This window comes from Arabidopsis lyrata, assembly GCF_000004255.2.
Source record: "Arabidopsis lyrata subsp. lyrata unplaced genomic scaffold ARALYscaffold_6, whole genome shotgun sequence".
Classification (NCBI taxonomy): Eukaryota; Viridiplantae; Streptophyta; class Magnoliopsida; order Brassicales; family Brassicaceae; genus Arabidopsis; species Arabidopsis lyrata.
Window position 1 is genome coordinate 19,889,916 of NW_003302550.1, and position 121,896 is coordinate 20,011,811.

General features: G+C 34.2%; 13 protein-coding genes, 2 long non-coding RNA genes and 1 pseudogene across 16 annotated transcripts in view; 6 read left to right on the forward strand and 10 right to left on the reverse strand.

Moving 5' to 3' along the window:
* LOC9310667 overlaps positions 1-1,968 on the reverse strand; it is a 3,429-nt gene extending 1,461 nt beyond the window's left edge. Inside the window, exons 1-5 of the mRNA XM_002874554.2 lie at positions 1,087-1,968; positions 958-996; positions 300-423; positions 149-210; positions 1-65 (exon numbers count right to left, since the gene is read on the reverse strand). The exon at positions 1-65 is cut by the window's left edge and continues 3 nt beyond it. Coding sequence (XP_002874600.1) covers positions 1-65; positions 149-210; positions 300-423; positions 958-996; positions 1,087-1,341 — 545 coding nt within the window. The 5' untranslated portion in view covers positions 1,342-1,968. The remainder of the gene's footprint in view (positions 66-148; positions 211-299; positions 424-957; positions 997-1,086) is intronic.
* A 4,413-nt stretch (positions 1,969-6,381) lies between these two features.
* LOC9310668 (probable serine/threonine-protein kinase At1g09600) lies at positions 6,382-10,097 on the reverse strand. The gene is made up of 7 exons (XM_002874555.2): positions 8,662-10,097; positions 8,293-8,577; positions 7,876-8,193; positions 7,548-7,775; positions 7,361-7,461; positions 6,897-7,272; positions 6,382-6,795 (listed from the first exon to the last, which is right to left on the reverse strand). Exons 1-7 carry the CDS (start codon positions 9,142-9,144, stop codon positions 6,625-6,627), a joined length of 1,962 nt encoding a protein of 653 aa, XP_002874601.2. The 5' UTR covers positions 9,145-10,097; the 3' UTR covers positions 6,382-6,624.
* Positions 10,098-12,011: 1,914 nt separating this feature from the next.
* LOC9310669 (11-beta-hydroxysteroid dehydrogenase-like 5) lies at positions 12,012-14,162 on the forward strand. Its single transcript, XM_002872437.2, has 6 exons — positions 12,012-12,284; positions 12,750-12,942; positions 13,060-13,145; positions 13,228-13,359; positions 13,439-13,603; positions 13,677-14,162. Exons 1-6 carry the CDS (start codon positions 12,096-12,098, stop codon positions 14,058-14,060), a joined length of 1,149 nt encoding a protein of 382 aa, XP_002872483.1. The 5' UTR covers positions 12,012-12,095; the 3' UTR covers positions 14,061-14,162.
* Positions 14,163-14,181: 19 nt separating this feature from the next.
* Positions 14,182-17,646, reverse strand: LOC9308553 (protein ABHD11). The gene is given in 14 exon segments (XM_021022905.1): positions 14,182-14,408; positions 14,517-14,658; positions 14,660-14,686; positions 14,793-14,905; positions 15,034-15,099; positions 15,511-15,612; positions 15,689-15,741; positions 15,833-15,890; positions 15,982-16,080; positions 16,176-16,219; positions 16,515-16,605; positions 16,779-16,805; positions 16,979-17,113; positions 17,217-17,646. Coding segments are annotated over 14 exon segments (1,155 nt in total). The 5' UTR covers positions 17,346-17,646; the 3' UTR covers positions 14,182-14,339.
* A 13,749-nt stretch (positions 17,647-31,395) lies between these two features.
* LOC9308554 lies at positions 31,396-34,289 on the reverse strand. Its single transcript, XM_021021505.1, has 8 exons — positions 33,849-34,289; positions 33,462-33,722; positions 32,973-33,296; positions 32,524-32,913; positions 32,289-32,423; positions 32,036-32,217; positions 31,853-31,937; positions 31,396-31,776 (listed from the first exon to the last, which is right to left on the reverse strand). The coding sequence occupies exons 1-8, from the start codon at positions 34,287-34,289 to the stop codon at positions 31,396-31,398; spliced, it is 2,199 nt and encodes a 732-aa protein (XP_020877164.1).
* Positions 34,290-34,923: 634 nt separating this feature from the next.
* On the forward strand, positions 34,924-36,467 carry LOC9310671 (cytochrome c-2). The gene is made up of 3 exons (XM_021023477.1): positions 34,924-35,156; positions 35,325-35,458; positions 36,139-36,467. Exons 1-3 carry the CDS (start codon positions 35,045-35,047, stop codon positions 36,229-36,231), a joined length of 339 nt encoding a protein of 112 aa, XP_020879136.1. The 5' UTR covers positions 34,924-35,044; the 3' UTR covers positions 36,232-36,467.
* Positions 36,468-58,718: 22,251 nt separating this feature from the next.
* Positions 58,719-61,764, reverse strand: LOC9308557 (protein phosphatase methylesterase 1). The gene is made up of 13 exons (XM_002874558.2): positions 61,521-61,764; positions 61,346-61,430; positions 61,194-61,264; positions 60,940-61,054; positions 60,772-60,851; positions 60,359-60,443; positions 60,202-60,282; positions 59,804-59,898; positions 59,665-59,715; positions 59,289-59,369; positions 59,123-59,195; positions 58,975-59,052; positions 58,719-58,885 (listed from the first exon to the last, which is right to left on the reverse strand). Exons 1-13 carry the CDS (start codon positions 61,625-61,627, stop codon positions 58,841-58,843), a joined length of 1,047 nt encoding a protein of 348 aa, XP_002874604.1. The 5' UTR covers positions 61,628-61,764; the 3' UTR covers positions 58,719-58,840.
* A 202-nt stretch (positions 61,765-61,966) lies between these two features.
* On the forward strand, positions 61,967-63,269 carry LOC110227824. The gene is made up of 2 exons (XR_002331505.1): positions 61,967-62,229; positions 63,043-63,269. It is a non-coding gene; the product is annotated as an uncharacterized LOC110227824 (long non-coding RNA).
* A 5,234-nt stretch (positions 63,270-68,503) lies between these two features.
* LOC9310672 (non-lysosomal glucosylceramidase) lies at positions 68,504-74,588 on the forward strand. Of its 2 annotated transcripts, XM_002872442.2 has the most exons (20): positions 68,504-68,598; positions 69,072-69,126; positions 70,246-70,350; positions 70,449-70,505; positions 70,577-70,647; positions 70,742-70,841; positions 70,915-70,985; positions 71,063-71,166; positions 71,265-71,365; positions 71,451-71,504; positions 71,589-71,644; positions 71,735-71,773; positions 71,931-72,078; positions 72,168-72,343; positions 72,413-72,480; positions 72,574-72,646; positions 72,712-72,773; positions 72,849-73,698; positions 73,780-74,070; positions 74,143-74,588. In XM_002872442.2, exons 2-20 carry the CDS (start codon positions 69,082-69,084, stop codon positions 74,435-74,437), a joined length of 2,766 nt encoding a protein of 921 aa, XP_002872488.1. In that variant the 5' UTR covers positions 68,504-68,598; positions 69,072-69,081; the 3' UTR covers positions 74,438-74,588. The 2 variants fall into 2 exon arrangements, with proteins under 2 accessions (XP_002872488.1, XP_020876619.1); XM_021020960.1 differs by lacking the exons at positions 68,504-68,598; positions 69,072-69,126 and adding an exon at positions 70,023-70,072.
* On the reverse strand, positions 74,540-79,420 carry LOC9308558 (far upstream element-binding protein 1). The gene is made up of 7 exons (XM_021020961.1): positions 78,892-79,420; positions 78,321-78,724; positions 78,045-78,230; positions 77,863-77,964; positions 77,727-77,798; positions 77,496-77,609; positions 74,540-76,000 (listed from the first exon to the last, which is right to left on the reverse strand). Exons 1-7 carry the CDS (start codon positions 79,061-79,063, stop codon positions 74,783-74,785), a joined length of 2,268 nt encoding a protein of 755 aa, XP_020876620.1. The 5' UTR covers positions 79,064-79,420; the 3' UTR covers positions 74,540-74,782.
* Positions 79,421-81,254: 1,834 nt separating this feature from the next.
* On the reverse strand, positions 81,255-82,908 carry LOC9310673. Its single transcript, XM_021022951.1, has 2 exons — positions 82,018-82,908; positions 81,255-81,671 (listed from the first exon to the last, which is right to left on the reverse strand). The coding sequence occupies exons 1-2, from the start codon at positions 82,783-82,785 to the stop codon at positions 81,546-81,548; spliced, it is 894 nt and encodes a 297-aa protein (XP_020878610.1). The 5' UTR covers positions 82,786-82,908; the 3' UTR covers positions 81,255-81,545.
* A 12,751-nt stretch (positions 82,909-95,659) lies between these two features.
* LOC110227715 lies at positions 95,660-98,262 on the reverse strand. The gene is made up of 2 exons (XR_002331399.1): positions 98,109-98,262; positions 95,660-95,949 (listed from the first exon to the last, which is right to left on the reverse strand). It is a non-coding gene; the product is annotated as an uncharacterized LOC110227715 (long non-coding RNA).
* Positions 98,263-100,517: 2,255 nt separating this feature from the next.
* On the forward strand, positions 100,518-102,471 carry LOC9310675 (elongator complex protein 6). The gene is made up of 5 exons (XM_002872443.2): positions 100,518-101,004; positions 101,087-101,159; positions 101,659-101,867; positions 101,958-102,104; positions 102,196-102,471. Exons 1-5 carry the CDS (start codon positions 100,771-100,773, stop codon positions 102,319-102,321), a joined length of 789 nt encoding a protein of 262 aa, XP_002872489.1. The 5' UTR covers positions 100,518-100,770; the 3' UTR covers positions 102,322-102,471.
* A 700-nt stretch (positions 102,472-103,171) lies between these two features.
* Positions 103,172-103,778, forward strand: LOC9308559 (F-box protein At3g57590). The gene has a single exon (XM_002872444.2). The coding sequence runs from the start codon at positions 103,241-103,243 to the stop codon at positions 103,757-103,759; it is 519 nt and encodes a 172-aa protein (XP_002872490.1). The 5' UTR covers positions 103,172-103,240; the 3' UTR covers positions 103,760-103,778.
* Positions 103,779-103,891: 113 nt separating this feature from the next.
* Positions 103,892-106,766, reverse strand: LOC9308560 (FACT complex subunit SPT16). Its single transcript, XM_021023046.1, has 2 exons — positions 104,492-106,766; positions 103,892-104,144 (listed from the first exon to the last, which is right to left on the reverse strand). Exon 1 carries the CDS (start codon positions 106,544-106,546, stop codon positions 104,993-104,995), a length of 1,554 nt encoding a protein of 517 aa, XP_020878705.1. The 5' UTR covers positions 106,547-106,766; the 3' UTR covers positions 103,892-104,144; positions 104,492-104,992.
* Positions 106,767-107,838: 1,072 nt separating this feature from the next.
* On the reverse strand, positions 107,839-108,905 carry LOC9310676 (annotated as a pseudogene).
* Positions 108,906-121,896: the final 12,991 nt, after the last annotated feature.

Below are 121,896 nucleotides of genomic sequence, written 5' to 3' on the forward strand. Positions count from 1 at the left end.
TCTTTTCGGCCAGATCGTCTAACCAGTTCTCTGTGTCTTACAGATCCTTTAGGACAAGGATAAACCTGAACACCAACCAAATATCAAGATAAACTTTGGTTTATTGCTTAATGAGCCATCTCTCGGGAACAGATGTTTCGGTTCTTACTTCTACAGAAAGGTCTAGCTCAGTCATGGCTTCCCGCACCCTTCGACAAAAGGGACATGCCTCTGTTATCCAAAAAACCAAGAAACTCTCACAACGTAAAATTGGCTTTCTACTAATGCTCTTTGTTTACATGACACCAACAAGAACATACCAAATTCAAAAAGCTGCAATCGCAAAGGCGGATTAGAAGAGACATCTTGGTTATCTATACTCCCAGTTGATACTCGAGATCCCCATGGAAGTCTTGCAACAGATGCTAATGAAGAAGTTGCAACCTGTATACATACAAACCATAAGGAAAGAACACAAAATACAGAGCTTTTAGTCACGTAATCAAATGCTGGAAATCTCGGAAAAAAAAACAGTACTTTATCTAGTAACAAATTAGTAAAATAGTATTCTAGTAAATTATTAACCGCTCAAAAAAACTCCATCCTCCATCACAACTTTTCTTCTAGTCCTGTGTTTTAAAAGGCGAAAGGCTACCGAAGGCATAAAGACCCCCTGATATCGCCTTTCGCCTCGGTCGCCTTTCAGATGTGAGGCGACTCAAACTTAAAACAACGTCTTAAACAGCGCCTAATATTAATGTGGTCTATAAATCCAAAGAGACTTAATAGAACCAGTAAACTGTAACCTAAACACTTTCCACAACGATCAAACTTTATTCGGCTCATGTCGGATCTAATTCAGTGTTGTTCTCGAGTTACCTAATAGACATATGGCTGCAGAAACCTTGTTTTGTTCATGAACAGAGGTTTTGACTGAAAAGAAAAACAACTCCATATAAGAAAACATGACTAACTAACCTCCAGAGCATGATTCCGTCGTTGAGAAGGATCACCTCCCTGCAAACAACAACTAACAAGTATCAAACGTATCACTCTCGTTGAGTAATAACAAAAACACAACAGCATAAAGTTTCAAGAAACACTTACAGAGAAAACTTTAAGCAATGGACAGAGAAAGGACAAGAAGCTTGATGTATTATTGCTGCTCGATTTCTGTGATGATTCATTCGATTTTGCTTCTGAGTTACTAGATTTCACAGAAAGTCTTCTCCTTTCGCGAACCCAACTACCGTTTCCTGAAATTCTATTTGAGAATCGATGAGGTCGATGAGAATGAAAGGTGGATGACGGAAACGACGCAATCGGATGGCAGAGACTGCTATTAACCACCGAAATTTGCATTGTTTCTATCAAAAACTGTATTCCACAGAAACTCTAATTCGATACTGAAGGAAGGAGAACGATCGATTAACGAGAAATCGTCTGGAATTATTTTTAAATTAAAAATTTTAAGATTCCACAAAACCAATGTTTTATCCGTTCACCCAAAACGAAATCGGATCTAACCCTAAACCCAATCTCTAATTGAAATAATCTAACCCTAATTATTCGAGTTCTCTCAATTCAAAACCGTTTTCTATTTCTTTCATTATTGTTGTGTTCGTGAAACTAGGTAGAACTATTAGATCGTGGGAAATTGTTGTTGTGTTCGATCGACAAAATGGCTATGACAAAGTGTGGACGACAAATAAGAGGAAGAAGAGAGCTCCAAATGAAGAGGTAGCAAATGCTGAATATGGAGAAAGGGATTCGGATCCGAACCCTATTGTTGAGGAAGTGGTAGACGAAGAACGAGAGAGAGATATATCCGGTTTGATCCGAAGAGAGCGAAGAAGAAGGAGATAGAAGCCAAACAATGAGTAGTAGCTGAACTTTGAGCGACTACACTGACGAGAGTGAGAGATCCAACTAGAAACCCGAGGAGAGACCTGAGGAGATGGTAAATAGTTCGGTTCGATTGAATTAGGTAGAACTAGGGATAACTAAATCGTGAACATCGGATTGGTCAATATGAATTTTTGGGTTTTAAGAAATATTGGTATAAATGGATAAAACTAGTGTTCCTTGAGAAATTTCTTAAGAAAATATAACTTGGTAATATTTGGCAAAACTGTTTGTTGTAGGATACCGAAGAGGAAGTGATAGCACTACAACCTTTGAGAATATACTTCTCGCCGACGGAGTATAACAAGAAAATTAAGTTATCGATGAGGTGTTACATCCATGAAATTTTGACAACTTTAGATGAGTTGAATCATCTGATCCCCGATGTTAAGAGGACTTGATTTGAGAACCATCCGCAGTTCAAACACATTTAACAAATGCCAAAAGACAAAAACCACAAGGTTATGGGCATGTGGATGCTCCTTCTTCGAATGACATGCATCGGAAAGAAAATGGAAGCTTGGTTTGTCGTAAATGGTTTTCTCACCCGCTATGGTATAAAGGAACATGCCTTGATATCGAGATTAGACTTCCGCAACTATCTACTTGATTATAAGAAAGCAGGTAGTATGAAATTCGTGAAGAAGCATTTTAAGATGAAGGTAATTAGACATGAAGACATGAAACAAAAGCTATTGGAAATGGTACCAATAGAACATTCTAGAGATATGTTGAAGATGGCGGTCTTTTACTTCTTATCCAACATTGTTGTAGTGCCGACAAAGATTGGAGTAGATGCAACTACCGTGGATGAATTCTTTTAAAGTGCAATAAATGCTAGGATATTGATTTGATCACGTGATAGGATCGATCTCGCACACAATGTATCATTTTGATGGAGCCGTCATAGAAGGTGTAATATGGTCGGTTTCAGGTTTCAGTATTCCTCTGGAAGTAAGTAAAAAGTAAATGAGGTATTGGTCATTGTTACTACCTAATAATTGAAGCTAACTCTAACTATATGTGTGTTTTGTAGCTTTTAGCATTTGAGACAATTCCACAATTGAGAAATAAATTTCTAGAAGATCATCCAGGCCCAAACGTAAATTGTCCTAGGATGTGCAAGAAAAAATTCAAGAAAAGTGAAATGAGAGGGTTTCCTCTTTCAAAAATAAATGATTAATTTAGTACAGCTGAGGTTAGTTATCCTAGTTATCTAAATCAAATCGGATTGAATCCCTAAATTTATAGATAGAAAACCAAATTTTAAGCTCTATGGATGGCTTAGGTTGGTTTAATAATGGACCTGAAATTTGTAGCTCGATGCAGCTCAACGGAGGCAAAGAAACGGCAACAATAAAGAGATCCACGGCAGAGGGTAACTGACCTCAGTTGTATCAAGTTCCGCAGTTGAGCTCTCTATTGTTGCCATTTCTTCGCCTCCTTCGAGCTGCATCAATATACAAATTTCAGGTTCATTCTTAAACCAACCTAAACAATCTAGAGATATTTAAATTTGGTTTTGGATTTACAAATTTGGGGATTTATTTCGATTTAATTTAAAGAAATAGGATAACTAACTTCAGTTGTACCAATTTCATCTCTTTTTTTCGAAAGAGGAAACCCTCTCATTTCGCTTTTCTTGGACTTTTTCTAGCACATCCTAGGACAATTTACGTCTGCACCTAAATTATCTTCAAGGAATTTATTTCTGAATTGTGGAATTGCCTCAAATGCTAAGATCTACAAAACACACATATAGTGAGAGTTAACTTCAATTATTAGAACTAGTAACAATGACCAATACCTCATTTACTTTTTACTTACTTCCAGAGGAATACTAAACCTGGAACCGGCCATATTACATCTTTTGTGACGGCTCCGTCAAAATGATACATCGTGTGCACGATCGATCCTACCATGTGATCAAATGAATATCTACCTCAAAGAAACTTCTTACAAAACTTTAGAACATTCAATGCACTTTGAAAGAATTCATCCACGGTAGTTGCATCTACTCCAGTCTTCGTCGGCGCTACAACAATGCTGGATAAGAAGTAGAAGACTGCCATCTTCAACCTATCTCTAGAATGTTCCATTGGTACCATTTCCAATAGCTTTTGTATCACGTCTTCATGTCTAATTATCTTCATCTTAAAATGCTTCTTCACGAAGTTCATACTTCCCGCTTTTTTATAATCGAGTGGATAATTGCGGCAGTCTAATCCCGATATCAAGGCATATTCTTTTATACCATAGTGGATAGGAATACCATTACGACAAACCAAGCTTCTTTTTTCTTTTTGATGCATGCCGTTCGAAGACGGAGCATCCACATGCCCATAACCTTGTGGTTTTTGTCCCTTGGCATGTGCTAAATGTGTTTGAACCGCGAATGGTTCTCAAATCAAGTCCTCTTAACATCGGTGATTAGATGATTCAACTCATCCAGCATTATCAAATTTCATGGATGTAACACCTCATCGATAACTTAATTTTCTTGTTATACTCCGCCGACAGGAAGTACATTCTCAAAGGTTGTAGTGCTATCACTTCTTCTTTGGTATCTTGCTACAATCAGTTTTGCCAAGTACAGTAAAACCTCTATAAATTAATAATGTTGGGACCAGAAAATTTTATTAATTTAAAGAGATATTAATTTATCGATAAATTAATAATTATTAATTTATAGAGAGATTTTCCTAATTTGGTAATTTCTTTAAAAAATCTATCTAAAAATAAAATTTTTCTTTACAAACAATATCTTTTTAAAACCAATTGCAAGTAGAGAAGCAATTATTAAGTTTAAAAAACAACACAAACTTTTTTCGAATAATAGAATCATATTTCATTAAATTTTTTACATATAATATCTTAAATATATATCATACTAATTCATATATGACATATATAAATTTATATCATATATATATAAAGTTAAATATATATATATATATATATATTTATATTTAAGTTTATATAATTATTAATTTATAATATAGATAGGACCATATGTTTACATGGTATTTTCAAAAAAATTATTATCTTATTAATTTATCGATTTATGTCATATTTTACACTGGTCCCAACTCGGGACTTGAAGAATTTATTAATTTAGAGAGGTTATTAATTTATAGAGTATTAATTTATAGAGGTTTTACTGTATTACCAAGTTATGCTTTCTTCAGAATTTTCTCAAATCACACTAGTTTTACCCATTTATACCAATGTATTACTTAAAACCCAAAAATTCATATTGACCAACTCAAAGTTCACGATTTAGTTATCCCTAGTTCTACCTAATTCAACCGAACCCAACTACTTACCATCTCCTCGGGTCCCTCCTCGGGTTTCTCATTGGATCTCTCATCGGATCTTTGTCGGTGGAATCTCTCAAAGTTGAGCTACTACTCACGGTTTGGCTTATTTCTCCTTCTTCTTCACTCTATTCAGATCAAACCGGAGATAATTCTCTCTCTCTCCCTCTTATTCTACCACTTCCTCAACAATAGGGTTGGGATCCGAATCCCTTTCTCCATCTTCAGCATTTGTCGCCTCTTCATTTGGAGCTATCTTCTTTCTCTTCTTTGTCGTTCACTTTGTTTTAGTCATTCTGTCGATTGAACACAATAACAATTTCTCAGAATCGAGTTGTTCTCCCTAGTTTCACGAACACAATGATATAAAGAGATTATTTCAATTAGGGAGTTGGGTTTCGGGTTAGATTCGATTTTGTTTTAGGTGGGCGGATAAAAGCCAAGTAATCCGGATAAATTGTTGATTTTTGTTGAAGTAACATCGTAATTAATCTCCACATTTAAAAAATAATAATAATAATTCAAAAAGAAATTCGTTTTTTTTTTTGGGAAGAGTTTTGAAATTTACCTCTGAGAATTAGGGGCTTTCAGACGATTCCTTGTTTCAGTCACTTTGGATTTGAGTTTTTACTCAAGTTTTCAATCGATCTGTTGGCTCTTCCCGTTAATTACGCGGTGACCTAGAAACCCATATCTTCCGTCGAGAACAAGAAATCGATTTTCTTGGAAACAGTGGGAAAGTTGGGGGCACTGGAGATTGTGTCCCAGATTGTTTTAGTTTTAGGTCGCCTTCTTTGAGAAGAGTGATGACGAAACAGCCTTAGGATGCTCTTATAAATGGAGCCTTTAGTGTGCGTTTTTCTTGTCATTTATGTGAGCCATGAGAAACTGATTCTTATACGTTAATTTTTAAAGCTATAGTGGAACAGTTTTGATATATGAATTCAATTAAGTCACAAGACTTCAGATTCCATTAATGTTGTGTTCGTTACTGTTAGGCCAAATGATCCTTATTTCGTTGGCTTGTATATAACAATGAGGCCCTTGTGTGAAATCTCTTTGGATTTTTAAGTTAATGACTGGAAAAGCTTCTATCTACATATAAACTTGGACAACTAAATACGATTGCTAAATATGCACATTTGTTTACTTCCCTAAACCACAAAGACAATGTTTGTGAGACAGAGAAAACATTTCCATGTACAAGGACCACACTACATAGTAACAGATCTTACTACCACAATCATAGCTATGGCATTGGCTTGCTTAAATTTCTTAGTATTGTCTATTGCAGCGCAGAATCGAAAAGCAGAGCCGAGGATACCATGTTCGATCTTTGTTCTTCGTTCTTCGTTCTTCCAATTCATGTAATCTTCTTTTTCTTGTTTCGATGTTAGCAAGGTTTCATCCATGTCTTATTCTTCTACTTAGCACATGTTTTGTTATTTTTCCTTGTTGCTGATTTTTCAAGCCGCGATTTCCTTACAGCTTCTTGGATTTGTCTCTCATGGTCTTTAAGAATGTCCTCAATGTTTCCACCGGGAGGCATCAATGGACCCGAACAATGCATTCTGTTCTTCTTGCGTACGTATGTCTGAAACCACATAAGAAAACATCTTAGGATCCATAATCTAAAAGAAAAAAAAACTAGAGCTAATATGTTGAAGCAACCAAGTTCCAAGTGTTTTTTATTACCGTTGTGGTTTCTACGGCTACATCTTCTTTATGTGATGGAGACAAGTATCTCCCAGTCATAGGCACGTTGCTTGATCGAGTAGCCTTTAGCTCAACTACATTGTTCCTAGAGCTCTCATTTTTACTCCATGTTGCAGCTATGCTTGGATGAATCATTGAATTGGTATGAGAAAAGCCTTTCTCTCTGTCGCCTCTTCCCGTCTCTCCTCTCAAACCGGTTCTACTGTCTTCCTGAGGATTGAACCTTTTTGTGGTGATTGTGTCTTTTGAATGCCCTGAAGCAACGAACTCCGGTGTTATAGCAGTACTTTTGAAGTCTCTCGAACCCCGTCTCACAGATTCAGGTCCACGACCCTTCACGGTTTCAGCCTTTTTTCTGAATTCATTTAGAACTTATGTTTAGGAATTCACATGAACCATTTTGGTGCAAGAATACTTATATAAGGATTCTTTCTCTCACATACCTTCTTGCTTCTTCATCACGGACCTTTGCGTCAAGTTCCTTGCTTGGAGGATACTTTGGCAAACTTGATACATCACATGGGAGTGGTTCCATTGTAAAGAACTAGAGAAACAAAAAAAAGAAGAAAGAATTGAGTTTGAATTGAGGAGGCAAATAAAGAACTGTTAGATGAAGAAATACAAAGTTACCTTGCTACTTAGCGTCGAAGAAGCTGTGCCACGCTTCTCTGGTTCTAAGCATAGAAGCTTGTCAACAAGAGCTAGAGCAGAAGATGGTAAGTTCTTGAAAGTCTCTAAAAGGACACGCTTGTAAGGTTGTTGTGGCTTGAAACTTGTGGCAAGTGGTAGCTTTGTCTTTTTCCAGTAATCATCACTTGGTGAACCACACAACTTGAAGATCTTATGCATTTGCTCCACCTAAGAGACATTGTCAAAGATACATTTATTGAATCAATAAATTATGCTTAATGGCTGGATTCATAGAACTGATTGTCTTATGAAGCTGCAGGTAATTCACCTCTGTTCTTCCCGGCATGATTGGTTTCCCTAAAAACAGTTCTGTGAGAATGCAACCAACACTCCACAGATCTATCCCGGGACCATACTCTGTAGCTCCTAGAAGAAGCTCAGGGGCCCTGTACCACAAGGTTACTACACGGCTCGTCAAGGGTTGATCTTGTTCTGGATGATAGAAATTCGCCAGACCAAAATCTCCAATCTTGAGGACTCCATCATTGTTTACCAAGAGATTTGAACCTTTAATGTCGCGGTGGAGGATTCCACGGCTGTGGCAGTGTTCAAGCCCGCTAAGCAGTTGTTTCATGTAACATTTGATCTGCAAGAAGCAACATAAAACAAGATTTGTCTCCGTATTAGTCCATGATTAATTCCTTGTTACCTTTTTTGCTAGCTATAATCAAATCCTTGAACGTACTTGTGATTCAGTAAATTTTACACCAGGTCTAAGAGCGAGGCCCGAAAGGTCGTGCTCCATGTACTCAAACACAAGGTACAAGCTACCAGAGAGTTTTGAAGTCACAAGACACTCAAGCTTCATAACGTTTGGATGGTCAAGTTTCCGCAAGATGTGTATTTCTCTGGCCATGAATCTCACGCTTTCTGGATCCATATTAACGAACCTGACCTTCTTCATGGCTACCATTTTACCAGTCTCAAGGTCCCGGGCTCTGTACACGCTGCTGTAAGTCCCTTGTCCAATCTGTGAAAGGAGACAACACAATAGAAACTTTATAGCAATCAAGAAACATTAAAAATGGAAACAGAGAGAGTTAAAGGCACTAACTTTGTCCAGCTTCTCAAACGACTCTGCACGTCGTGGAACCCAACCTTTGATGGCTTCACCTGCAACAGAAGTTAACCAAGAAGGCCATCCAGCTGCAATGAGCTCAGCCTCGGGGCTATGTGGAACACTTGTTGAAATATTACTAGGTGGAAACATATTGAAACCTCCTCCTCCTGTCCCAATATCTGCAGTTGGCCATCTCCGGTGACACCTTGTAGGTCTCTCAACAATAACTGTTTTACCATCACTATCATCTACAGGAACAATCAATCCGCTGGCTCTAGCGGATGGTTTATGCGCTAATCCATCAGCTTTGCGTCCACCAGAGCTTCCGTCAACGGATTTATGTGAAAACTCATCTTTCTTGGAAGTTACAGGTGCAATCAATTGAACTGAGGATGTTTTGTTCCAATTCTCTTTTGGTTTCTCATGTTGGTCATTAACTTCTTCTTCTGCTGTTCCTTTTGAGCAAATGCAGCCCATAATACTCAGACCGATTCACGATCTTTGTCTCATCAAGAACTAATCTTATCCTGAATGATTCCTAAGCATAAAACTCAGGAATCTCAGGTTTATTAGCTAAAACACAGAGGATTATGATCAAATTATATTGCAACTTTTTTTTTCTCCTCCTCTAAGAAAATTTATGCAATTCTCCTCAAATGTTATGTGCCAGGAATATTTTGATCTTCCCAAATGAATAGGTAGATCTTTTAACACCAAAATCGAATAAGATCGAAATCACAGAAAAGAAGACTTGTGATTCAAGAAACGAAAGAGGTGATGAGAAGAACAAGCAGGGGAAGGAGAGAGCCAATGTGGTCAATGAGGAAAAAAAATACTTTGGAGGCAAAGCAAAGCAAAAGCAAAATTCAGAAAACTAAACACCAAATACAATAAGAGAGATAAAAAATCACAGAAGAGAAGACTTGTGATTCAAGAAACAAGAGAGATTGATGATGATGAAGATCCTCAGTTTTTTTCGTTTTGTGTTTTTTTTTTCCGTTATCTCACTGCAAGATGGGCAAAAACGTTGCAGCAACTATTCGTTCGTCGATAACGGAAAATACGGAGAGAGAAAGATAACGAACAGAATGTAGTTAATTCTGATATGGAAATTTTTTTAGGAATTAGGAGAGATGGGATTTAGTTTTTGTGTCGCCGGAAATTATGGGTAAACCCTAGATTCTCTGGAAGAAGACAACTCACAATATCTCTTTTTCTATTTTTGGATCTGTGTATTTTTTTGTTAGGAAACAGAGTAACGAATTTGCATGAGGTTAAGATTTGATCCAACGGTCGAAAATGAAGTTGTTTGTGTTGTTGCTACGACAATGACACACGTAGGATGTTTCTGTCGGACATCGTGGGTCCCACTTTCTCTATTTTCATCTATCCGCAAGAACATTAATCCCAAAGACTCTTCTACGTTCAAGTCTCCCACAAAGTATCTAAGCATATAAGTATATAACAAGCTAAGCTCTTCATTGTATACGATATTGTCGACTAGATTATTAGAAAATAAATGTATGTTGCATAAGGATAAGAGACTGCATAACGACATCGATATTTTTCCTATGGAATGAAATCTTCACATTAAAACAAAAAAAAAAACGACATGGATATCAACTAGTTATAACTTATATGATTCTTTTTTTCTTTCTTTTAATATTAAGGTTTTAATGTTAAGATAATAATGTAATTGAATTTCTACAAGTTATTTTACTACAAAAAGAATAAAAAACCACGAGATGGAAATTTTCAAAAGAACATCTTGTGAAGTGAGAGACTCTTGCAAAATAGAAAAAGAAAACACATCCAAAATGTAGTATCTCTATCTCTCTAGAAGCTCATGATCTCTTTGTCTCACTAACACGGATCATGAATAATTAATAGCAACTTCTTAAACCTTTGGTTTTACAAATTCATTTCAAAACTGATATATTTTTTTTTGTCAACAACTTTATTAGATTAGCTTATATAAGCTAATTTTGTGGGATATTGTTTACATAGGTAGTTAGATGCGGTTGGATACGAACCTTTCGTGCCAAATTATCCGCTTTTGTATTTGCACGGCGAGAAATCAAAGATAAAGTGAAAAAATCAAACTCCTCCTTATCGCTCCATTTCAAAACTCATATATTCACTGATTTTATTCATTTAAGAGTGTAGACAACTACAACTCGATAAATAATTATTGGGAATTACGTGGTCAAGTGCTAATTAAATAATGCGTTGAATATTATCTATTTTTAAGATTTCTATGTTATAATAAATTGTATTATATACTATTAAATTTTTTATTATACCTCTTATTAATACACTAAAAAAATTATCTCTCTTATTAATACATTAAAGAAATAAAGCTAAAATTGGATTTTTATTCAAAATTTTGCATTGAAAATACAAAACGATACTCCTTATGAAACAAAAATAAAACTTTAAAACGACACTCTTTGTGAAACGGATGGAGTACTAAATTTGTTTAAATATAATGAGGTCCTAAATTTTTTTGTTTTTTTTTTGTTAAAGGAGGTCCTAAATATTTTAGCTCATGCCTTATTTTGTGTCACATTAAGCACGGCCTTGGGCAAGTCGCTCGTTTGCAACATCCAACTAAAATTTCAAGAGGATTATAACCTATGATCTATCTGATCAATTAAGTTCCTTGTTAAATGAAAGATTAACAGTGGAGATCGAGAAAGAGATTACTAGTAGAATGGAAGAAAGACAAGAAGCTCGTATATATATCAAATATTTTAGTGAACCGAAAGCAAACCACTAATCACTTTGGTTTCGGATGTTCGTTTCTTGGTCTTACTTATAACCACCCACTAAAAGTGAGGTTCAAATGGAGCTTCGCACGTATACATACCAAAAAATCAATATCCGAGCAAGACCACGGAATATATTATTAAAACGTTACCACGGAATATAGTATTAAAACGTTACAACTAGATACATGAGAAATCAGGAAAATGTATTAAATAGTTTTAGTGGGTTTGACTTATAAGACCAAGAAACCAATATCCGAATCTTTATGTCAAATGTTATGGAGCTGTGTACGTAGCATGAACTTATTGAACCAGATGCAAAACAGTCTCACTTAAATGAATATTTACATTTTAGCAAAAAGAAAAACAGGCAAACCGGATTAAACCGGAACATGAGCTTCAAAGTTTTATCTTCTTATCTAAAATCGAAAAACAAAACTCAAAGAGGTCAAATTAACAAGCACGTGGCTCTGTACCTCACTCTGCATGCAGCCATGTTGTTCACCATCCATCACTATACGTCAAAATCCGCCCCAACAATATTAATTTTTTCATATTCTCAAAAAACAAAAAATCCATTTTAATTTAGTTGCATCCTATCTTTTTTCATCGTTTCTATAGCCTGATCCTAAACATCTTGTTATTTTCGAAAGAAGAGAAATGGTGGACCTATTGAACTCGGTGATGAACCTGGTGGCGCCTCCTGCCACGATGGTGGTGATGGCCTTCGCATGGCCATTACTGTCTTTCATTAGCTTCTCCGAACGGGTTTACAACTCCTATTTCGCTACCGAAAACATGGAAGATAAAGTTGTCGTAATCACCGGAGCTTCCTCAGCCATTGGAGAGGTACTAAATTTAAGAATGATAAAAAAATAATTTGCTCTCTTGCACAAATTAAATTGGTATTGCAATTTCAAAATATATGGTTTTAATTTTCTCTTTAAAAAATTAATAACTCACTTGGTTAGCAAATATGTTTTGGAGAGAGTTTGAATAACATATGTTGTCAAGTTGGTCCTAGATTGAAAGAGATTATTTTCTTTAATGCATGACCTTAATTCCTTGTTAACAAAAAAATCGATTATTTCAATGTAAAACTTTAATATAAACCGATTTTTTTTTAAAAATATTTTTTAAAAAGCTTCTTATAAATTATCAAACCTAAATATTATTGACTTGAAACAAGATCTGATTTATTTAAGTTAATGTAATTTCCATTGCAATGAATGAAGGAAAAAAAAAATATTGTGAGTTTCTTTTTTTTGCATGGATGCTAATGATCTAGTTAATGAGATGAAAATTGAAATGCAGCAAATAGCATATGAATATGCAAAGAGAGGAGCAAATTTGGTGTTGGTGGCGAGGAGAGAGCAGAGACTGAGAGTTGTGAGCAATAAGGCCAAAGAGATTGGAGCCAACCACGTCATCATCATCGCTGCTGATGTCATCAAAGAAGATGATTGCTGCCGTTTCATCACCCAAGCCGTCAACTACTACGGCCGCGGTACACTACTCTCGCCATTTCCTCGTGAAATGCTAGGGATAGGTTAACTTGTAGGTCAAGCAATAGTTTTGGTTTTAACGAAAAGGTTGTTTGTGCTTGATGATGAATTCGACACAGTGGATCACCTAGTGAATACAGCGAGTCTTGGACACACTTTTTACTTTGAGGAAGTGAGTGACACGACTGTGTTTCCGCATTTGCTGGTATGTGTATCTTCGGGTTTGTATTGTTGTGCATTGATCATTTTAATAGATAAGATACTAAAAATTTGAGATTCTTGAGCAGGACATAAACTTCTGGGGGAATGTTTATCCGACATACGTAGCATTGCCATATCTTCATCAGACGAATGGCCGGATAGTCGTGAATGCATCGGTTGAGAACTGGTTGCCTCTACCACGGATGAGTCTTTATTCTGTTAGTACTTTTACTATAAACGTTTGCCCGTTTTTTTCATGTCGTAAGATATTACATAATGTTAATTATGATTGCGTAGGCTGCAAAAGCAGCATTAGTCAACTTCTATGAGACGCTAAGATTCGAGCTAAATGGAGACGTGGGAATAACTATCGCAACTCATGGATGGATCGGGAGTGAGATGAGTAGAGGAAAGTTCATGCTAGAAGAAGGTGCTGAGATGCAATGGAAGGAAGAAAGAGAAGTAAAACTTATTTAACCATACCTGTGATTGAATGAACTTATAAGTCCAAAAGACTAACTTGCATGATCTGCAGGTACCTGCAAACGGTGGGCCGCTAGAGGAATTTGCAAAGATGATTGTGGCGGGAGCTTGTAGGGGAGACGCGTATGTGAAGTTCCCAAACTGGTACGATGTGTTTCTCCTCTATAGAGTCTTCACGCCGAATGTGCTTAGATGGACATTCAAGTTGTTACTGTCTACTGAGGGTACACGTAGAAGCTCCCTTGTTGGTGTCGGGTCGGGTATGCCTGTTGATGAATCCTCTTCACAAATGAAACTTATGCTTGAAGGAGGCCCACCTCGGTTTCCCGCAAGCCCACCTAGGTATACTGCAAGCCCACCTCATTATACCGCAAGCCCACCACGGTATCCTGCGAGCCCACCTCGGTTTGCACAGTTTAATATCCAAGAGTTGTAATAAAAGCCGGATGGAGTGTCGAGTGTAGAGTGAACTTGAGCTTTAGAACTTTCTCCGACTAAGTGAACGACAAAAAGAAAAGCAATGTAAAGGACATCGAGTAAAGAATAATGCCGGATGATACAGCCATATGATGTTACTTCTTAATTACTTATGTCACACAAAACATTACACGGACACAATGTTGATGTATATGATATTGTATCTGTCAAATGTGATTTAGACGTAACTTCACAAGTATTAAACAAAAAAAGGCAGAGCCTCGATCGTTCAGCACCTCTAGGCTCTGAGAACCTGGAAAGAAGATGACAAGATCCTGAAGAGACCATCCGGGTTATCTGTGTGAACCTGAACGGACACAACAGGAATACTGGTTTACGGGTTCAGTAATAGAATAACAAAGAGGAAACAAAGACGAAGCAATGTAGAAGCAGAGGCATAGTTAGTTTAATTTACCCAATGACCGGCATCTTCCAGGACATGCATTTCTACGCCACCGCCTTCTTCAGAGGCTAGCTCTTCAGCAGCATGGATTCGCTGAAGGTCTTTAAGGGCCCAACGGTGCAAGCTTCTTTCCGCTTTCAGAAAATTCACATGTACCTCTTGGAAGATTCTCAACAAAGTTCCTTTTATTTTGTAGAAGTAATATTGCGAAGAAGTTTAAGTATAATTAGGTATATCTCATACAAGTTTGTTCCACTAAACACAAAAAGGTTAGAAGAAATAGATTACCATAGATTTGTGTCTTCGTAGGACTGGTAAAGTTCAGCGATCCCGTCTAGGTCAAATGTCCACGAGAAGCTAGAAGCCGATGGTCCAGTAGGTTTGAGATTGGTAATGACCCACTGCACAAGAATTATGCTCACATACATAAAGATTGTTGCAACTCGACAAGTATCAGCAGAATCAACCAACAGTTTTAAAGTTAGTTAAAATCTGATAGAAACTGCTGAGAAAATGGATATTATAATACCTGTGCGACATCATTGGAAAACCCTTCATTTATAAGAGCTTTAAGAACCTCGCGCTTTGACAGGACCTTTTAAACCAAACAGAAAAGATGTTCATAAGCTTAAATTGTCTAGATTCTTTTGTTCTTCTGACTTCTACGATCCTGTAGGTGGTTCAAACTGCCTATTGCAAATAATCAAATACGGGTATCAACAGTTTTGCAAATGCTTGTAGTGTCCAGCAAAATTCTTGTATTATTTGAACAAGCTTGTTCAATTAGCTTTTTAATATTTTTAAAATCTATCAACCAGAACCAGAATTCTAAATAATCATGAACAATCGTCTGCAGTTCTTCAACTCTCCTGAGATAGTCAAGTATCAACTTATGAATGAAACCTATAAACGGCACTATTTTGTGATCTTGTATGAAAAACAATTCAGATGTCTAAAGTTTCGATGATAGAAGCCAAAAGATTGATAGATAATTCTTGTAGCTTACCACTTTTGGCAATTTACGTAGAAATGATATAAGCTCTCGTGGATGATCTTCTCCATCTCCTCCTGCACGAACTTTTCCAGGAGTAGCATCCAATACCCAAGCCTAAAATGGATACAATTTAGGACGATTAACATAAATTCTGCCAACATTGCGATGTAGACATCGGAAAAACACTTACGCGAACTGGTCGTGGAAGAGGCTTAGCTGCTTGCTCCACCATGCTTAATACAACTACACAGATCATAGAAAAGACTTATCAGCAATGTTATCACATCTGAGCAAATAATCTCGATGACTCAATTTCATAAAGGCTTTAAGTCACCTTTCCCCCCAAAGCTATGACCAACAAGGACCCGAGGTGTTAACCTCAACTGACCAACCTAAGAATGACAGAATAGAGAAAGACGAATGTCAGAGAAGTTCTCTTTCATGAATAATCAAATAAAAAGTGGCCCCGAGAAAGAAACTTACAAGTTTTAGAACATCAGAAGCAGTTGTAGCAACAGAGTGTGGAGCTCTCTTCTTGAGAAATGCTGAATCCCCATGGCAACGAAGATCTACCAAGAGAAACTGTGAAGATTGAATCAAGAGAAGCAGATTAGTTATTCGCAAGCCAATAAGTGTGTGTGTGTACAGTTCAGTGCATTTGGTGGTGAAACAGATACCTGCCAAGTTGGGAACTCATGAGCCAATCTTCGGGCAAAAGTGCCTAGAGTAGCAGGAAAAAGGTTTGGTTAGCTAGAAATGTTTGCACACCATACATTTAAACCGTAAAGTTTGAACAAACGAGAAACAAAACTCAAAAGGCTGAGAAGGCATTAACAATCCCTTTAGGACAATTCAGCGAATAAACAAGATTGATTATCTTTTTGCTTTCCACTAACAAGCACACATGAAGAGATTCAGGAATGATTTTACTGGTTTCATAATTCCTTATATAAGATTGAAGAAATTAAGGACAGCCAAACTTGAAACAATTTCACAAGGAATCCCGCAAGACTAACCCCAGTTTTTCCCGCTTCCTAGAATTCCGTGTAAGAGAACAGCGGTAGGTGTATCTGGAACAGATTTGTCATCCTTCCATCTCCATTTCACCTGCGTGTGTATGATAATTTCAGTCCACAATCAATCTGAAACACAGAGGATCTCTCAAACTTATGTTCGCTTCTCTTGGCTCAGAGTCCGGCTTCATCAAGTTCAATACTTTTTTCTTGCAAAACAACCTTTAAACACTAAGATCATATGAGATTGGCTCTCAGATAACTTACAAGTGCTCCTTGAACAAGATCATACGCCTGCAAACAATGAACACAAGCTAATCAATCATCAGAGTCCAGATATTGACATGAATCAAAACAACACTAAACAACTAAACCTCGAAAAATTCGATTTTAACAAATCCAAAATGATTTAAAGTATCAATCTTTTTTGTAGTAGAACAAGATAAACTAATCAAAGTCATATATACCAGAATCCGAGGAGGTTCAGCAACATCATTACTCGTTGATCGTCTCTCATCAACTAATGCCATACGTATAGATGTTCCTCTGACTTTCGGAGTTCCATGTAACAATTCCAAACGATGAATAGAGAATCTGTCACTCTTTAAGTAGACAAAAAACAATCCAAGTTTGGAGTTAAAGTTTGAGACTTTAAAACCTTCATGCCAGAGAGATTGATACAGAGAGAAGGAGAAACTAACAAACCTGAGAATTAGGCCCGATTCTGATGAGATTAGGAGAATGGGTTTTTGCTGATGAAGCAAATGTCTTTGATTGAAACCTAATTCCACATCCGCCGCTAGAGCTCGCCGTGGAGCAAGATACCGCCGACATTACGAATTGATTCGAATTTCAAGCAGAAACAGATCGAGGACGCAGAGAGAAGACGGAGGAGGATGAGAAGTTAAAGAGGCGGAGAAATCGAAGGTAATGTGCTTCTATCTTCTCCTCCTCTGTTTTTTTTTCCTTCTTGGTATCTCCGTCGCTTTTTTTCCTCCGCCGTATGTTTTTGTTTCTGGTGAATCTGAGGTTGGAGACAGAGATAAAATGACAGATTTACCCCTTTTGTCGGCTTTGCACAGACGTTGATCGACCACTTTGGCGTGGTCGGTCCAGGCTCTCACCTAACTAAACACCTCACATGTCTCTTTTCTTGTATCTTAACTCAAATAACGTTGTAAAACATTATATTTCACCTAACATCTTTATATGATTTTTAAATGACCAATCAAAATAAATATATAAGATTTGATATCTAACTTACCTTATTAATTTGTTATTAATCATTATATTTCACCTCTCATCTTTATATGATTTTATTATTATGAAACAAATAAATCATCATATCATCCATATAATAATAAAAAATAGATTTTTTTCCGCATATGCCATAATTTGAATTTTTAAAAACGAATATAAATTATTCAATTTATGAAAAAAAAATTTAACGAGTCAAAAATTTAGACTTGAATAATATATTTCTTTTAAACAAAAATAAATTCAACAAAAATTCTGCCTAAATAACGGGTCAGAATTTGAGTAATTATATTCAATTTCATATATTTTTTAAAAATATATAAGTTTATATACTACGATAAAATTTTAAATATTTTAATTTGGAATATTTAAAAATAGTTTTACTTGATATTTAAAAACAAATATCATCAATAGTTAATAAATAAAAAAATTAAAAATTATACATACACTAATTTGGTTTTCATAAAACATATATATTTAAAAAATATTTATAATAGACGGTGGGTTAAATATAATGTATTATATGATGAAATGAGTTATGATCCTTATAACTATTTGAATATTTATATTTAAGTTCATACAATTATTTTTAAAAAATTCTTAATTTTATATTCTACAATAAAAAATAAAAAATATTTTAATTTGGAAAATTTTAAAAATATTTTAATATAATATTTTAAAGAATATCATAAATATTTAATAAATCAAAAGATAAAAGTTATAAATACTCTAATTTCATTTTTCAAAGCATAAATATTTAAAATATTTATAGCAAGTACCATGTTAAATGTAATGTATTATATGATAAAAAGAGTTATGATCTTTATAACCGAAACCATGTTAAGATTATATGATGAGATGAGTTAAATAAGGTTTGACACCTCTAAATATTTAAAATTTTCTATAAGTATATATGAAAATAATAATGATGGATTGTGCACACAATTTTTTTATTGGGATTCTAAAATAAAAATATAGGTATGCAGGGGTTGAATTTAATCTTATTATATACCAAAATATGTTTATTATATACGCAATTTTTTTTCACTTACTACTAGCATATATCAAATACATACGTTTTATTTTTTACCAAAAAAAGTAAAAAACCGTAAAAATTGAATTGTAACTAAACCGAATTACATACGGTTTCTATATGGTTTCACTTTCTACAAAACGAATAAAACGATACTAAACCGAAACACGGTACCCCACCCCTAATATTTTCTCATCAAAAAAAATAAAATAAAAAATCCTTATATGTCATTGTATTATGTAAAGAATTATTAAAATTGTACTATAAAACAAACAATAATCCAACTTTATATAAATATTTAAAAATTAAAATTTCATCCGTGTTGTTCCAGCACGGGTTATGATCTAGTTAGACAGAGTAAATTAATAGATAGATAGACAGTAAAATCAATAGAAATTTGATTTGGTTCAAATTATTAAAAAAAATTTCTAATCGAAAAAAAGAACCAAATCTTGAGAGAAGTTAGAACATCTCTAAACAGTATTTTTAGTTTTACATATGAAATTTCTTGCACTCCAACGATAACTTCAAAACTTAAAATTTGAGTGCTACAAAATAATACTCTCTCTGTTGTAAATTAGTTGTCGTTTTAAAAGTTAAATTTTGTTTTAAACTTGTTGTCGTTTTCTGTTTTCAATGTAAATGTTTGACAAAATTTTCAATTTTGTCCCTATTCTTTAAGATTATTTATGAACGATATCAAATCAAATGATTTCTTAATTAGGGGTAAAACAAAAAATAGAATGTTTTCTTAATACGCGTGAAAAAATCTTAAACTACAACTAATTTAAAACGGAGGGAGTATATATTTTTTGCATTTCAGTGCCAATAATTATATATCACACAAATAATTTTACTAATCTTGTTGTTTATCATTTTTGCACATATAATTTTAGACTCATAAGTATTTCACATAGATCCTTATTAATTTAATTTTACACTAAAATTAGATAAACACCAATAAAATAGTATTAAAAATACTAATATAAAAGAAATATTAGATGTTCAAATTTTTTACACAATAATAATATTACATTAAGCAAATTTAATACAAAATAAAGTAATACTAGAAAATAATACTATAACAATATAAATAGTCAAGTAAATTTAATCTGCAACCTCCCAAAGTCACCAAAATATTATTCACATAAATTTGATGTAATTGAAGGCAATGCTGTTGTTTTTTTTTGTTTGTTGTAATTCTAACTAGTTCAATCCAAATAAACTCATTACTATTAATGAGAATGTTCAAATTTGTCAACATACCTTTTATTTTTCTCTGTCATTGAAATTTTATTTTATTTTGCTAGATTTTGCAGAAATAATTGAGATATCCCATAGTCTTTTCCCCTAGTTGCTGCACTTTTTTATTAATAAATCAAGAATATCTTCTTCTAATGAAAACAAAATGTTAACATGTAAATTATTACATCCGGACGATGTGTGATGATTTTGATCCGCCTTCATCACTACTTAAATCGATTGAAAATGAAAACATTTATAGAGATTATAATATCTGAAAGCACATATGATGCACGAGTTTATTGAGTGTCTTGATATTCTATTTGTAATTGTGATTTAATTTGTGTGTGTTAAAGGATTTGGAACCTTTAAATCTCCTTGCAAAAATGCTTAATCTTCTACAACGGGTACACATTGTTGGATATCTTTGAAGTATGTTAATCCTATAATTTGTATTTTTTTTTTATTTGTTATGTAAGAAACTCTCTGTTTAATGATCTCATTGATATTAACTCCACTAAAATATGCAGGTGGGGATAGCATCTCCATTACAAGTGACATCATTTTAAGGATCAACTTATTAACTCGAACTCGAAGCAATGCTTCTAGTTGATGCGGTGATTAATTCAAGAAAAAGTGGCGGTCATGTTTTGATCGGGAATGAAGTAATTGGTGTAGCTTTCTAGAGGCTTGTCGGTGGAGACAATAACATGTCAAGTTCTATAACTTTTTGAGTAATCTTTTCTTGTAATTTCGTAAATGATCAATTAGAGAAGATGACTACTGCGACCAAGAAATTTTCTAGATATGAAAATCATTTTCTTTGGCAATTAAATTGTAAATGTGAAATTTCAGAAAATATGCAACAATATTTTATGCTGATTTTGTGCATAAGTAAGTAGTTAAGGAAATTTAAGATATCACCTCAATAATGGATCATAATTAATTAATTAGTTTGTTTTACAGATACGTGATTCCAGCTCGAATTGTTGAGCTATTCTTAGCAAGTGTTGATAAAGGAGACGAGGCATGGTTTTGTTCACTGGCGATTTCTCTGCAATCTATAGAGAATCGACGATGCAGAAGTATTTTAACCTTTAGAAGATTATGAATGGTGTTCTTGTGACAGAGTTCAATGTGCGTTCACAAAGTAACGAGTCTTTGGAGAAGAATAATGTGATTCTCGAAAATAATGGTATCTCGTAGAAGATGATGGCAAATATATAATTTTATCTAATGTTTTGAATGATTTGAGCTTGAATTTTAGAAAGTTTATGAGTTTATTTGTTTTGCAGTAGTTTTCTATGAAAACAAGTTTTGGATACATTGTAATGGTTTCATAGCTTTAAAGAAACCCAATGAAGGAATCTCTCTCAAAGTTTTGAGAAAGGGAGAGGTCAACAACATCGACCTGGAAGTGATGTTAGTGACTTTATTATCCATAAATCATGTATAGTTTTTTTGGTGGTTGGTTTCAAAATTCTCATTGTCTTTGGTTTTGCTTTTGTTAAATTGATACTTGGTATACAACCGATTATCTTTCTCCAAGCTATTATATTTTCACATGATTCGTTTTCACAGAATCTATGACGGGTGTGAAGATCTCAGGTAGTTTTTCTCTTTTTATCAAGTTTTTTTCTCTTTCTTAATTTTGTGTTTCCTTACGCATGAGACTTATGGTAGTTCTGTTTATGTAGGTGTTGGAAGATAATATTAACAAGGGATATACTTTATTCAGAGATTTGGAGGTATATGCGATACTATTTTTCATCTTTTGAAAAGAATTTGGACAAAAAAATAAAAGTATCATGTATTTTTTGTTGGAAATATGTACATTGTGTAAACGGAGAGACCGTGGACACTCTCGAGAAATTGTATGAGCTTATAGTAGCCACTACCAAATATGTGAGGATATAGTTGGAAGGTAATCTAGTTGCTATGGTCGATCTAGACACTCAAAAAGACCAGCTCTTGGAATGTCACAAGGTGATGTTTGATATATCTGAAGACATTGATAAAGCCTTTCCTTGCCTTAGGAGAATAATTATCGGACTAATTCTCTCGCGACTCATCTCAGACTCTCACTTTTTTTTTTTTTTTGTCTCATGACTCATCTCCTAGACTCCTTCTTTTACTTTATTGTTTTTCTTTGTTTTATGACTCATCTCCTTGAGTCCTTCTCTTATTTTATAGTAGAAGTAGATGTATCATACATCATTTGTATTAGTTTGGTTGCCCAAAGGCAATTTATAGAGCATACCAAACAAATTTAATGTAATCGAAGGTTGTTTTTGGAGAGCACATATGATGCACAAGTTTATTGAGTGTTTTGGTATTCTTTTGTAAATTGTGACTTAATTTGTGTGTTTATGATTATTATTTATATGTAATTTTATATTGTATTGTCGTGTTCTACTAATTAACATTGCTTGTAATATTTATTTAATGTATGTTTTATAGCTATATATAAGGTTTTATGATCTTAACTAGTTATGAAAAATATGAAAACTATAATGCAAAATACAAATTGTTATGAAGTTGAATTTAAAGTTTTGGGGCCGATTGGTAGCGACTGTTAGTTTTGTCCGTAGGAATTTTGACTGTAAAAACTTTAGCTGTAGAAAATTTGGCTATGGAGACTTTTACTGTAAATACTTTGGTTTTTAAAATATGATTGGTAACAAAAAACTATAAAAGATGTGACTGTTATTTTTATTATATATTTTTTAAAAAATATAAATTATGCTAAAAATGAATTATTATGATAATATAGTGATAAAATAAATTTTATTAATAATAAAGTTTATAAAAATTAAAAAATTCATAAATGATAAATAAATAAATATTTTCAATAAATAAAAAATATATTTAATGCATATAAAGATTTGATTCGGTTTTTGGATTGAAAGACCAGCACTCCGATGCAAATGATGATGGCTTATGATGGTTGTTGATAAAAAAATGAAAAATAGATTTCAAAATAACAGATATAAAAAGATAGCTTTCGAGAATTGTTTATCTGTTATTCATGTATTGCACAAGATACAACATATATATAGGGATACAATAGTAGAGTTTAGGTTAGAGATTAGATATTCTAGAATCTACTAATGGGTCACATAATAAACATCCATATAACAATAGGATTATTCATAACACTCCCCTTGGGAAAACGGCCATTTTTAACCCCAACTATTTGGGGGCGGGTTTTTCCAACCCAAACTAAGACCCCCCCGTCAATTTCTACCCAAACTCAAAACTAATTTAAATTTAAAACCTAAACTAATGAAAATTAGCCGATTTCAACATGACAGAAGACGGTGTTAGTTTGGGATTTAACGGCTGCTGAGTCAGCGATATCGTGGCATTGACGTGGCGGGAAAACGACCATTTTCAACCCCAACTATTTAGGGACGGGTTTTTCCAACCCAAACTAAGACCCCCCGTCAATTTCTACCCAACAATGTTTATCGTTTAGGGTTACGACAAGTGATGGAGTTACGAAAGAGTTTATTGACGTTACCCACCTGATTTCAGACAAGTTTCCAAATAGAATGTCTGTACAATGATTCCACTGCAAGAAGAAAGACAAAATCTTTAGACGGACACAATTGTTAGACCAAACTATTCAGGAACAAATTTTGCTTTTTCTTGCTATTGCTACATTACATTCAGAGTCCGTGGTACAAGGCTGTTGACAATCATAAAGCGGTACGAACATTTTTCTGTTTCGAGAGAAAATGAAGACCCATAATTTTACTTTTTCTCCAAAATTAAAACGACGACGTTTTATTTTTTTCCCGCCCCCAAATAGTTTGGGTTGGAAAAACCCGCCCCCAAATAGTTGGGGTTGAAAATGGCCGTTTTCCCGCCACGTCAATACCACGATATCGCTGACTCAGCAGCCGTTAAATCCCGAACTAACACCGTCTTCTGTCATGTTGAAATCGGCTAATTTTCATTAGTTTAGGTTTTGAATTTAAATTAGTTTTGAGTTTGGGTAGAAATTGACGGGGGGTCTTAGTTTGGGTTGGAAAAACCCGCCCCCAAATAGTTGGGGTTGAAAATGGCCGTTTTCCCCACTCCCCTTTGGATGACCATTACAAACTATGGTCTCAAATGCACATGTGAGATATTGCCTCATTAAGAACCTTACCAGGAAAATCCAACGGGAAAAATCATGGTTAAGAGAAAAATAGTGCAGCGCGCTTTTACTCCCCCTCATGAATAGATTATTTGAATCTTCGAGATGACGCGATCGGATATGATGAAGTAACTTTTTGAAAGTAGTTGTTGGAAACGTCTTAGTAAACAGGTTCGCCAAATCTTCACTTGAACGAATTTGTAGAACATGTACATCACCATTCTTCTACGGTTCATTGGTCTCGTAGGTGGATCATTTTGATCATTATCTTTGTTTCTCATGATTTCATCAATATATGTCAAAGACTTTGAATAACAATAGTCTTTCATCATTGGAATCACAACATTTCTTTTTAGGTGTCTATCATTCGCATGTTCTTTGTTGTCTCGTTAAAAACTTTTCATAGAAAAATCCAAGGGGATAAAAACCATGATAAGGAAAAAAGAGTACAACCACACACATAATCATATTTCTCCTCATGAAATCATCATCTTCAAGATATGCATTCCAGTCATATATATCATTCTTTCGAGAATTATAATAATTAGAATTTAGTAGATAAACTCTTATCTCAGGTCAGTGAACTTCTGATCCATACATTCTTTTTCATATAAAAGATTACTTCTCTAGTCTATGTAGACTTCAGACTCAAAATTTCTTATATATACAATCTTTTAAACATTCATCTTGTACAAAGGAGTTATTCATACTCTCCTCGTAAGACTTACTATTTTAACTTTTCTTCTTCGTATAGTACTTCAAAACTATTTTTCTATGTAAAATCCGGTAAAGATCTTTGAGATAACATCTCTTTCGCTAGATGTCCAAATTATAATCCCAAAAAATTTCATGAAGACTCAGATTCTTCTTGGTAAGCTTTTTTCAACCGCATTGTTAAATCCGTAATCTCCACCCGTGGTCTCGTATCATCTTTTTGTGCTACATCTAATTCAGATTTCAGTTCTTCTATTGTTTTCCGTCCGTAAGGAGTTAACTCTTTCGGCCATTGTGAAATAGCCCGCCTAAAATTAGTCAAATTTTTAACAAATTGTCCTTCTCGTAAACTGGTATCTAAATTCCAACCATTTGATAATGTCTCTAATAACCCTTTTTTCCAATCCATCTCTTATCAAACCTAAAACTTTGTTCCCGCGTGGTATCTTATCCGCAATCGTAACTATCACCGGTGAATAATCAGAAGCTATCATTGGTGGATGAAAGAATTGCTGAATAAATCATGTCAATCTTCATTAGCTAGGGCCCTATCCAAACGGCATTATATTGGTTTTTTATCCCGCCAACTCATCCAAGATAACCAATCTCTGAGATGTGGAAATTTCATAAGGCCACACTTTTGAATCATTAAACTATAAAAGGGATAAAAGAAGATGCATGTCTTAATTTACCACATTTTTCATGATTTCCTTTTAACTCATTAAAAATCGTCTATTAAAAACCAAAGAGTATCCCGAGACAAACCAATCCGTGTTAACTGCTTCCAACTTGATCTCTATTTTTTGGAACCGGATCTCCATAAACAAAAGTAAGATTAATTTTTTTACCCTTGTAAATGGCTTCAATATCTATTAAATGATTACTTTCAAAAATAATAGAGACATTGAAATTATAATTATAATAAAGAGTAAAACCGCCACTACAACTGATAGGATCTACCGTTTTAAAATTTTATAACCAAGATGACCTACAAATTTTTACATAAATAAAGAAGATTGTTTTGTTTCCGAAAGAAACAAAAAATCCGCCCAATGTTGCTTCCACCAATTCCAAAGATACCTGATAGTTGCCTTATTTTCGAGACCTTGACAATTTCAGTTTAAAACTTTCATTTATCAACCTTTGGTTTAGGTGGGTTGCGTCCACCCGTTAAGCCCTTCACCGTGCCTTGGTGCGTCGAGTTATGATCTTCATTCCCTTGATTATTTCTTAGAGAAGCCCAATCACAAATGACTCTAGATATTCTTACCGTTATAGTATCCACATCCAACCATGAAAAACCAGAAATCAAACCGTAGTAAAACCGTTTGTTACAACCACTAAAACTCAACTCCATACACTCAAAATCCAAACACAACCGACCAACATCATACCTTTTAGAAATATTTTGACCACCCACAATAGCCCATGGAAGAGTAATCAAAGCCCTCCCTCTCCTATCACCGGAAAACCATCTGTTAAAAACTCCTCCACCTGACCTTCTCTCCTCAGTCGTTTTCAACCGAAAGTCTCTCTGATCCGCAACCCAAAACCAAACTGCAATTGAAACAATCTCAAATTCCGACAACAACATATCCCAATCCAAAACCAGTATCCCACCAAAGCTCAACTCCAAAAACTCAAACCCCAAATAAAATCAGAAAAAAAAAAACATAATCGAAGCAAATGCCGACCATCATAGAGAAACCTCATGTCTGAACAATACATTCCTTTTATTAATATTTCAATAACAGAGATAATATAGTTTACGTATAGGATCAGAGAATTGAATCCAACATAAAAGACTGAAATAAAGACCGAGAGAAGATTATTAACCATGTTGCTCATGATGTTTCCGTGGGATCCCTGACTAACCATGAAGCTTTGAGGCATCACTTTCAACGAAAAAATAAAAGCCCACAATAGTATGAACCCAAAAAAAAATACAACCAGAAGAACCCGAGAATTTTGAAAGACAAGACTAAAAATAAACTGTTGATGCTTTCAATTACTGAGAATGAGATGAGGTGAGTAATACCACCAGGCCGTGACACTGATTTATATATACCCATCTTCAAATTTGTATCTCCTTCAAAGTAAAGTATCGATCCGCAAAAATCAAACACTATTATGACAATCAAACTCCACCGTGAAAACTCAGCTCTTCTAGCGTTGATCGAATTGTAAAGAAATCTTGATAAGGCATCTAGAATCCCTCTCCGCTATCTGACTCTTTGTACCTCCTATGAATTGCCCTCATCGATTGACCAAGATTCATCCAATGAAATTACAACCGGAATTAATTTCTCCAGCCGTGAACCTTTCCCCTTTTCAACAAAGATCGATACCAAAATAATCCTTTCTAGATCCGAAAGATTGAGATCATTAAAGACCATGTGACTCACCAGAGAACTCTGAGGGAGATCAATCCTCAATATAAGATGTTAAAACATCTCAGATCCGAGAAGAATCGAAAGGAATCACCACCGTACTTTTCCCTTTAGGGTTTGAGAGAGTTTCGACAAGAGAGAACCCATCCTCTTTAACTATGAAGGTAAGAATCCCTCTTCTTTCCTTGTGATAAAAAATTCAAATCACCATTGAAGGCATAGAACTTGAACTCGGATATGCTCGAGCTGCCTTTAGAATAGGACTTGATCCCCTCACCGAATCCACAAACAACCGTAGTAACCCAAAACTGAACCCGAAATCAATCCAATCTTGTCTACTCATTGCTGGATTTTAAAACCCTACAGTCTCCTTCAAAATCGCCATCGTCGTCGACCAAAATGATTTTGAATACGAATAAGCAGAAAGCTTAATTTATCAGGCGTCCAAAATTAAATGTGCATGTTATCCGGTTTAGTCCGATTCTTTATTTTAAAGAATTGAAAAATATTATAAATATTTAAACAATAAATGAAATATTAAGTTATTTGAACTTTATAAAAAGTTAAAATTTATAAAACGTTTTAAATATTTATAATATTAAAACTCTTATGAAGTTTCAAATATTATAAATATTTAAACTTTATAAGAATTTATGAGAAGTCTAAACATTATAAATACTTAAATTTTATACTACGGGTGAAATCGTAGAATTGACGGATTTGGGTCAATATTAATACGGGACGGTATACTACGGGTGAAATCCTAGAGTTAACAATCAAAATACAATTATACAATTTTAAACACTAAACAAAACAAACAATATTAACAAAACAAATACAACTGAAAATTTTAATTTTTTAGTTATAAAAAACCGATCCGCGGTATACTACAGAATAAAATTTGCTCAAAATCCCTTTTCCCCATGCCATAGCTGCTGCTATCGTTGATCAGGTTCCGATGCATTCTCTCGTTGATGTACACTATACATCATGTTATTGGGTGATGGCTTACAAGGATTCCATCAATCCCTTTCTGGCGATCTCTAGTCTTTACGGACTCCCAGAAGATATTGCTTCAATGAACTTGCTGCCATCCCACACGAAGCGCACACCAGGGAGACCAAAGAAAAAAACGCTTCTTCTCACGCAAAGAGGTTCAGGTATAAGAAACACCTCTCTCGCAACATTCAGCTATACAAAAATGTATCCGATGCAGCTAGATATATCACGGTATATACTTGTATATCCATCTATATTGTGCAGAAGAAAGGGTTGCGAGGACAGAATGTTTTCTCAAGATGCAAGGGTAAGGGGCACAACAGGGCCACTTGCCGCATGCCCATATAGTAAGTCCCACATACCCCTCAACATATTCAAAAAAATTCAAATTCAATACCTTTTATCCGGATATGTATGTTGTTCCCCGGTACTTTAGTCACCAAAATTATTTTTTCTTCATTATGCAGGGGGCATGTAAGTAAAAAACCAAGTCTACCTTGCACATTTTGACATAGGTCGGCACTGCGGGGACTAAAGTACGAATGAAGAACGCGTCTTTTGGGATTGTGATTGAACGACTTTGGAGACTAAAGAAGGATGTAACCAACTCTTGTTTTTTGGGGGTTAGCAACCCCATTCGTACTTGTAATATATTATGACCTACCCCTCTTAGCAAGAGAACCTATGTAAAATAACTTTTATAATGACTTGGTTTAGCGGCTATTTAGCTATTAATGTCCCTCTATATATTTACATATCAAAGCCTTTTGTTTTGTAACGGGATAACAAAATACATATCCGGCTACTTATTTAGTTATCCATTCGATTTGACCACAAAACAAATATTGGAATGACATAAGTTACAACCGACATTAAAGCTACCTAACACGTTTCCCATCATTTCCTACATATCCCATTGCATTAGATATTTAGGTCCTTAGATATATGTTTAAATATCAAAGCTTTGTTTTCTTATACCATGATACATACACAAGTATCAGGATACTTATGTCAATATCCCTCCGATTTTATCACAAACTAGTACTAGAATCTGACATAAGTTACAACCGACATTAAAACTACCTAACACGTTTCCCATTATTTCCTACCTACCCCCTTTGCATTACTATCTACCTACCCCATTGCATTGTTGGGGAGATATTACTACCCCATTGCAATATATACATGAGTACATTTCGATGAAGTAAACATCCAAATATACCTAAACGAAACAAAGATGATGAGGCAATATCTAGACCACCCATCCTTGATGAAGAAAGATGGAATTCTCCGCAACGAGTTCGAGGTTGCGCTGGCCAAAGGACGACCAGAAGCACACTATTTAGAGGGCCTCCAGATTGCGTGTGGGGAAAATAATATTATGGCAGTCCGGGAACACATCTTTAAAGCTCTAAATCACATTGAGGAATCAACATTCCTTGTGGCAGTCTTGTCCATTTGTTCAGGAGAGCAAGAGGTTGGCAATTTATTCGCATCAATACTATACAAGAGAGATTAGGGATCCGTCCTAGCCATGGGTGACTCAATATTTGTGAAAATCGAACAAATGGAAAGCCTCCACCTTAACTCATACTCCAATTCATGGTACACAGAAATACCAGGTTGTTCTGAAATTCACACCATCGAAGCAAGGTGCGAGGAATGCTACTTGTATTGGTTTTTTAAACTTTTCTGTGCTCTATGTTAACATGTACCACGGTATATTAATCTGTGCCATGATATAAACAAATGTGTGCGAGGAATGCTACTTGTATTGGTTTCCTAAACTTTTTTGTGCGCTATGTCCACTTGTATCCCGATATAGAACGTTGTGCCATGATATAAACAAATGTGTGTTCTTGTTATTTCAAATATCAAGAGACATTAAAGGGAATAACTTAGACGACGTCGTTTGCGACTTACTCTAAACCCCTAAAATCTCCAATTCGATTCTCAAATCCCTAATCCTAAGAAATCCCCAAATCAAAACGTAAACCCTAAAAATCAATTCTCTTCCTTTCAACTCTAAATCACCATTGTAATTCTGGGAGTTTGAGTGTTCAAGATGGAGGACGTGTAAACCGTGGGTTTTCTACGAAGTGTCACTACGGGCGAGAACTCGTCATCTATACATCGAGCACGAAGAAGAACTCATGAAGACCTTTCTTCCATTGTCCAACCAATCAAGATGTAAGTTTATTTTTTTTTAAATGTTTGTGTTTAGTCGTAAAATGATTTTCGATGTAATTGCAGGACCATTTGTTTAAATGGGTCAAAGATTGTGTGTACGAGGAGGTTGTAGATGTTATAACAAAGATTTTCATCATTGATAGCGAGGTAAACAATGCCAAATATGAGGTTGCATTAGAGATTGCAGAGTTAAAGAGTTTGATGAACGAATTGAAGGAAGATGGAATTTTGAGCAAAAGGGAATTTCAGAGATGGAAATTAATGACCAAATTGTGCTTGGTGTGCCTTTGTATAACAGTCATTGCAATTGTATCTGAATGTTCTGTAAGACCAAAAACCAGAAACTTGTTCTTGGTTACTAGTGTAGTTTGGTGTTTTGTCTTCTTTTTTTTTTTTTTTTTTTTTTTTTTTTTTTTTTTTTTTTTGTGTTTTGTCTAACTTTGTAATGAAAGGTAATGAAATGAGAATTTTAAACCAAAGTTCAAAGAGTAAATGCATTGTTCTGTTTTCCGGTTGATATAAACATTTTCCAAATCTAGATACATACGATCATAACTAGGCACAAATATAAATCTCGCGTTAAAAGCCCGCGTACTATGCTAAATTATTAAATAAAGCCCAATTATTCAGTAACAAATCCTAAGACAGACAATTAGAATCTCCAATAAGAATAAGGAAAAATCCTAAACCAACAATTCACTTCTCAGCATATACATCATACATCTTAATAAGCAATTTCTTGGCTTTAACAGCCAACTCCTCAGGCCTAACCCCTCTAGATGCCTCAAGCCCACCTACTGCATGCCTCTCTATGAAGAAAACATACATCAGGCCACTCTCCGAAGGGTGTAAACAAGTCGGAAGAAGTGTGTCTCTGCTTAGGATGAACGGGTCAGAGGGGACTGAATTCATCAACTAAGGCGACACTTGGCGAACAACAAAAAGGAGCATCTCCAACAAAGTTTCCATTTCTTTCCGGAGCCTAGTGTCCCGACACATCTTCTGGTTGCAATCAAACACATAGAGATATATCCCCCTGATATCAAGGCACATCCCTATCCAGTGTTGTTTGTCAAAGTTGAATGGGAAGTAGAGAGTATCAAAGTTCAGAGGGAAGCACAACATCAAATCTTGGTCGAATACATACTTCTTCTTAACAGAATTCTCAAATTTGATTCGATGACTAAGGACAAGGAAATCAAATTTTGACCCCTGAAAAACCACCCTAGGTTCACTTAAGCTAACCTCTAAGGTAGCCCACTTATCACGGAAATACTTGATAAATGAATCCATCATCTACAAACAAGAGAGCACAAGGTTTACACATGATATGAAACAACATTTATTAGAAAAAGAAGATTTAGATACTAACCCATGGTCCTATTACAACTTGTAGCCCAAGAATCTCCTCCATGTCCTTGGCTACGAGGAATAAGCTCCCCCCAAAATTAATTTTCCTGTCAAGTTCCACATCAAATATGTCAAGATATAAAATAAATTAACCAGATATGTACACGAATGCCTAGACATAACGAGTTATAGATGGACACGTTACCTGCCAACCGCTAAATTCTTCTCAACTTCCAACCACTTCTTATCAATAACATCACGTTCCCCTGACAAATTTTCCTCTGAACCAGCAGAAGTCTTAGTCGGGAAGAGAGAAAGAGTTCCAGCCTCACTAGATTCCTTCCCTTGACATTCAGCATCATCATTCACACTTTTGGAAGCAACATCCTAGACATCATTCACATCCTGCTCCTTAGGACCATCCCCACTTTTGGCAGCAGCATCCTGGTCATTAAGACCATCCCCACTTTCTCCACCACTGTCCTGCTCCTTAAGACCATCCCCACTTTTTGCAGCAGCTTCCTGGTCATTAAGGTCATCCCCACTGAAAACAACAACACCTGCTCTAGATCATGAGCTAAATTCTCAGAGACCTGCTAACAAACAAAACCTCTATTAACTACTATATCATGGTATGAACAATAATGCTCTGATACATATACACATGTGTTGACATTATAGTGAATAACTAACCTTTGCTTCACCAGACAGGTTCAGAGAATCAAGCACGGATTTAATAGTATCATCCGGATGTACATCGTCAAGTTCGTCACCATCTCTTTGTTCAGTCTTTACATCATCCATAGTAACGGAAGCCTCTCTTTGTTGACTATCCGTTCTAAAATCCTCCATAGTCTCTTTTCTACCAGCCGTTTTAGACTCATCCCCTACTGGGTCAGTAGCCGTTTCAGTCTCGTCATCATCTCTAATCTGCCTCAACCTTCCATCAACACGCATCCGTTTCCGCTTGGGTTGAACTGCCTTTTTGGCACGGGTAGGGGGTTTGACCTTACCTTTGGTAACAGGAGCAACAGCTTTAGGAGCAACAACCTTAGCACCAACAAGTCCAGCCCCACTTTCTCCCTTTAAACGAGACACCAGGCGACTAGGCGATCCTCCATGCTACTAACAGCTAAAGAAACTTGCGAACTAATTTGCTTTGCTAACCACTCCATTTGGGATTCAGAAAATGGTACAGGCTGGCTACCATCACTACTGCTGGCACAAACAGGAGACTTCTTCCTCTTCTTGGACTTTACAACTTTTTTCCCTTCAGCTTTTTCTTTAGGTTCTACAGGAAGCGCAGACACGACCACACCACCTCCAAATTCATCGCCAGACCATTGGTGGCCTTCTTGAACTAACCTAACCAAATTATCAACTCTCACATCTTCCACCTCGTCAGACCAAGAAAAATCGTCCCCAACAACAACATCATTAAGAGGAATAATAGATTCAACTGAAACCTGCAAACAACCAAAAACCTCTATTAACTACTATAGCAGGCTACAAACAATAATGCCGCGATAAAAATACACATGTGTTGACATTGAACTGAATAACTAATCTCTGCTTCACTGTCTATCACCCAAATTGGCTCCAATTAACTTCGCCAATGCCACAACACCAACCACTACACCTTCTTCTTCGGAATCATCGTCAACGAAGACAGGAGTATCAACCGGCATGCTCTTCTCAATGTCAAGGACATCTTCTAAAAGAACCAGTTGCAACGCATGCACAAAACCTTGAACAGCAAAGCTTGTTTGGGCAAGCCCAGAAGCTTCCCGAGACTTGATACATGACATAGTCATATCAAACGAAATCCTGCCCCATGGATGATTAAGAAATTTGTCAACGTCCCTCAACACTTCTGCGGTTTCTTCTTGGATCTTCATATTCAAAGATCGAGGACACAAAACACCATCAATCAGAACCAATAAAGCATATTTCAATCAGATGTCGGGGTCACGGACAACGCCGCTTTTAAGCCGTTTAATTAAAATCTCCAGTGTCACCTCTTCATTCTTCGCGAACAAAGTGAACCAATAAGGAGCTTCAATTGTCTTCTTCTTTATCGTGTTCTTATTCACCTTCTTTTTTCCATCGGCCTTTCCAATTGAAATTGGATCGCACCGTAAACCCGTCACTGATGCAAACTCCCTCAGACCAAACCTAATCGGCTTAACCGCGTATACGAACCAAATCTCATGCTTTTTCTGGATCGCTAACTGCCTTGTAAGCAAAAACAAACAAAATTTGTTGGAAAAAGAAAACTTTTTCCCAATATCGAACAATTTCCCCAGCCGCAAGCCTCTGATCTTCGTAATTTCGTCATCCTTCAGATGCTCCGCTAAATCGTTTAGGTATTGGAGTTGGAAGTACTTATGAACCATATCGCCGTCTGGCTCTTCACCGGACTTAAAGTATCTCTCCGGTCTCTCCGGCAGGTTTTCCATCTCACCTCACTATTCAGATCTCTCTCTCTCTCTCTCGCCTTCGTTACGGTTTCGACACAGGGAGAAGAACAGAGAATTCAAAATCCAACAGAGAAAAACGGAACTGACTTCAATAAATGCAAAAGAGAAACTGTCCTTTTTAACAAATATCAAACGACACATAAGCCAAGGGTTTTGTTTCGCAATAATGTCTCGGTGTAAATACTAGACTCTACAAGTAATAGGGGTATAATGATCTTTTCAAGACAAACCAAACACACACATTATTTACGAACATGCCACTGATCCTTTAACTTAAATACTTCTTAGTCTTAGCGTATGTAGTGTAATTACTCTTTCTTCTTCCTCCTTCTTCCTTGTACTCCAATTTGTTTCACCATTTGCAAAATACGATTTGTGTTTTTATAGATCCAAAATACAAATGATCAAATTTTCTCCTATATCCAATTATCCCGCAGTTAGGCCAGAATATTTACTCTCTGAGCCCATCAATAAGCCCACATCCAAAACCCAAGTTCTTAACAAAACAATAAAATAATTAAAAGGAATAAAATAGTCAACCGACTCATAATCAAACCACTACAAAAACGCCACGTGTACTCAGAAAAAATGTATGGCCTGTGTCTCTTTCACGCCACCTCTATTTCTCTTCTGCCTCCTCGAACCTTCTTTTTAACAATTTCCACTTTTTCTCAAAAAAAAAGTCTTTTCAAAAGAAACCGTCAAAAAGCCACCGTTGAGATTTTCTTCCTCCAATGGCGTCGTTCGATGAAGCACCTCCCGGAAACCCCAAAGCCGGTGAAAAGATCTTCAGAACCAAATGCGCTCAGTGTCACACCGTCGAAAAAGGCGCCGGTCACAAACAAGGTCCGTTCTCTGATTCTCTCTTAGATCTAGAATTCTCTGTATCATCATCGTTTGATTTAATCTGTTTACGCTTTGTTCGAATCTGGATCTACCTCATGCGTTTTGGTTTCTCGTATGGATCCGTATGTGTGTTGTTTTGAATTTGGGAGTTTTTTCTGATGAAAACAGGACCGAATTTGAATGGATTGTTTGGAAGACAATCTGGAACAACACCAGGATATTCTTACTCTGCTGCTAACAAAAGCATGGCTGTGAATTGGGAGGAGAAGACTCTTTACGATTACTTGTTGAATCCTAAAAAGGTATTTGATTGCTCTTTATTATTCCTTAAATGGATTTTAATCATAGTTTCTGGTGAAAAATGAGGTTCTTGATGATTGTTCATTAAGCTAATTCGTGGATTTATACTCTTTTGATTATAGAGATTAATCTGTTGATGAATCAATTAGGAGTCTAATATCATCTTAGTATTGTTCTGTTGATCTACAAACCCAATTTGTTTGTCTCGAAAATGTGTCATTTGCTTTCATTTGCATGTTCAAGAATATCAAGACATTAGCAACATTTCTTTTGGTTATCATCTTTACTCTGAATCATCATAAGATTGTCCAGAAATTGTTGTTGAGGTAATACTTGAGTCCTTCCTTCACTCTTGTGTGTCGTTTCTTTATTGAGCTGATTTGAGGAATTGTCCACGAATCTTATGATTCATCTCTCACTCTTTAAGCTTTGTGTGCATCATCTCAACAGTGTTCCATTTTATTCTATTGCATGTTCAAGAATATCAAGATAGTTGCCACATTGTTTTTAGTTACCATGTATAGTATGAATCATAAGATTGTCTGTCAAGAAATTGTTGTTTGGCTAATACTGATTCCTCCTCTCTTCACACTTATGGGTTGGTTGTTTCTTATTGAGCTTTTATGAAGAGATTAGATTTCAATTTGATTGAATTGGTGTGGATTTACTTTGCTTGTTACAGTACATTCCTGGAACGAAAATGGTGTTTCCTGGACTGAAAAAGCCGCAAGATCGTGCCGATCTCATCGCTTACTTGAAGGAAGGTACTGCATAAGACAGGCACGGCTGGATATTTGAAGCTTCTGCTATTCCAGTGCATTTTTTTTTCTCACAGATAAATAAATCAGACCAAAAATATTATGGTCATGAACTGGTTTTTGTATGGTCTTTTCTTCTTAGTTTTTTTACTTTGTCGATGAGGCTAGTAGCCTCTTATAAAAGTAAACATTCGTTATTGATGTGAAGAATCAAGAAACAATTTCCACCACGAAATTCATGAGATTTTTTTAATTCTACTTGCCTACTTTTGTTACGAAGTAGAATCCTTTTTGTCAAACAAGGTCTTCAAATCATAACTAGAAGGTTATATAAGAGACTAGAATTTAATCCGCGGTACACCGCGGGGCTATATTTTTTTTAAAAATGCAATGTTATTTTTTGAAAGATTAACTAAAAATATATCATATTAGTTTGTACTTTTAAATGTAGATATCTATCTATGTATTATTTAGTGTATGATTACTATTGTTTAGGTTTCAGTTTTTGAAGTATAGATACGAAAACATACATTTTGTTTAAGTAACGATGTATGGTCAATTTTAAAATTTTGAATATTTTACTCTGCGGTATACCGTGGATCGATTTTTTTATAAATAAAATTTTTAAATTTTAAGTTGTACTTGTTTTGTTAATATTGTATGTTTTGTTTTGTGTTTAAGGTTGTATAATTGTATTCTGATTGTTAATTTTAGGATTTCATCTGTGATACACCGTTCTTTATTAATATCGACCCAAACCCGTCATCCCATATAAACATGTCTATATTATCCCGTTAGCTAAATTATTAGTGTTATAAATTCCAAGAAATAAAATTATTATTGTTATAAAATCTAATAATTTTAGGATCTCACGCGTGGTATTCCGTTCCTTGAATGATTTTAAATTTATACTACTAATATATATTTTAAATTTATCATATAAATTATATGATTTTTCTATGTGAATATTTTGATTATTATAAATTAGTAGTTTTATTGTTATGCAAAATGTTGATATAAATATTTGCTATAAATCGGTTTTATGCATATTTTGTGGAGTAAAATTCACGGATTTTTTTTTGAAGATATATGGAAAGATTGTGTAGAGATTTTTAGAAACAAATTAGGCAAGATATCGTTTGGTTAATATCTTTTATTTAAATTTTGTAAAACTAAATAATAAATGCCAATGACATGAACTCGTAAATAAGGTGAAACTCTAGGATTTATTTGTTAAAGATACTCCAAAAATGTATATATATATATATATATATACGTATAATCCGGCTAAAACGGTAGTCAGTAGAACATACATAACTCAGTAGAACATACATAACTCAGTTAAAAAAAAAAAAACACAAATTTATTGAAGTTTGATAAATCGTCAAAAGTTTTTTATTTTATTTTTAAAATAATAATTATATAAATACCTTATAATATTACTTCCTCTCTTTCACAAAGAGTGTCATTCTACTATTTTTTACACAAATAAAGAAAACTAAACAAATTTCATTTCTACCCCTTACTAATACACTAGATAATACTCTTTCTCTAATTAATAAGCTGAAATAGTAGGGATTGAAAAGAGAATTAGTCTTAAGAACTGCATTGAAAACATAAAACGACACTCTTTGTGAAACAAAATTAAAACCTTAAAATGACACTCTTTGTGAAACCTAGGGAGTAATTGAGAAACACATTTAAGAATAACCTTTAGCTACCGTGGTATGTACAGAGATGCCATGCTGACGTGTTACAACCAGGGTAATTCTTAGTCAACTTAATTCATTGCCCCATCCTTTACTAGACAATTTACAAAAATTGTCATTAGTACTATATATACATATCTCACAAAAATAAAAATATAAAAGGCAAATTCCAATTAAAAATAGTAAATACTTAAAAAAGAAATTCCAATTAAACAATCTAATAATTAAGCAATTAACTTTTTGGAACTTAATATATAACTACCTTACATTTTTTTATAGAAACATGAAAATTCTATGTTAACAAAGATATTATATGAAAGCAAATTGAATGGTTTATATTAATATAAAAGCAAATTGAATGGTTTAATCTGTGACAAGAGGAACTCATGTCGTTGTATATTTAGGTCTATATATTCAAGAGTATATTAATATCTAGAACGAGTATATTACATGTTTTGTGATACACAAGCAAATATAAGATTTCAGATAAAAATACAGTAAAATTTAAAATTTACTACAATACATTTACATTGTGCGGGTAAACTACTTAGTTATTTTTAAAAACTTAAATTAACAATTTCTGAAATTAAAATAACTTTTAATATTACTTTCTTCATAAATATTCTATTTTTATATATTAAATTTCTGCACATAATCACATAATCACATATTTCACTTATTATATTTTCATAATTATATAAAAATAATTAAATATTTGTAACCTGCAGACCGATCCGTCAATACACATCAAAATCTGCTAAAGTCCGCAAATTACCTGGGCTTCTTCGCGAGACTTGTTTCTAAGCGAACCTAATATTTTATGTACATATCCGCCATGTGTCCTCTACCCGGAAGCATAGGCCTAAACCTCAAAAAATATTTATGGCCTCACTTTTTTTTTCCTAATTTTGAAAATTAAAGCTAAATGAATTCTTACATCAGTATTGAATTACTTTTCTACTATTATTATGTTTATGTAAAAAGGTTACCTAAAATCATATATATTTTAAAGATATAATAATAGGTATTTGTTTTTAATAAATTTTATGATATTACGAGTATAGCGTAAACTAGACTAAAAAAAATAATTTTAAATCACTGAAGTTTGTAACAAAGACATATAATCTCTATACTATTAAAAGAGAAGTATAAATGAAAATGGGTCGGGTTAAAATCAGAAAATTGACCCGAAATTCTGAAATCGGATCTTTGAATTTTTTTTGGAATATCAATTCGAATTAATAATGAAAAATCGAAATAAAATCAAATATTTATGGAAATCAAATAAAATCTGATTGTACTTATGGTAACTAATAATAAAAGCATATTCCAAACAATATTATACATTAATTACGTATAATAAATTTGTTCATATATTTTTGGGACTAATTCCATAACAATCAACGTTTTTGTCATTAATTTCGCCCATTTTAGCCAATTATCATTAATTGAAAGATATTTTACTTGCTTCTAAAGATTTCTAAAAATTTATCACAAATAACCCATCTGTTTTATAAATTAAATTGATATTTTTATTTTGGTCATGTAAATTAAATAGATATTTTTATTTTGGTCGTGTAAATTAAATAGATATGAAATCCATGTAACTAATTTTAATTTAATTAGATTAAATCAAAATTATGATTTTTTCATACCTATAGCTTACCAAAGAAGTTTAATTTTCAATTTATAAAGATTTCTTGAATATGATTTTAGAATTATTCAACAAGATGATAAGTATTTATTAAATTTTGTGAATCATGAAAAATAATAATTAATTTTTAATCGTTATACTTCATCTTTCAATCTCTCATCTAACAAATAAGATACATATTCTATTATTACTATGTCCAAACTTCATTTTGTTGTATGACTAAATAATATTCCCATTAGAACTGTCAAAGCGAGTTGATTCGTCCCGTTAAGTCCGTTTTGCGATAGACAAAAAATATTTTGACTTGTAGTTAGTCGGTCCGCACAACCCGCAGGTAGCATATATGAAATACAAACCCGTCCCGCGAATGTATGCGGATTTGCGGGATTGTCCATGAATTTTGTTTAAATAATTTTAAAGTAACCAAAATTTAAAATACTACTAAAATAAATAAATAAATCAAAATACTATTAAAAGTTTGTTTAAATTACCACATGTTGAATAAATTATAATTTTATCAATAGATACTAATATGCGGGCTGATCCGCCAACCCGCGGATGAAAACCGATTAAATCTATGACCCACTGCGAATTAATCCATGTGGCCCGCTTATTTGCGGGTTTAATATATTTTCCCAAATCTGCCCTATAGTGAGATGATGTGGGCTCGACCCGCGGTTTTTGACCTATTTTGACTGCTCTAATTCCCATGAATCGTCTAATTTTAGAATTTTAAAACACAAAATTCTATTTTGTAAATCATAATTAATACGATGGGTATATTTATAAACAATTTTACATTTTCTCTACAATTCGTTATTATGAATATTTATAAGTATACTACACGATTCGTTCTACTAAAAAACACACACAATATTAAACGCAACGTATGTAAACCACTATTCTCTCGCGGTGGACCGCGGGTCCGATCCTAGTATGAATTAAAGAAACTAACAAAATATGGCATATAAAATAAAAAGAGGTAACAAACTTGTAAAAAAATTAAGTTTAAAGCCAAAATTATTATTTTTAATTAAAATATTGCAACAGAAGTCTTAAAAAAAAATACTAGAAGTGAGAAGTGGAATCCAACAATCATTTTCTTGAACCAAATTAGAGCACTTCCATTGGGACGGTTCGCATATGAGTATCTCACATTATAAAAATAAAAAATATTAAAAAATAAGAGAGAGAGTGTGAGATGAGGTTCTCAAAGGTTCTTAAATGAGATATCCATTAGAAATTCATGTGATATTCCTTTCTCATAGATTGGTCCAATTTTCTATTTTCTATTAAAATTTAATTATAAAATTCAGTTATATTAAAATATTTATTAAAAAAAAACTTAATGGGGTTCTTACGAATGAAGATGCGCTTACCACTAGACTTGTGTTTTTTTGTCTCTCAAAGTTAAAATATAATATGTGAAACCTAAAGCACATGTTTTACTTGCTTTAGGCAAGTGCATAACATTTTAAAGAGAATCACAAATGGCAATGTCCACGATTGAAGAGAGACAAAGAGTCCTCCAAATTTTGAAAAAATTGTGACTAACAAAAATCTTGAGAGAAGATGGAGAATTTATAATTTTCCATCACTAGTTGATTTAGCTATAATAATTAAGAGATGAAAATTCTAAAATGAAAATAATTTCAACCAAGTTCTAACTTAACAACTTATAAAAATCCTATAACATAATGTTTATAATCCATTTAATCATATTTTTTTTTTCTTTTTTTTTTCCCACTTGCTTGTGTATCTACATATTTATTAAATTCTCCCTCTGATCCAAAAAAAATGATGTTTAGGAGTTTTTACACAAATTAATAAACAATGATTACTAACTTTAAACATATTATTTTCTTTTACCAAAAAATACTATTTAATTATGGACTAATACAAATTCATAAACTCAAATATTCTCAATGATTATTTCTTGAAGTGTACAAATTATTAAGATTAATTAAGTAAAAATGTACAAAAAATTAATCTTTTTGGAACATGAAAAAATCTTAGAAAATCAATCTTTTAGAAACTAATGGAGTAATAAAACAGATTACTACATAAACACCTAACACTTTTGAATCTAATAAACTAATTGACAGTGTATCACGATCTAATTATTTAAACATTCACATGTCGTATCATGCTTTCAAATTTATATAATGTTCCTTCTGTTTCTAATAGATTGACGCTCTAACATTTTTAGTTTGTTCCTCAAAAACTGATTTTCTAATTTTTTATTTTTTATTATTCTTATTGATTGATACTAGGACTTGGAAAAAAATTAAAAAATCTTTAGAGAGAAAAATAACAAACGAAAAATCATAATGTATTGAGAGAACTTTCCAAAAAAAAAAAATTCCTAAAAAATTTTTAAAACCAGTTTCTCTTCTTTCTCAAGTTTTGGTCAACAAAAACTTACTGGTTTCTGTAAAATCAAAAGCAAATAGATCGGAAAAAACTTTGGTAGGGACTAGTATGTCAAGTACTAATGGAGAAAAAGTGAAGGCAACAAATGGGCTTTAAAGGGTGAGTGGGGAAGAAGTGGAATTTCAGAAGATTGAAGAAGATGCTTGGGAGGAATATGAGGAGATATAGGTTTTGGCAAAAACCATCATCCATTCCTTCACCAAACGTGACTCTCACTATGAAAGTCATGCTATTTGGAACAACTTCTTTCACGATGCAATGACGACACGCTTTGGAGAAAATGGATCTTTCTCTTACAAAGAACCATCCCAAGAAGATATGAGGGATGATACGATTTTCTATTTTGAGTTGAAGGAGATGGGAGAAATTTGTTCGATCCATTGTGGTTACAAAGGCATAAAGCTATCTGTTTGCTCGGCAAACAAGATTATCCTCACCAAGAACTACTACGACATTCTTACAAAGGTAGATGGGGAGAAGAAAGCAGGCGAGGAGGAAGAGAAAGAGAAGAGAAGAGAAGAGAGATTGATCATTAAGGGAGGTAGACGAAGAGAAGAAAGCATTGGAGGAGGAGGAGAAAGAGAAGAGAAGAGAAATTGATCATTTAATGATTTAGAGATTTTGTTAAGATTAATGATTTACACGATGATTGTTGCTGATTTAATCTCCTAGACATCGTAATATTCTGTGTATTTTAGTGGTTGTTAATGGTTTAATCTCTAAGAAATCGTAATGTTTTGGTTATATTAGTGGTTGTAGATGGTTTAATCTCTCTTGTCTCAGACATTATAATGTTTTGGTTATTTAGTGATTGTTGATTGTTTAATATTAGTTATTTTATTGATTGTTGATAGTTTAAGATCTCTCAGACATCGTAATGTTTTAGTTATTTTAGCCATTGTTGAAGGTTTAATATCTCACACATCGTAATGTTTCTGATTGATTTGGTTGTGTAGCACATCAAAGTGAGCAAATTCGTAAGGGTAGACTACTTTGATAACTTGGGAGTTCATGCCATGGATAAATCACTCGTGATTTTAAAAATGGAGGCCAGCATGTGTAAGTTTTTCAACTATCACAACCTTAACTTAACCTTGTTTGTTTAAATTTCCCAGAATCTATCTATACTTGGTTTCTTGATTCTGATTGTTGTGTGACAATGAATTTAATTCATTAAAAAATACCTAATTTGACCATTAAATCATGGTGTTCAGATGAGAAAAATATTTGAGTCCATGTATCATTCATACTAGCTCAGTGAATAGATACTAAATCCGACTTGTTTATAGACTGTTTCTATGAAGTTTAGTTTTACTAATTGAAATTTACCATGTTTCTTAAATTATGAGGAAATGTAGATTAAAAGAGGAGAATATTGTGGTATTCATGTATGATGATACTGCAAACAATAACGATAATCCAAGTACTGGAACCATTATTATCAATGGAAATAATGTCTATCATGGAGTTCCTAAGGTCTTTTGCTTTCTTACACTTTCGATTAATTCTCTCAAAAAGTGTTTATTTACTTGGTTGGATTTTTTTGTATGGCAGAATTATAATGGAGATGATGTCAATGTTGATAATCTATTTGTTATTCATCGGTGGAGACAAAACTGCTATCAAAAGTGAAAGTGGCAATGTTATGGATAGCGGTCCCAATGATCGTATCTTCATATTTTACATTGACCATGGTGGTCTAGGAGTTCTTGGTGAGTTCAATAAAACCAAGTGAGAATGTTGTGGATAGTGGATGTTTTGGACCAAAAATATTATAAATATAATTATATACATATATTTAAAAAAAAACTCTTTATGATAAAAAAACAAAACAATTTAAATTGTTTTATGTTAAAAAGAGATAATCCTTAGACAAAAATTAACAAATTATCATAATTGATAGTTATTTAGGAAAAAAATAATGATATAGATAATAAAATATATACAGGAATGCACAACTTTTCTAAGAAAAAAAAAATATATATATAGAGTTAAAAAGACATGAAATGTTATATAGACAAAACCGTTTTTACAAGACACAATTATTAGAACGAAGAGATTGTGATGAAAAAACACGGATAAAACATGGTAATAAGATACAACTCTAAATGAAAAAATAGAACTTTAGTTAATGCTCTTAAAAATCATTTTTGAAGGACAAATGTTGCAATGGTTCATCAAATATACCAAAAGTTGTAATAGTTCATCAAATATACCAAATACTGCAACGTTTCATATCAAAGGTTACAATAGTTCTTCAAATAAGCGAGAACGTTGAATTAAACGATAACAACAATTCATTTAAATATATTTTAGTAATTAAATTTATCTATATATATATAACTGTAACCAAGAAACGCGACAATAGATATTATATATACAAAAAGTTGCACCGGTTATTCAAATATTAAAACTGTTCGACAAATAAACTAATGATTACAACGGTTCATAAAAAACCAAAAGTTGTAATGATTCTTCAAATAAAGCAAATGTTGCAATGGTTATAGTTTAAAGTTTCATTTAAACACATTTTAGTACCTAAAGTCTAATTATAGCTATTATATATATATATATATATATATATATATATATGTATATACAATGAGAGAATTTCTCTCCTCTTAGGGTAGCCACATCATCACAAAAATAATAATATGGATCCCACTAATAATTATTTCAAAATATTTGATTTTATGGTTAATTACATCTATTTATCTAATAGCTAATCTTTAATTAATTAATACAAAATTTTAAATAAAGTTTAGTTGAATAAGAATCTAAAAATGTAACATATATACATATAAAACACTTAAAATTGTGGAAGCCCCCTTGGCCCATTGGTTGATCAAGGGTTAATTAATGCTTCTACATCCAGAGGTCTGGGGTTCGAGTCCCATATACTGCAATTTAAAAAATATATTTGCAGATTATTGGAGGCAAATGTGCATGAGATCTTCAGCGATGTATAATTATAGCCGTTCGCCAGGATTCTACACAGAGGGAGAAGTGTCCATCAAGAACATGAAGAAGGAGGTGAAAGAGGTGACGTCTATCGTGGATCTAATAAGGGTCGGAAGGAATTGTCAGTTGTAGAATCGCTATGTAACAGTTTTTCATAATTTGTAATAATTAATAAATCTTGAGGAAAAAAACACTTAAAATTAAATTTGTTTATATATATAATTTAAAATGACTATAATCCCTAAATATATAATTAAGAATAAAAGAGATTATAAATGAATTTATAGAAATACCAATGTTATTTAAGATGGACAAAAGGATTCTAAATGAAATTTATTATACAACTACAAACACATAATAACTTATTAAAAATAAAAAATAAAAGCGTTTAAAAAATATCGTTTTTAAGAATAATAAGGAAACATCAAATATAATTTAGGATGAACAAAATAATTGAATTGAAATGGAAGGCTATAAGAATTTTTTTTTTTTTTTTTAATAATAAGAAGATTTCATATTTCCTAAAGACATTAACTTAGAGAAATAATAATGAAGTGGAAAAGATTTATTTAAAATAATATTTTTTAAGGTAAAAAAGAATAAATGGTGAAATGTTATAGAAAATGTATGAATATATAAGTTTTTTTTAAGATATAAGAAATAATTCATGTTAAAAATTGAAAATTATATTTCAAGAGACTAAAAATATAAATTTACATTGACAAAAAAAAAATAGATAGATTAAGTGTATCTTAATATTAAATTATAGTAAAATATAACAGTTAAGAAATAGAATTATGTCTATATTATTGTTTGTTTTTAAAATAAAAAAAGGTGAAAATACTTAAATATAGATAAAAAAACTAATGAAGTAAATTTTAACAAATATATATTTTCCGCTCAAGTGAGCAAGAAAATCATGTAAATAATAAGATTAAATAGACTAAGAAGATGAAAATAAGGAGATAGTTTTGAGTTAAAAATCAATTCAAAGTTTCATTATATGTAACAACATAGAAGATAAAAGAAGAGTAGATTTTGGGAGGCGAACAATTGCAGCATAGAAGATGACGAAAAACTGAAAGAAAAAAAATGTTTGAAGAAAAATTAACTAATGCTTGAAGCATCGTATATATGTATGCAATGACTATATTAAACTCATTTTGATCTTATTCACTATATGAAATGGATGACTTTTTCGGATTTCTATTTAACATCATGTTAAACTTTTGAGCCATGTAAGCGTCATAGGATAGATAAGATAAGGACATTTATGATTTAGTCAAAACTTTCTTTAAGGTACGATGGTTTTGCTTCAAATTGTGGTCTCCAAACTCATAGAAGTGACACGAATATGACGTTTATACATTTTCATAAATTGATGTTCAAACTCAACAAATTTACTTTTAGTATGTAATAATAATACTTAAAAGATCTGTTTATGGAATAAACTCTATTTTTGATAAAAGTTCATGGATGGCTACCGAGACCGATTCATCTTATATAGCTTTTGTTATTACGTGGTATCTATCAAATATTTTTGATTATTTTCTATGTTGTACATTGTTTTGTAAAACAAATACAAATAGAGATAGTTTTTAAAATTCAAATGATTATCATTATTTTTAACATTTTTTATTGTGGTCAGTTTTAATCCGATATCCCGCGCAACGCACGGGCGAATAAATCTAGTAATAATATATGAAAAAGTTACACTGAGATACGCGACTGTAGATAATTAAACATGACAATTTAGAAAATAAGCCAAATTACATTTGTTCGTGAAATAAACTAAATTTTGTAATGATTCAACTAAACGGTTGTAATCATATAAGAGTTACGATAAAAAGACGCAATGGTGGAAGGCATATATTTGGATTACAACCTTTTAAAAAACATACTATACAATATATTTTTTTAGTTGAAAAAAATAATGTTATAACGATTTATAAAATAAACCAAAAATTTGTAAATTGTTCGTGAAATAAACTTAATGTTGAAATGGCTCAACTAAATGGTTGCATCCGTTTATGAAGAGTTACGATAAAAAGACGTAGCCGTAATACATTTATTCAGATTGCAACTTTCCAAGAAAACACAACCATAAAAAATATTTTTAGTGTAAAAAGTAAATATATGTTATAACAATTTATAAAACAAATCAAAAGTTGCAATTGTTCGTGAAATAAACTAAAAATAAATTATTATTCTTATTACTCTCTTTGTTTCAGAATATAAGAGGTTTAAAATAAATGCACACATATTTAGATCATTTATTTTTCTTTTAAAAATATCATTTATATTTAGTTTAAAAAAAATTCAACCAATCATACTAAAGACTGCAGAATATAAATAGTCACAAGTTGTTAAATGCATTTAAATTTACATTGAAACTAGCAAAACATCTGATAATATGAAACAAAACAAAATTCCTAAAACATCTAATATAGTGAAACAGAGGGAGGATTATATAGATTAGAAGTCTTAATGTTCAATACACAATGAATAAATTTATTAGATTACTATTGGTTTATAGTTATTAAAAATTATTTAATATATAGTAAAAAAAATACAATAAAGAATAATAAATGTTTTTAATGTGTGAAAAACTCAAAACATCAAATATAATTATGAACCGAAGGAGTAAGACATAATAATATTTTGACGACCTTGTTAAAAGTTGTACGTGATGACGAAATTAACTAAATCTATATAAAAAAATGATTTTTTTGGTTAGCAATCGGGAATAAGAAAGACTGAAAGATGGAAAAATATTGAAGGTGTTATAAATGGATTCTTATCCATTTGTAGATAATGATGATTATCCATCATTTATCTTTTACTAGCTTCACCTCCAAGTTTCTTATCTTCAACCTTATCACTTTATTGTTTCTTGTTCCCCAAGTAATTTACATCTCACCACTATAAATACAACATTGTACTCGTAGTCAATAGAAGGAAAAAAATGAAGAGAGTGTTGTGTAATTATGTTGCTCTTTCTCTCGTTCACTTTTGTCCTCTCTCTTTATTAGTTCTTACCTCACAAAGTCAAACACATCTATTATTATAATTATTTATTTATTTACGTTATATTTTATAACACGTTATCAGCACGATGTCTTTACCGCTTGAGCGTTTACGAGGTAAGTAAAATTTATAGTTTTCAAATTTATTTATGTTTATAGAACATAATTATTTTAGACATCGTGAGACTATGATTTTTTTTTTCCGGTTTGATCGTTATAAATGGTAGGCTTTGCCTTCTTTACGATCAAATAAAAAGCTATGTCTTTTCCGGATAAATCGTTATATATGGTAGGCTATGCCTTCTTTACGATCAAATAAATGGCTATGCTTTTTCCGGATCGATCGTCATATATGGTAGGTTTTACCTTCCTAACGATCAAATGAAAATTTATATTTTTCCGGATTGATCGATATATATGGTAGGCTCTGCCTCCTTCTCTACGATCAAATAAAAGTTATGCCTATTGAATTCTTAATTGAAGGCGATGCCTCCTGAATTCTTGTATAAAAAGGCTATGGTCTCTATATTAGTATTTTTGTGAATTTATGTGTTTAATTATTTTTATTTATTTTATTCGTAAAAAATAAATATATGTATTATATGAGATTTAAAGACTTTGAAATATGTCTTTAAAATCAAATATATATTTCTCTTTTGAGAATATATGAAGCACGTGTCAATATATTTTTAGACAGTGCCAATTAATTGGAATGTCTAGATGAGCTAGTCTCTCGACTTCCAAATGCATCAGATTCATAATAATTGATGCTTTGTGTACTCCAAAGTCTCAAAGAAACTCGTGTAGTTTCTAACATATTTTTCTTTATAATTATTGTATTGAGACTATAAATAAATGTGGTATCGAATGTTTGACCACAATGGAGACACACATATGTATGATTATATTATGCAAAATAAAGATGGCAAAATTATTTATAATAGTAAACATGAAGTTTACTAATGCTTTAAGCATAACATAACCGGTTAAGCCATCCCGGTAGAAAAATGCAATTAAAAATAATGATCCAGATCCAGGATCCGTATCAGTGCCAGCAAGGGCCTGATTGAAAAAAAAAACCAAAATTGCAATATATTGAATTGCTCTTCCTTAATAAAAGAGATGCATTTGGATCTCTTGTCACTACATCTAAAGATATAAAACCTATTGGGTGCAAGTGGGTCTTCGTGCGAAAAAGTTGAAATCACACGATATAAAGCCCGACTTGTTACACAAGGTTTTTCTCAAAGACTTGGAGTTGATTATGAAGAAACATATTCTCCAGTCATAGATGCAATTACATTCAGGTACTTAATGAGCCTAACGGTCTCTTATAATTTAGAAATGTACCTTATGGATGTAGTGACATCATATTTATATGGATCATTAGATAATGAGATATATACATAAAAATCCTAAAAGGATTTAAAGTTCCAGAGGCATTAGACTCAAAGTCTAATGAAATATGTACGGTCAAATTACAGCGATCACTTTACGGATTAAAATAATCCGGACACATATGATATATTGCTTAAGCGATTATTTCTTAAACAAAGAGTATGTTAATAATGAAATATGCTCTTGCGTCTTTATTAAGAAATCTCCATCGAGATTTGTGATCTTTGCTGTATATGTTGATGACCTAAACATAATTAGAACTCAAAAAGAGTGATTAAATATCACTTCAATTTTATGTAAAGAAAGAGAAGCCTATTCAAGCACTGCATGCTTCCGTCCATATTTCGGAGGTAACATTTAATTTATTTAAATTCATTTAAATTTATTTAAATTTTATATTATATAAGGAGTTGAAGGTTATATACCTTCTCCTTAACTCTGTAATAGGCTAAGCCTCCAGAATTATATGGTCTTTGGCCAAATCACCATTTTTTTAATAAGCTCATTGTATATGCTGGTTGATTTCCTCAATAATCTCCAAATTAAGCTCCGAATATAACCGATCTAAAAATAAGATTCGGTTCAAGATAAATAGGCTTAAAAAGCCATCATCTTGAGAAGGGGTATTACAAGTCCCATATTTTTATAAGGATCTAAGAATAAATACATGATCCATATTGGATATGTTATTGATCCTAAAGTGGGATTCAGTTCGAGATGAATGAACTCGAAGAGTTATCATCTCGAGGGGGAGAATTAAAGGAATCCCACATCGACAATAAGTCGATAAATTTTGGTGAGTTTGACACCCAGAGCGAGATAACTCTGGTGAAGTCATATCCTAAAATTTATCACTTTTTGATAAAGTGGAACATTTAAAAATGATTTTCACTCTCAAAATGAGTTTTAAGTGAATCGTTCATAGCGCAAATCCAAGAGATTGCAAAACGATTCATGGTGATTTAATCTCTATGGTTTTACATGGAGCATGCAGATTTGCATATATTAGTGATTATATACAAGGCCAACAATTTATAAGAAATATTCTCCCATGTTATATATACATGATTCGAGATCAAATATTTCTTAAATTTTGTGGGTGTGAGATATATGTTATAAATGCTCCTCTGCACCGCATAAAAATATCATCCAAAAAGGATGAAATATATAGATGCAGGAGATGAATCTCTGCTCTACAAATACTAAGCCATCTTATGAGAGATGTGCCTATTGCAAGATTTGCATATCATCTTGTTGATGATAAAAGTTTCTCATCATTATGGGAGAATCATTGAATAGTTGAGATCTTTGAACAAATGACTATAATAAATATGAACTTAAGAGTTCAAAAGTTCAAATAGATCACTATTCATAATAAATTGCAAATCAAATGCAAAAAGCTGATGGATGAGATTTCATAAATTATTGATCCTCGTATAAATACATATGAACTTAAAGTTCATAGGAAATCTCTTTTCCTAGCTAAAAATGCTCTACAAAATTATGTCTCTTGCGGATGACATATTATTGTCTATAACACGTTAAAAAACGTGATAGACAACTTTGGTTCCAAATATAAAGAAAATCCTCGAAAATAAAAAAGAGCATATTATTACTAAAAAGAGGATTAAACTCTTAAAAAGAGGAGCATATAGACTTCTAAAGAGGAGCATAGAGACTCCTCAAGAGGAGCAAAGAGACTCCTAAAGAGGAGTAAAGAGACCGATTGTCATGGTTAATAACGAAATCAAGTACCTGAATAAAATCATTTATAATGATTAAGAGATCTCGATTAACCATGTCATTACGGTAAATATGGAACCAAAAACAACATAATGTCGACAATAAAAATAGTCTAGTGCACAAATGAGGATCATTAATCTCCGCTCTGTGAGCGTAAAGAGATATATATTGGCCAATAAATAAAGACGCATCCAAGTCTATATTAATCTCGTATAAGAAACGAGTAATTCTTGGACACATGGTCCAATTATCAAAATAGTATTATGATACTTAAGACAAGACGGTGTGTCGCGCCGTGTTTTGTCAAAATCACTCGATATTGAGTTGATAAATAAATGACTTGAACTGTGTCTTATGGGATGTCTGTAGGACTAATCCCTAAAAAATATATGATATCATAGTTATATTCCCGGGAACTTATAAGCATGATGTTTTTGAACATCATCAAAACTCTTAAAGAGTTATTTGGAATAAAAGATCTTGGAAAGACATAAGTGTCTCCATATATTCCAACTAAACATCTAAAGTAATTGATGTTATATTAGTCACTTCTAAGGAAAGTCGACTCTATAGTTTGATCAGGAAGCACTATATATAAATGCTGACGAGTATTTATATATTTTGTGAATTGTAGCTAGCATATATAAATACTGACGAGCATTTATATATCTAGTGAATATATTGTACATAGCATTTTCTACTGATATACTTGCAGGTATAATTGATCTCCTCAGACTAGACCTTGAATGAGTTCAAATGTGTCTACCATATCTGCAAGCCATACCAAAAGTATTACGTTCCATGAAGCATGTTGAGAATCTGTATAGCTCAGATTGATGCCTTCAACATATACAAGTAGCAAGAAATATATGCACTAGTGAAGAGCCAACAACAAGACGTTGTTACATATGTTTCCCAACTCAAAGAAAGATATGTCAAGATCGATATGACAAGACATGTTCCCCCAAGATTCTTCTCATGCACTCAAGAATCTGAGAAGAAGCTGGAAGTTGATGTTCGGTACATCCGGCCAAGTAACAATGTAGCAGTTTCAGTTCAAAGGCGTTTCTGCTACAACATTCAGAAAGCATCTTTGCAGATCAAAAGGTCTCTTTTGAAGATGATGCTTCCAGGGGGAGACATATGATGATGAGCGTGGCTGCACTCTTTTTCCCTTATCATGGTTTTTATGCCACTGGGTTTTTCCATGACAAGGTTTTTAACGAGGCAGCAAATAACACGCAAAAGATAGACATCAAAGTGAAAGTCTATCTCTCTTCCAAAATCTTTGTCATATATTGCGAGATCAGAAGAAGCGAAGAGAATAATCGAGATGCATCACCTACGAAACTCTGAAGAGAACAAGACTCGTCTGTTCCAGGGGGAGTTTGTGTCACTGTACTCTTTTTTTTTTCCTTACCATGGTTTTTATCCCACTGGGTTTTTCCATGATAAGGTTTTTAACGAGACAGTACACAATACGTTGATGGCGATGGATAATCAAGGGGGAGTGTTATAAATGGATTCTTATCCATTTGTAGATAATGATGATTATCCATCATTTATCTTTTACTAGCTTCACCTCCAAGTTTCTTATCTTCAACCTTATCACTTTATTGTTTCTTGTTCCCCAAGTAATTCACATCTCACCACTATAAATACAACATTGTACTCGTAGTCAATAGAAGGAAAAAAATGAAGAGAGAGTTGTGTAATTATGTTGCTCTTTCTCTCGTTCACTTTTGTCCTCTCTCTTTATTAGTTCTTACCTCACAAAGTCAAACACATCTATTATTATAATTATTTATTTATTTACGTTATATTTTATAACAGAAGGTGATTTTTGTTGTGAACTGTGTCTTTCATTAATAGATCCTTAAGTCCGCGCATCCCGATCTGACGAATGAGCTTCCGGAACGTTGAAGTCGGCAATGATTTGGTGAATAGGTCGGCTGAATTCTCACTTGACCGGATCTGTTGAACTTTGACCTGACCGTCCTTCTGTAATTCATGAGTGAATAAGAGCTTTGGCAAAATGTGCTTCGTCCGGTCTCTCTTAGTGTAGCCGTCCTTGAGTTGAGCAATACAGGCTGCGTTGTCTTCAAATATGATGGTCTTTGATGTAGTAGTAGTAGCGCCTTAAGGAAGGCTGCCTACGTACCCTTGGAAGGGATCAAGCCACACGTAGTTCCTATTCATTGACCATGCCATAATCTGATCTTATGAATAACCTGCATCAGCAAATCAAACTAAACCAAAGCAAACTGGACCTTCTTTGGTTAGATCAGTATAGAATAAACCCAAGTAAACAACGCAGGAAGAATAAACTTTAAAATTTAACCAAACCTTCCTTTAAACCTTTCCAGTGCCTTTGGGTTGATCATGAACTAAATTTAGACAGGAGACTCACGGCAAAACAAATGTTTGGTCTAGTGTGTCTAGCCAAATTCATTAGAACTCCTATGGCACTGAGGTATGGCATTTCCGGACTGAATGGATCACTATCCAATTTGAGGCTTCTCACCACCATTGGGCCTGGTCAATGGGCGGGCCTGGTCCTTATTAAATTTCCTTGAGTACTCTTTCAGTGTATGCCATTTGATGCACAAGGATTCCATTATTCACGTACTCAGGTTGTAATCCCAAACAGAACTTAATTATTGCCTAGGTCTTTCAACTGTTTGGTCGATTACCCAGAGGTTTAAATCATTCATATACACTGCTATGATTACAAATCCTTTGTTTGCAAACTTCTTGATAAAAATACATGGACTGATGGGATCATTTATAAACTTCTCTGATGAGATATTCGCTTAACCGGTTATACCACATATGTCCGCTTTGTTTCAGTCCATATAAGGATTTGTCCAGCCTTATGCAGTGCTGTTCTCGAGAATCTTTCTTATCTTTGAGCTCAATACCCTCTGGTAATCTCATATATTATCCAGTGGACTTATATAAATATGCAGGCATTACATCCATTAGCCGCAAATCTTTCTCTTTTATATAGCCAGACTTAGCAAAGATTTAAATGTCTTAGCATCCACCACAAGGGGAGTATATCTCCTCTACTTCTGGTCTTTGTGTGAATCCTTGTGCGACAAGCCGTGTCTGATATATCACGCTTTCACTATGTTTATTTCACATAATCACAAAGACTCATTTGTCCCACTGGCTTTACATTGAATGGTGTCCTTCGTATTGGACCAAACACATTCTTCTTCTTAATGATTATTAGCTCCACGTTTTATGGTCTTGTACCATTTTAATCAATCAGGTCTTTGAGTGCACTCTAGTATAGACGTGGGCTCCTGATCCTCATTCATTTCAGTTGCTACCTTGTGCGCAAATATATTATCATTTATGTCGACATTTTTTCGGTTCCATTGTATTCTAGACATGATATAGTTTATAGAGATCTCTTTACACCTTCAGGACCTTGAGGTTTGGCGTCCCAAACCTCATTGATTGGTACCTTAGGGTTATGTCTATTAGCTGGCCATGTCTATGGTTTCTTGAACCTTCTCGGTTTCCCTTGCACCTTTCTTTGATTTCCGAGGGTTCTTGTCTTTGGAACCTTTTAGGTCTACCACGTTTCTTACGTGTTGTAGCAACTTGATTGTGTTCCTTGTGAACATCAATACGTACTGGTGCATTACAAGCTGGTATGTACGATTTTGTTACTCTCTTTGGGTCATTATAGGAATCTTGGCAACTGTTTTAGCTAGCTTTTGCAGATATATAGTCTTTTGGATCTCTGATGGAGTTCGAGGATCTTGCCATGTGAAGGATGTTTGATTCAATGTAAGTTCTTTGACCAGCTTGTTAGTCTCTCCACCTAGTGTTGGGAAAACGGATTCATTGAGATGACAATCCTTGTATCTGGCCTTTGGCTCGAGATACTTAATGATGGTGGTAGAATCATTTTTAACGTATATTCCCATGTCCTTTTGAGGTCCCATCATTTGCTCTCTGTGGTGGTGCTATGGGTAAATAGGTGACACACCCAAATGTCTTTAGATGGGACATATCTGGCTCCTGACCTGTGAGTAATTGGGATGGTGAATATCTATGCTCACTAGAATGGCCTGATGCGTATATGCTCTTGTTGCATGTAATATTGCGTGTCCCCAAGCAGCTACTGTGAGTTCAAGTATGGACATGTGCCACGGGGTATACTACTCTTCCCCTCATGGACATACTGTAGCCATAAAACGCTTGGGACATAATTTACCAGCATTATCTAGACATATAGTCTTAAGTATGTGGGCTCACAGACTTATGGTCTGGGCCAGCAATCTAGGAAACACCAAGTTTCTAGTTGCTTTGACTGGTGATGACCTTAGTATGAGTTTCCCTTGTGTACATTCTACACACGTGAGGTCCTTAAGAGGTGTGCCCTTTTGATTTTAATATCAGCTTTAAGCATCATGTTAGAACCAGGCTGGCCAAGCCGGTCATGCCATTAGTGAATTTCTCAGTAAACCCTTTTGTTTACTGTATTAGCCTCTATCATATTGACCTTGGCATAGTAAAGGTATATGACGCGGGTATAGTCTCTAAGACCTTCTCATGGTCTTGGGTGCTCTTAGTAATATATGGGAATCCTTTGTTCCCTTCACCCTTAGTTTCAATGTGGAAACCATTCAAACACATTTCTTTGAAACTCAACAAGCCCCTTTGGGCTGGGTGAATATGAAGCATTTAAGGATGTGTGCCCTTGGGAAAATGGGCCTGCCATGAGCCTGCCCTTAGCCTTCACTAAATTTAGCTATAACCACAATTTGGCTAATGAACCATGTCTTTAGATATTTCGTTTATTGAATTCTCATAGTCATCTATCTCATGGTCGAAATCTTCTTCACCATCGTGATGAACTAAATGAGCTTCTAGATTCTTTTCAAACTCTCTTGATAGAGATCAACGAGATGCTTAGGTGTCATGCACGTCTTAGTCCAATGATTTCCCCATTCCTCATCAGTGGCAAACAAGTTTATTTGAGTGTTGTGGTTTGGGTATACCGCGGCCTCTACCTCGATTACGACCAAAGTCGGGTCGACGGCCTTAACCATATGAATGGTTTCCTTGATCATATAAATTATAATTGCCACTTCTACCACGTTCATTCCATTTACCATGATTGTGGCCATGATACTTATCTCTTTGGACGTGGTTAGACTCTTTAGTCTCTTTAGGCTCTTTAGGCTCTTTAGGCTCTTCAGCCCAATGGGCTTCTGATAATGGGGTAGGACCAGCAGGTCTCATTTCACTATTTATAACTCATTGTTTTGCTCAGCAAGTAGCAAAACAAGAGTTTAGACTTGCATATGTGGTAAAAACCTTTTTCACGATATTGTTGCTGAGGCAATATATTTTTTGTGTGAAAGGTCGATAGTGCTTTCTCTAGCAAGTCATTCTCAGTAACTTCTTCACCACGAAATCTCAGTATTGACACTATTTTAAATAGTGTTGAGTTATACTCATTCATGGATTTGAATTCCTGGAGTCTGAGATTCTTTCGATCGAATCGGGCTTTTGGGTAATAGCACCGTTCTTTGGTGGTTATATTGATTTTTTTTTTTTTTTCAACTCTGTCCTGAGGTCCAGAGGATTCTTAATAGTGAGGTACTGATTTTGAGACTCTCATTGAGGTGATGGCGTATGTTAGTAATCGCCTTATATCTTTCTCTTCTTGTGACATTGTTTCCTTCCACAATAGATTCACCAAGCCCTTTTTCCTTTAGGACAATCTCAGTGTCCAAAGCCCATTGTAAATAATTGTCACTAGAGGCATTGAGTGCCGTGTATTCATAATAGTTGATTTCTGACATCTACAATATATAGAGTTAAATGAGAACTCATGTAATCGGTTAGATCAAGTCATGCGGTATTTAAGACCGAGCCATGCTTGTCTTCAGCAAGTGTTTTCTAAACAATCAGATCATACTAGATTAGGATATTAGGATTTCGCGGTTAAGTTTTAGGGTTTTAGCATCCGCGATTTATAGTACTAGGGTTTTTGCTAGGATTTCGGTTTTATGTATGGAACTTTCTATTTATGGAAATTTTCCTTATATGGAACTTTCCTTTTATGGAAAATTTCTATTTCTCATCTAGAAAGAAATCCTAAACAATTATGTATTTTAGGGTTTTGGAATATTTCCTTATGAAGGAATTTCCTATTTTGGTAACTTTCCATTTTGGGAAACTTGCTATTTTAGGGAACCTTTTATTTTGGGAAACTTGCTATTTTAGGGAACCTTTTATTTTGGGAAACTTTCTATTTTACGAAACTTTCTATTTCTGTAAACTTTCCTTATATGGAACTTTCTATTTCTGGAAACTTTCCATTTATGGGAAGCTTGATCTTAAATCGTGACTTAGAGTTTATTAAACCGGTTTAACCTAGGATTTAGGATTTCGGTTTACTTTCGGTTTAACCTAGAGTTTATATTAAAACATTCAATCTATCATGCCATTAAACATCTTTACATTCACTAACTTCTCAATTAATTCTCCAAACAAAAATCATAAATCAAATCACATGTGCCATTTTTCATGCAAATTTTATCTTATCAAACTTTAATTGGATCATGTATATAAAGCATAATAAATAAATAGCACTTATCTTAATTGGAGAAATGAAACAGAGACCCGAGATCTGATATGGAGATTGGAAACAGTTATGTCTCTTAGCTGGTTGGGACCTCCTACAAAATCTCTATATTTGGGAGATCGGAGAATGAATCGGAGGATGAGGTTGTAGAGAGATCCAAAAACGCTGACGATGTTTCCAAATAACCAAACCAACGAAAACCATATGACGAATGTCAGACCAATTACAAGCATGAGTTTATTATCTCGGGTGAATCAACAAAACAGCAATATAACACATGTCGATCAAGCATGATAGAATATAGGTAAAATATTATAGTGGAATGGAGTCACGATTCTCTAGAGAGACTTAAAGTATTATAATTAAATCTAACATGATAACGTTAAATGATGGATTTACAAAAGCATATCTCAATAAGTCAATAACATGAATCGATGTTACTTGTACTAAACCGAGAGAATATAAAATCATTAAAGCACCTAATACGATATAATTATAAGTATGAATCGATCAAGGCATGCATGAGAACTTATCTCAATCGGAAATTTTTGATTAGAGATCCGAGACGTTGTTGGAAAAAAAAGGGAACGGTGTCATCGTGTCAAAGAGATTGGTAGTCTCCGTTTTCTCAACGACTAGGGTTTCGTTGAAGGTGTTTATAGCTCAGGCGGGTAAGGTTTCGTCATAGATCTTAGCTTTAAACGAGAATGGTTTCGTTTAATTTTTTTTTTTTTTTTTTTTTTTTTTTTTTTTTTTCAAACGGCTAGGGTTTTTGGTTTTTGTGAGAGAAATTTAGGGTTTCGGGATTTTTAGCTTTTAGAGTGAGAGGCTATCGTGCTGATAACGTGTTGTGAACTGTGTATTTCATTAATAGAATAAGGGATATATATACAAGGATAATAGCAGGATACAGAGAATAAGGTAAAACCCTAATGGGCCATGGGTCGGTTATGGAGTCCATCTATATGGTTTATAACAATTTTAATCTTTTTACCCTGGTTTGTTTTTGTTTATTCATAAGCTGACAAAGCGAAACAAAGGGATTAGCCCACACGATGGCTTTGGCATTGTCCGGTGATGGCTGATTCAAGTCTTAGGCTGTTGTTGTGAAGGTTTCCACATTCCTGGTATCTGTTAAAAAACGGATTATATAATCAGACTTTCAAGACTAAAGTTGCAAAGAAAGAGTGATACTGATAATACACAACACAGAACCAAACCTCAACACCATGAGGACCAATTCTGTTACGTGATATGAAATTCAGAACTAGATTCGCAAACTCCTCCGGTACATCTTCCTGCATTCCACATAGATCGTCATTGCACAAAAAGATCAATAGAAAAATCATAAGGCAATCGCATTTTTACCTGTATGGCATGTCCAGTGTGTTTGACCACGATCATCTGAAACTTTCCTTGCATTTGACCAATTGTGAGGGTCCTAATCCAATCCATCAATATCGTTATTATAATACGCTATAGATATCGATTCAACCTAACTTGAAACCTGAGCCAGAGGTGAAGAAGAATTTACCTGTCCAACCTGTCAGTACCAGCTAATAGCAAGAGTTTCGGAACTGGAGATGACAAGAACTTCTCTGAGAGACCGTCATACCTGCAAGGCAACTAACATAGTTCGAATCAAAAACTATTCAAGAGAGGTAAATGTTTGCAGTCAGATTCATAACGGCAACTACTGTAACCAACAACACTTATTATTCAACCATCTCAGTAACCTAAAAGAACTAGCTTATTTTTGTATTGGTGATAGGTTAATTATGAGATCCCATGGTGACCAAATATGGACGAAGTTCTTACAAATACAGTGCTAACAGATTTTCTGTGTTGTGGTTAAAAAATATGCAGTCAGTGATTTACTGAACTAAGATAAGAGATAATGAGGATCATACCAGCCTTTCCAATACTGCTCTGTTTCTTCAAGACGTGTCCGGTAAACGTAGCTGGACAAAGATTCGTATTTCCACTCATTAGGACAAACATGTGATGTGAATACCGCAAAATGATAATAACAGAAACAGAGATGCGCACCACTGCTTTGAATCATAATATTTGAGAGTTGGGGGGATGGAGACACGAGCAGAATCAATGTTCCTTAATGACCCTCCTCTAACGCTGTATTCAATCTGCAGAGATTATGCATTACTTTAGAGAGGTAGACCCAACACAACTTACTACAACAAAGTCATTAGTTGTTTGCAGCTTATAGGCATCAATTTTTTCTTTTAGGTTACAAAGGATTAGCTTTAGCTCAATACAAAGAAATCAAGGCAATGAGGGAGACTTTTGAAAGCTGAAAGGCCAAAAATTTCAATAACAAGGATTCAAGAAGATCACACAGCCAAAAGACCAAAAGTAAAACACAATATATTAATGCCGTGATATGAGCATTGTTTGTATCTGCAACCAAGAGTTTAAAAGTTGCTTACAGCTTTTTCAATGCTGGGAAAATGTTGCATTCTGTTTGAAAGAATTTTCTGCATGTGAATTAGCGAGGCAATAGCAGTACCCTGTAATGAAAGTACTTTGGTCAGTTCATCTCACGAGAGTGCAGACCAAGTGAGACATTTCTATAAGAAATCAAACCTCAACAACATCTACAACGACAAGCCCAGCCAAGCTAGGCAATGTTTTGTTTGCAGCAACTTGTACAGCGACCGAACCTCCCATGCTGTATGTTAATAACATGAAAACTGGATACAATATTCTACAAATTTATGCATGTGTCTATCACTACAACTCTGTACCGAACGAAGCCTATCAATGTTCCATACTAAAGAATTGAAGTCATAACTATAGGGTCCGCAGACGAAATGTTGTGTTAGATCATAAACAACTAAAATCTTAAACTTTCTTACATATGGTACAGGTGTAATAAAATATTCGCAGGCGAACTGGAAAATATTAATGTACTCACTATTGACCATCCGTTTACACTTTAAGACAGAGATCAAAAACAACATACCAATATGAAAACTAAAATAGAGAAAGAAAAAAACCTGTGACCAACTAGCACAATAGCTGGAGGAGAGTCTCCATACATTTCCTTAATCACAGCCACAACATCATTGCTCATAGTCTGCATGTTACATCACTCTCAATTGTCAGAGACCAGCTAATGTATAATCAATGAGCTAATCCAGACTTTCAAAACTAAGTGAATGTACCTCAAGCGACAAGTCCAATTCATTCTCTGAAACCGATTTACCGTGTCCTCTCAAGTCCATCGCAACCACACGTGCTTTCTCCTTAACTTGACTTGCCACTATAGAAAACGAGAGCCTGACAATAACAAATGAAACCATTATACAAACTGAAACTGACTACCAAATCTTAATTTGAACCAAAATTCAATCTTTAAGAAACTGAAAGAAGTGAGTTCTCTAATTAAACTAAAGAGCCAAGAATCAAAAACACTAACCCAGAGTAGCCACCACCATGAAGACAAAAGACAACAGGTCCTTCTGATCCTGCCATATATACATGAAACACCTAAAAATGATAATACACTCCATTAGAGAACAAAGAGAACCAAAACCAAAACATTCTAAGAACAAATTCGTTAAACGTTACATCGTCAGAGCCAGTGATTGATATATCATCTTCTTTATCAAAATAGCTTGTCCATTCTACAGGCGAATACTTCTCCGACGAAGTCCTGTAACAACAAAAAAAAACAATTTCATTTCTAATTACACGATTCAAGACCAGATCGGGAGGAGAATTGAGAGATGAGATTGAAACTTACGTAGAAGGAGGACGAAGAGGACGAGAGGCGAAGACTGACGCCGGAGCTTCTAAATGATCCTCTGAGGTATCTTCACGAAGAGGATTTAAATTTGAAGAAGAATCCATTGTTGAGAGGTTTTTAAGGTTTGCGAAATTTTCGAAATCGAATGTATAATAATCTCACAGATCTTCTCAGTTCCTTCACTCTTCTTCTTCTTCTACAATTTGCTTTTCGGATTTTAATCTCGTTGGCCCCCTGTACTCGAATCATTCTCTACTTAGCCCCTGTTCTAAAAATAAATAATTTAAGTGTTTATTTTTATTCAAAAAGTTAGTAAAAGACAATAATATTTGTGGGTTTCAACTTATTTACTGACCCAACCTAAGTTTTGGATCAAATATCCAATAGCTTTGGGGCCCGTTTTGGATCCACTCCTTTTTTCCAAACGACCAACTCTAATTCTATCAAAACATCAAACCCTAACTCTCCTTCGTCTTCCTTTTCTCTCAACCGCAGACGGAAGATTTTCTGATTTCGTTTTCTTCTTCTAGATCCTCTTCTTCTTCTCTCTTATCTTGTTTCAGTCGATACCCTTTCATCTTCTTCTTCTTTCGTCTTCATTCGTTTCTCTGGATACTCCTTGAATCCGAGATATCTGCCGTGAATCCGAGTAATCGACCGTGAATCTGAGGAATCCGCCGTGTCTTCTCCGCTGTGTCTGCTCTTTGTAAGATTTCTTTTGTTTGATCTGTATATTTCGATTGATTTGTTAATTTTGGTTTGATTAGGGTTTGATTTCTTTTTGAGGGTTTAATAGGGTTCGATTCATAAAGGTTCTGGGCTTAATAAAAGTTTGATTTTGTTTGAAACAGATGAATTATGGATGTGTTTTGTATTGAATTCGGTTTTTTATGGATATAATTCAGATTTTATGTTTACAATTTGGGGATGGATTTGAAATACAATTCGGATTTGAAATTGCCTCTGTTAATAGCCATTGTGAGTAGTTTTTATGTCACAATTCAGATTTGATGAATTTGTTTCGTAGAGATGGTTTTTGGTTTGATTAGTATTTTAATTTTGGTTTGATTTCTTTTTGAGGGTTTAATAGGTTTCGATTGATTGTGTTGGGTATTGATTTATGGATGGATTGTGTTGGGTTTTGAGGATTTTGATATGTCGATTGATTTTCAGATTTCAATTTGTCTTGTTTTCGGATTTGAATTTTGGGTAATTTTCCTTTGAATTGTCCAAATGTTCGATCTTGAATTTCTCTACATATTTCGGATTTGAATTTTTCCCTTAGATATATACAAAGCGTGTGTTTCGGAATTTTTGAAATTTGTTGAAAACAAACTTTATCTCTTATAATTATGTAGATAGATAATGAGATTGTGTGAGTATGTGTTTGGATTGCTTGTTTATCTGCTTTGATTAGACAATGACAGTTTCATAGTGACCAAAAACCATATGTGTTATTTATGTAGAATTTGAGATTGTTTTTGAATGTTTGATACTGAACTTGTATTTGTTGTTGCAGGTAGTAATTACAATGGCTATTACCAGAGGAGGAGCATCTAGTTCTAGAAGTGAACCATCTTGCGAGCTTAGAAGTCCGAAAAGACGAACAAGTTGCAGGGTATGTCGAGCAAGAGAAGAGTTCGACTCCTATTTTGGTCTCTGATGATGAGTTTCGCTTGTATTCTGGTATCTGATGTTGATGTATAAATCTAAGTGTTTAGGTACAACTGGTACGATTAGGTACAACTATGTTCTGGGTTTATGTTTTTTGATTATGTATGAATCTTTGAATCTGAATCTAATTATGTATGAATCTTTTAATCTGAATCTTAATATTTTTATGTATGAATCTATGTATTGAATATAATCTAAGGGTTTTGAACAAAAAAAAAAAAAAAATCTAAACTAATTAAAAAATCTGACAAATGTGTAGATTTGTAAGGGTTTTTGAAAATAAAAAAAACAGTGAAATATCTAAAAATATCTGGAAATATCTAAATATCTAAAAAGTTCTGACAAATGGCATACCTGGCGCCGTTATTTTGGAAAAAAATTATTAAAAAATAGCTCAAATTTGTTCATAGTTGTGCAGTTGTACTCGGTTGCACATTTTTGCTCATAGTTGTACAATATAGAGATTTTAGTAAATCTAGTTGTTATCAACTCTAATTTAATTTTTGTTGGTGGAACCGATGGTATTGCCTCATAAAAATACTATTACTTTGTATCTGTACATTTATATTTATCAAAATACAAGTATTTCAAAAATTTATAAAATTTTAGTTCAAATCTACAAAGTAACCATGAAAGTATAAGGTTTGTTAGTGTATGAATGTGGGATTTTGAGTAAGAATTTAAGTATTTTTTAAAAATATGAAATTTTTTGTCAACAACTTGTTGTGTAGTTTCATTACCATTGTGTATGTATTTTTTAAGTTTTTTTTAATTTAGTTTTAAATTTTACATATTATATAAAATTCTGAAAATTTGCCAAGGCATTAGACCTTAGTTGTACCTGTGGTACTTAATTGCACCAAGACTGACAAAATTTGCACAGATACGAGAAGGAAATCAACCATAGTTGTACCTGCTAAAACGTAGTTGTACAACACATAACATATAAGTTTTACAAACAAAACCAATACAAACAACATCTTTTCTTAAATTAACCTAATAAATAGCACTCGGAAATCAACCTTGGTCACCCGCATTCCTCTATGTTCTCCAATGGAGGGAAATCTTGTTTCTTGTCTTCTTCCTTGTTTTACCTCATAATCTGGAGGATAGGCAAACTGTTGCATTATCTCCTCAGGAAGAACCCATTGACTATTATGGAGAACCAGATAAATTGTCTTTGTGTACGCCAAAACCCAAAGCTCGATCCAATAATACTTTGAGCACAAGTCATGTGCCCGGAGCTCGGGAGCTGCATCCTTGTTTGCCGTAAGTGTAGCCGCTATTGCATGCACGCATGAATATTTGTTTATATCAAAACGTCTACAACTACCTTTTTCTTTCTGCAAATCTTCTCAACCATCTTAACATATGATACTTCCCCTTTCGATTTATTCATAAGAAAAGAATACACTTCTTCATCTTCTCCGTTAGAAATCCAATGTACATCTTCTCCGATATTTGTATAGTATCCGTCATAAGAAAATCGTATGACTGAATTCCTTTTCATTGTCCTTGAAAAAGAAAGAGAGAAAAAACGGCCTATAATTTCACAACTTTCGTAGCAGACCATCAACATAGTTGTCCATATTTGTCCCAGTTGCACCAAACTTAGGGTTCCGTTAATATTCTACTTAGTTGTACCCAGTGGTTTCAGTTGTCCCAAATCTACAATCCCAAAATATTCAACAAATAACCCTATTCAAGCTACGAATTAAACTTAATCATACTATACTAAGAAAACAAGTATACTTACCTTACAGTATGGTGGGAAGAGAAGAAGAGGAAGAGAAGAGATGTCTTTGGAGATGCAAAATCGTAAGCTTTAATGGTGAGCTTCAATGGTGGATGCTTGGATCGTAAGAAGAAGAAGAATTCACTTTTAGTTTGGAGATGCTTGAATCGTAAGAAGAAGGAGATACGGATCTTTTAATGGTGGATGGAGAAGAAGAAGAAGAATAAGAACGTCGGAGCTGCACGTCGGAGTTGGAGCTGCAACGTCGGAGCTGCTGAAGAACGTCAGAGCTGTTGAAGAAGAAGAAGAATAAAAAGAGAAAAAAAAATCTCTTAGGGTTAAATGTCGTAAAAGGTTTGAATTTTAATGAGAGAAGAGAGAGAAAGTATGTGATTGGTTGAATAAAGAATGTGTTGGTATTTAATTAAATGTAGAATAAAAAGATAAAGGGTAGAGTTGGTTTATGAAAAAATTGGGAAGGAGAGGGGGTAGTGAGAATAAAGAGGGGTTTTTCAAAAATTGATTCACCCCAAAGGGGCTAGAGAGATTAAAATCCTTGCTTTTCTCCATTTTTCGCGTTTTTCAGTCAAATTCAATAGGAAGGTGACACCTCGACGGAGGCATATGGTTATGGGCTTATCTTTTTATGGGCTATATTAGGCCCATAAGATTGAACTTGTAGAGGTTTAAATTAAGTCGGGACAAATAAACCAAACCGAATGTACCGAACCGAAATCGAAGTAAAAAGAACCGAATCGAAAATTTGAAAATAACCGAATGGATACTAAATTTTATAACCGAAATAACTGTAACCGAATCGGTACCGAACCGAAATACCTGAAATACAATTATATTTTCAAAATAATTAGTTATTTATAGACCAAATAATTAAAAATACTTGAAAAATATATAAAAATAGTAAATATACTCAAAAATAACCGAAATATATCCAAAAATATCTGAAAATACTCAAAAATAACCGAAATATCCGAAAATATCCTAATCAAAATAACCGAATGGATACTAAATTTTAAAACCGAAAGAACCGGAACCGAACCGAAACCAAACCAAAATTTCAAAATATCCGAATAGATACTAAATTTTAGAACTGAAAGAATCAAAACCGAATGGACCCAACCGAAAGCCCAAGCCTAGTTTAAATGATGCTTATAGTCCTCACATGCCCATCTATTTCTACTAAATCAATAGTCATTTTAACAAAAACTGCCACACTCTCCTTTTGACACGTGGCAAAACTCTCAAATTTTGTTGTTTTACTTTCGTAACCCATTCCTATTATTTCTGGAAAAAATTAACAAAAAAGAAAAACAAAAAATATCTTACTACTTTCTTAGTAACTGCTCATTCCCCACGATCTCAAAATTACCCCCTCCTTCCAACTCTCTCCCACTTTAATTGACGAAATCACTGTAACTTCTTCTTCTTCTCTTCTTTTTCATAACCTTAGATCCTCCATTCTTTCTTCTAAATCCTCCATTCTTTCTCATATCTTTTTTTTAAATGAGAAGTCGAGCACCATCCACTATCTTTTAATTTTTTGTTTTATTTTAAATCTATATTGAATATAAAAAAACAGTTTCTAATCAGGCCTCAAAATCGTCTTTCATGCCCGATCACGAGTATAATGGCTCCATCAATTCCCGGTCCATCCTCAGCGATTGTTCAATTCAAGTAAGTTTTGAAAACAAAGTTTGGAAGATTAACGTTCAAGTCATGATTGATTTATAAGTAATTCCAATCATTTTTTTTTGTATGCTTAATTTCTATCTTCTAATTCTACTTTTCTCATGATTGTTGGGCGTGCTCACAAATTACAATGGTTATTTTCGATTCAGCTTTATTAAATTTTACTCATTTGAATTTTATCTCTGATTTTCTTTTTTTGTGGCCATCTAATTAAGTTTTTTTTGGTTTCTAAATCTCATAAACTTGGTTTGCAAGCGTGTCTGGAAAATTAGGAGATGGAGCAAAGACTTTCCACAACCAGTAACGTATAGATGACTTTATATTAATAATTATGTAGTATGCTCACAAATTTTGTCCGTCTTCCATCAATAATTTGTTTGTTTCATATTTTTGAAATTTAACTAATTAGATAATAGATTCAATGGTGGAAGCCCCCTTGGCCCATTGGTTGACCAAGGGTTCATTAATGCTTCTACATCCAGAGGTCTGGGGTTCGAGTCCTAGATACTGCGATTTATTAATAAATTTGCAGATTATTGGAGGCAAGTGTGCAGGAGATCTCCAGCGATGTACAATTATAGCCGTTCGCCAGGATTCTACACGGAGAATGAAGTGTCCATCAAAAACCATGAAGAAGGAGGTGCAGGAGGTGAGCATGAAGAAGGAGGTGAAGGAGGTCGTGGATCTAATAAGGGTCGGAAGGAATTGTCCGTTGTAGAATCGTCTATGTAACAGTTCTCATAATTTGCAATAAATAATAAATCCAGACGACAAAAAAAAAAAGATAATAGATTCAATGAACTTCTATTTAAAAAAAAAACTAAATGCAACATATATTTGATTCCCAAAATATTTTGATATATGGTCTAAATTAGCATTGATTGTCTCTGCATAGCAGGGGCCAGAATACTAGTAAGATTCTATTTAACGTGTAGAGGTTTTTGTGGGCTATGTTAGGCCCATAAGATTCTATGTAACATGTAGAGGTTTAACCGTTTAAATGATGCTTATAGTCCTCACATGCATCATTCTTATTTGTATTGTGCTTATTTGATCTAAATCTCAAAGCCGGCTTCATGTTATAGTTGGGTCCATTCTCCTAATCCTAATCGTAGGCAGCGACAAAGTTAGAAAATTTATTTACTGGAATTAAAAATTGAAAATGGAAAAATGTTTTAGAAAAACCTCATCAACTCACAAAATTCATTCAAAAAAAACTCAATGTTGTCCTCTGAGCAAAACACTATTAATTTTTTTAATCGATATTAACAAATACAAAAAAATTAGGTTGAAACTGGCCAACAGTTACATAGTTCAGGTTTGTTATTTGAAATTTATGAGGGTTCGGATTGATATGTGCAAGGAGTCAAAGTTTAAATTGAAAAAGACCGCATGAAATAGTTGTGGTTGATTTTGGCCGTTTTCCCATTTAACGTGTAGAGGTTTAAATGTTGCTTATAGTCCTCACATGCAACATTCTTATTTGTATTGTGTTGTTTATGTTTAAGTTGTACATGATCTAAATCTCAAAGCCGGGTTCATGTTATATAGTTCGGTTTATTCTCCTAAATCCTAATCGTAGGCAGCGAGAAAGTTAGAAAATTTATTTACAGAGATTAAAAATTAAAAATGGAAAAATGTTTAAAAAAATTAAAGGCTCATCAACTAAGAAATTTATCAAAAAACCTCAAATTTGTCTTCGATGAAATATATAGCAAAAATATATGTTTAATATTTGGAAAAAAAATAATACTTGTTTTTTTCCCGATTTTACAATTTGCCGAACCTCAACAACCAACGGCCGTACCCTACCCTATCTTATTTCTTCAATCATCTATTTTGCCACCAAAAAAAATAAAAAAAAAATCTAGATCTTTATAAAAAAAAAAGGCTTGCTTTTCTTCATTTTATCAAAATCTCAGTCTCTCTGCTATCTTGAACTGAATTCAAAATCATTTGGTAATTCCCACTTTACTTAAATATTATTATGATCTTGTTCATATACATAGATTTATGTCATCATCAGTTTCAAGCTTCTCTATTATTATTTTTCCCTTCTCTTTCTGTCCACAATTTACTACAAAACTCAGCATTTATAGTAATTTCTTAATTGTTGTAAACTGTAATGATAAATTATGTTATTGCTATCCAGTGACAGAGTTGCTTCTGCAACTAAAACCTTATTATCATCTTCTTATTTCTTCTAAAACCATTGATAGATCTCAATCTCACATGCGAAAGTTTCAAACTTTATCTTATCTCTTGGATCTTGTTTTCCACCCTTCATGCTACTTTTCAAGCTTTCTCAAAGTTATATAAAAAAAAAAAAATTGCAATTGGTTTTTCATGTTTTCATCTACAGTTTACCTATCTTTTTTGTTCCATATGTGTTATAAACTCTTTGCATGACCAGAGAATCTTAATCTCCTTAGGTAAGTAAAGATGCAGAAGAATGATCACATGGAAAGTGAACTCCAAACTCAAATGGTAATATATTTGTATTTCTATATCAAATCTTTAATGTTTTCTCTCATGTTACAAATTATTCTGAACATGAAACTTTGGTTTAATTTGGGATTATCCATAATCATACGTTTCGTTGGTTGTGAATCGTTGTCCACGCAATTTGTTGTCTCTATCTAACAGAAACTCATACTTCAGTTTGTAGCAAATTGTTTCTACTACTTCTTTTTAAACCGTTCGGATACAAAATATCTTTAAATTGTCAATCTTTTTAGTTTTACTTAAAGAATCAAGTATTTTCGACCATTCGTTTCCTAAATAGTAATGAAGAATGTGAACGATCTTGCAATCTTTTTACTCTTAAAATATATGTCAGTGTCATCTTTTGTTTTCTTTGTTAACATCTGTCAGTTGCAATTTTTACTATATTTCACGTGGTCATTCTTTGAACCTTTTTTTTCTTCTTGTAGTTTAATTTAATTAACCTCTTGTTGGTTCATTTCATATAAATTCGAAATTCAGATCCTACGTTCCAATACTAACATAAACATAATCATGCAATAAGCTAAAAAATTCTTTAGCATAGAAAAAGCAAAAGATGAAGAAAAAAAATACTTGTATATATCTGCCTAACTCGAATAAAGTGGAAGCTAATATGGTCTATCTCGAATAAAATGGAAGGTTATTAGAGGTCTAATTGGGAATATTTCTATATACTAATGACACTACACTAAAATAACACACCAAGTGGCAAGTGGAGGTTGCATTAGACAATACAACGAGCTTAATTGGTAACATTGTAGTTTTTTTTTGTTAAAATTGGTAACATTGTAGTTGTTCTGCTTCTATTATCTTTCTCTGTTTCACCACCACAACAACAACAACAACAAAAAACACCTTTTTTGAATACTTAAGTTATTAATTCATTATGCAGAACGGTCACATGGAAACCGATCTTCAAACTCAAATGGTAGTATTAACAATGTTTTTGTCTTTCTATATCAAATTTTTCTATGTCCTGTCTCATGTCACATGTTGGTAATTAACATGAAACATTTGGTACTAATTAAACACGACAACTATTATTTGATTATGGATATAATTCATACATGTTATGCAAATTTTGATTAAGAAAATTATTAGGTTGGAAATGAGAGACTTCCACAAGTAACGTGGCAACGGAAGTTGAACAGCAAAGTGAAGAACCCTTCTGAGTTCAAGATGAGTATAAGAGATGTTCTTCATCTGGTACATTCTTTTTATAGTTAGCTAAAATCAAAATGACAAAATTTTATTTTGATGTATGTATATTAAAACTTGTATCTCTCTCTCTGTCTTTTTTGAAGTTTCCAATAGGCTATAGATTGTGGAGTCACACTAAAGAAGAAGCAAAAAAAGGAAGAGTGAGTTGCTTTATATTCTCAAAAACATTTGTCTTCATTACCAAATTCTGATCACTTTCATTTTTAATTAGGCTTCGATGTACGATATCTTCAAAAAGCGTCATGTAACTGGCGACCATGGCGTCCCATTAGGTGGAATTGGGTATGCTTAAACAAAAAAGATCAATTTTCTATGAGCAACATGTTGATCTTCTCTAGAAATGTTGTTAATAGTACGAAATCACGTGTATTTTTAGCGGAGGAAGCATCGGAAGGAGTTACAAAGGTGAATTTCAGCAGTTTAAGCTCTTCCCTAAAGTTTGTGAAGAAGCTCCAATCCTCACAAACCAGTTCTCTGTAAGCCTCTCTTGTCCTGACACTTATAATCACAAAGAGACATACCTCTTGATTACATTTTGATAATGATTAGGTTTTTGTTATGAGATCCGGTGGTGTGAATTACTCAAGTGTTCTATGCCCAACAAAGCCAAAATCTGTAAGGTAAGCCTTTCCATGGACCATTTGAACACAAAATTTGTTGCTTATTATAACGGTTATAACTTATGTTATCTATGTAGAGGTAAAACAGAGGAATTAGGAATAGAATCATGGGACTGGAACATGAAAGGGTACAAATCTATGTATCATGCTCTGTATCCGAGGTCTTGGACCATATACAACGGTATAAAAATGATCTAACCATGGTTCATTATAGATCAAGATGTTTCAGATTCATGATTGCTAAAGATTATAGTAAAATGTCTTGACTTTGGAGAACAGAGCCTGACCCTGAACTCAGAATAGTTTCTCGCCAAATTTCGCCTTTTATACCACATAATTACAAGGAAAGCAGTCTTCCGGTATCGGTTTTCACTTTCACGGTAAGAATATTCCGAGAAGAAAAACGAATATTCTTTTTATCTCAGAGCATCATAACACTTGTATGATTTGGCTAATGTTTCACAGGTGACTAATCTTGGAAAAGAAGAAGCAACGGTTACTTTGCTCTTTACTTGGGAGGTATACTAATCTCAAATAAAATGATATCTATATGTTTCATATCTTTGAGTTTTCAAGACCATTTTTGTCTGTGTGCTTACTTAGAACTCAGTGGGAGGAGCTTCAGGGTTAACTGGAGAACACTTCAACTCAACAATGATGTAAGAATCTACATCTCAATCTCTATTGTCATAGCTTATGTTCTTTGGTTCGGACACAAGAAACTGATTCTTTTTGATGTAATACATTAGGGAAAGAGATGGAGTACATGCAATAGCTTTACATCACAAGTAAACTTCTTTTACTTGAGCCTTACGTGACTGAAAGTTCCTCTGTTTTAATCCATTTGAAGCGGGGTTTAGTGCCGGTTTCCGGAATATTTTTGTGTCTATATATATTACAAATGTGATGGAATGAAATTTTAAAAGACTCACTGATAACTTGCAGGACGTCCAATGGACACCCGCCAGTTACTTACGCCATTGCAGCGCAAGAAACAGAGGATGTTCATGTCTCTGAGTGTTCATGCTTCTTAGTTTCTGGTCATTCTCCTAAAGATATCACAGCAAAAGAGATGTGGGATGAGATTAAAAAGGTTTCATATCTTTTTTTTTTCTCTTCTTCCGCAACGTTCTTCCAAATCTATTCAAAGAAAGCTCTGAATGTTTTTGAATTCTCTTTCAGAACAAATCATTTGACGGGTTAAACAGCGAGCCAGGCTCACCTTCGAGACCCGGAACATCCATTGGAGCAGCCATTGCTGCCAATGTGAAGGTTCCTCCAGGTTGTGACCGTACTGTCATGTTTTCACTCTCATGGGATTGTCCTGAGGTGCGGTTCAATGAAAAGACTTACCACAGGTATGACTTATTGATTCAAATTTCCTTATAGTTTCATGTTCACCTAATGTGAATACTTATACTTTACAGAAGATACACAAAATTCTATGGCAACTTAGGCGACGCAGCAGTGAAAATGGCTCGAGATGCTCTTCTGAGTACGCGTGGAATTTTCTTTTGTTATCGGTTTGTTCTTTGGTTCTACTTGCAAAAAAGTCTCATATGATGTTTCTTTTTTCTTGAAACACAAGATTATGTTGATTGGGAGTCTCAAATTGAAGCATGGCAAAGCCCTATTCTTTCAGACACTGCACTTCCTGACTGGTAAACTCTATTTTATCCTGAAGCTTCTCTTCTACTCTACAATCGATAACCGATGAATATTTCAGGTACCGAGTTACTCTATTCAATGAATTATACTATTTCAACTCCGGAGGAACTATCTGGACAGGTAATACAAACAAACAACTCGAGAAATATTTTGACTATTTCATCGAATTCTCTTTTGTTTTTTCACTATCCACAGATGGCTTGCCTCCCAAGGAACGCATAGAAAGAAGCAAGATTATAAATACAGAACAGAACAACATTGTTACTGAACTCTTCAAGAAAATCAATGTGATTTGTGCTCAGATTCATTCTCCTCAGTCCTTGAACGCGGAAGAGCACATCGGGCAATTCATCTACCTCGAAGGAATTGAGTATCTAATGTACAACACTTACGACGTTCACTTCTATTCTTCATTTGCACTTCTCAGTCTCTTCCCTAAGCTCGAACTCAGCATCCAAAGAGACTTTGCAGCAACAGTTCTGTTTCAAGATCCCACCAAGAAACAGATCATGAGTTCCGGTGAGTGGGTTCCTAGAAAACTTCTTGGTTCTGTTCCTCATGATATAGGTCTAAACGATCCGTGGCTTGAACTAAACGAATATAACTTCTTTAACACGGATCGTTGGAAAGACTTGAACGCCAAGTTTGTTCTTCAAGTCTACAGAGACGTGGTTTCAACTGGCGATCAGAGCTTTGCGAAAGCGGTTTGGCCGTCTGTTTACACAGCAGTTGCTTACTTAGATCAGTTCGATAAGGACGAGGACGAGATGATCGAAAACGAAGGGTTTCCGGATCAAACATACGATGCTTGGAGTGTTAAAGGAGTTAGTGCTTATTGTGGCGGTCTCTGGGTCGCTGCTCTTCAAGCTGCGTCTGCATTTGCTAGTATTGTTGGGGAAAACGGTGTTGCCATTTACTTCAATACAAAGTATGAAAAGGCGAAAAGCGTTTACGAGAAGCTATGGAATGGTTCTTACTTCAATTATGATGATAGCGGTAGCGGCTCGAGCTCCTCGATTCTTGCTGATCAGTTGGCTGGACAATGGTAAGACTCACTACTGAGTTCTTGTGTTTCTCAGCCTCAATCGCAAACGCTAATGAAATAGCGGTTTTCGAGTTTTGTCAGGTATGCGAGGGCTTGTGGATTGAAGCCGATAACGAAAGAAGAATGGATAAAGAAAGCACTCGAGACGATCTATGAGTTTAATGTAATGAAAGTGAAAGGAGGGACACGAGGGGCAGTGAACGGAATGTCACCGGACGGACAAGTGGACACGAACTCATTGGTTTCAAAGGAGGTTTGGGCTGGGACTACTTACTCTGTTGCAGCTTGTATGATTCAAGAAGGGCAAAGAGAAAGAGGGTTTCAGACAGCAAGTGGAATCTACGAGGCTGTTTGGTCTGATCGTGGTCTCAGGTATAATAAAAAGTTCACTTTCTGTTTCACTAAACAAAACAAAAGTTAAGTGGGATTTGTGTGTTGGTGCAGTTGCTCATTTCAGACACCAGAAGCGTGGAATATGAATGATGAATACAGGTCTCTGTGTTATATGAGACCTCTTGCTATATGGTCTATACAATGGGCATTGACACGAACACAATCTTTTGGAGAAGAGAAGGAAAAGTTAGTGAAAGGCGAAGAAGAAGAAAGTGATTTGTTGTTAAGACAACACAAAGGGTTCAAAGATGTGGCTCGTTTTGTGAAAATAGTACCAACGAGAAATGAACATAGAAGCCGTCTCCAACACACGTACGAGGCCGTCCTAAATATTCTCCGCTTATAGCCTAGAGGCCTCGAATTGATTTACAGTATATCATACGTTATTTGTCTTGTGAGTAACATAACGTTTCTTGTTAAGTGAGGAAGAAAATGTAAACCTTGTTAATAAGACATCACAAATCTAAAACCATGATAATAAGTTTGGGAAGACAAAATCTTTCGAAGCATGGAACAACGAAAATAAATATAACAGCTTAACTATCAGCAACATTTCAACAGCTTAAAGTTAAAAGAGTGATTATAACGAAGCACTCAAGGGGAAGGAGTCAAAGACGCAGAAGAGTCACGTTAATAAGAACCGTCTTAAAGACTCCAGAAGCGATCTAGAAACTTTGCAATATTGCCTCTCTTAACGTGGAGCTGCGTAAACCTGGCTTGCTTCGTACTGAGCATAAGCGGACAGTGGCGATTGGGTTTTCACTTGTGCGCTCCCTGGAGTAGCTGCATACCCTGCAGGTTGAGTTGCAGGCTGTTGCTCATATCCTACTTGAGTAGCTGCTGCTTGTGAATAAGCGGCTTGGCTTCCTGGTGCTGCACCATATCCGTAGTTAGGATCTTGAGAGCTTGTGTTGTATCCATAGTTTTGGGTCTGAGCTGTACCATAAGCAGGCTGTGTTGTTGGATATGAACTGTATCCACCGGTTGGAGCTACTTGCCCACCATACCCAGCTGCTGCAGCCTGCTGTGCACCAGTCTGGTCATGAGTTGAAGAAGCTGGCTGAACACTTTGCTGCTGGTAAGCTGGACCAGTTGCAGGTGTTTGTGTACCATTGTTGTACCCGTCAGATGGTGGAGCAGAACTATAAGAAGGGTATGTTTGCTGTTGCACTGGCCCACCAGTTGATGTGTAGCCATATTGTTGTTGTTGTGGAGCCATGTTGGTACTGCCATATGGTGCTGCTGCAGGAGTTGCACCTTGGTAAGGTACATCCCCGGAAGAAGCTGCAGGGCGTGGAGGCCCATATCCTTGCTGGACAGGACCTTGTTGCATCCCATAAGGCCTAACACCAGGTTGCTGCATTTGGGAATAGCCTGGCTGACCACCACCTGCTGGTGGGTATGAACCTCCATAAGGTGGCTGCATTGGAGGATTATTGTCATACTTAGGCTGTTCATACGTCTGCCCATAAGTCTGCTGATAACCGGTCTGGGAGTAAGGAGCAGCATTTCCATACTCTGGGCCATGGCTCTGTCTGTAACCATAACTTACCTGCGAAGGAGGGGGACCACCCAAGGCAGGGGAGGGTACATGGCCAGAAGGAGGTGGAACTGGACCAGAGCTTTGAGCTCCTTGTCTACCATAATAATTATACGGACCAGAATATGGAGGTCTTTGGTCCCAACCAGGACCATATCCACCTCTAGGAGGCATATGCTGTGGAGGATAGCCACCGTAACCGGGAGAATTGTAATGTGAACCTTGAGATGAATATGGTCCACGGGGGTGGTAATCATAGGGGTGGGGAGCATGAGGACCTCGTGAACCCCATTGAGGCGGACCACCTGGCCCTCGGGGTCGGTAGGCAGGCTGATTATAACAACCGGAATAGGGTGATGGCCTTGCATTCTACAAACAAACACAACAATGAAACTTCCCATCAGAGACAATAAAGATGGAACATTTCAAACAACAAATATTATCAGGATATGATTCTATTAGGACAAACAAGATGAAATCCATGGCACATCATAAATTGTATAAATTACACAAAAGTGAGCAAAGAACATAGCAAGACAGCAATAACAAAATGGATCTCATCACAGCAGTCAGGTGCACATGACATTCAGAAGCAAATCCACACGTTTAGACTCTTAAAATGCAGTGACAGCTCTAATCTTACAGATAAAATGCCAAACTATTTTAAGTGAACAGATTATTTTTTTCCCTCAGCTTGGTACCATAGAATAATTGAAACTGCAGAGATGCTTGGAAAAAACGAAATTAGATCTTCATATCATATTATAGCAGCTGCCCCATTACAATAGCAACTTCCCCATTACACTCTCCCCTAGCCATTGCATGTAAGTTCAGGCATATCTTATGCAATTTTGTTACACTAGGTTGCAAATGGAGTTACATAACACTTCCAAACTCAATGGTAAACACTAAGTGTGCATCAGCCTACAATTTTCCAGATAAAGCTTTCTTCAATGAATTTAGTTAAGGAAAAGCAAATGTCTCAGAAAATGAAGATCTGCCTACTAGATTTACACTAAAGTATTGGTCCTGGAGTTGTTAAGTCTCAAACCTGCAAGCCTGAATAACAATGCCAGATACCTTCTTCTGTAGACATCAGTCTACTGAACACCAACGAGGCAATGCTGATCCCATGTGAACGGTAATAGCGAAATCTGCATTTTTAAAGCCAACACCAATTCGAAATCGGCACTTTTAAGATTAAAAAAAATCATGGCAACCGACATCGGAGATGGAACATATGATGTTCTTAACAGGTTTAAATGAGTATTATTGTTACACTCGGCACATGACGTTTTGCAAGTTAACCTTCTTATGGCAGCAGTAGATCAACTAATCCTTAAGGATGTGTTCACAGAACATGCAGCTATTCAAGGACCCCAGGAGATGATATCGTTGAGAATACTCAATATACTACAGCATATGTTTTCCATATGTACTAGAAGATGGAGAGTAATAATGATTTCATAGCTTAGCATTATTCACACGAAAGCAGCATAAAACAGCACAACATGAATACATTATTCAGGTAACAGACCTCCAAACTGGCTGTACAGCCAGTTATGGAACAGAGCAATACGAACAAAAAGTGCCTACAAATACTAAAAAAGATGGTAGGAAAATTGTATGCAAACATATCTAATAGCTCAAACAAAGTATATGCATAGTAAAATTGAAGACAATAACAAGCACCACCATATCAATAATATAACATCCCAAACAGATAGACCGTGCACTAAAGACGAAATGAAACATATGTAGCATTCATAAATGAAAGAGTTTTCAGGCACATGATAGCAACAAACCAAACTCAAGAATGAATGGGAACACATGCATTGTTTAGAGCATAGTATCAGAAACAAACCTGGTTCATAACATCTTTTATCATGTCGGTTGCTATGTCAATCTGCATCTTATCTCCAGATATACGGACAGTCCTCTCCTTCAATCCATCACCTTCTGCATGTTGTGGTATTAACTACACAACAAATTTTAAAATCAGTTGTCACAGTATGAGACGAGGTAAGAAAACGTGTCCTAAAATTTGAATACTTTAAGTCTGTTTATATTTTTAACATTATATATAAGTAAGCACCTGAATGCGTGCTCCAGATCTTGTCTGCATATCCTTAATTGTCTCCCCACCTCGGCCAATAATCAGACCAACCTGTCAGTTGAAGCTGAATTAGGTATGATTAAATTGATGCGAGACAGAATAAAATAGGGAATACCTTATCATTTGGAACTTTAATCTCTATCTGTTCTGGAATCCCTATCGCATGAGTGGAAGGATGGCCCCTCGCAACTAGGGCAGGTGAACCTCCTGCTTCAGCCTAATGTAGTACCAGAAGAAATTCTTGTAACCAAATATCTTACAGAAGCCAAATCTAATGAAAAAAAAACAACTATTAACCTCTGCTATGACTGCACTGATAAGCCTCTCCGCATTCTCAATACATGCAACAGTTCCAATTATCTCCACTGGTCTTAACGCAGAGTTCGGATCAGCTTCTGAATCCCTCAAAATTTGGATTTTGGCACCAGAGTTAAACTGAAGATACCGTATAGTCTCCCCACCTTTACCAATCAGCACACCTACCTACAAAGCATTGTGATAAGCACGTCAGTGAAAAAATTCCAGTGGAAAATACTTACAGAATAGTCAAAAATGGAAACCAAATCATATCACCTTCGAATTTGGGACATCTATGGTGCGAGTCGTTGACTGTGTATCATCAACCTCCTTGTGAGAATTTTCACCATCCACTTCCTTAATTTCTTTCTGAGAATTGCCATCATTCAATACCTTAATTTCTTCATCAACCTCCTTCTGAGGTTCACCACCATTGACATTCTTACATTCTTCTACATTATTATTTTCAATACAACCCTGTTGGTTATCCTCAGGCTTAACATGATCATCTGCTGCATGAGCTACATCACAAGTGTTATTTTCAGATTCATTGGCATGAATGGGATCTTGAACTTCATCAACAAGTGGTACAGAATCTTGATTCTCATACTTGGGTTCCTGAAGCTGTTCTTCCTCTTTTACCTCCATTGAAGAACCATTTTCTTGTGTATTCCCATGATCTATAACAAATGCCGAAGAACAACAATGAGAAAATCAGTCTCATTGAGCCCTAAAAAGGACTGATTTGTCCACAAACTCAAAGAAATATCTTCAGCCAAAAGAGTAACCCTAAAACATCATAAAAATCAAAACTTTAGTTTACAAGAAGCGAAAGAATCAGAAATACCTAAACCATCTTGAGCTTCATCGTCGAGCTTCGCTCGCTTAGCCTGCGAAGAATCAGATACTGGATTGCTATCAACCACGATATCTCCATTCGACCCGGCATGTTGCTCGTCGAGCTTTCGCTTGAGATCTACAGGCGGCGTAGAGATAACAACAACCTCTTCCTCCGCCATCTGGAAACAAATCGTCCGGCGAGGAATTTAGGGAAAGCTGAGTACTTTAGGGTTTGGGGAAGAAGAGAATTATCTCCGGCAGTGAAAGAGTTTGCGACTCTGAGCGGTGGAGAGAAGTAATTAAGGCTTCGCCGAGCATTTATAAAGTTTGGGCTTTTGGGCTTTATAATGGGCTTAGCCAGTTTTCGACAAGAGAAAAAGCAATTTTTTGCTTGATTAATCTCATAACCTTTGTGTGGTTGTTGTGGAGATAAGCTCAGGCCGGTCTGGAGCTAAAGCTGGGCAAGCAACTGCTTTAGGCAGCAAGTGAAAATAAAAATTTAAGGGGCATCAATTTCAGATTTTTGATAGATGACGAATAAAAAAGAAAGAAGAGGGTTGCAGAAAACAGAAAAGAGATGTCCGAAGGAGAAGAACAATAAAAGAGAGAAAAAAGTCTTTTAAGAAAATAATTAATTTTAGTAGTTATTAGCTGTATTAATGACAAAAATATTTTAAAAATCGATAACATTACTTACGTGGGGTCGGATCACTTTTATTTGACTTGAGTATATCACCAGTTCACCACCATATACATTTTAGTGAGACATATGTAATATGCAATTGACAAAAAACAAATTATGGGTTACTAGAATAATTTCAATTTTTTTCCTGTACCTAGAAACTATTTTTAGTATAAAATATGTAAAGATCATAATTATTCCAAATAAACCGTTAATTACATTGCCAAGCAAATGATTATTTGGTGCTCCAACGGTAAACGTTTGATTTGATAAGTTTTTAACAAATTTTTGAACATTTGATATAGTGATAAACCGTTTGGTTACATTTTATACCCCATTCATATCTATACTAGTATTTTTGCAACACTTTGGTGACGGATGGGTAAAAATGATTCCGGATATATCGGATACCCGACCCATTTTTAAAATTTCTTCACAAAAAATTTGTTGGGTCGGGTTATATTTAACCCAACTCATATACCGGATATTCCATATTTAATAATTTAGATATTTAGAAGATTTGATTAAGATTTATAATTATGATTCTCATATCATCTTTTTTTTATTTGTTTTTAACTGTTTTGAATCATCATATAATACATAAAGTAAAAAAAAATCATTTTTTTTTCTGCATATACTGTGATTCGAAATTTTTAAAACGGACATATATTATCCAATTGACGAAAATGTGTGTTCAACGTTCTACATCGATTAAAATATTTAGACAATGATTCAGAATCATATCATAAATAATAACATTAATAAAATAAATGAGTATTTTGGCCGGACGGGTTTGGCGGGACGGATTTTTGAATCAACAATAATAAAAAGATTAAAATATCATTAATCCGCCGCTTCAATGCGGATTAAATCCTTTTTTTTAATACCACAATTATTAGAAATATTAAATCAGTCTCATTTAGAAAAGATTGTATAAAACCAAAAATTATCATCTGGTATAATATTACTTAATAACAATATTTATAAAATTTTAAAATATCGTTAACATGCCACTTTAATACATATTAAATCTTTAGTTTATTAAAATATAAATGTCTTAGAGAATGATATGATTTGTAAACTTTTATATATAATAAATAATTATTAAATATTAAAATAAAAACAAATCACGTGACAGGTTAAGAAATTATGGAACGGGTATATTTCGAAAAAGATTTATATGGCGGACGAATTTGAATCAATATTTATATACCGCTTTAATACGGGTTAAATCCTCAGTTTATTAATAATTGTCTCGTGGACTCGTGGTATATTGTTACTTAATAACAATTGTAAACTATGATATAAATAAATATATTATAAGGAGATACAATTTACAAAATATTTTTATACTAACTTTAAAATTAAATCATCTCGCGGTGTACTGCGGATTAAAATCTAGTATACTTTAAATTTATATAATATTTTTTCAAGTAACATGTAAAATGGCAGTTTTAAATTTTTTTTTATAAAGGGCAACATTTTTCGGTTTTGCTTTAGGCATCATATAACTTCGGGCCGGCAGCTTATGCTCAAATTTTGTGGTATCAACAACAATTTATATGCGAAAGTATGATTTTGCAGAGTATTTCCATTGTAGCGGTTTTATCGACTTCGGACTATGTCATCGCGATTCGAGAATTGTTCTCGTCTCTATGTTCATTTCCAAGCTTCAAACCCCGATGACATCCATAACAAAACCCACATAGCTTGTGATATTCTTAAGATCAAACATATAAAAAGGCTAACCAACTGGGATTTTCAGTCTCTGGACATACATAAATCGCTACTGTAATCACTCTGCAGTGTATCCCACGGCAGGGACACGACTCACATGAGCGATTTCATAAGATGGTAAACTACTACTTATGCATAGGTACGACATAAACACACATGGATTTGTTTTCTTACGATACATAAAGTGATGCACATTGTACGATTGATTCTCCACTGTGTATAGGTATTGTAGAAACGGCTTCTCATCTAAGGCTCAAAACCGGCCATGCACCAGGAGATGGTAGAGCAGGGCGGATCACAGGGACCCTTCTTACTTCTGTGAACACTTCATTGAGTCGAGCTGCCTGACTCATCACCTGCGACGCCTTCTGCACAGATCATAAACAACCCAAGACGTGATAATGATAGAAGAAAACACCACCAAACAAATAACAGGTAAAAGAGCTGTAAGTGTAAGATAAGGGAAAATATCAAATCTCAGTATTTTCTGCGGGGCCTAAGCAATTTTTGTTCTTGATTCCAATACGAATATATTAACAACAAAATCTAAGTTAAGCCAGGAAAGGACAACCAGTGAACTAAACTTGAAATTCTACAGTTCAAGTCAGACCAATTGCATCAACACAATATAGAGTGTAGCTCACATAGTCACACCAAAAACGAATCAATCTAGACCAGCTTACCAACTTCAACCAAAATGATTATAATGTGTACCTTCTCGTCAATTGTAACCTTAAGATGGAACCTTTGAGCTTTCTTTTTCATATTATACAATCTGCGTCCCAAGAGAACCAAACCCATCACAGCTGCAGCCATAGAGACGGACCAAACCGGACCAATCTTAAACACCGAATACTTGAGAAGCACAAATGGCATCTTCCACCACACAGTCTCTCTACTTTTACCCTCATCATCAGAATTTGCAGCCACAACTTCTCTAATATTCCCTTCATTTCCCTCAAATGCTTCACTAGAAGCAACTCCACCATCAGAAACAATCTCATCTTCACCATTCACAACCCCAGAATCTCCAGAAACCAATTCACATCCCCCTAAATCAGAACACGACTTGCTCGAATCCTCAATTGGCTCTTCAACACCAGACTGCCTTCCATCAGCGACGACTTCGAGACCGTCTGCTTCCGAAAATCTCTTAATTGCATCAGTTAATTCAGCAACATCCTTGCTCTCAACGTTGGCAACTTCAAAATCACTCAAAATTCGAGTTTCCGAATCATAAACCCCTAATTCATTTCTAACACAATCAACACCAGATTGATTAACATTGAACTGATCAAAACCCAAATCAACACCAACCTCACCCGATTCAATTACACCGTAGTGACTCAAATCAGTAGCAGAGAAATGATCAGAAAGAATCATACCGTCATCGATTAGACTTACACACTCCAATTTCTTCACCGATGTGATCGAATCAGTTGATTCTGTATCGGAGCACTGAAGAATCTCCCAATCATCCATGACGATCGAAATATCGAAGATTTCAGATTGGAATTGCAATAATCAGAAACCCTAATGAAAAACCCCCAAATGTTTTTTTGCAGAAATAGAGCGGTTGATGATCGAAAAGAATGGTTCTTATCCACTTTCAGGAAGTAATTACGTGGAGGTATTTAATTGGTTACGTGTCAATCTCAATGCTCAACTAGATCTTTTGGCATTGAAGTAAGGTAGATCGAGAGAAGTATCGTATTTATTCCTTTTGTCATTTCCATCTCTTTTTTTTTTATACAAAACCTCAACAGATCCAGAAAATAATTCTATTTAAAATACTATATATATATATATATATATATATATATATTTTTACGTCTAAATTTATTATTCTATTCTAAATTATTATAACTGTTATATAGACGATTTTACAATGGACAATTCCTTCCGACCCTTATTAGATCCACGACAGACGACACTTCTCTCTCTGCGTAGAATTCTGGCGAACGACTATAATTGTACTTCGCTGGAGATCTCATGCACACTTGCCTCATTTAATCTGCAAATTTATTAATAAATCGCAATATCTGGGACTCGAACCCCAGACCTCTTGGTGTAGAAGCATTAATTAACTTTTTGTCAACTAATAAGCCAAAGGGGTTTTCACATATATATATATATATATATATATATATATATATATATATACATATTAAATATAATTTAATTAGTTTATTTTTTTCATCATAATTTAATTAATTAAATTATATTAAAATTATAAGAAAATTATTCCATTAGTAACAAAACGTTGGTGTGTCTTGAAGTTGGGTTGATGTGGTGTAAACTAGGATGTAAAACCACTAAGCTATAATTACGTGCTAGATGTCTCCGAAAACATATTTTTCAATCTATAATTCCTCTGAATTGATAGAAATCTATTTCTCCACAGATCTGGATTTAATCGGTTTACGAACTAAACCGATATTAAATCACTTAAACCTGATATGAAACCAAATTTAAAACCCGACTAACATTTTAAACCCGACCCGATCTAAATACCCAAATTCTCAAATTTAAGAACCCTAAAATCTTCCATGTTCATCATCGTTCTTCCTCCTCCTTCCAAATCCAAATAAATATATTTTCAAACGAAAAAATGTTAATAACCAAACAATTCGGATATTCAAACTTTTGTTTAGTGTACAGAGAAACGATGAAGCTACCCAAAAAAAACATACAAACAAAGAGGTGAAGAAATTCTTTTTGTGAGGACTTTGATCTCTGAAAGTGCAAAATCAATCAAAGTTCACATTAAAAACAGTATACAACACATCCTGCAACAACAACGGTAGCTTTTGATAGAGAAGGAAAATTTGGGAACCAACAACTGTCCAATTGTCTTCTTCTTCTTACTCCTCTTCTTAATCATGGAGTCGGGTACGGTTCAATTAGCGTTAGACCAGTGTAAACCATTGGGGAAACTGATAGTTGCGATCCCATTGATAGACTTAGAGACACTGTTCGGTAATTCCAAGGTGAGATGTGGCTGCGTAGAGCTCAGTGGAAGAGAAAATTGAGCCGAAGCTCTTGGAAATGATTGAGAATGTTGAGTAGTACGGTCTTGAGATTGTGGCTAAGCAATTCAAGGCAATTTCGTCTCCGGTGAAGGTGGTGGTGACAAATCTTTGACTTTCTCATCTTCCTCTCCGGTGGTTCTACTCGGAGGTTCATAGCGGAGTGATGACTTGTGAGTTTTGTCAAAACTGGGTCAAATGAGGAAAACAATTTCTTAGTAGATTTGTGTTAACTGGTTTTTGTGATATGGTGGAGGAAGAAGAAGATTAGGTGGTAGGTTTTAAAAAAAAAAATTGGTTATATACCCCGTGTTAAAAAAATCGCTAGGCGCTAGTCGGGCGGTTAGGGTGCGCCTAGCGCCTAGCAAGAAAATCGGGGATTACACGGGGATTAATCGGAAATTAGTTTTAGGGCTATTTAATGTTTTAAAAACATATTAATCCATTATAATTAAGAAATTTATATAATATTGTTTTTAAAATTGCATTATACACATGAAAACAAGATTTTAATTTCAAATTTATGATTTTTATACAAATTACAAACATAAGTAGGACGTTTTGAATTTTAGATAAAAAAAAAGTAAAAAAAAAAAAAAAAATTGGGCTAGGCGGCCGCCTAGGCGGTCTAGGCGGACAAAAAATTGGATCTCCGATTTTTCTCACCGATTTGGACAAAATCGCAGCAGTGCCCCTCCGATCAGCGCCTAGGCGGCTAGGCGGCCGATTTTTAGAACAAGGGTTTTACCATATTTAATCTTATGATCATTTGATTTGGAATTAGATGAAGGTAGTACAAAACGAGAAAAAAAAAAACGGAGAGAAGAAAATGAAGAACTAATCGGGTGAGGAAGAATGTTGGGTTGGATGTTTTTCTAGGGTCGGGTAATTAGTTGTAATTAGGTTGTAATTGGTTTAGATCAAGTTTTATCCGGTTAAGTATCTTCATTAGTTGGTTAAGAAAATAGTAAACCGAGTAAAACCAAAATTTATGGATATTTAGGTGAAAAACTATTATTTTGGAGAGATATAGGTTTCGAACTATGGATTCAGAGGGTTATAAGTTGAGAAATATGTTTTCGGAGACATCTAGCACGTGATCATAGATTGGGCTCTATCTGTCGTGATGTGATACTTCTCGTGGGAAAGTAGACTGTTTTTCCTTTGTTCCCTAAGCTAACTGTGTGTTTGAGTTACATAGTTCTAGTTTATATAATATTTATTAGATTTAGCATGGAGCAAATATCCCACCTAAGACCAATGTGGGTCCGCCCCTGATTAGAATTCATAGCGGATCGTACAGTGCGGATCAAACGGATTAAAAACAGATATACATAGATCAAACAGATTAGATACATGCTGGTAAGTATAGAATTAGTATCTATATATATATTTTTGGAGAAGATTTTGGTCCAAAAAATCTTTTACAATTTCGTATTTGTACATTTAGTCCCTACAAAAATAATCTGACAAAAATATTGTCTTAAGCAAATTTCACAAAACAATAAATTAATTCACAAAACATTCCTAATTTTCAGTTAACTAGATTTGAGTTTCAAAGATATGGAAATCAAATATTCAATTTACAATGCTATTTTGATCCGGATTTTGACCCGAAAATAAGTCTTTCGGATCCACATAATTTGAGACTTTTCCTAAAAAAAATCCTAACGAAATAAAATGATTGATTTTGTATATATATGTAGTTACTAGTAAAGATATGCATTTATAACAAACAAAAATCCGGATCCAAATTATTGAGATTTTCCTAAATAAAATCTGTGGTAAACCGCAAATCTTGAGTTCGGATTTTCCTTAATTTTCGTCAATCGTTGTTAATATATCTTTTGGCAAGATTTTCCTACAAAAAAAAGAAAACCAAATTGATAATTGCATTTTGATTTTGTTTAGATTTGTAAACTAACAACAACAAGCATATTCTCAAGATATTGGAATATCAGAATATAGCCTAAACCAAAACATCTAGAACATTCTAACGTAAATGTGTTAACAAGAATATAGTTTTTGTTATATAATAATTTTGCAATCTTACCTCAAACATGTGTGGATCATTCTAATTTTTGATTCGTATCTATGATTTCTTTTGCTTGCTCTACAAGATATTCTGAAACCGACGCTACTGTATCTCCTCTATAAATAACTATCTCTTACTCAACAATTACCACAACCACAATTTTTCTCATTCTAAATGATCCCTCTGAATTCTAATCTAGCAAAACATTTATTTTGCATACCTCTAGAGATGTTTTACCGTACTGCATGGCGTGTTTCAATTGACGATCTTGCGTACATGAAAACAATACAACATGAGATTTGAAGAGACTCTTGACATAGTGTTGAGGTCTTAATGAAACTTTAGCCTTTTCTTTTGTTTTCTTTGATGTTTCTACATTCTTAGTAATTTCATATAAGATACAAAGTCCTTTTTTGTATCTAAGTGGTCGATTGCTTATGTTAATATTCTTTTGTTAAGTGTCATATACTTCTAGAAAACATCTAGATAAATTTGGTGATAAAAGGGACAGAAAAAAATTGCCTGGAGAAAAGTAGAAGGAATGAAAGAAAGAGAGAAGAAGAGAACAAACTTGGGACTCGAACGGTGGCATTGAGGGTGTAGCTATTGAGGAGAAAAGGCTTGACAATCCAAGACACTATGTAACCCGAAGCTCCGGTGATGCATGTCACCTTCTCTCCATCTGCCAGCTCTCTTTCTGAAGACTTATATCATTCATAGACACATATTTCTTAAACCATTTGAAATTTTTTTTCTCTTACTTATCTTTTTATCCATAGATTGTGTACTTACCTTTTTATCCATAGATTGTGTTAACAGATGACTCTTGCTTAATGATGAAACAAAACACATGTTAGTAAGCTATTTTAAGAAAATAAGCAATGTGAAGATGAATTGGTCTTTATTGCTTTGCGTTTGTACTATTTTCATTTGTAAAACTCTTAATCTTTATAGAGACAATCTTATATGAAATGAGAAGTTGATAAAATAGTTACTTTAAAGAACTTTTATAACTTTCCGTTAAAATTCCTCTTCAGGTTTCATCTTGATAGATATATGAGCTTTTTTTTTTTTTTTTTTTTTTTTTGAAAACGATACTTATATTAAAAAAGACGAAACAGTCAACTCCCAAGAGGAGGATACAAACTTGACGCTAAGGCCGCCTTAGCCAAACTGTCAGCCTCAGCATTGTACATACGAGAAACATGGTGAAATGTGCAAGATAGAAAACCAGAGCACAACCTTCTGATATCTTCTAAAATGCCATATATTTCGTTAGCTTGTCCATCAGCCGCGAGTAGACAGACCAGAACTTGACAATCTGAGAAACAAGCTAACCTGGAAACACCCAAAGCCAAAGCCGCCGTGATCGCTGCTTTCATGGCGAGAGCCTCTGCTACAAGAGCTGAGGCAACAAAGGGTCGAGAAGAGGATCCCTGCTGGATAACCACCTTTTGTGGATCTTTAAAAATCCAGCCCATACCACAAACATTTTTCTGCTCCAACCAAGAAGCATCAGAGAAGCAAGAAACCGCATCGCAGTGATCTGGGCCTCGCTCCTTAGCCTTCTGACTTGGTTTCTTCTGAGACTGCGTCCCCTTAGCTGCTTGCCAGCTCCTTGCCTCCTTAATCGCTTTCAGCAGAGTGTCATCCTCAGTCACCACCTTATCTTCAAAGAGTAGTAGGTTCCGCGCTTTCCACAAGAACCAGAGGATCCATGGGAACAGAGGTGTGGTTCCCAGACCAACAGGTGGTAAAGACACCATCTTCCCCGCCTTAACCAACAAACTCTGAAAAGAGTCCACACTGTTCACTGCCACCTTGCCCATAGCAGGGACCTGCTCCCAGACTTTACAAGCAAAGGGACATCTAAGGAAGATATGCAACGAGTCTTCCTCTTCTCCGCATCTTTTACAAAGTGCAGCTGCAGCAACACCTCTAACTGCGAGGTCCTTTCCCAAAGGTAGAGCATTTCGGGCTGCTTTCCACAAGAACATTCTCAACTTAGGTGAAGTACAAACTTTCCACACATTGGTGCTCCATTTGAAACTATCCATTTGAGTTAGAAAAGTAGCAGGTTGATCTAACAAGTAACCTGACTTATAGGTATAAATACCCGCTTTTAAAGGCAACCATCTTAGCTTGTCCGGCTTAGGTCTTGAACTCAAAATCAGCTTGAGTATATCTTCCTCATGATGAGGTACATGCTTTCTAATGGCCTCAAGGTTCCACAAAGTGGTTTGAGGCTGAAAGAGATCTTTAACTTTCAAATTCGTGTCTTTAAGGGGAGGGGGACCAACTGGACACAATGGAACAGATGGGGACAACCACGGTGAATTCCAAACATTTGTTGATTCCCCATCTCCAATTATCCATCCCAAACCTTTTTTTAAAATCTCTCTTCCCTCCATTATTCCCCTCCACCCATGGGAAGCATTTGCGGGAATACTCGCCTCCATAAAGGAGGAAGAATGGCAATACTTGCCCACTAGAACTTGAGCTAAAAGAGAATCCGGATGTTGCAAGATCTTCCAACCTATTTTTGCAAGAAGAGAATTATTGAAAGAGGCAATCTCTCGAAAGCCTAGTCCTCCATTCTCTTTGCTTAAAGTAAGCTTCTCCCAAGCTACCCAACACATCTTCTTCTTATCCGGCTTATCATCCCACCAAAAGCGAGTAAGAACCGATTGGATTCTCTTACAAAGTAACAATGGCAACTTGAAGCAAGACATGGCATACGAAGGCATAGACGCAAGGACCGCCTTTAAAAGCACTTGCTTTCCGGCTCCGGAAAGGAATCTGTTAGACCATGAGAGAGCCCTTTGTCGTATTTTATCCACAATACCCGTGAATATGTCCTTTTTTCTTCTTCCGAAGTGCTCGGGGAGTCCAAGGTACTTTCCAATGCCTCCTTCAATACTAATTCCCAAGCACTTCTTTACTCTTTCTCTAACTTCCGGTGGTGTTTTGGAAGAGAAAGTGATTCCGGATTTCATCACATTGATACTTTGTCCCGAGGCCTCTTCATAGCTTTTAAGAATTTTCATTAGAGCCTCACAACTTTTCACACTAGTTTTACTAAAAAACATAGTGTCATCCGCGAAGAGGAGATGATTGATGAGAGGACTTCTTCGGGAAACTCGTACCCCCGGAAGATTTCCTTTTCTTTGAGCGCTTAGGCAAAGTCCCGAGAGCACCTCCGTGCAAAGTATAAAGAGATACGGCGAGAGAGGATCTCCTTGACGGAGTCCTCGGGAAGGAATCACTAGGCCATGAGGAGCCCCATTAATGAGGAAAGCATAGCTAACCGAGGATACGCATTCTAATACCCAACCAATCCACAACTTGTGGAACCCTAAACGTTTTAGGACCGCATGAAGGAAAGGCCACTCAATTCGATCATAAGCCTTGCTCATGTCCGTTTTAACCGCCATTGAACAATGAACTTTAGCTCCGGAGACCTTAAGGAAGTGTAGCATTTCATGCGTGATTAAAACATTATCCGAGATAGCTCGTCCCGGCACAAAAGCTGACTGATGCTTAGAGATCAAAGAGGATAATAGAGGCTGCAACCTTTTAGATAAAATCTTTGCGATTATCTTGTAGTGCACGCTACAAAGGGCGATAGGCCTATAATCTGAAACTTTCTTTGGCCCTAACACTTTAGGGATTAACCTAACATGAGTTTCATTATGGCGTTGATGAAGCTCTCCTCTCACAAAGAAGTCTCTGATCTCACAAGCCACATCTTTACCAACTATATCCCAAAACGAATGGTAAAAGCCCGCCGAAAAGCCATCAGGTCCAGGCGCTTTATCAGCATGGATACCTAGAACTGCTTCATGAATTTCCTCATCCGACGGGATCCTAGTCAGATTAGCATTCATTGTCTCTGTAATTTGTGGCTGAATAGCCTCCTCTACCACCTGCAGTTGACTACACGAGACTGAAGAAAATAACTTCTCATAGAACTTAGAAACCGTCTCTGCTATTTGTTTTTCCTCAAATTGTTCTATTCCATCCTCTGCCACAATAACTGAGAAATGATTCATGGCCTTCCTACCCTTGGTCACCGCATGGAAGAAGCTCGTGTTTTGGTCTCCTTCCTGCAACCATTGTATTCTGCTCCTTTGGCGCCAAATAGCTTCTTCCTCTTGATAGGCCGATTTTAGTTGTCCTGAGAGTAAAGTAATTTGCTCCACATCAGGTATTGTGGCAGAGAGCTCTTCTTCCAGTCTCTCTTGTTTCTCTTTAATAAACTTTACTTTACTCTCAAGTTGATCCTTTGCCCACTGAATAAGATTACGTCTACATCTCCCAAACTTGGAGAACAGAGACTCTGCTTCCCACGGGTGCCATGATTCAGAAATGAGAGTATGAATTTCCTCCTTGCCTCTCAGGCTTCTATTGAACCTAAAAGATCCTTTATTCTTGATCTTAGTGGGGTCAAAGAAGGTGATCAAAGGCCTATGATCCGACCCCTCAAACCTGAGGTACTTGCATCTGCCAGCTGGAAATGATTCAGCCCAAGCCACATTAGACATCACTCTGTCCAACCTAGACAGGATAAAGTGAGAATTTCTCTGTCCTCTCCAAGACAACTTATTCCCAGAGTGTTGTACCTCCCAAAGATCATTTTGCGAAAGACCATATATGAGCTACAATCTTAAAAACTGGATTATATCATAAATTGAAGAAAGAGGAGTTTACATACTCATCAACTCCACAATTCTGGAATTGATATAAGAACAAGTATGTTTCCAAATAATTATCAATCATTCAGGGATCTTCAACATCATTATACGAAGATTAAGCAATATATTTGCAATGTTAGTATAGTTCATAATTTCCAAACAAATCCATAGAGAAATCGATGTCAATATCACCCACATATAAACAAACAATTTTTTAATTTGATTGACAAGAATCCATCAAGATAACATAATGAACATACAATTTCTCTTACCTTTTGTACACGAAAGATTTTGATTCGGATTGGAATGGATTATTTTTGATCTCTTCGTTGTTCGTTTGGATTCGTGGCTCTCTTCGTACAAGTGTCAATTACAAAGCTCTCTTCCTTCAGGAAATGGTAATTCTTGCATGTTTTGGAAAGATAGTGTAAGGAGCGTAATAACAGATTGCATCGTCACTCTCAGATGGACATTGACTAGATATGTTTCTTCTTCGTTCTATCTTTAATTGGGTACAATTAGATTCTTCTAATAATAACTACAATGGGCTTTTGTAACGACTAACTGACTAAGTCCTTCTTGCCTCTTTTAATTTTTTTTAAATGCAACCAATTAACATAAGAAGAAAAAAAACTCTCTTTCCTTTATTTGCTAATCAAAGGTATAATCAAACAATCTAAACAAAAATAGATTGACATAATGGAAAGTGGAGAAATAACTTCTTATTTTTAGTGATAAAGTGAGACATAGAATTATTTGTCTCCATAACGTTACTACTTTGTGACTTTCACTTCGTTTTGTCTAATTGCGGGATTTTTTATTTTTTTATAAAAAAATCCCAAAAAATAATTAGCTTATTTATAACACTTATATAAAATCTTCGAAATAGTAGAATGACACTATGTCATTTAACATTATAACAACGTACATATACATCAAAAAAAATATTCCAAAGTAAACAATTCTAATATACAATTTTTTCCGCGCAATAATTTAAAGCTATTAAATATACAATTCCGCGCAATTATTTTTAATATACAATTAAAATTAAAAAATTCTAAATGCAATAGTTTTAAAAATATTTAATTTTTAGTTGAAAATTTGTATATTTAAAGTTAGTGTTTAAATTATTCCAGAGTTAACAATTCTAATTAAAAATATTCCAAAGGTAACAATTAAAAATTAAATAAAAATTATTGCTTGGTATACTACGGGTTTAATCCTAGACCACATTTTTTTTGTTTGGACGCACTTTTATTAATAATATTTGAACTCTATAAAAATAAAAAATATAAATATTGTGGGAACCATTTAAAAGCAAAAATTTAATTGACTCGAATTATATGTTTTTTTAAGCAAATATTTTTAAACAGAAAAATAACAAAATGTGTTATAGTTTCACGGAACATGGTTATATGGTGGGACGGGTTTGGATCGATATTAATACGGAATGGTATACCACGGGTGAAATCTTAGAATCAACAATAAAAATACAATTATACAATCTTAAATACTAAACAAAACAAATAATATTAACAAAACAATTATAACTTAAAATTTAAACTTTTTAATTACAAAAATATCAATCTGCAGTACACCGCGAGGTAAAATCTAGCTTTATTACAAAAAAATAATATAATCAATCATAAGATTAGTGACAAAAATTTTTTTAATCAAATATATACAACACAAATAATCAAGTTATAAAATAAAACACAAACACAAATTTATTTATCCTGCGGTGTACCGCGGATCATATCCTACTTAAATAAGTAAAACAAGTGGTGTTCAAATAAAAGGAGTAAAAGTTGAAAAGAAAAAACTAATAAGTACGGTTAAAGTTAAATAATTGTGACTCTTAAATATTTTTAAAAATTTAATGATTCAAATAATTTTCTTATAAAATATATCTTTTCCTTTTTTTTTGCAACATCTATATACAAAATACAAAATTTATCATTCGATAAATAATGTAATTTTTTCAAATTGTTAAAAAATAAAAATTTTAACAAAAAAATGTGAACCATACTTAAAGTCTTGTTTCTGATACCTTTTACTATCTCATGGGATTATTAAAAATGTATGATGTACTCTCTTATTATTAATTAATGAAATGTTTGGCCGACAAAAAAAAAAAAAAAAAAAAAATTCTTGTTTCTAATGCTGGTGTAGAGTCCAAATGTAGTTCATACATATATGCCCAAATAAAAATAATTGAATAAAAAGTAAGAAAAAATATTTTACGAGTCAAAAATGCAACATGTGCAAGTCTTGTTCTTTAGGTGGACCACAAACTCAATGACTCTACAATGTTTGTTGTCAATATTGTAGCGATTCGATGATGAATAACAACGAGCCCACTTCCTGAAATCAGCCACTTCCAAATATTTTGCCAGTTTTGGATTAGAAATCCGTATGTCACTGAAAATCTCTTGAAATGCATGATAAGTATAGACATTTGCTGCAGCTTCAACAAGTGGCAGAAAACTTTTACCCCTAAACTTTCATGCATTAAAATGATCATCACAATTGTGTAACTATTTGATGAACAATAGTTTTTGCACCTAAGCCATAAAAAAGTTATCAGGAAATATGCAAAAATTGAAGGATCGCAAGTTTAACAATACTCAAGGTAATGATATCAAAAGATGGGTTTCACCAAATCTTCTTCAGGAAACACTGTACCATGGAATCTTTCTTGGGCTCCTCCACAATCACTTCACCCTCTTCATCCTCCGTGTGCTCCTCAACAATCACTTCACCCTCTTCATTGTATCTCTCTATAAAAGACATGACATCATTGCTCCTAATTGTGAAAGCAAATGATGTTGTTCCCAAGATGATACTTGCAGATTTTATGATGGGAAGTTGGATACAAATCTGAAAGTGTTTTTGCAATGGCTTGAGCATGATTAGAAATAAATACCAAATCAGCTGCATGAGGGATGATAGTAAGCAAACATCTAAAGAACCAACTCCATGACGCTTCATTTTCTGAATCAACAATCGCAAATGCTATCGGGTATAAGCGATAATCTCCATCTTGTGCAGTCGCTGCTTGCAAAGTTCCCTTAAACTTTCCTTCAAGGATGTACCATCCACATCAATGGCTCTTCTCATCAAAGCAAAACCTTTAATCGACGGGTAAAATGCAACGAACAAGTATTTGAATTTCCCATTAGGATCCATCTCAAGGTAAGCAACTGTTTCATGATTTTTTACCTTTGCTATGAACAATCATTTCACTAGATTGAAATAACCATCTTCCATGATCTGAGCTTCCTCTTTCGTTCTCCAAGCTTTTTTATATTGTAATTGTACTCCATGATCTCTCCTGACCAGCTCCATAAGCTGTTTTGGTCTTAGTCCATCTTTCTTTTCTCCATAGTTGTTGTAGTAAAAAATCCCAAACAATTTCGTAGTAGCTTGTCTATGGTTTGGATTTTTGTGTGTTGTGTCACAAGTGTGCTTGATGTGAGTCAAATTAAGACCTAAGACTACTCTCTCAAATAAGAGATCGTGTGTAGCATTTTAGGGTCGAATTCCACAAAGCTTTCGTGTTCACACAATAGACTAACATATTTTGAATTAAGCTAAACAGAAAATAAGAATATTAAAAATAAAGAAAGCAAATTTAAATTGGTTATAAATTCAGATGGGGAAAACATTAGGCTTAGGAATTTCTCAGGAAATAAACTAATAGTAAATTTAGAAAACTAATTAGGATTATTTAACGAACCATTCTAGAACTCAAAACACTAATGAATAGCTAACCACCTCTCGATGCACTAACTAACTAATCTAATATCAGTAATTCTACCTCTCGATGCGATTCCTAGATCTAGACTAGCATTAAACACAAGTTTGATATGTTCACAAATTCTCCTAGACCAACTCTCGATGCATCTAGAAATATTTTTGCTCACCTGAGGTAGTTCCAGTAACAAGTGCCCTCTCGGATCAAATACCTATTATCCTATGATCAAATTCTAGGTGATCAAGCTAGAATTAACATTAAGAACAACCTAAGGTGAAGAACTCTATAGATTAATCCTAACAGGTAATCGTTTTACTAGTTCATCTAAATCTCTAATGAGAATCCCTAAACCTAACAAGCAAACTACTCAAACATGGAGATTGAAACAAACAACATGGTTGAAGTAGAAATCAATAATGAATATAACAAGAAAATAGGGTTTAGAAAGATCTTCAATAAAGGGAATCCCCACAGGGTTTTGCTCCCAAGAACAAAATAGATAAGGAGAATAGCCTCTCCAAGCTTAGGTCTAAACAATGACCTTATATATATATATATTCTAAAAACGTGCAGGGACTTCTTTGAAAATAGGGAAAAGTTCTGGGGCGAATATGCAAATCTTCATAACTTCAATAAAACGCATATTTGAATTGTCGTCAGATATTGGTGTCCCTCGACACGAGGGGTGGTGTCGATCGACACCTACGCGAATTTTGGTCTCCGGATTTCTTCTGCAGCATAAGTTCTCTGTTTTCCTCCAGAATGCTCCATAATCTCCAAATGCATCCCAAACATGTAAAAACCTGAAAAGGACTAGAAATAACAAATAGACTCTAAAATCTATACCTAAAACATAGTTAAAACCGGTAAAAATCGAGGTATATCAGTGCTCATGACAGTACTTCATCACCACAAAGAATTCAGATGAGTCTATCTTAGTTGCACACATCTTCTAAGTACATTTATCATCAACATATACCAAAATCACTCTCCTTTTGTTTGACCATCGAGACTTGAGCTCAAACTTCCATTCCAACGCCCATTTTCTCATCTTCTACATTACCTCATCCTTCCTATGGAAATATCTGTTCACATGTATATCATCAGCCCCTCGTATTGAATGTGAACCTCCTATAGGAATCAGAGTAATTAGATACGGAGCAGGAAGTAAAGGCAATGAATTATTTAGTCTTGGGCATATAATCCAGTTCAGTTACGAATATAGGCATAAAATCGATTGAATATTGTTTTAGATATCCATGCTTAGGTGTTCGGTTCGATTAGTAACCGATTGGTGATCGGTTACCCAAATTAAATTGACCCATTAAAATTTATAAATCCAAACCCAACACTTAGAGCATCTCCAATGGTTACAAGTCTTTGAGGGGTTCTCAGCATTTTTAAGTATAAATTTAGCTTTTCTCAAACTAAAAAACTTGCATAAGAACTCTTAAGTTTTGTGTCCTCCAATGGTTACAACCACTAATGGGGTTCTTAAGAAAAAATTCAAATTTGTAAAATAATACATATATATGTATCCGAATCAACAACACTGACCCTCATGCAACAACAATAAACCGAAACAGATCAATCATATAACTTCTTCGTTTTCTAGAGCACCAAATTATCTAAACAACTAATTCAATCAAAGCTAATCATCTTCCTATCTCACAACGCTTTGTTAAAAATGGCTTCTCTAGCTATATCTATTCTTCCTCAAGTAGCAAACAAGAAACTTCACACTATAAGCCCATCAAACCATACTGTAAATTGAAAGCTTATTCCTCAATTGAATCTAAGCAAGTCAAGGTTTTTATAATCACATGGAGCTTTGAAGCAAGCAATCAAATAGAGTACCTGCACATCAAATCCTGACAATCCTTTGATGAACTATCGATTTCTCAGCATTGATAATGGATTCCACGCGATTAACCGCATCATCAAGCCCCCTTTCGCATTCACCACAACGTAATCAAAGATCTTTAGATGCCTAATCTCTTCACGAACTTGACAAAGCTTGTTGATCACTGCGTCTTTGCCAACTCCGCTCGGACCACTGATAACGATGACGATCTGATTCGGCGGTGGGATAATTGGATCGGCGGTGAAAGAAGAACCAAATTGTTTCGAGGGAACGAAGCGAGGGTTTGGTGGGAGGTTGGATTGGGGACAAAAACAGATATAATTGGGTCTCCGATTTGGTGAAACGAACTCGCAATGGTGATACGTACAAAAGAGAGAGACGACAGAGAGCCGGTTACCAAAACTCTCTCCACAGAGCCGGTTCTCCTAATAATTTTGGGTTTTGATTTATTTTTATTAACATTTAACCAGAGAACCTCCTCCTAAACCAACTAAAACCCCCTGTTGGAGATGCTCTTAGGACTCTTCTCTGTCTTGATTTTTTCTAATCCCAACTCTCAAGCCGAACAATTTGTCTAACCTAATTAATTGACTTAGGCTTACCCTTCATTTCATTCTCTTACCTAATTCGTAAAAGACTTTAAGCGACAACGAAGGCGATGGCTGCGACACCAAGGCTTTAAGATCATCTCTGCTTCGATTTCTTTGATTCTTCTGTCGGATTCAAGGTAAGCTACTAAGCTTGTCCGATTTCTTTTTTTTTTTTGTTTATTGTTCATGTTTCCATATATTGCAATATGGTTTCATCAGATATTTCATGTTTTGAAATCGATTTCCACTTCTACTACAACTTCTGACTATAATCGATGTCTACTTCTACTTCTACTTCTGATTTCTACTACTATAAATACGATTATAGACTTCTACTTCTACCTCTGATTTTAATGGATTTCCATATATTCAAATTTGTTTTACATGTTTCCAGAGATTGATGTGTTGATGATTTAATTGTATTTGTATTTTCAAATCGATTGTGTAGATGACTCTCTCCTGCCAAGAAAAATTTGTGTCCGATGATATTAACAAAGAATATGAGAATGGTGGTGAGGAGGTAGATATTGAAACTGATGATGATAGTTATACTATTACTGCTACTGAATCTAAAAAGAAAAAGAAAAAATCTAGTAGAGCTGTTGGATCTTCGTCCCACACGTTTCATCAACTTATCCATTACTATGTTCTTGTATACTTGGCTATGGTCTCATCAACACTCACTAATCATGCAAAATATATGGTTTGGTCCGATCCACAGTAGAACATAAGCAACACTCAAAAATATTTCAAACACCAACGAAGATACTTCACTTCCGTATAGTATAAAAACACTAAAAATCTACAAAATGTTCATATCATTAGACAAGACTTACAATTAAAACAGAGATTAGGTGTTTTTGATGTTTGTGGATGGTACAATTGTAAGTGCGGATGAGGTACGATAAATAGCGGAAAGTAAACGAGACAAGAAATTTGTTAACGAGGTTCGGTTTTTCCTACTCCCCGGGACCACGTCCAGATTTCGATTCCACTAGAACAAGAAAGCAAATTACAACCAATTCGCAAACGCGTAAAACAAGCACAACCCTCTTGATTTACCGCTCCCTTCTATAACGTGAAACCTTAAGGATAATCTCTACCCTTAACTAAACTCCCCCTTGAGTCTAGATTTAATCAGGATAACCTAACCCTGAGCTAAACTCCCCTTGAGCCTAGACTTCACAAACAAAACCTCTTGATCACACAAGCACAAACCCGCCAAAACTAAGTTGCACAAAACCGCGAAACTATGTCGCACACACCCTTAGAAAGCTCTCAATGATTTGTCTCTATGCCTCAGCTCTCTTGCCTCTCCAAGACGTCCCCAACTCCTCCTTATATAGCCAAAACGATTTCCTAATCACCATAGGAGAAGATTTCCAATTTCCATAAGAAAAAGTAAATTTCCTTTTATACTTTTCCTTTTTCTCTTCAAACTCCACTTTCATCAAGTCTTCCAAATCTCTTTAAGTCCTTTTTCCTTTGTGATTCATCCTCTAAACACGCTCCAAACACATCTTCTCAAACCTTCTAGAAACCGACACTTACACAAAAACAGTCGCATCTTGACATACTTCTTGAATCATTCAGAAACTCCATCAGACAAAATCTTGTTTTACTTCTTGACTCATTCAACAACTTCATCAGACTGCAGCTACATCTTCAATCTCCCCCTTTTTGACTATGTTTGTGAACTCAACAGTTCTAACTCCAAAACAACATCACGAACATATCATCATTCTCCCCCTGAATGAGTCACAACATGGTCAAAACTACTTAGAAAATTCTCCCCGCTTTGCAACACGAGGTTGATAGCCTAGTACACCACCTCCATAGAAATCATCTTTCCTAACCCAAATCATCAGACAAAATCTTGTTTTACTTCTTGACTCATTCAACAACTTCATCAGACTGCAGCTACATCTTCACATTCCTGAAAACACACAAACAACAAGATCAGTGAAGAAAATAACTCCACAAATAGAGAAACGTAAGTTTGTACGCGTTCAAAATCGATGGACTTAAGCTCATAATTGGCTTCTAAACATCTATGAAAAAGCTACAAGAGGAATAATGACACATCGGAATTCTTTGTGGTGAATCGATTCACACATCTATAATTCGCCTTATTATACAATAGAAAGCAATAAGACTCACGATTTCGTCAACACGATTGGTGAAAAAGAAGAAGATGAGAAAATTGGTGAAAGACATCGATTTCGCACTTGAAGATCGGAGATCAAAAGCTTTTGAATTTAATGATTCAAAGGCTATGAATGGTGGATGTAAAAAAGACGGATCAAACACAGGTCAGGTTCGTCCATTTTGATATCTCCCATTCACAACTTTTACTTTAATAAAATGTGTTTCTTGCTTAAATTAATATAAAAAAAATGAAATGCAAGCAGTCTAAATTACTGAAGAAAATCCTGGAACCACTATAAACAGTAAAACTGCATCAATTACACAGCACTTCTAGGTTCAATAGCGGTTCTTCTATTTTATTTATTATTATTCTATTAATTGAATCCAAATCCAATCAGTTAACCAAATGATTTGTCTTATCTATTTTCTCAAACCATATCCATTACTTGATATTTCCATCTCATATTTATTATGTATATTTCTGCAGTATTTTTAATTTATCCAAATATTTGAGTAATCTTTATAAATTAATTGTTTTCATTATTTTAATATTTTAAGTTATTATCTTTTCCATAAAATATTGAATAATTTTGTATAGTTATTTTGTACCTTTATTATATACAAAATGATAAATTATGAAATAATATATAAAATAAATAAATTGCTTTTGTAATATTAACATGTCATAATATTATTTTGTATACAATAAATTAAAGAACGCTTTTGTATTAATAATAAAGAATTTTAAAACTTAGTATACTTTATAGTAATATATATAGTATATCTTGTAAAATATTTTATTTAATAATTTGTTTCTAAATCATTTTAAAAAAATTTGTGCTGCTCCACGTTTTATCCGCTTTTACCATTAAAACATATATTTTGAAGCGTTTGATCTGCTAGATCCGCTTGATTTGCACTTGTACCGCTAGATCCGCTTGATCCGCATTTGTTCTGCTTGATCCGTTTAAACCGCTTGATTCGCTCCGCCTGAACCGCTTTTTCCATTCGGAGCCAAAATAATTTTCTTACAAATATATCTTTCGATAGTAATATGTAATTTTTTCTTCAAATTGTTAAAAAATAAATTTTAACAATAAAAGAAATGTGATTCATATACTTAAATTCTTGTTTCTGATGTTGGTATAGAGTCAAAATGTGGTTCATACAAATATCTATTCTTTCGGATTAGTTTCAAGGGCTTGAACTATGAAAAGTATTCTTCCGGGTTAAAACATAGATTCGCTCAAACTTAAGGTCTTGTTTTGTTAAACTCTCTTTCTTCTTTCTTTTTGCAAAAACCTAAAATCCCTCTCAAAATTCTGTCTCTCCTTCTCCGTCAAATTCTCCATGGATCGATCTTTGAATCTCCTCGATTTAGCCTTAGGGTTCGATGAGCAGCTAGCTAATCCATCTCCACTAAATGGGAAAGTAATACTAATCGAAGACTGTGTAGAGACTAGTGGTTCCTTTGTACTTCACCAGCTGATGAAACGTGTTCTCTCCCCTAATTCCTCTGACGCTCTTATCTTTCTCGCTTTTGCTCGCCCTTTCTCTCATTATGATCGAATCTTGCGTAAACTGGTAAAAAGTTTCGATCTTTATTTGTTTTGTCTCCAATTTCATTTCTTTCTACAAGGATTCTTAGTGTCTTACTATGTTACAGGGATGTAATTTAGCGACCCATAAGACCAATAATCGATTGGTGTTCTTTGACATGCTAATGATCAAGTGTTCAGGTGAGACTTATCTCAGGTAAACAATTGATTTGATTAGAAGTAGAGTTTAGCTAATGCTTAATGTCACATTAGCTTAGTTAGTCTTTGATACTTAGAGAGTTAAATAGACTTAATTTTGTATGGTTTGGTAGTGCCTTTGGATTTAGAGAGTGTTAGGATATCTCTAGAACAAATCTTCTTACTAGTGGTTTCGGTTTTGGTGATCTCGATTGTTTGATCATCGGTTCTTCTATGTAAGTGAGGAGTTAATTACATGAAGTAGCAATTGTCTCTGTTCTCTGCAATTCTGCATATCAGATTCTGAACAAGGAAGTTGTATTTTGAACACAAATGATGAGTTTTTTGTTGGGCTAGCTTAGATTCTACCTCCAGATTTGACTTATGTTATATAAACATAAATTTGATTTCATCTACTTGTAGGAGTTTCATTGTTTAGTGGTGTCAATAAATCTGTTTTTACGATATGAAAACACTTTCTTTTGCTGAAATATTTTACCAGATAGTGAAGAAATGGAAGACAATGTGAGTGCAGTTGCGAAACTATTTCGGGAGATACAAGAAACTGTTCGAAAGCTACAAAGTGTAACAAGTGGTAACATAACCGTTATGGTGGATGACATGTCTCTCCTGGAAATTGCTACTACCGGCAGCAATTCAGATCACGTCTTGGACTTCCTCCACTATTGCCATACCTTAAGTTCTGAAAGCGTAAGCCAGATGCTCTAACCCTTTCTGGAGTACATTATCGGGGATTTTCTTATTTTGGGTCTCTAACGGGTACACCTTCTTGAAAGACAGAATTGTTCATTGGTCATTCTCAATCATGAAGATATATACGCGAGTATGGAGAGACCTGCATTTTTGCTACAGATGGTATGCCTTGCAGATGTTGTGATAAAGGCAGAGCCTTTAGCCTCTGGTTTAGCAAATGATGTACATGGCCAAGTAAGTAATCACAATACTCTTTTTCCTCGAATCATTAATTGAACCTTTTGTTTGATAATTTCTTGGTGTCTAATTGATTTTTGGTATACAGTTGACTGTTCTGAACAAGGGGATAAGCAACTCAGGTCGAGGAACCTCGAGGAACAAGTTGCAGAATTTTCAGTTCAGGATCAAGGAAAATGGTATCGACTATTTCTATCCTGGTTGCAGAAGCTGATGATTAGAGACCGTTTTTGTAGTGAAATGGATCTAGAAATTTTGTTCTGTTTTCGTGAGGAAGCTACTGCATTTAGGTTAACAGATTATGTACTCTTCTCAACATTTTTTCCCAAGTGTCTTTCTGGTTGTCAGTTTATTACTTTACTTAGGTAATGAGTCAAACAGACTAGACACAAATGATATAATGCTCACTCGGCGTGTCTCCGAGGTTGAGCCGGCCATGCGCCAGGAGATGGCAGAGACGGGCGGATCACAAGGACCCTTCTTACCTCTGTGAACATTTCATTGAGTCTAGCTGCCTGATTCATCAATCAACACCCGCGACACCTTCTGCAAAGATTATAAACAAACCAAGTCGTGATAATAATTGAAGAAAACATAGCCAAAAGGTTTTTTTCTCTGTCCGGATTCGGATCCATCACGTAAAATAGCCAAAAGGTTTTTTCTTTATGGACTTGGTAAGAGTCGAGCGAGTGATGACGTGGAGATATGCTGATCGGTTTAAAACTGAATAAACCAAACCAAACCAATAAATGCCCTAGGCCCCGAACTCTCTAAATGTCCGATGAACAAATACAATAATACAACGATCATGAATAGAGAAAAATCATTAGATTCAATCCCAATTGATCTCTTTCTCGAGATCTTCTCGTGATTGCCTACAAAATCAGTCGGCAGGTGTTGTTGCGTGTCGAAGTTATGGAAGTCATTACTTGGCCGTCAAGATTTCACCGAGTTGTTCCTGACCAAGTCCTCGACTCGTCCACGTCTCTTATTTGCCGTTAAACGAGCCAACACTTTAGTTAATAAAGAAACGTTTCATCATATTCTGACATTAGGAGCTGGAAAAATGAAGTGGAGGAAGATCCAATATTGTTCCTTTACTCATAGGCTTTCTGGTCAAGGGATTTGCATCAATGGGGTTTCAATATGTGATAGTTTGCTTTGATGTTAAGGCTGAGAAATTTAGGTTTATTGATGGATGGTATATTCATCAATTGATAAATTATAAGGGTAAATTAGGTGGGGTTAATTTGCACTATGAGCAGCATAGTGAATGGAATGGTGGATGGTATATCCGTGAGTTACGACTATGGGTTCTAGAGGATGTCGAGAAACAGGAATGGTCGAAATATGTCTACCCTTTTTGGGAGAATGGATACCGCAATCCTCTTTCCGTTGTTGGGATGACTATGACAAGTGAAATTGTTTTGTCGGAGACTTGGGGATCTAGGCCTTATAATGTTTTCTACTTGAGTCCCGAGAGGAAAACTTTCCAATGTGTTAACTTCCAAGGTGTTGGAGCTAAACATGAAAAGTTTAATCATTGTGGTATAGTTTATGCCTTTGTAGACCATGTTGAGGATCTTAGTGTTAACGATGCAAAGCAACTCAAGTCAAGCATATATGCTCTAGATCGATCGTTGTATGTTTGAGAGCATTAACAAATTTGATGCTTTGTGTCGTTTAGATATAAATGTGTCAACATGTGATTGCTTCCCATGCTCCTCAAGTCAGCTAATAAAACCTCTCTATTTGAAATTAAGTTTTTATTCAAGTCAGAGCCATGGCTGAAATTGTCTTTTATATAAATCTCTATCTTGCCTGTGAGGGTGACACTTATCATTTACAATATGCATAGGATCAACGCAAACACATGTATCTCTGTTAGTTGGTACATAAGATGATACATTGTATAATCGGCTTCTCATCTAAGGCTCAAGGAGATGGCAGAGACGGGCGGATCACAAGGACCCTTCTTACCTCTATGAACATTAATTCATTAAGTCTAGCTGCCTGATTCATCACCCGTGACACCTTCTGCATAGATTATAAACAACCCAATTTGTGATAATGGTAGAAGAAAACATAGCAAACGGAAAACAAAACAGGCGATTGAGCTGTGGAAGGTCAAGGTAAATATCAAATCTAAGCATTTGGTATGCAGGTTCCATGCCTAAGTATTATTTAAGCCAGGATAAAACAATCACTAAACAAATCCGAATTAAAATTCTACAGCTCGACAAGTTTACTTTGTATCAATGCAACAGAACAGAGTAAAGCGTACTCCTTAAAGAAATCATTTAGCCTAGCTTACCAAGTTCAAGCAAAATGATAAGAAAAGATCAATAAATCAACTTCAATGTCAATATAGACATATAGTGTACCTTATCGTCAATTGTAACTTTAAGATTGAACCTTTGAGCTTTCATTTTCGTATCATAGTCTCCACCGTCCCAAGAGAACCAAACCCATCACAGTAGCAGCCAAAGAAACAGACCAAACTGGAAATATTCACCGGATCCCAATCAAGCAAGTCCTCATCATCCATGATAATCCAAGATTTCTCAGAATTCCTAAAACCCAAGAACCTTAAACGAAACCCCAATTTGATTTAGAGGGGTTGACGATAATGATTCGAAATAGCCAAAGGTTTCTTTAATTTCTAATTGAGCCAGTGATGAAGTGGATATATTTAATTGGCTACGTTTCTCTCACTCTCTCATGCATTTAAGTAACGTATGACATACTTGGCTTCGTTCGGTGCACATTACAAAAGACTGATTAAAATTTAAAACCATAACAAAAAGATAGTTTTTGTTTGCCAATAAACAAAAAAAAAAGAAACTAATTATAAAAACTGAGAAAATAAAAGTGTGGGTTTTTTTTCACCTTTTAGATGGTGGCATGTTCTTCATGCTACTACTACCGCCTCCACCGCTACTTCCAGGTCGCGATTTCCCAAACGCTTTCATCTTCCTTCTCTTCCTCTCTTCCTCACTATCAAACTCAACTCCATGCTCTCTATCTGCATTAGTAGCTTCTCTCTCCAGCTCATCCCAAGTCTTACCTTTCTCTTCTTCTGACTCTTTCTCTGAGTCCTCTTCTTCTTCATCCTCTGACTCAACCATTGACCCACTCTCTGAAGCCTCATCCTCTGACTCAGACTCAACCTCTACATCTGACGGTTCATATCCTTTGTCTGACTCCTCAGAGCCTCCAGATTCTGAGTCGCTTCCGTCCAGATTCAAAAACTCCCATCCTCCATCATCTATAAAGCTCTGCGGATCATCCGTGATCGTCTTCAGGATCTGTCTCCAGTTCAGATTCAGTTTGCTCTCGTAGTACTTTATATCTATAGTGTCAAGCCACTCCTTTATCCCCTCTAGTGAACTTGTGGGAACTGAGTCAACTCTGAGAACATCTTTTTTGAAGTCCTTGAAGATGATGGCCATGTCAAAGTTCTTCTGCCCAAACCCAACTCTCTCAAGATTCACTATCTCAATCTCACTCAGACTTACCACTAAGAACGGGTTTTCTATCAGCTCAACTAAGCAGCTCGAGGTTGGTATAATGAATACAGATGTCTTATACGGAACACCATGGAAGCCAAGCTCTCTCAGAGGTTGATCAAACTCTAGGTTAAGACTTGCAAACTGGGGTAGTTGCCACATATCGTTGACCCGGTTTTTCCTATCGCGCTCTCGCTGTTCTTCATCTATCTCATCTGGATCATAGGATGATGATCTCCTCCCACCACCTAAAGACTGCACAACATCCATTACCTGCACGTAAAACTGGACGTCCTTTGTTTTCTTGGTTCCTACCATGATGTGATTGTGCAAATGAAAATGAAGGAGAGTGGTCATCTCCTTCTCAGCCGGTTGTACAAACGCATGCTTTATGTTTGCAAAGAGGACATCTACGCGCTCGTTGGTCGTTGAATACCTGAAACCATTGGCATGAGCTTCCAGTGTCCCAGGAATCTTCTTGCGCCCACTAAAAGGCGGACGGATCCATAGGTTGGACAACCTTAAGGGTTTGGCCTTGTTACTTGCAATCTTAAGTTTCTCTTGAGTCACCAATGACGTTCTTTCCGCTCTCTCTGACTCCCGGGACATGACTTGCCGTTTGAGGGTCTTAAACGACTGAACTACTTGGCTGCTATGCCTTGAATCCTTGGTCCGGAAAAAAACCTCCTTGAGGTAGATAGCATCCTGGTTTTTCAAAGAGTTTGAGTCATTAGGGTTTAAGGGTGTACCCGGGACATTGAAGATGATACGGATGGTATTTTGATTGCCTAAGACTGTTCTTATTGTAGTCACGTTGAATGGAACCATGCTGCCGTATATTGGTAATAATACAGCGTTGCTCTTGTGATCAATCGTGATCATCAAATCCCGAGGTTGGGGCATGTCGTTAATATTCTTGTAGAGCGACATGTCACAAGCAGCGATCAACTTCAAGTAAGCCTCTTTGTAGAATTGAAACAGAAGAGTAGAAAGAAAACGAAACAAAGTAAACTTTGACGAGAACAAGCTCTCTTCTTTTGGGTGCCTCTTCTAAGACAGCTCTGTATATAAGAAATCGTAAACACAAACCTAAAGGGGAAAAGGAAAAGGAAACTTGATCTGTAAAATAGAAATCTTTTATTTTATCAAAAAAATGAAATAGAAATCTTTTTTATTATTGAAGTCCAACTTTTTTATTTACCTTTTCCTTTATTATTTAATGATTATATATGTATACTAATAAATCATGAGCAGAACTAGGGTTTAGAAACTGTAAATCATCACATCACAAACCTCTTCAAGAACATCTTCTCCATATCCTTCTCCCTAATCTGCAGTTCATATTATTATTGATGGTCGAAGCTTTATCTCAAACCCATGAGGATGAAACAATAGCAATGATGAAGAAAGGAGGAACATGATGGTAGTATGGTACAAACTTGTCGATGCTCAGACGACGGCTAGGGTTTTGTCGAATCAAAGAAATAGATAAATTTTGTTGTTGTGATTATTTTGTTGTTTTATTTATTTGTATGGCCTTTTGTTTTTAACTTTTTTATGAAAATTAATTCTAAATAACATTTTTGTGATTATCAATAAAAAAAAAAATATAGGGCTAATGGTATTTTTCCAAAATATTAGAGTTAATCGAATAAGCCCTTGATTTCCCAAGAGTAATTACTAAATGATTATTGTTCTAAGGTTAATTTTGGATAGTTTTCACTTTTCACAAATATTAGTGACTTTACAAAAAAACAACAGACAAAATGAATATAAATGGTGAGAAATTTTACTAGAGAGTTTTCTAGGATTCTAATTTCTAAATGATAAAGTGTGAATGCAAAAAAATAGGTTTAAAATTAAAAACATTTTAGTAAAATAATTTTTTTTCTACAGTCCCTTGGTGTGTTCATGGATCATGAAATTACTTTGTTTGATTAATAAAATTAGCTTTCGCATATCTCCATGTTAAAGTATTTGGCTAGAATTACTGTTTGAATGATATGACAATTAAATAACATGCAAAAGGCTATGGAAGTTAAACAATAAAACTAAAGTTTTTGCATAACCTCAAATCAGTCACATACAAAAAGTTAAAACATTATGCTTAAAAGTAAGTTTTCATAACAGTACTGAATCTTAAAGTCGACATAAGTTTCACACATGCTATGATCAAATACACATATCAAATAAAAAAACGAAAACTCAAAGCTAACTTACCTTTACCATCACCCATTTGCTTATCATTTCATCAAATCTATGTCCTTAGAACTTAGAAGGTGGCTCGATCCAGAGACTCCTAAGAGGGCATAGTTCTTTCTGCTTTTGCCATATTGTTGGTTTTGGAAGCTGCTTACGCGGATAGTACCTACCTTCATCAAACGAGTAGGATAAACATCCCTTGCCATCTAAACCATACTTTGGGAAATACACACTGTTCCACATGCCAAGAACACCCAATCTTGTCTCTGACGAGTACATACTTGCAAAGATTGTCACGCCGTCAAGAGTAGAATACTACTCATCTCCTCCCAACTCGAGGAGACAAGTTTATACACCATCGGTATCTCGCTGCTACATGTATACATGAGAAAGAGCTCTCCTTTCTGCTCAACTAAGTAAATTCTCTTCAGCATATTAAACCATTCATCATTATCATTATGAATATAAGGGCATCTATGTTCATTCCATGCTTGATGACTCATTGTGCGGGAAGATAGATCAAAGTCTACTAAAACACCGCCCGAGCTGAAGCAATAGAAGTGATCATTGGCGTAGACAAGGTCGCTATGCATGTATAGGTCAAATCCAATAGAGCAAGAAAAATCTTGAGTAATCCACTCAATGGCTCCAGGATGACAAATGCTTATACGAACGCTATATCTCGTAAAAGGTCTTAACGCTATTACCGCACAAGTACCCGATGTAGGGGCAGAAGAGAAAGCAATCGCCTGGAAGGACAACTCACACTTTGGTAAATTTATAAGCTCTAGAGTATAAGGGTTGAAGAAGAACATGTCCACTAAATTCGATCTTCGCATAAGCAACCATCCGTATTTCGAGTAACAAACATCGGTTCCAGCTAATTCGGGTAAATTTAGTGTGTACCTCTTCCGTTCCAATGGATCAATGAAGATGGTCAAGTCATCATGTTTCGGAAAGGTGATAAACCATGGATGCTTTTCCACAACCCGAACATATTCAGCGGCTTTACGCCACGCCTTGCAGACAACGAACGCACGAATGTTATCTTTTAAGACAAGATAATACATGATTATTTCCAACAGACTTGATGTAAGGTCAGTAATAGTGAGAACCTTCTTCTCCAGCCCATTTTTACTAACATCTTCTTTTGACCTACATATAGATTTTGATCAACAAATTAACTTATATATATATATGGGTTTGCTTTGGAGCCGTAAGACATGAATACCACAAAGCCATGAAATTAAAAAATGTCTCAGAGTGTGTTCAAACGAAGATGTCAGTAACAATGGGCTGGAGAAGATGTCAATGTCAGTAACAATGAGACAATTTTTAATCTCATGGTTTTGTGGTATTTCATGTCTTACGGCTCCAAAAGCAAACATATATATATGTATGTCAATTTGATGATCTAAATCTTTATGTAGGTCAAATGAAGATGTCAGTAACAATGGGCTGGAGAAGAAGGTTCTGACTTTTACTGAACTTAACTCAAGCATGTTGGAAATAATCATGTCTTATCTCGTCTTAAGAGATAAATTTCGTGCTCGGCTGTCTGCAAGGCATGTCGTAAAGCCGCTGTATATGTTCGGGTTGTGGAAAAGCATCCATGGGTTATCACCTTTCCAAAACATGACGACTTGACTATTCTCTTCGATCCTTTGGATTCAAGTTATCTTTTAAGCAGACGCACGAATGTTATCTTTTAAGACATTATTGTAAATATTTCCCTAGATCAGTCAAATCATGTACATATTATGTGGCTCAAAGACTATAATCTAATATAATACTTTGGCTCAAAGATATGGCTCAAAGACTATAATCTAATATAGTACTTTGGCTCAAAGATATATCATTTGCAATTTAAGAGTATTGAGAGATAGAGATAGAGAGGGGATAACTCACAAGATAAGCTTTCCTCTCCGATCAGTCATTACGATTTCAAGAAAATAAAAAGACAAAAGTAAAAATGTTATCTCACCATTGATACCTCTATATAAAATAGCCAAACATCACTATATAATTTGTTGTAGATAAGACCAATGTTAGTGTCAATTAGGGTCAACGTCCGAAGCCCAGTCGAGCCCGATCATGAGAAACACCGTATTCGACTTTGGATATATATAATTAAGTCGAAAAAATCGGGCTTTTCAAAGTATATGGTCTTGTAGGCTGAACCCAATCAGATTTGGACTGGCTAAAAACTCGAAAATATCCAATATGATATAGATTTTTAGTCAAAATGTTTGGTCTATACGATATTGGATATTTTTGAATATTAAAAAAAAGAAAGATATTTTTGAATATTTTGGGTCAGCCTAAATAACTTTATACTTTGGAAGCCCAATTTTTTGGACTTATATATCTAAAGCCGAATTCAGTGTTTTCATGGCCGAGTTGGGCTGGACTTCAGATTTTGGCCCTAATTTTTGTTTTTTTTTCTTCCTTCCATTTTGGTCCTAATTAACAATTCTAACGTTGGCCTTGTCTAAAAAAGTAAGTAGTGATGTTTGGTACTACCATATATAGGTAGGTATCAATTGTGAGTAGTGACATAACATTTTTATTTTTGTCTATTTATCTTCTATAAATCAAAATGATTGATCATAGAGCAAATCTTATCTTGTGAATTCTCCCCTCTCTATCTCTCTCTCAATACCCTCATATTGAAAATGATGTGTCAAAGGTTTCTCAAAGTATTTTATTAAATTATATCTTTCAATCACATAATAAAATATAGATTTTTAATCAAAAGGTTTTATAAACAATGTCACATATATAAAATGTATAAAATAATGATTTATATTTACAACTAGAAAAATTGTTATTTATTTGATAATAATGCGTTAAGTTGATAAAATAATTCAACGAATTGAAAGTGTTAACACTGTTGGAACATATAATGAGTGACATGTTGGGATAAATGTGCAATGAATTGGTCATGGTTGAGGTGATTCAAAAAATTAAGGTAAACGTCAAAAATGTATTTTTCGATCTAATAATCATTTTATTTTTATTATGATTATAGTTAGTGATACAAACCTCAAAATCCATTTACAGTTTACGCTCCTCCGTTTTAAGGTCCACAGCTTGAATGGTACGATGGAACGTAACGATGGTAGAGAGGAATGATGGAGTTTTGTCGTTGAATCCATAACAACACACTAAGAAGAATGTTTGAAATCAAAAACATCTAGAAACGCAATCAAACCAAACTATATATAGAGTCACACCAATAGACTTGAATTAATAAGACTTCAAAAGATTATATATATTTTGAAAGAAAAACACACTTTTTAATACAAAACTTGAATACAAATGAAAACTAAGGTGAGATTATATAGAAACTCAAAGAAACGGTCATATGCTCTAAAGAAGTAAAGAAATCGCCATTAAATAAAAAGAGCCGTTGGCCAATTAAATGATGAATTTGGCTGTATAAAGAAAATCTTAAGGCTCCTTGTATTTTGATAGCTTTGGGAGGAAATGGAGCGTCTTTGGAATATCCAGATACATTGAATTTGGCTTTAGAATGCGTTCAAAATTATTAGAATAGAGCCGTTGTAATTTGATCTCGTTTGAACTTGATCCACCTAATCAAGTGAGGTGTGGTACACCTTAAGACATGTAGATAAGTCTCAAGATGATCTCCACGTTTCCAAATATGATTTCGAGGTGTGCCTAAATATTAATTAAACTAATACTAAATAAACTTATAAGAAGCAATATAAATTTAATTACTTTAAACCAACAAACTTCTTTTACTAGAATATTGCAAAGTTAAGATGTAGTAGTAAATTAGAAAGTTAAAAATAAATATTTGAAAAAAAATAGATTGATGCATGAATCTATAAATGATTAAGAAAACATATATTTATATTTTTTGGCTAATATAATCCCTAGGATTCTACTTCATATAAACAAAATTTTAATCTACATTATTGCAAGAAAAAATAATAAATATTCATAACTAATGACATCAATAAATTTAACATAAACATCAAAACAAAATTAGGATAAAACGAAAATTAATGTATACATGTAGATAAAGCTCCCTTTGATTTTTAACGTTTCTATTTCCACTTGAACCAGTTGGTAAGCACACTGTCATATAAGAAATATTTTTTGATATTAATAGTTTTACCAATTTGATTATTAATACACATACATTTAAAATTATAAGAATTGTTTTATTTAGAAGAAAACTCACCTATCTATATAAATAAAATTTAAAATTGATTTATAATAAAATAACATACATAAAGTTGATTTACTAATTTGTTTAGTCTCTATATTATAAAACCTTGAAGAAAAAATTAGGATAGAAATATAAACTACACAATCATAACAATTTATAAAAGATAATTTTATACTACACATAAATAAATAAATGCTATAATATTTATTTCTAATTTTGTAAAAAGCAAAAGTTACATTCTAAACAAAAAGACAAGCAATGTAAAAAAAAAGCAAGAGGAAGAGCAAGATACTCATCTTTTTTTGTAGTGTGAGTGTAATGTATGAAGTACAAAAGACTTTTTGTGCTTTTATAAAAGAGAAAGGATAATATTTAATTTAATTTTTGTTTTTTTATTTATTAAAAAAATATGGACTGCCATTGGACCACTTCCACTAGCGTATGGGAGAGAACTGTCTGATTTGGCCTGCTTTTATCACAAAAAGACAAAAAAAAAAAAAAATGTATGCAGTCCGCCTACTTTTTTTAACTTTTTTTGCTAATTGGTAAGTAAAGACAGTTCATCTGTCTTACAACTTGAACTGCCAAATATCTGACGCAACATTCAAAGCCTAGGTGTGTGTTAAGACGATTTTGCCCTTGTTGACTATTTCACTTTCCCATTTATCTATGTGCATCGTTAACTGTGCCAATTTGTAACTCTCTCTCTCTCTCTCTCTCTCTCTCTCTCTCTCTCTCTCTCTCTCTCCTCAGCATGTTCATTTATCTCGATGTAGTCCCCCGAGTTTTATTTATCATTCAACGAAGTTAGTTCCCAATTACAAGGAAATCATCTTTTTATCTTTGGAAAATTCTCTATTGCGTCCAGGTTTTATCTCCGTTTTCGTTCATTCTTATATTATTGTTTTCTTTTTAGTATTTTTCCCGAGATCGATATTGATTAGAACTAGTTTTCTTTTTTTTCAGAAAAAAAATCTGCGTCATGATTTTGTCCCTAGAAGACCCACTCTCCCTGAATTTAATCGAGTCGTCCCTAACTCTACTTTATTAATTAATATGTCATGAGGACAAGTATGGTAGTCCTATCCACGAGGACAAGATTCCAAGTCTAATGCTTAAAAGATAAGTTGTATCCAAAGGATCGAAGAGAATAGTCAAGTCGTCATGTTTCGGAAAAGCGATAACCCATGGATGCTTTTCCACAACCCGAACATATTCAGCGACTTTACTCAATTGCTTTGCACACAGCGGACGCACAAATGTTATCTTTTTAGACAAAATAAGACACTATTTTCCAAAAGGCTTGATATAAGATCTGCAATAGTGAGAACCTTCTTCTCTTGCCCATTGTTACTGACATCTATATGTAGGTTAAACGAAGATGTCAGTAAGAATGGGCTGGAGAAGAAGGTTCTGACTTTTGCTGACCTTACCTCAAGCCTGTTGAAAATAATAATGTCTTATCTCAGGCTAAGAGATAACATTTGGCGTCGGTTATCTGCAAGGCATTGCGTAAAGAGGCTGATACTGTCGGATTGTGGAAAAGCATCCATGAATTATCACCTTTCTAAAACATGACGACTTGACTATTCTCTTCGATCCTTTGGATTCAAGTTATCTTTTAAGCAAACGCACGAATAATAATTTGAGAAACCTTTGATATATCATTTTCAATCTAAGAGTATTGAGAGATAGAGATAGAGAAGGGATAACTCACAAGATAGGCACATATATAAAATGCATAAAATAATGATTTTTATTTACAACTAGAAAAATTGCTATTTATCTGATAATAATGTGTTAAGTTGAATAAAATAATTCAACGAATTGAAGGTGCTAATACTGTTGGAACAAATAATGAGTGACAATGTTGGGATAAATGTGCAATGAATTGGATAACGTTGAGGTGATTCGGAAAATTAAGATAAATGTCAAAAATATATTTTTTCAATCAAATAATCATTTTATTTTTATTATGATTGTAGTTAGTGATACAAACCTGATCGGAATCCACCTACGATTTACGCTTCTTCGTTTTAAATCCTACGGCTTGAATGGTACGAAGGAACGATGGCAGAGATGAATGATGGAGTTTTGTCGTTGAATCCACAACACACGAACCAGAAATGATTAAATTTCAAAAACGCAATCAAACCAGATTATATACAAAGTCACACCAATAGACTTGAATTAATAAGACTTCAAAAGATTACACATTTTTGAAAGAAAAACACACTTTTTTTTTACATAACTTGAATACAATTGAAAACTAAGGTGAGATTATATAGAGGCTCATACAAACGGTCATATGTTCTAAAAAAGTAAAGAAATCACCATTAAATAAAAAAGAGCCGTTGGCCAATTAAATGACGAATTTGGCTGAATAGGGAAAGTGTTAAGGCTCCTTGTATTTTTGATAGCTTTGGGAAGAAGTGGAGCGTCTTTGGAATGTCTTGGTACATTGAATGTGGCTTTAGAAGGCGTTCAAAATGATTATAATAGAGCCGTTGTGATTAGATCTCGCTTGAACTTGATCCGCCTAATCAAGTGAGGTGTGGTACACCTTAAGACGTGTAGATAAGTCTCAAGATGATCTCCATGTTTCCAAATATGATTTTGAGGTGTGTCTAGATGAAAGAAATATAAATCTTCCTTAAATGGCTCCATGTTTATCCGCTGAGATGGATCAAAGCGTGGCTTTGGGTCGTATCTTTTTGTTGAAAAAGAAAAAAATATATAATTAATATGTATTCTAAATTTCGTAGAAATTAGAATTTTAAATACCATATAGTATAAATGACTTCTAAATTTCGTAGATATATGTAGAGTGTATAGAATACATAATTTAAATTTCCTAAAGCATGTAGAGTGTAAAGAATACACATTCTAAATTTCACAAAGTTTTTTGTAAATCAAATTTTATGTATGTGAAAATAGTTAAAAAATTAAAATTATAAATTATTTTAAGAAAAAGACAATGATGTAGTCATCTCATAGTTATCTTTTCTAGGATTAGTTTGTGCACAAAACTGCATAATTTTGGTAAAAAAAATTAAAAAAATTAACAAAACGATATAGTTTTGATTTGTACTTTTTAAAAGAAATCGACATATATGTGGTTTAGTATAAATATGGTATATATGATTTTTCTTAAAATATAATATTGTGGTCATATAAATTAGCACAGTTAACGATGCACATATTCACTTTCTCCTCCAGTAAGATTTGGGCAATCAGAATGTTTAGTTATGTTCGGTTTAGAAAAGATATCACCGAGCCGAACTGAATCAAACTAAAATTTGGTTCGGAAATGATAAGTTCGGTTTGGTTTGCGTACAATAGAAATTATTCTCGAACTTAATTTGAAATTTCACTATTTAAGTAATATAATTTTCTTTTCTTAACTGTTATAACAAGCCCAAACAAAACAAGTTCACAAGTCTACACTAAAAATTGTTTACAAGTCCATAAAAACAGGTGCACTTTGAATTTTAATTAGGGTTTCAACTTTTTGACACTCACACCCATGAAAGCGACAATGACGATTTGTTAGTGGTAGCTTGTTGTTATATCGACACAAATACCAAAAAACAATAGAATACGAGAGCGGCTCGAAGTGTTTTGAAGAAATGGTGATGAAGAAAACGAGAACTAGACAAAAATGTAAGAATAAGAGCATATCTGAAACGACAGAATAAGAAGAGAAAAATAAAAAGAAGAAGAATAGGAAGTGATAAGATTCAAATTAACTCCTAAAGCCTACTCTCTCAAGTAAGAGATCTATTGCAGCACTTAAGGGTCGAATTTCACAAAGTTCTTTTGTTCACACAATAAGTTATAAGTCTCAAAATTAGGCTAAATAAAGTAATTAAAATTAAAATAAAATAATAGCAAGCAATGATTTCAGGTAAAATGTTCAATAGATTAAAGCGTCAGGTTTAGGGAAATTCTCAGGAAATAAACTAATAGTAAATTCTAGCAAATTAATTAAGATTATTTAACGAACCGTTTTAGAACTCAAAACACTAATGACTAGCTAACCACCTCTCGATGCGCTAACTAACAAGTCTAATATCAGTAATTCCACCTCTCGATACGAATTTCTAGATCTAGACTAGCATTAAATTCAGGTTTGATATGTTCACAAATTCTCCTAGACCAACTCTCGATGCATCTAGAAATATTTGCTCATCTAAGGTAGTTCCAGTAACATGTGCCCTCTCGGATCAAATACTTATTATCCTATGATCAGGTTCTAGTTAGCTACTCTAGAACTAGCATTAAGAACAACCTAGATGAAGAACTCTATGGATTAATCCTAACAGGTAATCGATTTACTAGTTCATCTAAATCCCTAATGAGAATCCCTAAACCTAACAGGGAGATTACTCTGACATGATTAATGAAACAGAAAACATGTTGATTAGATTGTAAAATAAGAAATCAAAAGAAGAAAAAAGTTTAGAATAAATCTTCTCTCTAACAAGGTAATGAATCTCTGAAAAGTTGCTCTCTCCAATTATATTCCGAAGGGTTCAAGTTCAGAGAATTACAGAAGCAAAAGACAAGATTGCAGGGTAAAGAAACAGAAAAACCCTAAAAACTATTTATAAAGTCTCAAAAAACGTGTAGGGACTAAAATTGCAAATAGAGAAGTCTTCTGGGTAAATTTTGCGGGCTTTAAAACTCTAAACGGTCGAGACTTCTTGATGGGCCGTGTTTGGTGTCGAGCGACACCAAGGGTGTCGGTCGACACTCATGCCTTGGTTCGAACCGAATTCGTCTCTTCAGCTCCAAATCTTCGTTTTAGCTCCAGAGTGATTCCTTTTCTCCAATTTTGTCCCGAACGTGTAAAAACCTGAAAAGACTCAAAAAGACAATAGAAACAATAAAAAAAAACTCTAAAACTAACACGTAAATCACGGTTAAAACCGGTAAAATCCGTGATATATCAGGAAGAGAAAGAAAAAGAAGAAGGAAAGGTGTATTAGTGTGGGCTTAACTCACACCCAAAAGCTAGTTTAAGGGAGGAGGATTGCCACAACATATATATTGCCCAAGAATCACAAACCTAACCGATGTTGGACAATATTCTAATACACCCCCCTCACGCTCGGTACTGGACATTTGAAGCGTGAAGTTTGTGGGACTGGACATCCACGTACAGGTGGTCCACAATCGGAATTGAACTTGGACTCTGATACCATATTAGTGTGGGCCTAACTCACACCCAAAAGCTAGCTCAAGAAAAGATGATTGCTGAAACACTTATATATTGCCCAAGAATCACAAACCCAACTGATGTGGGACAATATTCTAATAAGGTGAGGATAGGATATAATTTGTTGTATAGTACATTGCATTGTAAGAAAATTAATACATATTACAATTGTTTTACTCTTTGTTCCATTATGTAAGAATAAGATGCCTTAGAATTTTTTTTTTATTAGAGTTTTTCAAGTTTTAATGTTTGATTTAATTTAATTCAATATTTTATGATTTAATATTACGCAGTATCACTAATAAATGATTCTTAGATAATCTATATATATATATATATATATATATATATATATATATATAATAGGAGAATCTTCTCTCCATCTAACTTATCCACCTAAGCATACACCTAAGCAACACTATTTATTTTACATTAAAATAAATTTAAGACATTCATTTAGTGCATATTAATGGTAATATAATTAATAAAAAGAATTAATAAATAAAAAACGAATTCTATAAAATAAATGAGATGTTAAAATAATAAAAAATACTATAAAATTGTTATTACTGGTAATAACGTAATTTAATTTTTAATAGATTAAAATTAAAAATGATCATACTTCAAAATTTTAAATGTGTTAATGAGTTTTAGAATGTAAGTAAATTTTAAACTCATGGTAGAATAAAACTAAATTTGTGTAATTGTATATGCAAAATTTTAAACAGAAAAATTAAATCTGATAGTAAAACATGAGTTCTAAGAACAATATACGACATATTTTTAATTATTATTAAACTTTTACTTAAAGAAAAATAAAAAATTACTAAACTCAACTTAAATTTATAATTTAAGACGAAGATATTGTACGAGTCACACTTTATCTCGTAAAGTTGTAAAAAACGCTTTAAAATTTTAAAACATTATCATTCATCTTTACAAAATAAATAATTAATGATCACATTATTCATGAATTCTATAACAAAATATACAAAAATGATATGTAAACCACTGAAAAAGTGATATGTAATTTGTATAGCATATTCTTAAGTGGAACTACAACTTGATAAGTAAGAAAAACAAGTTTTATATTTCAGCAATTGAGTCAAATGCTTTTAACAAAAAAAATTGAGTATAGAAATATAGTAATTAAGAAAAAAATAGTTATGATATGTCTTGAAAACCAGTTCATAGTCTATTATATTATATGTGAGTCAATAAAAGGTGAACAGAAAGTAGATGTCGAGAGGCAACGATTGCATCATAGAAGCTGACAAAAAAATTGGTAGTTAAAAGTATTTGAAAATAAATTTCTAAACTTTAGAGAGATAATGCACATGACTAAGGTAAAATCTTTGAGATCCCATTCATCGTGTCAAAATGAATGAGTTCTTAGATAAATATATTAAACATATTGTTAGATTCAAAATTGGACTTAACCGTTTGACCATGTAATCATGAAAAGTGGGATAAGATAGGTATATTGATGACTTAGTCGAGAATTCTCTTATGACACGTTGTACTTGTTTTAATGGGTAAAAAAAGTTCGCTAAACATCTTTTACCAACATGGTATTATAGATGTACCTCTACACTAAATAATGTTCATGAAATTCGGGATATTCGCATTTGATATAGAATGATATTATGTTCATATCATCATTTAATTATAAATAATATCTACAATTAAGGTAACAATCGATAATTAATGTCAAACCTTTTCTAAAAATATTTTCATGGAATATAAATAAGAAAGAAACTCTTTTAGAGATAAATGATCATTAGATAGTCTTTGAAACCGTTTATTTTCCCGCAAATTTCTTAAGTGATTTTTGTTAACACGTGATATATCTCAAACCTTTTATTTGTCAAGAAAATATTATCGTCGATAATAAATATATGTTGTATATCGCTTCGTAAAATAAGTTTAGTGTTTATATAGATTTATCTTTTAAATTTTGAATTATTACATTTATGCTCAAATATATTTTTCTTAATTTTAATGAGTATATTTTATGCTTAAAAGTATATTAATAGAAGAGATGTTAGATTAAAATTTTGCGCAACGCGCGGATACAAAATCTAGTTATAAATATAGGTAGAAATATCAGACAGAGTAGTCAAGGTGAATCTTATCATTGTGGTATTCCCTTGGAATTTGTACTCCTCTCCTTGCCATTTCTTTAGATACAAGAGGTATATTAGGTTTTATTAAAATTTACAAGCTCGATCGAGTTCCAAAGAGAAAAAAAGAGTTAATTTTTTTACACAGAGCTGATCTGAATTAAATTGTGTATGTATATTCTAGGCTGGTTCAATTATCTTACTTGTGAGAGTGTGTATATATATAATAAATAAGTGGTAGATTGTTAGATTGTGGTTGATCTTTTTGTTCTTTCATCTGTTGTTGTCTTTACTGCTGAATCTTTAGTTCTTCTAAAATTTTGATTTTAAATTTAATTCACGCATACAAAATGTAGTTGAAAAGCTCTAAAGAACAGAAGTGAGCAAATTGTCACTAACCAACGATAAGCTGAGACAATTTGTAAACAATCCAAACTTGAACTTCAATGCTTGCTTGATTTCAAACAAGAGTTTAGTAATTAAGAAATCACTTGCTTAGATAGTCAATTCTGCGAGAGTAGGTTGATTTTTACCTTAGTGATTTAAATTTTAACTTAATGCAATCTAATTTAACTATCTCCTTTGTTGGCATGATCTTCTATGTCCAATTTATTCCTTGATTCACAACATTGTTTTCTTTACTTTTGCTTAATTTAGTGATGTAAGATTGGAATCACTCCAACTTATGATCACTCAATGATCAAGAGATTCTAATCTTACTATTGCGGAAGTGTGGAATTCACGACCTGGTTTTATCGCACTCTCTCATGAATCAAAGGATGGGATGATAAAAACTTAGAGATTGACTCACTCAATCAATCAAAACAAGTGATTTGAATCACTCAAATAACTTATCTTACAGGCTTCAATAGCACTTAGAGAAATAATAAATACTTTTTATTAACAACACAAAGAATTGCTCAATAACACTTGTGAACAAATAACACATAGTAACTCTCGGACTTTGTAAAGAATAAATAGTTTCTATTAACTTTTAATTGATCAAGGGTGTTTTACAATGAGAAATGAGCAGAGTTTATATAAGCTCGAAATATAGCAACTCTAATATTTTAAAAAAGTAGCAAATCACAAAATTAAATGAGAAACTAGCCGTTCGAAATTAAATGGCAAAATCCGGCGAAATAAAGAAAGTAGCCGTTAGCTTCTATCTTGAAAGATTGGGTTAGAAGTGGAGTGAATTTGCGACGTCTAGGTGTATTGAGAATGACTTCAAAACACAGCAGCATAGGTGCAAAGAGACATCCACGTACAGGTGGTCCACAATCGGAATTGAACTTGGACTCTGATACCATATTAGTGTGGGCCTAACTCACACCCAAAAGCTAGCTCAAGAAAAGATGATTGCCGAAACACTTATATATTGCCCAAGAATCACAAACCCAACTGATGTGGGACAATATTCTAATAAGGTGAGGATAGGATATAATTTGTTGTATAGTACATTGCATTGTAAGAAAATTAATACATATTACAATTGTTTTACTCTCTTTGTTCCATTATGTAAGAATAAGATGCCTTAGAATTTTTTTTTTTATTAGAGTTTTTCAAGTTTTAATGTTTGATTTAATTTAATTCAATATTTTATAATTTAATATTACGCAGTATCACTAATAAATGATTCTTAGATAATCTATATATATATATATATATATATATATATATATATATATAATAAGAGAATCTTCTCTCCATCTAACTTATCCACCTAAGTATACACCTAAGCAACACTATTTATTTTACATTAAAATAAATTTAAGACATTCATTTAGTGCATATTAATGGTAATATAATTAATAAAAAAAGAATTAATAAATAAAAAACGAATTCTATAAAATAAATGAGATGTTAAAATAACAAAAAAATACTATAAAATTGTTATTACTGGTAATAACGTAATTTAATTTTTAATGGATTAAAATTAAAAATGATCATACTTCAAAATTTTAAATGTGTTAATGAGTTTTAGAATGTAAGTAAATTTTAAACTCATGGTAGAATAAAACTAAATTTGTGTAATTGTATATGCGAAATTTTAAACAGAAAAATTAAATCTGATAGTAAAACATGAGTTCTAAGAACAATATACGACATATTATTAATTATTATTAAACTTTTACTTAAAGAAAAATAAAAAATTACTAAACTCAACTTAAATTTATAATTTAAGACGAAGATATTGTACGAGTCACACTTTATCTCGTAAAGTTGTAAAAAACGCTTTAAAATTTTAAAACATTATCATTCATCTTTACAAAATAAATAATTAATGATCACATTATTCATGAATTCTACAACAAAATATACAAAAATGATATGTAAACCACTGAAAAAGTGATATGTAATTTGTATAGCATATTCTTAAGTGGAACTACAACTTGATAAGTAAGAAAAACAAGTTTGATATTTCAGCAATTGAGTCAAATGCTTTTAACAAAAAAAATTGAGTATAGAAATATAGTAATTAAGAAAAAAATAGTTATGATATGTCTTGAAAACCTGTTCATAGTCTATT

Coding starts and splice junctions, on each gene's coding strand:
- LOC9310668 (XM_002874555.2), bottom strand. CDS start 9,144: ATGGGCTGCATTTGCTCAAAAGGAACAGCAGAAGAAGAAGTTAATGAC. Junction 8,578..8,661: donor CGTTTGAGAAGCTGGACAAA/GTTAGTGCCTTT, acceptor CTCCTTTCACAG/ATTGGACAAGGGACTTACAG. Junction 6,796..6,896: donor TAGCCGTAGAAACCACAACG/GTAATAAAAAAC, acceptor ATGTGGTTTCAG/ACATACGTACGCAAGAAGAA.
- LOC9310669 (XM_002872437.2), top strand. CDS start 12,096: ATGGTGGACCTATTGAACTCGGTGATGAACCTGGTGGCGCCTCCTGCC. Junction 12,285..12,749: donor CTTCCTCAGCCATTGGAGAG/GTACTAAATTTA, acceptor ATTGAAATGCAG/CAAATAGCATATGAATATGC. Junction 13,146..13,227: donor CTGTGTTTCCGCATTTGCTG/GTATGTGTATCT, acceptor ATTCTTGAGCAG/GACATAAACTTCTGGGGGAA.
- LOC9308554 (XM_021021505.1), bottom strand. CDS start 34,289: ATGGAAAACCTGCCGGAGAGACCGGAGAGATACTTTAAGTCCGGTGAA. Junction 32,914..32,972: donor CAAAGCAAATTAGTTCGCAA/GTTTCTTTAGCT, acceptor TCTCGTTTAAAG/GGAGAAAGTGGGGCTGGACT. Junction 31,777..31,852: donor AAGTTGTAATAGGACCATGG/GTTAGTATCTAA, acceptor TCTTGTTTGTAG/ATGATGGATTCATTTATCAA.
- LOC9310671 (XM_021023477.1), top strand. CDS start 35,045: ATGGCGTCGTTCGATGAAGCACCTCCCGGAAACCCCAAAGCCGGTGAA. Junction 35,157..35,324: donor AGGCGCCGGTCACAAACAAG/GTCCGTTCTCTG, acceptor TGATGAAAACAG/GACCGAATTTGAATGGATTG. Junction 35,459..36,138: donor ACTTGTTGAATCCTAAAAAG/GTATTTGATTGC, acceptor TGCTTGTTACAG/TACATTCCTGGAACGAAAAT.
- LOC9308557 (XM_002874558.2), bottom strand. CDS start 61,627: ATGGATTCTTCTTCAAATTTAAATCCTCTTCGTGAAGATACCTCAGAG. Junction 59,370..59,664: donor GAGCAGTATTGGAAAGGCTG/GTATGATCCTCA, acceptor GTTGCCTTGCAG/GTATGACGGTCTCTCAGAGA. Junction 59,196..59,288: donor GGTACTGACAGGTTGGACAG/GTAAATTCTTCT, acceptor GGATTGGATTAG/GACCCTCACAATTGGTCAAA.
- LOC9310672 (XM_002872442.2), top strand. CDS start 69,082: ATGCAGAAGAATGATCACATGGAAAGTGAACTCCAAACTCAAATG. Junction 71,167..71,264: donor GTCTTGGACCATATACAACG/GTATAAAAATGA, acceptor TTTGGAGAACAG/AGCCTGACCCTGAACTCAGA. Junction 72,344..72,412: donor AATGAAAAGACTTACCACAG/GTATGACTTATT, acceptor TATACTTTACAG/AAGATACACAAAATTCTATG.
- LOC9308558 (XM_021020961.1), bottom strand. CDS start 79,063: ATGGCGGAGGAAGAGGTTGTTGTTATCTCTACGCCGCCTGTAGATCTC. Junction 78,725..78,891: donor TGAAGCTCAAGATGGTTTAG/GTATTTCTGATT, acceptor CATTTGTTATAG/ATCATGGGAATACACAAGAA. Junction 76,001..77,495: donor TAAAAGATGTTATGAACCAG/GTTTGTTTCTGA, acceptor GTTTGTTTGTAG/AATGCAAGGCCATCACCCTA.
- LOC9310673 (XM_021022951.1), bottom strand. CDS start 82,785: ATGGATGATTGGGAGATTCTTCAGTGCTCCGATACAGAATCAACTGAT. Junction 81,672..82,017: donor AGGTTACAATTGACGAGAAG/GTACACATTATA, acceptor TGATCTGTGCAG/AAGGCGTCGCAGGTGATGAG.
- LOC9310675 (XM_002872443.2), top strand. CDS start 100,771: ATGGATCGATCTTTGAATCTCCTCGATTTAGCCTTAGGGTTCGATGAG. Junction 101,160..101,658: donor GCTAATGATCAAGTGTTCAG/GTGAGACTTATC, acceptor ATATTTTACCAG/ATAGTGAAGAAATGGAAGAC. Junction 101,868..101,957: donor ATACCTTAAGTTCTGAAAGC/GTAAGCCAGATG, acceptor CTTGAAAGACAG/AATTGTTCATTGGTCATTCT.
- LOC9308559 (XM_002872444.2), top strand. CDS start 103,241: ATGGGGTTTCAATATGTGATAGTTTGCTTTGATGTTAAGGCTGAGAAA.
- LOC9308560 (XM_021023046.1), bottom strand. CDS start 106,546: ATGTCGCTCTACAAGAATATTAACGACATGCCCCAACCTCGGGATTTG.